The 143,519-nt window shown below is 46.1% G+C and overlaps 3 protein-coding genes and 1 long non-coding RNA gene across 8 annotated transcripts in view; 1 reads left to right on the top strand and 3 right to left on the bottom strand.

Moving 5' to 3' along the window:
- The window catches only part of LOC146353051 (beta-1,3-galactosyltransferase 1-like), a 19,132-nt gene extending 3,080 nt beyond the window's left edge, over nucleotides 1-16,052 (bottom strand). The window contains exons 1-2 of the mRNA XM_084832198.1: nucleotides 16,018-16,052; nucleotides 1-774 (exon numbers count right to left, since the gene is read on the bottom strand). The exon at nucleotides 1-774 is cut by the window's left edge and continues 3,080 nt beyond it. Of these exons, the coding sequence (XP_084688324.1) occupies nucleotides 1-680 (680 nt within the window). The 5' untranslated portion in view covers nucleotides 681-774; nucleotides 16,018-16,052. The remainder of the gene's footprint in view (nucleotides 775-16,017) is intronic.
- Nucleotides 16,053-38,145: 22,093 nt separating this feature from the next.
- Nucleotides 38,146-106,243, bottom strand: LOC146353050 (potassium channel subfamily T member 2-like). The gene is made up of 30 exons (XM_084832197.1): nucleotides 105,616-106,243; nucleotides 95,148-95,227; nucleotides 90,834-90,936; nucleotides 90,422-90,475; nucleotides 90,276-90,324; nucleotides 85,941-86,000; nucleotides 85,401-85,475; nucleotides 85,013-85,096; nucleotides 83,913-84,007; nucleotides 82,081-82,261; nucleotides 80,055-80,219; nucleotides 77,059-77,195; nucleotides 71,467-71,530; nucleotides 70,767-70,875; nucleotides 68,150-68,258; nucleotides 65,016-65,072; nucleotides 63,644-63,793; nucleotides 59,862-60,097; nucleotides 58,341-58,557; nucleotides 56,409-56,514; nucleotides 55,484-55,656; nucleotides 53,840-53,911; nucleotides 52,722-52,856; nucleotides 48,933-49,044; nucleotides 48,749-48,850; nucleotides 47,404-47,487; nucleotides 46,276-46,404; nucleotides 45,108-45,408; nucleotides 44,929-45,013; nucleotides 38,146-38,877 (listed from the first exon to the last, which is right to left on the bottom strand). The coding sequence occupies exons 1-30, from the start codon at nucleotides 105,840-105,842 to the stop codon at nucleotides 38,772-38,774; spliced, it is 3,657 nt and encodes a 1,218-aa protein (XP_084688323.1). The 5' UTR covers nucleotides 105,843-106,243; the 3' UTR covers nucleotides 38,146-38,771.
- Nucleotides 106,244-107,878: 1,635 nt separating this feature from the next.
- Nucleotides 107,879-116,280, top strand: LOC146353049 (uncharacterized). The gene is made up of 3 exons (XR_014787949.1): nucleotides 107,879-108,186; nucleotides 109,720-109,852; nucleotides 111,698-116,280. It is a non-coding gene; the product is annotated as an uncharacterized LOC146353049 (long non-coding RNA).
- A 9,222-nt stretch (nucleotides 116,281-125,502) lies between these two features.
- On the bottom strand, nucleotides 125,503-142,333 carry QTRT1 (queuine tRNA-ribosyltransferase catalytic subunit 1). Of its 5 annotated transcripts, none has more exons than XM_084835557.1 (10): nucleotides 142,090-142,333; nucleotides 139,346-139,414; nucleotides 138,341-138,479; nucleotides 137,034-137,112; nucleotides 134,836-134,951; nucleotides 132,754-132,892; nucleotides 132,286-132,361; nucleotides 131,950-132,059; nucleotides 130,165-130,279; nucleotides 128,229-128,929 (listed from the first exon to the last, which is right to left on the bottom strand). In XM_084835557.1, exons 1-10 carry the CDS (start codon nucleotides 142,300-142,302, stop codon nucleotides 128,762-128,764), a joined length of 1,224 nt encoding a protein of 407 aa, XP_084691683.1. In that variant the 5' UTR covers nucleotides 142,303-142,333; the 3' UTR covers nucleotides 128,229-128,761. The 5 variants fall into 5 exon arrangements, with proteins under 5 accessions (XP_084691685.1, XP_084691683.1, XP_084691684.1 ...); XM_084835558.1 differs by having other exon boundaries at nucleotides 130,165-130,249; XM_084835561.1 differs by lacking the exon at nucleotides 142,090-142,333 and adding an exon at nucleotides 141,769-141,825 and having other exon boundaries at nucleotides 130,165-130,249.
- Between the last annotated feature and the right edge of the window lie 1,186 nt (nucleotides 142,334-143,519).

Genomic DNA, 143,519 nt, shown 5'->3' with positions numbered 1-143,519 from the left:
TTGACATTGAGAAAGATGTCACTGTCGGCCTTCATCACATAGGTGGCATTGGGGCAGAACTTGCTTACCCACTCCATGCCCATCAAAGTCTTCAGGGTAAGGTTGTTGTAGGTGTCCAGGAAGTCCTGCTGGATAATGTCTCTGTAGATGGAACTCTCCTCTTCCAAAAGGTGCTGGAGCGGAGATCTAAATTGTGGGTGGACACCAGTCAGAAAGAGGCGGAGGATGGAGACACCCGGCACTGAGCTCTCATTGCCCCATGTCTGCCGGATGGCTCTCCTCCTGTCAACATCTTGGGGCTGAGTTATCACCAACAAGACCAAGAAAGGGCTCCTCTCCTGACACTTCTTTGGCTCATTGAGACGGAATTTATAATAGCTGCAACAGAGAATTTCCAAGGGATGCTGCGTGGTTGCTGCTGGTGCTAGAGGCTGCAGGCCAAGGGGCCTGGTCTCCTTGGTCTTCTTGGGTTCAGTTTCCCATTGAAATTCTGGGACACTCTGAACATCCCCTGCAAAACCTGGGTTTCTCTGGGGCTTGTTGGTCAGTTCCCACAGCAAGGGGTCAGCCGCAGGAGACTCCCTTTCAGTCCTAGCAACAAGCAGAAACAGAAATATGGAGCAGAGAATGAAGAGCACCACAGTAGACAAAGCCTGCCACTGGGATGTGAAAATCCTCATGGCACCTTCAAACTTGTTTTGGATTAGGTCTGGAATAGGTTTCAGTCAAAGCCAAAGCTACCTTCAGGACTGCTTACAGTATCTTCCTTCCGACCTGGAAGGAAAAGATATACTTTCAGAGACAGAAACTAACTCCATCTACAGATTTATAGATCTAATTTAATATAAGTAAGTGTGAGCTATTAAATCCAATGCAAAAAGTTTGAGATACCAGACTTCCCTTTACCCAACACCTGAACATAAGACACTTGCACTGGCAACATCTTCTTTCCCTTCCAGATCCTGAACTCTCTTGTGTTTTTCAGGGTCTAGCTTATTTTCCATATGGCCCAAGAATGGGGCCCATGGTTTCCAATAAATGTTTGTGCCATCTGGCCGCTTGTACCTGATCAAGTCACTGAGTCAGTGAGTCAAGTTCCTGCATCATGGCCATATTCTCAAATGTGATGGTAACAGAGCCAGCACAGATTTTCAGTCATAGGCTTTCAGTGGACTGATTATCAGCATTTCTGCCTTCTAGTATAAGCCCCTCCCCAAATACCCCCTCCCCCAACTTTAATATATACTTATCTGTAAAGGTGTGAAGTACCATCTGCTTCCTATTTGACACATGCATTCCGTGGAAACCAAATGCACAGTTACAAGATGGGGGATATGTGGCTCAACAACACTACAAGCGAGAAGGATCTTGGAATTGTTGTAGATCACATGCTGAATATGAGCCAACAATGTGATGTGGCTGCAAAAAAGGCAAATGCATGAAAAATGTTGCTGGAGGTTTGGGCAAGTGGGGATTTGAAGCAGGGCATCCCAAGGTTCAGGGCACCCTTTGAACCCTGGGGTAAAAAGGTAAAGGTGTCCCCAACCAGTCGTGTCCGACTCTAGGGTGTGGTGCTCATCTCCATTTCTAAGCCGAAGAGCCAGCGCTGTCCGAAGACGTGGTCATGTGGCTGGCATGACTGAACACCGAGGTGCACGGAACGCTGTTACTTTTCCCGCCGAAGTGGTACCTATTTATCTACTTGCAATTTCTTGGGTGATCTACACCCCATTTCCCCACCTGTCAACTGTCAAAGGCTGTCAAACCAGCCTATATACAGTGTTTGACAGCTCAAACATACAAGTTTCCGGACAAGGCCAAGCCTGTATATTTTTTACAGTCGGAGTTGCGCAACTCCAAAAACCAGATTTTTAAAAATTGGGTGGAGCCTTTGTGTACATTCCCCAGGGCCAGGAAAATGTGAAAAAAATCCCAGTCCCATTTTTTCACAAAAAAAAAGAAAAATAATTTTTAAAAGGCTTTGACTGCAACAGGGGTCACAATCAGAATGGGGACAGGGAGCTTGGCAGGAGCCAGGGGGAGCAAGTGACAACCCCTCCAAAGTGCCATTTGGCACAGTTGAAGGGGCTGTCACTGACAAGGGGCACCTTTGTGTTTCACCATGCACTGTTCAAGCAGTCATTTTGGTCAGTCTTGTGGAACTTGAAGGGCCATAGCTCAGTGGTACAGCCCCTGCTTTGCATGCAGAAGCTTCCAGCTTCAATCCCTAGCATCTCCAGGTAGGGCCAGGAAAGAATCCTTCTTGAAACTCTGGGGAGTGTTGGAAATACTGGGCTAGATAAGGCAGCTTCCTATGTCCCTTGCATGCACCGGAACAGATGAAGCACATGGGGCCTGAGCCGTGAGCTGATCCTCTCTGTGTATAGGCATCCCCATGGACTAGTATGTGCAAGCCTTTTGCTGGGATAATGGGAGCAATTTCTTACTCCGTGCTATGGTGGGGTGGTCCCTGATCCTGCCATGGTAGAGGATCGTTGTACAAACGTATCTAGGGTGGGGGCACTGGCAGGAAGGAGCCTTGCCCCAGTGGGATAGTCTGTCTTGCAGTGAGGGAAAATCCTGCTCACAGCCCCCACTCCAGGTAAGAGGGAAATCTGCACACTGGTGGGGGTGCAGGGGGTGCAGAGAAGTGCACACAATCTGCAGCAAAGAAAAGTTCTTGAAATGGCAGCATCTTGTCAGTTCGAAATCCAACACAACCCCCCACAGTCAAAATAAATGTATGCATGATGATAAATGAATGGTTCAATCCTAAACTGTCTACTCAAAAGTAAGGCTCACTGAGTTCAGTGGGGCTTACTCCCAAGAAAGTGGGTATAGGATTGCAACCCAAAATAGATGAGCATTTGTTGCCCCTTTAATGGGACCCAAGATCATGCCTGAGGGAGGCTGCCCCGCTCCACCTCAGGATAAGGCCTGTAGTGTAACTTTGCACCATCCTCCACCTTCCCCTACACACTTTTAAGTGGCTATATGAGTGCTAATGTGGTGAAGCAGACATGTGTTTATCCTTTACCAAACATCCATTCCATCCACCTGCCTGTGAGCAGGAGAGGAAGAAGCAGCCAGCGAGGCAAACTGCCACCATCACTTTGTCCATCTCCTGCTGCTTCATGAAGCAGGGACTGGGCCTCCCCTCCCCACACAAAAACCATCCCAGCCAACTGCCCTGTGAGCTGGAGAGGGAGAGGAAGTAAGTGTCATCTTCACCATCTCTTCAAAGACGCCTTTTAAACTATTTTTAATTATATAAATCCTTCCTCTCCCTTATTCCTTCTGTGTCATGTCTTAAATTCAAATTGTAAGCCTGACAGTTTATGCTTCTTATCTCTGTAAAGCCCCTCAGGAGCCTTTTTGGCTAAAGGGTGGGGTATGAAGGCTGTAAAAAAAACAAAAACAAAACATGAATACATTTTAAATGTATTACAATGTAAAACACGAAACCCTTAGAAGAAGTTCCCAAGGGGCACAAGCACTGAGATGGGAATCATAGAATCATAGAATAGTAGGGTTGGAAGGGGCCTACAAGGCCATCTAGTCCAACCCCCTGCTCAATGCAGGAATCCAAGTCAGAGCATCCCTGACAGATGGCTGTCCAGCCTCGGAAAGGCACGGGAATGGTGCCTTGTCATCACTAATGTCACAGGCATTACCCAGGAGGTACCAGTGACAGCTACATAAAAAAGGTACTTGCCTGAAGGTGTGAAATAAATATGAACACAAAAATAAGACCTTTCTCATCTCCATTGGTTTGGGGAATTTTCTTCCCATTACATAAAATCATAGAATAGTAGGGTTGGAAGCAGCCTACAAAGCCATCGAGTCCAACCCCCTGCTCAATGCTGGAATCCAAGTCAGAGCATCCCTGACAGATGGCTGTCCAGCCTCCACTTGAACGCCTCCAGTGTGGGAGAGCCCACCACCTCCCTGGGTAATTGGTTCTATTGTCGTATTGCTCTAACAGTCAGAACATTTTTCCTGATGTTCAGCCAGAATCTGGCATCCTGTAACTTGAGCCCATTATTCCATGTCCTACGTTCTGGGATGATCGAGAAGAGATCCTGGCCTTCCTCTCTGTGACAACCTTTCAAGTCCTTGAAGAGTGCTATCCTATCTCCCCTCAGTCTTCTCTTCTCAAGGCTAAATAGGCCCAGTTCTTTCAGTCTCTCTTCACAGGGCGTTGTTTCCAGTCCCCTGATCGTCTTTGTTGCCCTCCTCTGAACCCTTTCCAGTTTGTCTGCATCCTTCTTAAAATGTGGTGCTCAGAACTGGACACAGTACTCCAGATGAGGCCTAACCAGTGCTGAGTAGAGGGGAACTAGTACCTCCTGGGATTTGGAAGCTATGCTTCTGTTAATGCAGTCCAAAATAGCATTTGCCTTGTTTGCAGCCCCATCACATTGTTGGCTCATATTCACCTTGTGATCTACAACAATTCCAAGATCCTTCTTGCTTGTAGTGTTGTTGAGCCACGTATCCTGCATCTTGTAACTGTGCATTTACTGTTTCTTTTTCCTAGTTGCAGAGCTTGGCATTTATCCCTATTAAATTTAATTCTGTTGTTTTCTGCCCAGCGCTCCAGTCTATCAAGATCACTTTGAATTATGTTTCTGTCTTACAAAGTATTAGCTATCCTGCCCAATGTTGTGTCATCTGCAAATTTGATCAGCATTCCCTGCATCTCCTCCTCCAAGTCATTCATAAAAATGAAGAGCACCAGGCCCAGGACTGAACCCTGCGGTACCCCACTCGTTACCTCTCCCCAGTTTGAGAAGATCCGATTGAGAAGCACTCTTTGAGTCTGATTCTGTAGACAACTGTGGATCCACCGGATCGTTGTTTCATCTAGCCCACTTTGAGCTAGTTTGCTCATCAGGATATCATGGGGCACTTTGTCGAAAGTTTTGCTGAAGTCAAGGTATACTATGTCTACAGCATTCCCACAGTCCACAAGGGAGGTTACTTGATCAAAAAATGAGATCAGATTCGTCTGGCAGGATTTGTTCTTGACAAATCCATGTTGGCTTCAAGTAATCACTGCATTGTTTTCAAGGTGTTTACAGATGGATTGCTTTATCATCTGCTCCAGAATTTTCCCAGGGATTGATGTCAGACTGACTGGTCTGTAGTTTCCAGGTTCCTCCTTTTTACCCTTTTTGAAGATAGGGACAACATTAGCCCTCCTCCAGTCATCTGGCACTTCACCCGTCCTCCATGTTTTCTCAAAGAGAATAGACAGTGCTTCTGAGAGTTCTTCTGCCAGTTCCTTTATTACTCTAGGATGCAGTTCCTCTGGTCCTGGAGATTTGAACTCATTCAAAGTAATTAGGTGTTCCTTGACCATCTCAAGCTGCAATCCTGCCCCTTCAGCCTGCACTTCGCCTTTGCCAGGGGGGTCATAGACCCTCTTTTGGGAGAGGACTGAGCCAAAGTAGGAATTGAGCACCTCTGCCTTTTCTTTGTCATCTGTTATCATTTTGCCATCCTTATTTAATAGCTGAACCACCATTTCTTTCCTGTGTCTTTTACTATGCACATATCTGAAGAAAGCCTTTTTGTTGCTTTTAGCATCCCTCACTAACCTCAGCTCATTCTCAGCTTTAGCCTTCCTGACGCCATCCCCGCGATTCTATGCTACTTGCCTGTACTCTTCCTTTGTTGCTTGTCCTTCCTTCCACTTCCTATATGTGTCCTTTTTTGTTTTCAGGTCATCTCTAAGCTTTTCGTGAAGCCACATTGGCTTCTTCTGCTGTCTTCCGCCATTTCTTCTTGTTGGAATTGTTTGTAATTGTGCCTTGAGAATTTCCTTTTTTAAAAGCTCCCACCCATCTTGGACTCCTTTTCTCGTTAGAGTCGCTTGCCATGGGACCTTATCATTGTTCTGAGTTTATTAAAATCAGCTTTCCTAAAATCCAGGGTACGCGTTTGACTACACCCGGCTTTTGCTTCCCTTAGAACCAAGAGCTCAAGTACAACACGGTTGCTTTCCCCCAGAGTTCCTGTAACTGCTACTTTATCCACTAAGCCATTTCTGTTGGTTAGGATCAAGTCAAGGATAGCTGATCCTCTAGTTCCTTCCTCTACTTTCTGTAGGAGGAAGTTATCCACCACACAAGTCAGGAATTTCCTGGAGGGGCCATGTTTTGCAGAATTTGTCTCCCAACAAATATCGGGGAAATTGAAGTCTCCCATTACTACTACATCATGCTTTCTTGAAACATTGGCTATTTGCTTTTCAAAAGTTTCATCCTCATCTTCTCCTTAATTGGGTGGCTGGTAGTAGACTCCGATCACCAGGTTCCTTTTATTCTTTGCTCCATTTATTTTAACCCAGATGCTCTCGATGGGGCTACCAAGCTCATCCTCCTGTATGTTTTTAGGGTGCAATTCTACATTTCAGTTACACCAGCGGAGGGGCTGTAGAATATAGTGGAAGCCCTGCTACACTTTGGCAATACCAGATAATGCTGCACTGAAATATATGACTGTGCGACACTGAGGATACAGTGGTGGAACACTTGGCTGGGACAGCCATTGTGCCAGCAAAGGTACGCTGGAAGAATGGTTAAAATGGGGCAGAGTCACTGTCAAATCCCTTTTTAAGCCATCCAAGTTGGTGGTCATCCCTCTTGCGGTAGTGGATTCCATCGTTTAACTATGCACTGTGTGAATAAGTCCTTCCTTTTATCTGTCCCACCATTCAGCTTCAGTGCATGAACCTGGGTTCTAGACTCCGATCCACTTTCTCCATACCATGCATAATTTTGTACACCTTTCATATGTTCCCCTCTCCTAGCCTTTTTCTAAACTAAATAATGTTTCGTTGTAGGGAGTTTTTCCAATCCCCTGACCATTTTGGTTGCCTTTTTCTATACTTCTTCCAGCTCTACAAAATTGTTTTTAAAGTGCAGCACCCAGAAATGTACACAGTATTGCACGCATGGTTGCACCAACTGATTTGTATAGAGGCGACATGATACTGGCAGTTTTATTTTTGATCCCTTTCTTAAATTCCCCTAGCATGGAATTTGCCTTTTCCACAGGTGCTGCACACTGGGACGATGTTTTCATTGAGCTCCAAAACAACACCAAGATCCTTTTGCTGGTCACTCACTGCCAGGCCAGCTCAGACATCATCAGTGTATGTGTGAAGTTATACTTAATATTTTGAATTGTATTTGCCATTTTGTTGCTCATTCATGCAGTTTGGACAGATGCTTTTGGAGCTCTTTGCAATTCCTTTTTGTTTTTACCACCCTGAATAATTTGGTACCATCTGCAAACCTGGCCACCTCACTGCTCACCCCTAACTCCAGATAATTTATAAACAAGTGAGGTAGCTAGGGCTCCATTGTTTACATTCCTCAACTGCAAGAACTGCCCATTCAGTCCTACTCTCTTCTGTTCCATACTGATTGTAAGAGGACCTCTCTTCTTATCCCATGACTGTTAAGTTTACTCGGGAGCCTTTGGTGAGGGACTGTTAAAAAACTTTTGAAAGTCCAAACACACAGTGTCTACTGGAAGTCCACAGTGTAAGTACTGGGCTATGGCTCCCCTTGCTGCATGTCCTAGTGCCTCTCTTTGACTGCCTGGCAAAAGAACCTTTTCCTCTCTGGGTAGATCTTGAAGCATGTCCCAGGAGGGCTGTGTTTGCTGTCTGCAAGCCTTCCATCCAGGAGGGTTGCTAGGCACTTAAAAGATTCAGGGCCTAGGATCATTGGTCACAGATCTGCATAAAATCTGCACATGCTAATTTATATTTTTATATGCAAATTTAGAAGTAATTACTAGGATTTATTTAAATTTCACACAAGGTAAAGCCAGCCAATTAATTTCTCATGCAAATCATTTCAAATAAAATAAATGTGTCAATTTGTACCCTGACCTACATCATCCTAAACCAATGGAAATGTTGTTTTTCGAAGCTTCATTGTCATGCAGGGGAAGACTGGGGGGGGGGGGTGTAGCATGTGGGAAAGGGACAGTTAATCCTTCCCTCCCCAGCTCCAATCCCCCTTGAAAATTGCCCCCTGCACAGCAATTAAGCTGAGAAAAAAGCCTTCCATTGGCACCAGTGAACACTCAGGGCCCTGTGGAATAGATCTCTTCTCGAATGTTATGATGGCTCTACATGCTTTGGGGTATCCTTCTCCCTTCAGATTGTGAAACTATGTTATTGATTAATAAGGTAAACATCACAAATCTAAAAATAATAAAACCCTGGGCCAAGCTATTGTATTGCTCTGCAGTATTAACAAGTGTGTGCCTTTCATGTTCTTAACCATTTTATCATGTTTGCTTGTTCGACTGCTTATATGATAAAATTTCAAAATCTGATTGCAGTGCTACTGCTGTTATCTTTCCTCCCCATGATAAGCAAAACACCAAAGGCACAATGACTGACTTAAGCAACCATGGGATCCTGGACGTTTGACTCCGCATCCTGGAACACATAAGATAAGGCAGGAAGTAGGGCTAGAGGGGGAGACTGGGATAATCCCGCCTTGACGTTACTCCCCATTTCCCCATCCCAGCACTTTATGCTAGGATTGGCCACTCCATGTTCTCCACCATGACCTACGAAGGGAGAAGTATGAAGAGCACCATCAGCTATTCAAGTACAGAAAAATGAGCAATTATGGTGACCCCTAGAAAAATCCACCCTTGTCTGTGGTCTATAGAGCTGTGGTCCTCTTGGAATGGCCCAAAGCAGTCTTGGACCTTCCAGCTAAAGGGGACTTAAGTTCAAACTACTTCAGTGGAGCCCCTTCATGGATCACTGCCTTGTTGTGGCGAAGGGGCTTGCGTAACTCAGTGAAGCCATAAGCTATGCCATGCAGGGCCACCCAAGACGGACAGGTCATGGCAGAGAGTTCTGACAAAATGTGGTCCACTGGAGAAGGAAATGGCAGCCCACTCCAGTATTCTTGCCAAGAAAAGCGGCGAAGAATTGATGCTTTCGAACTGTGGTGCTGGAGAAGACTCTTACGAGTCCCCTGGACTGCAAGGAGGTCCAATCAGTCAATCCTAAAGGAAATCAACCCTGAGTGCTCATTGGAAGGACAGATACTGAAGCTGAAGCTCAAATATTTTGGCCACCTAATGCAAAGAGAAAACTCCCTGGAAAAGACCCTGATGCTGGGAAAGACTGAAGGCAAAAGGAGAAGGGGACGGCAGAGAATGATATGGCTAGATAGCATCACCGATGCAATGAATATGAACCTGAGCACACTCCGGGAGAGTGCGCAGGACAGGAAGGCCTGGCGTGCTATGGTCCATGGGGTCACAAAGAGTCGGACATGACTGAACGACTGAACAACAACAACTTCAGTGGAGGCATGAACCCAAACAGCAGAAGAAGCTTTTTTACCCCTAAAACCTTGCCAAGATATTATTAGAGAAAACAAGGCAGAAGTGGCGTGAGCAGGCTTGTGTGGCTTTATTCCCGTCTCACACCATTCTTCCTGCCAAATATTGGGCTTAGTAAAGTGTGTGGTTAAAATGTTTTTATTCAAAAGAGCAACCTGAAGCAAATGTTTCCAGGGTTCACATTGTATATACCAGCCTTCCCCAACCTGGTGCCCTCCAGATGTGTTGGACTACAACTCCCATCATTCCAAGCCAGCATGGTCAATGGATACTAGCATCTGAATTAATGGCTTCTACCTTGACCTCAGCCAGCTAGGTACCAACTTCTTGTCTCCCTCTCCTCCCTAACTCAGTTTTGACACATAACACTTGTACTGTACCTGATGCAAGCTACAGTTACACAACTGTCAAGCACCTCCACAAGGGAAAAAAAGGTCACTTCCTCACAAGTGTTTACTCAAGCAAGAAGGGTGGGAAATCTGCTGTGACTGCAGGTATGAATGAATCAAACCACAACTGTGTCATGATTTATGCAGAGACTTGTGTAGTGACTTACGGCCAACTTAAATTTGCAGGGGCTAGACCCAGCATTAGATTGGACCTAGTCTGAACCCCCACCCAAAAAACAGCCCAGGGAAGTCTTTAAGTAAACTGGAGCCCATACCTAAGATCTCTCATGGTACAATTGGATCTTGACTTACATCCACTGGGTGGGAATATGATTGTTCCTAATCTCTCCTGCACTGGCAGAGCCCGAGGCCACCATGCTGGCATAGCAAATCTACACCAGTATAGCAGCACTGTTGTTCTGCTGGAATTCTTAGGCTGGTGAAATACTACCAGCACAAAGGGGGAAATTGGGTGAAGTTGGGGACATGTATGACGAGCAGAGCTTAGTCATGGAGATCAGCTTATTCAGAGCTCATTCCCTCCTCCTGCATTGGTGAAACATTACACCTATAAAAGAGCTGGCACAAATAGGACAGCCCCATTGAAACTGATGTGATGCTCCCCCCTCTCTGCCCCCTCCATGTTGGAGGATATGATTCTGACTAACTCAGGAGCCAATCATAGCACAGTACCAGTAATATTGTAACAGTGTGAGACAAGGAATATTCTAAGACCAAAACAAGGGATCATAGATTTCAAAATCCATAGCATGGGGTTATATCACTTTGCCTCTAAGTCTATCAAACCACAAGTGGGAACTTTAGTGAAAACAGGGTAGTTTGCACAAACACAGCAAACAGCCAAGTCCAACAACTAAGCAGGAACGTCAGATGGAGAACCCTTGGGCTTTCCAAACTGTCCCTTACCAGTATTTTTTAAGTCTCCTGCAGACACAAACACTCCCCAAGAATCTTGATTCCCTTGCTCTAAATGGGGATGCAAAGACAGGGCGTACACACAAGTAAGCAAGGGAAGAGCTTACCATATCTGTGAACTCTCCTAAATCTGCACCCAGGAAAACACCATTAACACCAAGCAGCAGCGCTTCCCAGATTTGGTTGGGATGATGGATCAAATGCACAAGATCAGTCACAACTCCGATCTGATTCGATGAGGCTCTTCTGCTAAAGGGCATTTAATCTACCCATGTCTTGGCTTGTGAGGGGAGAAAGTTTCCACCGTTTCAGGATTCTAACCTGATTTAGAATTCTGCGCACATGCTCTTCCAAGTGGTCCACATATCCGAGGGGGCAGGGGGTGGAGTTTCTATGCCACTACTTTAGATTCAAGCGGAGGAAAAAGGCCCTTTACAGCCCACAATCTGGCTCCCATTTCAATTGATGCTGCTGAGCAGGTCAAGGATATGTTCAGGGCTGGAAGGTGCCTCACCATTACCATCTTACTCATTCCCTTTTCCTGCCAAGTGGGATCACTTCAGCAGGCTCTTATATTTTCAATAGGGATGGCTGTTGCGGGGAAATCCAGCCCTTTTTGGACTCGTCAGATTTCTCCGGAGCAAATGCAAGCTGCGTCACAGGCTTTTTCCTGAAATCAGGTTAATCAGAGTATGTGTGTTTTCTAAAATCACCCCAATGTGGTGTCCATGGGTGCCATTTGTGCTAATCGAATCCCCAATGTGGCACATATGGGTACCATTCTCACAAATTTCGGCAGCAAATCACACAATTTTTGGGCACAAATTGTGCAAATTTGTATAGTGCACAAATTATGGTGGTAATTTGTGCAAATTATGCAAACTTGTGGCCAAAATTTGCACAAATTGTTTTTTACACAAACTTCTAGAAATTGTTTACCAAAATTTTGCAAGCTGGCCAGTCTCATTGTGCACCAAGCTAGGCCAGCTGACAGAAGACAGAAAGGAATCTGGGGGGCTGAGCTGATGAAAGCTTGTCAAGCTCTGCCCCCCAACTGGATTCCTCCGGCATCCCTAATTTTCAAAGGGAGAGCAGCTCCTTAATCCTGTCAGGACTTTCTGCAACCTGAAATCTCTTTGCCCCAAATACAGCCTACAAAGTCTTTCTGAATATCTTGTCCATTCCGTCTTAAGACTATTACAGACTGTAGCCTACCCAGCAACATCCTCCCTTTTTTCTTTTTTGCTTAGCATCCATCCTGAACAAGAGTTTTGATGAACTTTCTCTCTACGTTGTGACATTTCAGCTGATTCTAGTAAGGCTACTATGCTGCTGTTGCTCTTTGGCTTTTATCTAAAGGACCTGCAGTCTGCTTGGATAACTTGTTTACACCACTGATAAACATACATGTCAATCTCTTCCCTCAGAGGTCTTGAATTGCAAGCATGTTACCATCAGCTTTTATTTCCCTGCAACCCTGTCATTACTATTCTTAGGCAGCATTCTTCAAACATCAATCTTGGCTCAACAGGATGAGCTTGCCTCTGGTGCTATAGTGGGACAGCAGCTGGACAGCTCGTCTCTGCCAAGATCCACAGGGCTCAATATGCTTTCTTCAGTTGCTTTCTGTTTCTGCTGGAAATGATTCATGGCGAAAAGATCCAGACCCACCTGTGCTTCTTTCAGGTGCTCCCATCTGGTACTGAAGCAGGGCTATGAGAAATCTACTGTAGGGGAAGGCAGTTTGGTGTTGGACAAAAAGCTGCATCAGCCCCAGCCAGCATGACCAATGATCAGGTGTTATGGAAGTTGTAGTACAGAACATCTGGAGGGCACCACGTTGCCTATACCTGCAATAGGGTGACACAGAGTAGTATCCAACATTAGTCCTATGTAGAGTAGACCCACTGAAATGAATGAGACTTAAGTTTATCACAACTACATTGTCCCATTCATTTCAGTGGGTCTACTCTACATAGGACTAACTTGGATACTACCCATAGTGGGGCAAGGAGCTCTGCAATGACACCCCTAGGGGGCCTCAGTTGCTGAAAGAGCACGCTAGTGTGACAACAAGGATAAGAAAGGGATTACATCCTCTTAAATTATGAACTCGTTAAACTTGACATTCCATGTTCTAATATCAGGAATCCAAACTCTTTCCAAATTGATCGCATGCATTCCTGGCTCAATAAGATTTAGTGTATTACACATCTGCATGCCAGTTGGCAATAAAATATTTACTTGGAAACAAAGTCCTCTAGTACAAACTAGTCCTACAAAGCCCACTTGGTAAAAGGCTTATTCCAGCTGTGCCAACTCTAAAGCAGGGGTAGGCAACGTGGTGCCCTCCAAGTTGTCCTACCTCCCCCACTTTTTTTAATTAACCGATTTTCTTGCCAGCAGTTTTGAGGCTCTCACTTCTAAGCAAAGTGAGGACCTCAAAACCTCAATAAAAGACCTCAGATATAATAAGAGATCAAAACACTTCATCTGCTGCCATCACCATGGATAGTAGCAAACCTTATATAAAAAGAGCATAATGGTCTCCAGTACTGGTGGAGTCTTCTCAAAAGAGGCTCCTTTAAACTAGGATGGGTCCAAACCTCTTGGAAATGTAAGCCCAGCATGGCATGAGTAGGGTTGTGTGTAGAATTAACACACCAACACAGAGCATGGTTTTTAAAATGTACAATTAAGTTTATTTAAGACAGAGTTTACAGCATTTTCAGGTTAAAAATGGGGTAGGGGGAAGGATGGGCAAAAGGTAAAATCATAGAAGTTTCATAAGATGGATTTAACCAGGTATGTTCCCAAGGCTTGGTTACAGAAAAACATAAGTAAAGAATCATCCCATTTGAAAAAGGGGATTCAAAAGCCTCTCCTAACACAAAGGAGGCTGGGAAACATTGTCCATGAGGGCAGGCATTTAGTAAGCGCTATCTCCACCTTTCAAGCCAAGGTGAAGTTCCTTCTAGATCTAACTCACAGCTGAGGCCACCAGAACTCCCTTTTGAGCACTCCCTTTCAAGAGATAACTATGAAAACCCACATAAATAGGACAAACCAGTTTAATAGGATGAGGAAAAGGAAGAATTCTGATTCCTTGGGATGTGAAGCTTTGGGCTATCATGGGAAGGGATAACAGGAAGTCAGCTATTCTGTGACCATTAGCAAAAAAACTGAAAATGGTTCAGCTCATCAGACAATAAAGGAAAAGGTGCAGGCTGTCCACAAGAGGGACAGACTCCTAATTTATGGAGGGGATATACGTGAAGAAAGGAGGCACTTTTGGCCTTTCAAACAGGTGTTTAGTTGAACAGGTTCTTAAAATATACAGCTGTCTTTGGACAGCAACACTAAATGTGTTTTTAGCAACCCTGTTAAGGTTTGTAAAAATTCCCATATTTATTAATGATTATCAGGACTATAACGTGGGTGACAGAGTTTAACCCTGTCCTTCCTTGCCACACTCCTGACAAACCACCCCGCCCCTGTGCACTAATAAAAATCTGGGTCCCCCTCGCTGTTATTATTTTTTTTTTAAATAACTAATGTAATTGATAACAACATATTTAGCATTATGTCTGGTCTGGCTGCTAGTCACATCTGTTTTGAATAGCAGTTTCCCCAATTAAGGTGTGTGGGCTGCTTTTGATTACCCATTGGTAAAGGAAAGGAACTTTACACATGCTGAAAGACATGCTTCTTTGTTCTGTCAGATGGCCCGGAATGGAGCTCTCTCAGGGAGGAAAAGTACCTAGTTCCATAGGGTCAGAAAGGTCAAGCTGTACCTTTCTAGTTTGGCCCCCTGCCAGAAGATGTTGCTTCATTTCTCCACCTCCCAGTTACCACCATGCTGCTATAAATCTGTCCTTCCCAAGTAAAACTGTGCTGGGCCAAGGCCAGCACTGTTATAGGTTCTGCACATGCCAAGTATTTGATTCTTAGGTTAAGAACTTAAGAACATAAGTAGAGCCCTGCTGGATCAGACCAAGGGTCCATCTAGTCCAGCATTCTGTTCACACAGTGGTCAACTGGCTGCCTACGGGGAACCCACAAGCAGGACAAGAGAGTAACAGCAGCCTCCCACTCATGTTCCCCAGAGACTGGTGAACATAGGCTTGCTGCCTCTGGTAGCCATTGATAACCTCCTCCTCCAGGAATTTGCCTAATAAACCATCCAAATTGGTGGCCATCACTACATCTTGTGGTAGCGAATTCCACAGTTTGACTATGCACTTGACTGTATCTGTCCTGAATCTCCCACCAATCAGCTTCATGGGATGACCCCAGGGTCCAGCATTATGAGAAAGGGAGAAAAATGCCTCCCTATCCACTTTCTCCACATCATGCATAATTTTGCACACCTCTAGAAAGCCTCAAGGCCTCTTCCTACCCTGAGCTGAGGGGAAACGCCTTGCTTCTAAGCACAGTTCCTTGCCTGGGGAACTCCTGCCCAGGTCAAAACAAAAGTGGCTGGATTTTAGTCTCATGCTGGGTAATACTGATATTACTCAGCCCAAATAATACCCAGCCCTTCATATTGCCAAGAATCACACAACAGCCTCTTCCCGACTTTTCCATCCTGTGGTGCTTCACTTCATCTTTTCTTCCTCATAGTGAAAACCTCACAAATCCCTCTGGACTCCCAAGCTGGACCCTATGTGACCCCTTCTCTGGGTCTTGCAGTTTGCATGGCACTCAACACATAAAATAACCTTGAGACAACAGGAAACAATTCAGTGGATGAAAAAAAGCTGGTTTTGCTTCCCAAGAACCTCCCCTGACACCCTTGCCTCCATTTTGCCCCCCGCCCTCTGTAGCCTTTCCCTGTGTAGAATTTTAGACTTTAGTCTTCTCAGGACAGGCACCTGTTTCCTTGTTTGTTATGCCTCAAGCACCAGGCACACTGAGGGCACTGTTTAACAGCCTTGATAGCCTCACCTACTTTTTACTCATAAGAGAAGGACTCTCAGATGGAGCCCTCCATCCCACCTCTGCTAGCCTCTCTTAAGAATGAAAAGCAGGCTAGTGAAATTTAAAAAGACACGCAGGCTTGGTCCCCATGCTGGCCATGGAGGAGGCAAAGTGCCTTCCTCCCCAGACCCAATGCAGAAATGCAAAGAGCTGCTAGATGGTGCCCTCTGGCCCTCCTCCAGCAGCTCACAGCCTACTGCCTGCATAGAATTCCTTCAGCTACAGTGATCAGCCAAGGGGTTAAAACCAAGGCTAGTATACATCTCCTCCTCCTCCTCTTCCTCAGTGTCTCTGAAGTTGGCTCCCATTAAGGTCTTACCTGCCTGAAGTGCTGTTCAACCAGGTGTGTCTCCCTGCCTTTGACTGAATATCCAGGCTTTATGCCAGTCAGGCTCTGCACTACCCTGGGGAGGAGTGGCTAGCAGTTGCACAAGGTGACAAAGTTACCTCTAAGTGGGAAAGCCCACATCATGCAACTAAAGAAAAAAGCAAGGAAAGACGAGCCAGGAGTATCTTTTCTCAAAAAAGGAAAGGAAAGAGGGGAAATTACCCCTTAAGATGCAAAGATACAAGTGGAAGGTAAGCCAAGTGCAACGATAACTTGAAGAGTATGAAATAAGTTTATTTCAGTGGTTCCCAACATTGGGCTTCCAAATGTTGATGGACTACAACTCCCATCATTCTCGGCCAGCATGGCCAATGGTCAGGGATGACAAGGGTTGTAGTCCAACTGTATTTGGAGATCCAAGGTTTTATATAAATATACTGAGGGGCATTAATATAACACCATATTCCAGAAGCTATGAAATATGCATTCTAGGCAAGCTGTACTCCGAAAGAACAATACCGGTAATAGAACGCTAGCAAAACAAGATTGTATTATGCAAGCAATGGATTTCAAAGATATTGATTAAGAGGTGCAAAATAGAGTGAGGATGTTCTTGTGAACTAAAGTTGACCTAATTTAAAGCCTATTCTAGCTTGAAATGTATTGGGGCTCCTTCCTCCCCCCAGCTCTATTTTGCACCTCTTACTCAATTCTCTCTGAAATCCATATATGTTCACAATATAATTCACCTCAGGTGACTAGGCTTCTTGGATTTTTGGAGTCTCTCTCATCTGGAATTGAGTTTCATACTATTGTTTGATACTGTATGGTTTATATTATATTATATTATATTATATTATATTATATTATATTGCCACAGTTGTGGCCCTATATTAAGGGTGAGTCACTGAATCACGTTCCACCATTATAACCAGAAATCAGGGCCAGTATATTCTATGACTTATACTGAGAAAACAGCTCAACGGACTGATCTGAAATTTGGCAGCGCAGGAGAGTTGGGTTTGAGGATGGTCTGTGCTGGATTTGAGGTAGAAAGGGCAAGAAATTGCTTATTTATTGGAGTTTAAAGTTTTACTGAACAACAACATCAGCAGTTTGACAGGCACTGTCTGTTTTTCCCCGCAGAGACATACATGGGGTTCATTCTGTAGTAACATTCCTCTGTTTGTACATCATCTCTTCAAAAACAGTTTGTCATCTTAGGTAAGGGAATAGTGTGCACTGTGCCCCAGGAGAAGTATAAGGTATTCGTAGGATTTGAAAAAGGGTGCACATTTTCACCCCATGGAATGAAAATGGAATTTCGCCTATGGAATTTCATAAGTTTCTATTCACAGGAGCTCCTATTCGAACAAAAAGTTTGAAAACTTTCTGTTCTCGGTCAGTGGAGGGTGGAGCCAACAGCAATGGGAAGTACAATAGCAGTACCTCAAGAACAGGGTAGGAGAGTGAAGATTAGAATACCCTCTGCGTCCCATCGTCCAAAGGACACATCTGCTGAAGCATATTTAACAATCCTATAGTTAAGGGCAGAAGGCTTTGCCCAGGGAGACACTTTACAAATATCCTCCAGAGGGGCCTGAGTGCAAATGCTGCTGATGTGGCCACCTCCTGGACAAAATGAGCTTTTATGCCTGGGATTGGTATGCTAGGAGAGCAAAGAAAAAGGAGGAGAAGTGTGTAGCAGCCCCTGGGGCCAGGGCACAGACATCGTGTCTACCACCTCTACCTGTAGATCTTGATACCTGCCAAGGTATTTCTGCGTTTTGGCCTTGGCACTGCTGGAGAATAGATCTATCACCAGAGTCCCCCATCTGTCAGAAATCTGTTGAAAAATGTTGACATGAAGACACCATTCCCCTTCCTAAATTTAATTTATTATCACCCCCAAGTTCTGTATCCTCTGAGAGGGGGTCAAAGAACTCTTAGTCCTGTTGACCAAGACATGCAACAGTAACTGATATGTGAGACAGTGCCTGCCTCATAGTTGGTGCGCTGATGAGTAGATCATCCAAATAAGGGTATATGTGAACCCCTTGGGTGCAGAGGTGAGTCACCAGGGCCACTAAGACCTTGGTGAACACCTGGGGAGCCAAGGACAGACCAAAAGGGAGTGCTTTGAACTGGAATTGCATATGTACGTAAAGCATAGGAAGCGCTGGTGCAATTCCCTGATCGGGATATGGCGATAAGCTTCTGTGAGATCTAATGAGGCCAGCAGATCCCCTGGAAGAATCACCTCTGTTGTTGATCCCAGGGTCTCCATCCTGAACTTCCTCTTCCTGATTAACTGGTTGAGGAACTTGAGGTCCAGAATAACTCTCCATGCCCCATTCTGTTGGAGGACTGTGAAGAATATGGAAAAGATACCTGAAGGTCGCTCTACACAAGCACATCTCATTAGGGAACAAAGAAAAAGTAAATAACAATTTACCCCATACCTGTGCAATAGAAGCGCCTTAGACAATGGCTCTCCAAAGGAACTTCCTAGAAAACTGGAGTTCTGTCCTTTAATGGGAATGGGGAGTAAGAGAGAGACTGCCAAAATTAGGGAAAGGAAGTCTATTTACCTTTTGTGATGTGAACCAATCAATATTTTACATCAAAGAAAGCAAGAGCTACGGCTTTTTGTTATGCTAAATCACATGTGCTATTTTAAGATTGGGTTTCATCCTCCATTCTATTGAAGCATGGACCATTCCATTTATGTACTCTAAATGTTGCACTATTGGCAGCCTCCCTCCTGTACCAAATAGCAGCTGGAGGTGGGCTGGAGGCAGGCTGGAGGTGGGTTGTGGGGGGGTATTTCACAAAATTTTCCTTGAGAGAGCAGCATGGGTAGAAAGAATTAAAACCTTGTACACTGCAATCATGATCCTGACTGGGGCCCTACAGCTGCTGTTTTAAGGGGGGGGGACAAGGGCAAATTATGTGTTCAATGATTGTAAAGTAACATGTAGCTTGTCCTCGAGTTAGTTCAGGACAAGCAGAATTTCTAATTCTTACCTCCCCAGCATCATCTGAACAGGAAGTAAGAAAGTCCCTTTGCATTTCACAATATTTAATACTACTTAAAGGTGAAGGGGCAGCAATTAATTAGGCAGAATAGAAAGGGAGGAGAGTTTGGTTTGTTGTCTGAGAGGTGATAGAGAAACACAGATACAAAGACCAGGTTTGTAACTCCCAGAATGGATTTTTGCCCAGCAATCTCAAGCTAGCCAGCCTTAGTGATTACATCCAGTATAGATTGGGTTAACTGAAATGTCAAAACGTATTGACAAAATACAGAACTTCAACACCATATTAATATAACCACCATAAAGTCATACCAATGTCTCTGTGACTAAGTATGAGAGTAATATAATATTAATGCAATAAAAATACCTGTATTGTCTTTAACTGCGGAAGCTGTTTTGTGCGTGCACAGACAGGAAGTAGGGAGGGTAAAAATAATTAATACAAATTAGTCATGATTTAAAAACACACACACACAATTACCCATTCTGAAAGCTGATAACTCTCTTGTTGTTGTTGTTGTTTATTCGCTCAGTCGCTTCCAACTCTCTGTGACTTCATGGACCAGCCCACGCCAGAGCTTCCTGTCGGCCGTCGCCACCCCCAGCTCCCCCAAGGTCAAGTCCGTCACCTGCAGAACATGATAACTCTCTTAACACTGCTCAAAGCTAGCTAAACAGCTAAAGTTTCAGTAAAGAATTACTGTTGTGAACATGTGGTGGGCTTTGTTCTCCCTCAAGTTTAACTTAGAAGAAACTTACTCAAAGCAGCATTTCCTATGGCTGGACAACTAAGCTAGCTTTCAACAACTAAGAAGTATGATTCTCCAAGAATGTCCAAACCAGAATGAGGGCAACACCCTGAACAAAATAAATACTTACTATTTACACTACAAAACACCAACAGCAATATCTACAGTTTCCTCACAAATGGACAAACTTGCAGAGTTAAGGATATTTTTAGGGGGGGGGGGCGATACCACATTCTCAGATCCAGACAGATGAAAGGCCAATATTTACAAGAAAATCCACAGACTTCCAGATGCTATCAGAATATTTCATTGGACACAATGTCTTGCAGGAAGAAATCAACACAAAAAGGTCAGCATCTGGAATCTTTGCCTGAGGATCTTTACAAGTATTGGCACTTATTTTCTCCCATTGACATTGGTCCCTGGGACATGTCCACACCATGTTTGCCTTTTATTCAGGTAAACACTGATAGTGTACCCAGGGCTTCACATAAAATGTGAAATGGCTCTAAATAACCTAGAGCAGCCTTCCCCAACCTTGTGCCATCCCGATGTTCTGGACTTCAACTCCCAGTGTTCCTAACCATTGACCCTGTAGGCTGGGGCTGATGGGAGTTGATGTCCAAAACATCTGGAGGACACCAGATTATGGAAGGATCATTTCCAGTGCACTGCACTGCACTACAGTCTCCTGTATTGACACTGCTTGATACTTTAACTACAATGGGGGGGGTTATGAGGAGAAGGGGGGGTTAAGGACAGAAGGGATGGCAAGAAACAGCAGCCATTGGCAAGTCAATCTGTTTTCCCTATTAAGGACAGGCTTCCTAGTCTTGAGGACTGTTCAATGCTGCAAGGTCCCTTGGGAATCCCGAAAAGGCCTGTTAAAATCCCCAAAGGCCCCAACCTGATTGACATCCCTGCCCTACTAGTTTCACCCAACCTACATGCCAGTTCTGAACTTGCACTCATGTCCTTCTGCTTCTGTGCTTTCCACAAGCATCTGGTTGGCCAATGTGGGAACAGAATGCTGGACTAGATAGGCCTTTGGTCTGATCCAGCACGGCTCTTCTGAAATGTGGAAGCTAGTGGGCTGGAAGCAATACATACTGATTCAGAAGCCCTAGCACCATTATCCACATCTATATCACCTCCTCTTCAAAGCCAGCCCTCAGGGGGAGAAGTGATGTCATAAAGAAAGATGGCAGAATAATCTGTACTCCACTCCTCTACCCAGATAAGCATCCGCAATCCTAAAGATAAGCTGGTGAAAACAAATCAGAGAGAGATCCTGCACTAGGGAATCTCAGGGCCCTGCCAGTCCTAAAGAAGGTCAGCTAGAAGCATCTTTTGACGTAAAAATAGAATGGCAAAAAGAGACAAAGGTGAGATGAAAAGGTCTAACAAGATGACTAAGGATGGCGTAGATAACATAACAGACGTTGCAGAACAACTAAAGCTGCTCCACAAGGACTGGAATGACACAATAAAGCCTTGAAAGATTTATTGAGGAAGTAGCGGCTAAACTAAAAGACACCTCTATAACAGCAAACAATGCCATGGAACTGCAGCTGAAACATCATAAGATTTTTAAAAACTGACTGATAAATGAAGAGCTAAGCCGAAAGACAGAATCCCTGGAAAACTGAAGCAGAAGGGCTAACCCTAGAATTCAAGGGGTTAAAGAATCGGCTGAGGGAAAGGATATAATTAAATACTTAACAAAATGGCTTATTAACAAAGCAGGATATTGTTAGAGCTCACCCTGCATTGTGTCTGGAGCCCTCCCAAGAGACATTATGAAGCACTAAGTGACACCATTTTAAAAGCTGCAAGAAACAGCTTTTAAAGTCTCCCCTGTTAACAGAAGGCAGCCTGGTGCAACTTTTCCAAGACCTGTGTCCTGAGACTCTTATCAGAAGAAAATCGTTTAAATTCTTCAATGAGCAACACAAAGTCAGCACTCCTTGATGGCAATCAATACACATGTAGTTTCTACTCACAAAGAAGCAATATCTGCACTTAAAATGCTCAGGCTGAATGTTGAGGTCCTATCAGAATCACAGGAGCAAGAATCTGACATCCAAGGAGAAGTGGAGGAACAGGGCACCGATACTAAATGGTCAGAACATCCCAGAAGGTAAAGAAAAAGAACAAAGTTACAACTGCTGGGCTCCCCAATGTTAATTAATCATATAATTATGTTTTACTCTCTGATAACACATATTTGTTAGATAAGGATTGAGTACATCATTGAAGAATTTATTATACATATGATAGATTATGGTCAAGGATCATACATACATTTACATTTTTAATCTACAGATATTCACTGATGAGTAATGGGAAAAGGGATCTTGGGAAACAAAACTACACAAATTGACTTAACTTGTTTTAGATACTAGTTTGTGGGGTAAGGGAGCATTTGGATTGGACTTTCCATCCATTGAATTTCCCTAAGTTGCCTCGAAATACTGTTGGGGTATGGACCATCCCACAAGGAGGGATCCTCTCAAATGACAAAGGGAAACTGTTCATGGTTTCTGTTTAGGGTTATGTTATTATTGAAGCTAAGCAGGGTCAGCCCTGGTTAGTACTTGGATGGGAGACCACCTGGGAATCAGGCTTCCTACAGTGAGCAGCGGGTTGGACTTGATGGTCTTGTACGTCCCTTCCAACCCTATGATTCTATGATCCATGGTTGCTGTTGGTATGCCTGTGTACATGCACACAATAATTGTGGAAGGGATACTGACAGATAGTTGGGAGCAAAGGGGTACTTGAGACCGAGAGTACTTTAAAGCTTATGCTGACTAATAGAATATGGCAGGTCTGAAAATTTGGTAATTAAATGTCAAGGGGATGGGCTCCCCAATTAAATGCAGAAGCATACAGATGTTGATAAAAAACCGAGAAATCGGGTGTTATCTTTTTACAAGAAACACATCATAAACAAAACCAGAAAATCTTATTGTTAAGTAGGGTAGGCATTAGGGGGCCTTTTGCCACAGAAAGAAACTCCAAATCATGTGGAATGTTGATAGCAATAATGAACAAATCACAATCTCAGGTTCATTGTCAGACACTAGAACGTGGTAGGTGTTTGCCAAAGGCACTTTAAGAGGTCAAAAGATAACCTTAGGATGCATTTGCTCACAAAATTCTAGTCAGACTGTTTCTGAGGGACACATTGCAAACTTTGGAGAACTTTAAGGAAGGGACAGTGCTTATGGGGGTGGGGTGGGGGCGGGAATCTGAATGAAGTAGTAGACCCATACCTAGGTAGGAGTGGAAGTAGGGGGCATGAAAGCAACATGGCAGCAAATAGGAAATGGAGTGTGTTCTTCATGAGTTTGAGCTTTGTGATGTTTGGAGAATGCTTTCTTCTCTAGGCGTCATGGCTCATACTCACATATAGATTACATTTTATCTTCGAATATGGGTGGGCTGAAGCTAAAGGAAGCCAAAATAGGTTCCATAACAATATCAGGTCATGCTCCAGTATCAACAGTGTTTCACTTCGGAAACTGCGCACTTCAGTCTTACAGCTGGAAACTTCACCCTAAGCTCTTAGAAAAATAGGAAATTTCTGAACGAACAAAAATCTCAGAATTTTTAAAAGAGAATTTGACCCCAGAATTGCCAAACAACATAATTTAGGACACCTTAAAGGCAGTGATCAAAGGGCTGGAAGATCAGAATAAGAAACAGGTAGTCTTCACACCCTAAAACAACTGACAAGTAAAAAAGCTGAATTGCAAACTCTAAATGTATATACAATTAAAATGAATTTAAATTACATTGATCAAACATATTATGAATTTGTCAACAAATCATCTAAACTTCCAGCAAGTTATATAAGAAAAAAACAAAGCAAGAATATACCGAATTAGAGACAGCAATGGAAAAAGGTTTTATTCCACCCCAAATCAATGAAATATTTAGCAAATACTTTAATGAACTTATACAGTTCGGTTAATCCAGACAAAAATGGAATCAAATCACTCTTAAATAAATCTTTAATTTCTCAAATATCATCAGAGCATAAGCACTTTTTAAATAAATAAAGCACAGAAGAGGAAATTCATTTAGCCATTAAAAAACTAAAGAAAAATAAGGCTCCAGAGACATACAGCTTCACTGGAAGTTTTTATAAGATGTCTGAGCCCTTACTAATGCTGTTCTTGCTGATTCAATGACATCTTGGACAACAAGCCCAAACTGGAGACATGGAAAACCTCCAAGGTAATTTTATTGCCTAAACCAAATAAAGACATAAGAGGAAGCAGAGAACTGTAGACCAATTTCATTGCTCAACCAAGATTATAAATTGTTTACAAGAATGTTGGCTTTGAGGTTAAATGAAATTGCATCTAAATATATTAGAGAAGATCAGTTTGGTTTCATCAAGGGCAGACAGAAATGTGATTTTTCATTGTTCTCAAGATAAGAATAGGCCCTGCACCATAATCTCCTTTAACCCATCAAAAACTTTTGACAAATTGGAGTGGGGGTTCATTCATGAACTGGGGGAGGCTATGGAGCACAGCTTAAAATTTACAAACATTTTGAAATCCTTATATTGTTCCATCTATGCACCGGTCAGAACAAATGATCTGGACTCATCACCAATTTCAATACAATGAGGCACCAAGCAGGGCTGCCCCTTATCACCCCTTTTATTTGCTTTATCCATAGAACCATTGGCCAAACTTATAAGAAAAAATAACTCATTTCAGGGAATTCAAATTAAGGGGGAAACGATTCTTACTAATTCATATGCAGATGATTTGGCCCTAACCCTTTCAAACCCAATAAGGGATCTACAGAAGATATTGAAAACCATTACTGAGTATGGTACCATGTCAGGGCTGACGATCAATTAAAAAACATCTAATATCTTATCCGTGAATCTATCTAAAGCAACTAAAGAGGAGTGTAGTAAAAATGTAACCTAAAAGCCATTGTATGTGTCTTAAGCAGCACGTAGTATTGTAAGAGCTGCGCATGCCTGGAATGAGTGAGCAGTAACCCTAAGATAAGGTAGCCAGGCAAACTGCTAGCAACCAGTCAAAGTGACACGCTAGTTAAGGAATGCAAGCTGAGGTGATAAAACTGTAGCGCGGGAGTTGCCTAGGGTCGACTCTGCTTTTGAGCGTGAGCTCCTTTGTTGAACTGTTTGCAAAACAATAAAATTGAGTTGGACCCAGCCTGAAGTTGACTCTCCTCTTTGGGGCAAATTGGACTAGCCTCCAGGGGGCAACACTAGCATTTTGTGCAACAATCTGGCGAGTCGTCAGGAGTCCCCTTGGACCACGCCGGGGTTGAACGACAAGACCGGCGAAGGTGCCTGTGGGGCACGCTGGACCGCCTTTGAGGTCTGCCACGGCACCAGAGAACGGGGGTCAGGACACCCGGTAGGTTAAAGACGTGGACTCCATCGATTGAGTCAACCAGGCTGAATGGGTCCGAACGGACAGCGCCAGGGTGTTGGGCGGAGTAAGTATTTGATTTCCCTTGTGTCTTTCTGTTTGAGTTGCCTTCGGAGCATCTGAGGTTTGTCAGGCTCCGTGTATAGTTTTGAATAGAGGTAGGCACAATGGGGTTGGGTAGCTCCCATTAAGAAAACTCTGCAACCCCACTGGAATGCATGCTCAAAAACTTTAGGAAGTTCAAAAGAGATTTTAGAATTAAGATGGCCAAGGGTAAATTGACCTCCTTTTGCCAACTGGACTGGCCAGCATTTGGAATTAGTTGGCCAGACATAGGATCCTTCGATGTAAATCTTGTAAATGCTGTATATAAAAATGTGGTGAATAATAGGCAATGGGATCAATTCCCCTATATTGATTGTTGGTTGAATTGGTGTGGAACGAATCCCCCTTAGTTACAGAAGTGTAAATGTGTAAATGTGTTACTGGCAAAAGACTGCAGGGGCAAGAGACCCCGGGTGCTGTCTGAATCAAGTAGTGAGATAGATTTGCCTCAGGGAAAGTGAGGTTATCGGCATTTGGATAAGTGCTGACCAAATTCCACTGAAGGCGAGAAAAGGTTGAATATAAAGTTAAATATTGTAAAGTCATGATGGTATGCTCTGAGGTGAAACCCAAAGCCCCTGTTCTCCCTGATTCAAGCCCCACGGAAGGAGCTTGAAGATTGGGAGACCCTGCCCAAGGTGCCCTGAGGGCCCCCCCCCCCATCTTATTCGGTCTGTTAGGTTGGGAGGAGAGGTTGTTGGGGGAGGGAGGGGGCCCTCCAGATACAGTTTGTCTGCCACTGTATCCAAGTTTGTTAGAAGAAGCAAAAGCAGTTGAAAAAGTTGCAACTTCTGAAGAAAGAGATTTGTTTGAAGTCTTAAAGACTGTGGCAAAATCAAGAAACAAAGACAGAGCAAGTTCTTAAAATATCAGGGTCTGTGTAAGCTTATCTCTGTCAGCCTGCTCAGAGCAGAGCCAAGGGGGAACTACCTAACCCCCCTTGTCGCTACTGGTTTAGCCTTAGCAAGCAGAGTGGCTGGAAGGTGTCTGTGAGGACCTGACAAAAGAGTGAGATTTGCAAAAAACAAGAAAAGCATCACAGTTGGAAAGCTGAGCAGCACTGCTCTGTTCTTATCTGTGGAGGTTACACCTTCCCCATTTGAACTGATGAAGAGACAGAGAGCTTTTGTTAAAAACATCCCGTCTTTATGGCCCAAAGCCTTCTTTGTTTAGATCTATCATTGTTCAGACTTTTGAGAGGCACTCTGCACATGGACTGGAACTTCGGACAGTTAAAGACTTGCCATGAAAAGTACTGTGAGGCTTGTCATAGCCTTAAACTCCCGTTGTTGTAGATTGTGTGTTTCTTTGTGATCAGCTTAGTGTACAGTTTGATTTGTGATTTCAACACTCAGATAAAAAGCTGCACTTGACTGAAAGAACTGGGCATATTTAGCCTTGAGCAGAGAAGACTGAGGGGCGATCTGATAGCGCTCTTCAAGGACTTGAAAGGTTGTCACAGAGAGGAAGGCCAGGATCTCTTCTCCATCATCCCAGAGTGCAGGACACGGAATAATGGGCTCAAGTTACAGGAAGCCAGATTCCAGCTGAACATCAGGAGAAACGTCCTGACTGTTAGAGCAATACGACAATGGAACCCATTACGTAGGGAGGCGGTGGGCTCTCCCACGCTGGAGGCATTCAAGATGAGGCTGGACAGCCATCTGTCAGGGATGCTCTGATTTGGATTCCTGCACTGAGCAGGGGGTTGGACCTGATGGCCTTATAAGCCCCTTCCAACCCTACTATTCTATGATTCTATGATTTCCAAGGCTTTGATTTCATTTACCCTAACGAAGCATACAGATGCAAATTGCTAGAGATTCACAGACTAGAAAGGAAACAGCTTTCAAAAAGTTCAAAGAGAAACTACGGAAGTTAGTTTCCCTTTAAAAAGGGGGGCAGCAAATTCTCTTAACTTAAGAGGTGAGAGGGAAAGATCCCCCCTCACTCTCCCGTGATACCTCATAAGCCCAGTTGTGTTCTGAAGCCTGAGAAAGTTCCTGCCCCACGTGTTCCAGCTCTTTATCAAAATCTGAACTGTTCTGACGTTCCATTTGCTCAAAGGCAAACCTGACACTCTGCCAAAACTCATGCAGCGTGGAGTTGCTGATGCAAAAATGGTGGTTTGGAACTCTTTGCATGTATAAGAATGCCCTTCCCTTGATCTTGATGGGCCCTGACCATGCAGTCAGAGGAGCGGTATAATTGTTAGATCTGCTCCACCATGCCCTACGATGCAAAACAAATGTTTTCCAGTCATGGTGTTAGATTTTAATGATATGAAAAAGGTATAAAAGAAGGCAGAAGAAAGTAGCAGACAAAAAGGCTTAAAAAAGAAAGAGCTTATCCCAAATGTGTGTCGTTGAGATTAGTAAGAAGGTCTAAGTAAGTGAGTCTCTGTCGAAGCAATGGCAAACAGCCTAACTTGCAGAGAAGATGAAGAGTTAAAAGTTAAAAGGCGGAAATATAAACCGCGGCTTGAGAGCACAGAAGTGACCAGGGGAGGGGGGGGCGGAAAAGGAAAGGGCTGACCAGAGCTCAATAAATGTGCGTATTGCAGAGAGAAGAGACATTGGAAGAAAGATTGTCCAGAGCTGAAAGAGAAGAGAAAAGAGACTTACCCTGAAGGCTGCCAAACATGGTCAGGGTCCTCCGGGGGCGGGGGGGAGTCTAGCTGAAGGGCCACTACCCTACGAACAAATGCTCGGGAGAATCCCAAGATAAAAGTAAGGGTTGGTGGCAGGGACTGTGAGGCCCTAGTAGATACTGGAGCCACATTTTCTATGATCCCTGTGAAGCCCCCCGGCAAGAGAAAGTGGAAAGCAAGTAACTGTAAAAAGAATTAAAAGGAAAAAAACTAAATTGCCCGTGTGTAAGCCCCTCCTCACGAAGATTGGAAATAACATACTGGAACATGCCTTTGTAGTTTCATCTGCATGCCTGGTTGCCCTCTTGGGGCGGGACTTGTTAACAAAGCTGCAAGCTAAAATCTAGGGATGGACAAAAGTCCCTTACCTGGTCCCGCAGCTTTTTTCGGGGGGGGGGGGGAGGCGCTCCGTTTCTCCCCCCGAAATTGTTGACGGGGGGGGGAGCGCCCCGCCTCTCCGCCCGCGAAAGAAGAAAGTAAAGTAAACAAAAAACAAAAAATGTGATAGGCTACGTAAAGATTTACGTAGCCTATCATGGCTAGATTTTCAAAGTCAGCCGTGATAGGCTACGTAAATCTTTACGTAGCCTATCATGGCTGACTTTGAAAAAAAAAAACAGCGCATATGCAAATGGTGGCGCCCATGGGCGCCGCCATTTACGTTCCTTATTTGGGCACGGGTAGTCTACGTAAAGATTTATGTAGACTACGGCGAAAATAAGGGCAACGCTGCGTTGCCCTTATTTTCGCCGTAGTCTATGTAAATCTTTACATAGACTACTCGTGCCCACATAAGGAACGCAAATGGCGGCGCCCATGGGCGCCACCATTTGCGTACGCACTTTTTTTTTTTTTCCCAAAGTCAGCCGTGATAGGCTACGTAAAGATTTACGTAGCCGATCACGGCTGACTTTCAAAATCTAGCCATGATAGGCTACGTAAATCTTTACGTAGCCTATCATGTTTTTCTTTTTTTTTACTTTGAAATGGCGGTGGCGGCAGCTGGTCGGAAGACCGGCCGCTGCTGCTGCCGAACTGCTGCCGGGACCCACCGCCGCGAGGGACATTCGCACGAGGTAAGTCCCATCCCGGGGCGGGCGGGGGGTGTCGGAGAATTTCCCCACCAATTTCGGGGGGCCGAATGCATTGGCATTCGGCCTCCCGGAGATTCGTGGAGAAATTCTCCGACATCCCTACAAAATCTTCTTCCGTGATAATCAGATTGTAGTACAGCTGCCAATAAAGCAGGGCTCAAATTATCAGATGGCCCTTCAAGCAATCAAGATTGTGTCAGAGGCCAAAGAGACTGAGATTTTAGAGAATGTTGATCCATGTGTGTGGGCAGACAGAACCCCTGCCTGAGCAAATGCATAACACCAGTTAAAATCTTCTTTAAAAAGGGAGAGAGCACACACCTCCATTGTTGGGGGCTCATAAGTAATGGAACAAATGGCTGACAAGCAGCTGCATGGCCAGGTGTGGCCTGTTTCCCAGGTACCCCATGACGAATCAAGCAGAGAAAAGGCCTGGAGGTGGTTCTGAGTGTTACATTTGCATTTGGTAGCTGTTCACTAGAACTCCCAACATGAGGTCCAAAGAGGTGTCCATGCGAGTGAAGGAGGCCATCATTAGGCTGAGGAAATAAAATAAACCCATCAGAGAGACAGCAAAAACAGTGGGAGTTGCCAATACAACAGTTTGGAACATCCTGAAAAGGAAGGAATTAACTGGCAAGCTCAGCAATAGCAAAAGGGCCTGCAGGAGAGGCCACCACCACCACCGGGGAAGAGGCGGGCCTGCTGCTGCTGCTGCCGCCACCGCCACTGCCACTGCCACCACCACCAGGCCTTCCCTGGAGACTTCTGCCTGGCAGACCGCCAGTCCCTGCAGGACCAGGCCCCCAGGTACCGAGCCAGCTGTGCTGCTCCACCTGCCCTCCCTGGAGGGGCTACATAAGCTGGCTGGCTGAGGTGGCCTGGGAGAGCCAGGGCCTGCAGGAGAGGCCACCACCATCACCGGGGAAGAGGCGCGCCTATTGCTGCTGGGCCTGCGGCGGCGGCGGCTGCTGCTGCTGCCGCTGCTGCTGCTGCCGCCGCCGCCACCACCACCACCACCTGGCCTTCCCTGTGGACTCCAGCCTGGCATTATTTTGAAGGGGATTTTTAATTGTTGTGTGTGTGTGTTTTCTTTTTCCTGGGGGATTTTGTTGTGGTTTTAGGGGTGGGTAGCCTGCCTGATAGGCGGGACCGAGGGGGCATGTGTCCACCTGATGGAGGCAGTGGGGGGAGTGTTGGGGGCCAGAAGATACCGAGGCTGGGCGGCAGGCGCTGGCGGAGCGCTAGGGGCAGGCCATGCCAGGTAAGGGGAACAAGGGAGAGATGTGTAGTATCTGTTCCCTGCTCCGGGCCTGTCCAGAGCCAAAGGATGGCTGGGGGAGGTGTGACCCCATCTTCTGGCCTTCGTTTGCTGCTCTGCAATGCCAGGTCTGTTACCCAGAAAACCTCCCTCATCCATGACATGATCCTGGATGAGGGTGCAGACCTGGCATGTATTACGGAGACCTGGCTGGCCGAGGCTGCTGCTCCAACCCTTGCAGCCATGTGTCCAGCTGGATTTTCGTATGCACAGCAGCCGAGGGCTGGGGATCGGGGAGGGGGAGTGGCTGTTATCTACCGAGAGTCCTTGGTCTTCACCAGACCCCCTCTCTGGGAGACCAAGGTTGCTGAGTGCATGTACTGGAGGTTGGGCCCGAAGGGCAGTCTGGGGATTCTGCTTGTGTACCGTCCACCCCGCTGCATGACTGACTCCCTGGCCGAGGTGCTTGAGGTGGTCTCTGATGTGCGTGTACAGTCCCCTAACTTACTGGTGTTGGGGGACTTCAACGTACATTTGGAGGCCATCCTCACAAGAGCACCTCGGGACTTTATGGAGACCATGGCCTCCTGGGAGCTGCACCATATTCTAACTGGGCCCACCCATGTAGCCGGTCATGCACTAGACCTTGTGTTTGTTTCTGGAGAAGTGGGGAGTGATCTGGAAGTCGGGGGTATATCCACCACCCCCTTGTCATGGTCAGATCACTATCTGGTGACGTTGGACTTCTCGGTTCCACAACCCCTCCGCAGGGGTGGAGGACCCATTAAAATGGTCCACCCCAGGCGTCTTATGGATCCAAATGGATTCCTGAACGCGCTTGGGGATCCTCTGGGGCACGCCAACGGCCACTCGGTCGAGACCCTGGTGGGTGGCTGGAATGCCGCAATCACTGGGGCATTAGATCAGGTGGCTCCGAAACGCCCTCTCCCCCTGAACAGGGCTCGGACTGCACCATGGTTCAATCCACGGTTACGAGCTCTGAAACAGGAGGTGAGACGGCTAGAGCGCCGGTGGCAGAAGTCTCGCTCCAAAGACGATCAGACACGGGCTAGAGCTGTATCTTCAGCCTATCACGTGGCGGTGAAGGCAGCAAAAAAGGAATATTATGCTGCCTCCATCGCGTCTGCGGAGTGCTGTCCCAGGAGGCTGTTCCAAGTGGTCCGGAGCCTGGTCGGTCCTGTGGCTCCGGAACCACTGGAGCATTCTAAGGCCTCCTGTGAGGCCTTGGCAAGGCACTTTGCAGATAAAATTGATCAGATTAGGTGTGTTACTCTGCACGCTGTGGATACAGTTAGTGAGCAAGAGGCGGCCTGTGGCAAACCAGTTTTGTGGGATCGGTTCCAGCTTCTTCCTCCTGATGAAGTGGACAAGGTGCTTTCATCTGTACGGCCGACCACCTGCTTACTTGATCCTTGCCCATCTTGGCTCATTATGAGCTGCAGAGAGAGACTGGGTGAGGGGATCAAGGCGGTGGTGAACGCCTCCCTTGAGGAGGGAGTGATGCCATCAGCCCTCAAGGAGGCAGTGATAAGACCGCTCTTAAAGAAGCCCTCCTTGGATCCTCAAGTTTTGAACAACTTTCGCCCAGTCTCAAATCTGCCATTTTGGGGCAAGGTGATTGAGCAGGTGGTGGCGGTGCAGTTGAAGGCACACTTGGAAGCAACTGATTATCTAGACCCATTTCAGTCAGGCTTCAGGCCTGGGCATGGGGAAGAAACGGCCTTGGTCGCCTTGGTAGATGATATGAGGAGGGCTCTGGATAGGGGTGAATGCTCCTTCCTTGTTCTCCTCGACCTCTCAGCGGCTTTCGATACTATAGACCACGGTATCCTCCTGGACCGCCTGGAGGGGTTGGGCATTGGGGACACCGTATTGCGGTGGTTCCGGTCCTTCCTCTCCGGCAGGTATCAGAGGGTAGCACTGGGAGAGGAGGTTTCGGACCCATGGCCACTTACTTGTGGGGTGCCACAGGATTCCATCCTCTCCCCGATGCTATTTAACATCTATGTGAAGCCGCTGGGGGCTATCATCAGGAGGTTTGGGGTGCAGTCTCATCAATATGCGGATTACATGCAGCTCTACCTCTCGTTTAAATCTTCAGCAAGGTTGGCCATAGAATCCCTGTCCAAATGTCTGGAGACAGTGAGTGGCTGGATGGGGAGGAATAGGCTGAAGCTGAACCCTGACAAGACCGAGGTACTTTTGGTGGGAGACAAGAGGAGGCTGGGGGATGTTGACCTGGTGTTGAATGGGGTACGGCTACCCTTGAAAGACCAGGTCTGCAGCCTGGGGGTCATTTTGGACTCCCAGCTGTCCATGGAGGCTCAGGTGTCAGCTGTGAGCCGGACAGCGCTGTATCAACTCCATCTGATACGGCGGCTGCGCCCCTTCCTTCCCGACCATCTGCTCCCATCGGTAGTACATGCCCTGGTCTCCTCTCGTTTAGACTACTGTAATGCGCTCTACGTGGGGTTACCCTTGAAGACGGTTCGGAAACTGCAGCTGGTACAGAACGCGGCGGCTCGCCTGATTAAAGGCAGCCGCCGGTGAGATCACATCACTCCAGTGCTGAAGGAGTTGCACTGGTTACCAGTTGTTTTCCGGGCCAAATTCAAGGTGTTGGTTTTGACCTTTAAAACCCTATATGGTTCCGGCCCAGCCTATCTTAAGGAGCACCTCCAGCAGCACCAGACAGGCCGCTTAACAAGATCAGCCTTGGATGGCCTTCTCTCTGTCCCATCAGCCAGGACAGCTAGACTGGTGGGGACGAGGGAGAGGGCCTTTTCTGTGGTGGCCCCCACTCTGTGGAACTCCCTCCCTAGGGAACTCCGTCATGCCCCCTCTTTAATGAGCTTCTGTCATGCATTAAAAACGTTGTTCAGGCAGGCATTTGGGGTGGGTTAGGCTATTTTAGAAAATGTTTTTATTGTATAATTTTATTGTTTTAAACTGTTTTTATTGTATGTTGTACATCGCCCAGAGTGGCTGGGTGACCAGCCAGATGGGCGATTAATAAATTTAATAATAAATAAATAAAAGGCCTGGAAGACCATGGAAGACAACTCAAGTGGATGACCACAGAGTTCTGCTCATGGTGAAGAGGAACCCTTTCACAACATCTAGCCAGGTCAAGAACACTCTTGAGGAGGTAGGCATGTCATTGTCAACATCTACAGTCAAGAGATGGCTTTATGAATGTAAATACAGAGGCTTCACAACAAGGTGCAAACCACTGGTAACGCTCAAGAACAGACAGGCCAGATTAGGCTTTGCCAGCAAACACCTAAAAAAGCCTGCCCAGTTCTGGAATAAGATTTTTTGGACTGATGAGACCAAGATTAACTTGTACCAGAATGATGGGAAAAGTATGGAGAAGGAAAGGAACAGCTCATGATCCAAAGCATACCACATCATCTGTCAAACATGGTGGAGGCAGTGTTATGGCATGGGCATGTATGGCTGCCAATGGAACCGGGTCACTGGTGTTTATTGATGACCTGATTGCTGATAAAAGCAGCAGGACAAATTCTGAAGTGTAGAGGGCTATACTTTCTGCTCAGATTCAGCCGAATGCTGCCAAACTTATAGGACGCCGCTTCATATTGCAGATGGATAATGACCCAAAACATACAGCAAAAGCTACCCAAGAGTTTCTCCAGGCAAAGAAGTGGGCTGTTCTTCAATGGCCGAGTCAGTCACCTGATCTCAACCCAATAGAGCATGCTTTTCACTTACTGAAGACAAGACTGAAGGCAGAAAGACCCACAAACAAGCAGCACCTGCAGTAAAGGCCTGGCGAAGCATCTCAAGGGAGGAAACTCAGCATTTGGACATGTCCATGGTTCCAGACTTCAGGCAGTCATTGACTGCAAAGGATTTTCATCTAGGTATTAAAGGCGATCTTCAAGTTTGAAATGGTGTTGCTTTGTTCCATTCCTTCTGAGTCACCAACGATGGGTGTGTGCGTATGCCACTGGCTGTCCTTCCTGAATGAATTAGTGCCCCACTTTTGTCACACCCCTTGAATTACAGCTGAAAGTCCTGACTTCGCTCCCATCTGGGTGTGTTTCCTTTCAACTTCAATGTGGTGGTGTACAGAGGCCAACTGCCAAAACAGTTATCCTTGTTCCGATATTCCTGGTCCTGACTGTACCTATTTGTTACTCATGGCTTTTGTTTAGGCCCAAATGAAAATTGAACTGAATGGGCAGAATTCAGTTCAGGTTTTCATTCTTTCTGAAGTTAATGGACCCTTAGTCCAGAGCCAGGAACCCTTCATTGCCCAGGGAACACTACAACCCATAGCCTTAGAGCCTTAACACATGGGGCAGCAGCCCATACCTCCATTTGTTCCTTAGTCCTGGATGTGTGTGACAGTTCCCTCACATCCCAAGCCTTTTGCCTGATAAAATGGGATGATTAAAAAAAGAAAAGCTTTTTCCTTCCCAGCCTTGACGACTATCTCCCATACAATCCATGAATTTCTATCTCAACTATCAGTTGTGTTGGAAATTAAATGTTCTAGGAAACAGAAGAAATTTGATGCATGTTGACAAGTCTTGTGCACAACCTCTTAGTCCACGTGCCCTGCCGTAACTAAGGCAAAGTATGTGAAACTTAAAAAAATGTATATTCTTCCCTCCTTTTACCCCTGCCTCCAACTTCCTACACTTTCTGTTGTCTCCGTTGTCTTTAAGTTTAGACTAGAACTTCCAAAGGGCAGAAATATGTCCTCTTGCACTCTCTAAAGCACCATGTACATCAGTAGAAATACTACTACTACCATCACCACCTCTTAAGGCTTCCATTTATTAGTATGGCACTACTTACTTAACTACTGCACATATATCCTCTCTTTCCTTCAAGGAACTCCAACCAGTGTTTTAGCCTCACAACAACCCTATCAAGCAATTTAGGGTGAGATGGCCAGAGCATCCCTGCAATTGAATGACCGAGTGACGATTCAATCTGAATTTCCCACATCTATGTTCACTTAACTAGCAGTCTCCCCATTGATTCTAGAAGCTTTCAAATTCTTTTGTTTTGTAATTTGCTCAAATAGCTTCTCAGGTATTGGTTCTGTGGCTGTCACAATCACAGGATTTCTGAGGTCATCCTGGCCAACTTTGTGACCTCAAAAGTAAGTTTCTCCCACATTATATGCACATTGTGCAGCAGTTTGTTACTGTCTTCCACATAAAACCTCTGAGACTGCCCTTAGCAACTTGTTTAGCCTGTTCTGAACCCCACCTTCATAGATTTTGCAAGTCTTCTTAGGTCAGTTGCAACAAGCCAAAATAAATGGGCAGAATTGTTTTTATTGTATCTGTACATCTAAGAGTTCACAGAGCAGGAGACCAGGTTTGAGGTTAACGTCAGTCTTCCTAGCGTCCCTCTGTTTGGCTTCCTTGGGCAGGCAGGGAAGGACTTACATTCCATATCCATCTACAAAAGGGGGCATTTTTCATATCTCCCATCTGGAATGTGCAGCAGAGAAGAATTACCTGATTCAATACTCTTCCTTCTTCCATCTTCCCAGGCTTCACTTGGAGTTTCCATACCTGATCAACATTGAATGGGTTTCAGCACACAGGAGCACTCATAAGGCGTCCGACATTTAGCTAGTCGGTTCAAGGCCATATAGATGTCCTCACTTGCTTTTCTGTTGCAATGACATAATCTCTACTTCTCTGCATTGTGAAGGCAGCATGATTTTTCAAAAGCTCTCAGGAACCTTTTTGTCTCTAATTCATCATCTTTATTCTAGAAGCCTTTGGGCTTCTCCACATGGGGCTTATATCGTGCAATCAAGATTGGTTACTCATGGAAGTTTATATGTCCTTTACATGACGTCGTCAACCTCCAGGGCCCCTTCTGAAGTTTATGCCCTTTATCCTGCCTTTATAAAGCACAGGGAAAGTCCAATTTTTCTCTAGGAAGTGCTATGAAGCACTTTACTTGCTGGGTGTACTTCCGTAGTGGTGCTATAAAAACAGCACCATCTGGTGGCTGTAAAATGAAACATATAGAACTTGCCAAGAAATAAAAACAGCACATGTCAGCCTGTGTAAAGGAGCTGATCTTAATTTTACAAAGAATCTGGAAGTAGGAGCCCCGGTAAGGATATAGGATTTAAACCTCGTGTGGTGAAGCTCTTTGTTAGGTTGTGGCTGTGAGGAGTTCATAAGACATCAGTGGGTGAATCTTGACACTACTGCACACACACACTCTCCAACCCCACCCCCAGTAAGATAACGGCTAAATCTCACAGGGTGGTGGCTTGCTAGCCAAATATTTTCTCTTTAAAATGGGTGTGTGTGTGTGTGTGTGTGTGTGTATAGAGAGAGAGAGGAGAGAGAGAGAGAATTATTAAAACTATGTCACCTAACCAAAAACAAATGTTATTCTAATTGACTTCTGTTACGATAACAAACAGAACCCATTCCAAATATTTTCTTTTACCCCACTCACTGCATTCAGCTTCAACAAGAAGGAAAGCATTGCCAATATTATTTTTCTTATTCCAGAACTGCCATGCAACAACAGCCTTCCTCCTCCCCAAAGTGGTGCTGCCTGCTCCTTTGCTTCCTATAACATTAGTATAGGGTAATGCCTCGACTCAGTCATAAACCAGAACTATTTTGGTCATGGTTTCTAAGGTCTAGCCACCTTCATGTGTTGAGGACCCCCTCCAAAGTCTCTAGGATCGCTAACTTGATCACCCCCGAACCTTTTCTCTTTCTCCCACACATGCAGCCCTTTCGACATGCAGGAACACAACCCTCACCACCCCTCCCCTGCTGCTCCCAGCTGGCTCCTCCTCGCCCTGCCGCTCTCCCTCCCGCCTCCCAGCTGGCTTCTCTGAGCCCCCTGCTGGCTTACTGCTGCCCTTCATAGCCTCCTCTGCCAACAGCTCTCTCTAGTGCCTGCAGGGCGTGCTGCAGAGGCTGAAAGTGCTGGCCTGCAGCTGCCGACCATCCACATTTCTTAAGCATGTCTCTGAGCCCCACATGCAACCCACAGGCATTCAGAGGAAATGAAGATGGCAGCAGCTTGCTTTGAAGTGTTTCCTCTGACGGTAAGTTAATTTGTTAATTTTTTAAAAGCCCGGGAGGGGCAGGGCACTCCAGTGAGTGCCAAGGAAGATGTTTGGGGGCACACTGGTGTCCATAGGCATCATGGTGCCTAGCCCACTCTAGCCTAACCCATGAGATGTTATGTGCCATTATATCCTTCCTGATTTCTGCCTAATCACCCAACCCAATCACTTCCTTCAAATTTTGCATGAAAAATGGAGAACTCAAATTAGCATAGTTTCTGTGATTTTGTCTTACAGCCTAAGGGCTTGTAAACTATCAGTTGGTTCATGTCACCAAGGGGTGTGGATAGCTTTTGCCAATTTAACCCTTAAGGGTTACCCTAGGACCCAGGACTCTGGTTCCCTGAAGATACAGATTTGCGGATCCAGCTTGAGTTGAGAATTGATGTAAACTTCCTTGTTTGTGCTTCTTTGGTTCTCTCACATAATGGGGCTTAATAGTGGCTTGTGGTTCTAGATGCGACTTTGGAAAATTAAATTTTAATTTCTAAAGTCCTGTAACTATACCAATATAAGCCTTGCATTTTAAGAAGAAAACCTGCTTCTTAGACAGATTTTGAAATGTGTTAATTTATTGTATGTTTGTATGTCTTACGACTCCGATTTTCTAGCCATAAACATATTTTTCTATTTTACCGCATTAACATGCCTGTGGATTTCAACCTTCACCCCTTCCCCATACATAGCCACTTTATTGTGCTATATCTGGCTGAACATCTATCTTCTGGGTATATGAGAATTGAGGCATTTCCAAATGCCTACAGGGCAGCTAGAAAGCAATGATGACTAGGATTGCTACCCAGTTTTGTGCTATTTTGAATGTTTAAAGGATCCCAATGTGCAGCACATAGAGAAGGTAGAAGGTAAAAAAAAAAACCTAGTTGACTGCCAAGTTCTAACACAGATCTGTTTTAGAAGGGATGATAACACAAGAAAAGGGCACAACACTGAGAGTTTGTCGAAATGCAAAATGCGGAACAAGGAAGCTGAGTTTTTGAAAAACAGTTGGTTGGCAGCTGCTTTCTTTCAGAACCAGAAAGGAAGGCTGGGCTGTCTGCAAGAAGTGAGATGGTAGGTTAGCCACCTCTAAGGTAATTCAAGTGGAAGGGATTCATTACTATTTTAACCCTAAAAATAATTTAGAGACAAAGGCAAAGGAACTTGGCTTGGTCGTGGCTAACAAAAGTCCAGCAAAGAAAACAAGTGGACAAAACTGGCAGAGAGCTAGTGAAGTCACAGTGTTAGCATGTGTGCCAAGCAGGTTTCTTCTGATGGAAGGAAGGATGATGGAAGGAATTACAGGCACGTGCTGTCCTTCATATCATCCGAGTGGCTGATGTTCGTTTTCCGGCTGCCAGCACTGGTGGAGACAAGGGTCAGGGGATCCAGTCGGATCAGATAGCTGGAAAACAGAAGAGGGAAAGAGTCAGTACGGATGAGATGTAGACTTACATCGCAAATGCAGGGCTGTCACACTGAGCCACAATAAGTATAAACAGCAACATACCAATATTAATCCAAAGAGTAACCAAGGGCCTTTCAAGATAGACACTTGATTGTGCAACAAATATGCAACGTTTACTCAGTTGTTGCAGGGAATCCTAACACCGTTCCCTTAGCTTTTGTAAAAAGATCCCACTTTCCTACACGCCAACTGCAAGCTGAATGTGATTCTACACACAGAAGTGTATGCATTGCAACAATTAGTGTGAATGGCAAGAGCACCACTTGGTAATAGTTATATGCCCTACTAGTAGAGGACTAGCAAGATGCAAGAAGTGTGGTTACCACTCGGGGGTGGCATGTGGCAGCAGGGTCTCCATCTCTAGGAAAGGAGTGGGTGACTTGTGGCCCTCCAGATGTTTTTAACTACAACTCCCATCATCCTTCACCATTGACTCTGCTGGCTAGGGCTGATAGGCCAAACATCTCTAGAGAAACAAGTTGCCCAGCCCTGCTCCAGGAAACCATCTGGTACGGATATTTAGCATGTAGAAGAGGTCCCTCAACAAGAGGTCTGCAATATCTGTTAGGATCTGTTAGCCCTCCACTGACAGCTCTATTAGGCCAGAGAACCACAGGCATCTTGACCACCTGGGAGCAATCAAGATAACATCTGCCTTCTGCTTCCTGATCCTTCTGATGATTCTGGGGATCAGGGCAAAGGGAGAATAGCCAGAAAGGCAGAATGCATGAAAGGCATCCGCTAGTTCAGTTGCTCCTCCTGGCTTTCTTGCCCAAAATGTGTTATCTGATGATTGGTCATGTCCGCAAAGATATCCAGCTTCAGGGTGACAACCTCCCTGAATACTTCAGTGCGTAACATAAGCATCTACTCTGACTAGCTGATCTGTTGTTGGCTCAGCCAGTTGACTTGCATGCTGAGGATGCTCTGAAAATTTTACATGGTAAGGGAACGAAGAAATTTTGTTGCCCACCTAAACAATTTCTGAGGGCCTCGTGTGGCACAGAGTGGTAGGCGGCAGTACTGCAGCCGAAACTCTCCCCACAACCTGAGTTCGATCCCAGCGGAAGCCGGGTCTCGGGTAGCTGGCTCAGGTCGACTCAGCCCTCCATCCTTCCGAGGTCGGTAAAATGAGTACCCAGCTTGCTGGGGGAAAGGTAGTCACGACTGGGGAGGGCAATGGCAAACCACCCCGCTATAGTCTGCCATGAAAACGCCAGCACAAGCGGCGTCCCTCTAGGAGTCAGCAATGACTCGGTGCTTGCACAGGAGGAACCTTTCCTTTCCTTAAACAATTTCTGAGGGCCTCCTTAAGAAGCTGAACTGAGTGGGTGGTGCTGCCCCCTGCCAGTTCAGTTAGGATAGTCAGTGGCCAACCAGATGCCTATGGGAAGCCCACAAGCAGGACATGAGAAATAGTACCTTCCCCTTTTTGTCCCCCAGCAAGTGGTATACAGAGGCATACTGCTTATGATACTGGAGGTAACTAGTAGCCATCAATAGCCTTAATCTCCATGACTTTCTCCAATTCCCCTTTTAAAGCCATCCAAGTTGGTGGCTCATTAGAATGAATTCCATAGTTAACTATGCACTGTGTAAAGAAGTACTTCCTTTGCTCTGATCTGAATCTCCCACCATTCAGTTTCACTGCATGAACACGGGTTGTAGTATTATGAGAAAGGAAGAAAAACTTCTTATCCACTTTGTCCACACTGAGCATATTTTTATACACCTCTATCATGTTCCTGCCGCTGCCCCACCCCACCCCCTCACTCATCTTTTTTCTAGGCTAAACAGCCCCAAACATTATAACCTTTCCTGATAATTTTGATTGTCCTTTTCTACACCAGCTCTGCAATATCCTTTTTGACGGGCAGCGTCCAGAATCGCAAAGAAATGCTATGTATGTAAATAATTGTAGATGTTCTGTAACGTTTAAATACTCTGTGTGACCTCTGTGAGGTTATCATGTATCTTAGTAGACCTGAGGCCTAGCGTTATTACTGTGTTGAAGGCCTGTTTTAGGAGTAGGTACTTGGTGACCAATTCTGAAAGGAAGAGAGATGATCATTTTTAATATTTATAGATGGGGCCTGGATCAGGTAAATTCAATTTTGATTCATCTTGTTGTTGTTGAAGTGAAGTTCAGTCACTTCGGACTCTTCGTGACTTCATGGACCAGCCCACGCCAGAGCTTCCTGTTGGCCGTCGCCACCCCCAGCTCCCACAAAGTTGAGTCCGCCACCTCCAGAATATCATCCATCCACCTTGCCCTTGGTCGGCCCCTCTTCCTTTTGCCTTCCACTTTCCCTAGCATCAGCATCTTCTCCAGGCTATCCTGTCTTCTCATGATGTGGCCAAAGTACTTCAGTTTTGCCTTTAATATCAAATTCTGCCTGCCTGGAGGTTCTAGCTAAGACATGCTAGCTGTTCTAGTTAGTTGGCAAATGCAGTTGACAGTTGGAGGGAGACAAGAGTTGGTTGGTCTGTGTGTGATAGAAGGACTAGGGAAATGCTGGGGGTGGGGGGCGGTGAATAGCTGAGGCCTGAAATTAAGCTATTCCTTCTCTGTGTGATAACTGTGCATTGCTGGTGAAGATTAGGAGTAGGGAGCAGGTATTATGCCAGGAGGCTGCCCTAAGATCTTACCAGAAGATGGTTACACAAGAAGGCATTAAAAACCAGATAAACTGCCCAGGCAGCTAGTAATACAACAGGAAGAGCTTTGGTGTCAGAGGAAGACTGTACCCAAGAGCTGGACCTGGTTGTGGGTGAATTTGGCTGGGGTGTAGGCAATTTGGCCTGAAATTTAAAAAAAAGTAATTAAGGGCACAATCCTATGCATGTTTAGACAGACAAAAAGTCCTACAACTCCCAGCATTCCCCAGTCAGCCATGCTGGCTAGGGCATGCTGAGAGCTGTAGGGTTTTTTTCTGTTTAAACATGCATAGGGTTGCACCCTAAGAGACTTATACCAGCCACAGTGTCTCTTAAGTCTTTCAGAAATGTTAGTAAGCATTATTTTGAAAACCCCAATAAATAGTAGTATTGTTTTATGGACAAAATATCCCCTTAATGAATCAACTTGTTTAATAGTTCATCTTGTCTCTAGCTGTGCGGCCCATCTCACGCATATGCATCTTGTACCAAAGTAGTAGGAGGTTTTAAAGTATCTTAAAAGAGTTGGTATAAGCGGAAAAGGGTCAGCTTGTGGAGCTCTGAGTTATTGTGGCAAGGAGTTCCTTAAGCCTTGAAATATAAACATTGCTAGAAAAAGAAGAATTCCCCACAAGTGGTGGCAATGGTGTAAGTAAATACCCCATTACAATATTCAAAGTATGGTTACATTGTAGGTTTGTATAAAGGCACTATGATATTGGCAGTTTTATTTTCTATTCTGTTTCTAATTATGCCCATCTGCCCCTGAGGCATCCAGGACCTTATCCCTATTATAGAAACATAGAGTTGGAAGGTACATCAGAGATCATCTAGATGAGCCCCCTGCTCAATGCAAGCTCTGCATTGCGGGGTGCAGCTACAGCATCCCTGACTGATGGCCATCCAGCCTCTGCTTAAAGACCTCCAGCGAAGGAGAAGCCACCACCTCCCGAGGCAGCCTGTCCCACTGCGGAACAGCTCTGACTGTTTTGAAGTTACTCCTTACGTTTAGCTGAAATCTGCTTCCCTGCAGTTTCCACCCATTGGTTCTAGACTGTCTCTCTGGAGCAACGGAGAACAAGTCTGCTCCATCTTCTGCACGACAGCCTTCCAGATATTGAAGACTGCTACCATGCCTCCCTTAATCTTCTCCAGGCTGGACATACCCAACTCTTTCGACCATTCCGCATAGGACTTGGTTTCCAGACCCCTCACCATCCTGGTTGTTCGTCTCTGGATACGCTCCAACTTGTCAATGCCCTTCTTAAAATGGGGCACCCAGAACTGGACACAGTACTCCAAATGTGGCCTGACTAATGCAGAAGAGAGCAGAACTGTTACTTTCCATGATCTGGACATTATGCTTCTGTTAATGCAGCCCAAGATTGCTTTAGCTTTCATAGCTCCCTCATCGCACTGCTGGCTCATATTCAACTTCTGATCCACTAAGACATTAAGTCCTTTTTAAATATAGTGTTGCCAAGGCAGGTCTCCTCCTTCCTATACTTGTGTCTTTGTTTGTGTCAGTGTTCCAGCCTGTCTTGATCGTCTTGAATCTTGGTCCTGTCTTCTGTGGTGTAGGCTATCCCTCCTAGCTTTGTGCCATCTGCAAATTTGCTAAACAAACCCTCTACGCCATCCGCAAAGTCATGTATAAAGATGTTGAACAGCACAAGGCCCAGGACAGAGCCCTGTGGCACTCCAGTCAAAACCTCCCTCTGGGAGGATGCCATTAATTAGCACTTGTTCAGTACGGTTGCTCAACCAGCTGTGGATCCACCTAATTGTAGTATTGTCCAACCCATGCTGCTCCACCCTGCACTGTGGTGATCAGCAGTGCACTCCGGACCACTGTTTGATCTGGGCCCTCCTTCACCAAGTACAGCCTTCACCATCCATGGGTCGGTACTGTCCTTCCCTGCACTCCTGGTACAGGGGAGGGCGCGCTCAGGGACATCTGCCTTCCTGGTCATGGAACTTTCCCAGGATTAAATGCCCTGCTGTTTCTCAGGGAAGAACTGCTAATATAACCTTAGAGAGGCCTGAATTATAGTTTGGGAACTGCAGGCACAGGAAGGGCATGCTAATAGCCCATTCTGATCTTTGTTTGACGTGATGTGGGGATTTTTTAACACAAGCAATCACTAAGAATAAGGCCACTTCATGTAAATGTGAATGATCCAGTTGGTGGATGTTTTCTCAGAACAGATGCAGTCTTAAAAGATGTTCATTATTCGTCACCAACTGGCATTTTTGCCACAGAGAGCTGGAACATCCAAGCTTTTTCCCACACTAGGAAATGGTGCACGGTTTAAACAAGAGCACAAAAGCATTAACATTTGGACATGCATAACAAGAGCTGGAGTGACACCATCAAGAAATTTAAAAAACTTCAAAATACAATAGAATTTACTCTTTTTAAGGTGCCCAGAGACTCAGCCTCATGATTACATCCAGTATTACACAGCTGAGTACATCCCTGGCCTCTCCCTACCCAAATCCATTCCAGGTACAGGTGCTGCTGAGTATGATTAAACTCTGCTGTTCCTCAGATCACAAGATATATATGGATGCCAGCCACATTAAATATTGAAGCATGAAATGGTAGCACTGATGGTGTCTGCCCTTGAATGATGCTTCTGGGCTGGGGAGACATTGAGCAGGCAACATTTTCCTTCCTGTGGTAGCTCTATTAAGAACATTAGAAGAACCCTGCTGGATCAGACCAAGGGTCCATCTAGGCCAGCATTTTGTTCACATAGTGGCCAATCAGCTGCCCACGGGAAACCCACAAGCAGGACATGAATGCAACAGCACCCTCCTGTCCATGTTCCCCAGCAACTGGGACACATAGGCATACTGCCTCTGATACTGAAGATAGCATATAGCCACCAGGACTAGTAGCCATTGATAGCCTTCTCCTTCAGGAATTTGTCTAACCCACTTTTAAAGCCATCCAAATTGGTGGCCATCACTACATCCTGGGGGAGCGAATTCCATAGTTTAACTATGCGCTGTGTGAAGAAGCATCTCCTTTTATCTGTCCTGAATCTCCCACCAGTCAGCTTCATGGGATGACCCCATTGGGTACTAGTATTATGAGAGAGGGAGAAAAATGTCTCCCTATCCACTTTCTCCACACCACGCACAACCTCTCCTTCCCATATAGGGATAAGATGGGGGCAGAGAGGTGGCAGTGACCAGGAAGGGGGATTTGGGAAGGATAATAGGAGGAAGACCTTGCAAGGGGCTTTGATGGCTCCCCCTGCAGCTCCAAATTTTTCCTGCCTCCTCGGCACTCCACCCACTTGAGGGGAGGGGGGAACTTACACCACATCATTGAGTTCCAGCTGTGTGTCGGGAGAGGGGTTCAAGAGGATGAAGGAGAAGGTGCTGTCATGATCCATCATGTCCACTGTAACCAAGGAGAGGAGAAAGGTTCAAGGCCCAGCCTGAGTGCCCCCAGAGCCCATGGCTTCCCCCCATAAAAGCAATTCCCCATTCCATACTGTAATCAGCAGTGGAGAGTCCCAGGTGCTTCATGCGAGTTTTCACCAGGGCGTTGAGCTCCTGGCGTTCTGATCGCCGGTAGAGTGTCATGCGCTGCTGGCTGATGCACTCAGCAGCTGACTTGGTGAGCCGAGGGCCTTTGCGGCTCAACCGCCGGGCCCACTGCATGCTCTTGCGCCGAAGCAGCGGGTGGTCTGACTGGTCGCTGCAAGTGGAGTTGCGGTGGTTGATGCGGCAGACAATGGGGTCACAGGGCTCCTGGGTGTCCTCACATTCCTCCATGCTGCTGAAGACCTGGCACTGTCCGGACAGAGCAGATGGGGAGCCGGATGAGCACAGGAGCAGCTGGCACTGCCACTGCTCCTTGAGCCACCCTGAACAGCCTTCCTGTATGCCAGGCTAATACCACAACCACTCCCATTCCCTCTTGGTCTCCTCTCTCCCTCCCTCCCTCCCGCACACGCGCGTGCACACACCCACAGAGCGAATGCGTCACAGTTACTTTCTTCGGTGCTGGGCTGCCCCTTCCCTCAGCCTGAGAACTCCACTGTTATAGGCTGAGCGGACTAACATGCGCAGCCCTGGGAGGGAGGCCTTTACCCTTCTGTTGCCTTTAATTCTGTGAACAACTGCCAGACGACTTCTCTTATTGGAGTCAGAAGACATCTCCCCTATATAAAAAGGGCATGTAGAGACTTCAGTGACTTCTGGCACAACCCACCACCTGCTCTGGGGGCATCTGTGGTTCACAGCTCTGCTCTAACTGTTCATCATTCAAACACAGGAGGGTCTTGTGGAAGTGGTCCTGAAGCTGTAACACGAGAAGAGGCTGCTCTAGGCTCCCTGTAGCAAGGTAACACATCTTAAATCCTGAAGTCCTACAATTTCCTAAGTTGGACCACAGCATTTGAAGGAATCCCCTCTACTTCTTGACTAAGCCCATTAAGACAATGTTTGGGAAGGATTTCAAGCTTCTCTTGGGGATGCTCATGACAGGGAATCCACCCCCTCCTCCCCTGGCAGGCAGTCCTCAGCGGCTGAATCACCAACAGCAGCAGCTGGGCCTTATTTTTGTGGTCTGAGTTTGTCCAGCTTTTAACTCTCAAGTGCCTGCCCCCTTCCTCACTGGATCTTTCATCTTCCTTCTTGAGTCTCTCCCTCCCATACCTCAGATGTCTGGAGGATGTGGGTACTCGTACGATAGAGTCCAATGGGGATGTCTCCTGTTGTGGAGCAGAGCTTTTGGTAGAGCCGGCCGTAAGAGCGGATCCACATGTCTCCTTCCGTGACCTTGAGCTACAGAGAAGAGGGAGCAGAAATGAACAGCCTACCCAGGAAGTCTCCCTCTTTTCCAAACCCCAGCCTGAGGAGAAGGAAGAATCCCAGCTCTGTACAGCATGAACGCCACATGTGCCTGGATTCAAAGCTGCTGCAGAACACACCCAATTTCCATGGGCTGTGAGGCAATGGTTTAGGGCAAGGATGGGGAATGTGTAAGTCCTCCAGATCCTGCTGGACTGCAGTTCCCATCAGCCCTAGGTAGCATAGTCCATGGTGAGGGCTAATAGGAGTTGCAGTCAACCAGCATCTGGAGGGCCACCCATTACCCACCCCACTCCTGATTTAGGGAATGGCAATGAAGACATCAAGGATGGAGAAATAGGAAGCAGAAAGACAAGGGCCAAGAAAAGCAGCAGCCACTGTGGCAAGCCTTGACCATACTCGCCTGATTAAAGGCAGCCGGCGAGATCATATCACTCCAGTGCTGAAGGAGCTGCACTGGCTACCAGTTGTTTTCCAGGCCAAATTCAATGTGCTGGTTTTGACCTTTAAAACCCTATATGGTTCCGGCCCAGCCTATCTCAAGGAGCACCTCCAGCAACACCAGAAAGGGCCGCTCAACAAGATCAGCCTCGGATGGCCTTCTCTCTGTCCCATCAGCCAGGACAGCTAGGCTGGTGAGGACGAGGGAGAGGGCCTTTTCTGTGGTGGCCCCCACTCTGTGGAACTCCCTCCCTAGGGAACTCCGCCATGCCCCCTCTTTAATGAGCTTCCGCCATGCATTAAAAACGTGGTTGTTCAGGCAGGCATTTGGGGTGGGCTAGGGTAATTTTAGAAATGTGATGTTTTTAATGTTGAATTTTATTGTATGAACTCTTTTTATGGTTGTACATCGCCCAGAGTGGCTGGATGACCAGCCAGATGGGCGATAGATGGATTGATCGATTGATAAATGAATGAATGAATGAATGAATGAATGAATGGTGAGGAGCCCAGGGAGCCCCAAGTACTCACCGCACACAGGAATCCTGACCCTGGCATGGAGTCCAGCCCCAGCAGCAGGCGAGTGATGGAGATCATGTAATCCTTCACAAATGACTGCATGAGAAAATCAATTGGGTCTGGCAGTCCTTCTTATGGCTCCTGGATTTGTCGGCCATGATATATCGGCTGTAGGGAGAGCTCAGAGCGAGGTCACACACACACACTGCCAGAGTTTCTGGCTGGCATGCAAGACGGGAGGTTTTCTTGGCCAAGAGGTGGGGTGGCTTGATCAGTTTCAACACAGCTTTTCAAGTATGCTTAGTGATGAAAGCAGGTCAGCCACAGAAGACTGCCCTAAATCTATTCATCTTTAAAAGAATCCAAAAAAAGTTTCAGGACTGGGAAGCTAGGATGATAATGAGCTCTGCTTCTACCCAAGAAAGACGTGTGAAACAGGCTGCAGCTGCTTATTGGTTAGAAGGTTTTTTTAGGATCAAATTACACACGACATTAAATGCATATCAGCATTTAAAGTGCATGTTTTTCTTTAAATCTCTGCCATGGGGGAGAGGGGCAAGCAGGATTAGGTTGGCAGCACACCAAAAGGAGGACTGTCCCCAGTGTGTCCCTGCCAAAACCCACCCTCCAACACTGAGAGTAAAGCGGGGAGGCAGGCTTCCATGAGTGCCAATGGCTTAGGAAAGGAATGGGAAACCTGTAGCCTTCCAGATGTTGTTGGACTCAAACTCCCATCAGCCCCAGTGAGCACAGCCAGTGATAATGGGTGATGGGAACTGTAGCCCAACAACATCTGGAAGACCACCAGTTCCCCCTCCTTGTCCTAGGTGGCTTTTAAATTGGATAAGACAAATTCATGGAGGATTGAGGAGGTCTGTCAACAACTCTAAGTCATAGCAGCTAACTGAAACCTTCATGTTTAGAAGCATATCTCTGAGTACCAGACGCTGGGGACAGACAACAGGGGAAAGCCAACACCTTCATGCTCTGCTTGTGAGCTCCTAGAAGTGTCTGTCTAACTGCTGTCAGAAATAGGATGCTGGACTAGAATCAGACTGAGAAGGTCTACAGACCAGATGGACCTGTGGTGTGATCCAGCAGGCTCATCTTACACTCTCCTGTGCCACTGTTCAAGTACAAATATGTCAACTGAGAACCACCATTTCAGATATAGTGAGTGTTACTGGTTATTGGCTGAAATTACTAGTTGAGTTGGGGAACTGCTTGTAAGAGTGGGAATGTTGGGGGGATAGGAATCAGGTTTTTGAAAGGAGAGCAAGTTTCCATGCAGGGCAAGCAGAGCTTTAAAGCACACAGGAGCGGGACTCATGGCAGAGAACAGCAAAGGCTTCCCTACCTGGTAGAGCAGAGTGTCCAACATGCTGACGCTGAAGACCTTTCCAGCAGCAAAGGGAAGGCGGAACATAAACACCAGATTGGACCCCCTCTCCCGCTCCTTCTGAAAGGGAAAGAGGGCACGTGAGCAAATCCGGGGTGTGTGTGTCACTCAGCCAGGGGAAGCTTTTTGGTGCAGCCAGTACCTTTTCTAGTTTGGAAAGTGCCAGTGCGTAGTGGTCCTTGGCCTTGAACTGCATAAACCGCATGTTGGCTGGATGTGCCAGTTCCGTGATGATACTGAGACCAGGGAACAGCCTGAGTACAGAAAGAGAGGGGTTGAGTCAAAGGGGGCAAGGGAGACAGAAAGCCCAAGGGGAGGTCTCCACAAGCATCTCTGCTAAAGAGGACACTTCTTACCCATCGTTTCCCAGTGTTCCTCAATCCAAGGTCCCAGACAGGGCATCCTAAGCCCCCCAGAAGCATGTTAACATGGAGGAAGGGAGAGGATCTCTCTGCAGTTTTGGATCTAACACTGATAGGCAGGAAGGAGTCCAGTTTCCCACATATAAACTCTTTTATGGGCAACTGATGTATTTGGATCTAGTCCTAAAAATGTGATAGTACCGTCTATATGTAGCATGAATGCAGTTAACACTATTGGGAGGAATGATCAAGACAAGGGGTCCCCAACCTTTTTGGACCCATGGCCATGTTTGGGAATTTGAGACACTGCTGTGGGCACCACCACAAAATGGCTCCCATGGAGGATGTGGCTAGTCACATAATGGCTGCTGTGGGGGCCTGGCTAGTCAAGAGGCTGCTGGCGGGGGGAGAGAAATAACGAGGGTAGGAGGGAGGGGGAAATGGAAAGAATTGCTTCCTGGCCCACCCAATCCTTTTCCATCCCCACAGACCTTTCTGCTTTGCGCGCTCTCTCTCCCCACTCCCAGCCTCTAGCCCCACTATTTCTCTCCCTTCCCCACCCCTTGCTACTTCTCACACCCCTACCTCTTTACCTCACCTTTATCTCTCCTAGCCTTACTCTTTCTCTCCCCAATACCCCTTTGCCTTGGTTTTCCTTCCTGCCTGCTGAACAGCTGATCAGCGGCAGATTCAGGAACAGGAAGAAGAACCTGGTGCCCTAACGTATTTCAATTTTTTAATTAAAATTCCTTTTAAAGGGAGCAGGGAGTGAAGACCATGGTGTCCATGGGTACCACGTTGGGAACCACTGATTAAGACCTTCTTTAATTTCTGCCACTAGAACTTATCCACCCCACCCCCACTGTGCACCAGCCTTAAGAACAGGGGTCCCCCGCATGGCAGCCATGGGTGCCATGGCACCCTCAGGCAACTCCAATTGCGCCCACACAGCTCTTCACTCCCTGCTCCCTTCAAAAAACGCTTTCCATTTCCCCCTCCCTCCTAGGCTCTAGCCTTGCTGTTTCTCTCCCTGCCCCCACCTCTTCAATAGCCATGCCCCCACAGCAGCCATCATGTGACTAACCCCTCCATGGGAGCCATTTTATGGTTGTGCCCACAGCAGCGTCTCAAATTCCCAAAGGTGCCCACGGGTGCAAAAAGGTTGGGGACCCCTGCTTGAGAGGGCCTTGTTACCAGAGATGGCACTGTGAGCTGGAAAATTTGAGGTCAAACTCCACAGACTCCATTGAAATGTTTGGAGGTAGCAGCAATGCTGGGTGAATTGTGATCCACACAATTTTATTTTTATTTTTATTATGTATGTGTGTGTGTGTGTGTGTGTGTGTGTGTGTGTGTGTGTATATATATATATATATATATATATATATATATATATATATACATACATATACATATATATATATAATTTATAAACCACACCTTCCTCCAAAATGGATCTCAGGAAGGTATACATAAAAATGTAAATCGACAATTCAATTAGACACATAAAACTTTAAATAACAATGCAACAAAATTAAATATATATTCAACCAGCAATTGTTTAAAATTATTGAACAAATATAAAGGTTTTAACCTGGCACCATAAAGAATGCAATTTCGGCACCAGACATACTTCCCTTGGGAGAGAATCCCAAACTCAAGGCACCACCATAGAGAAAGCCCTCTCTTCTGTATATATATAATGCACTTCTCCTTAGTGTGGAACACAGAGGAAAGCCTCCTCCATTTGCCTTCAAACCTGGGCCTCTAGCTTAAATTCTTGTCAGAAGTAGACAGGGTAGTTCCGTACAAATACATGGGGACTGAGTCCCCCTTCCTTTTAAAATATGAGGGCATGTTTTTTGGCCTCCCAGATAAACTTGGATGGGGGTGGGGGGTTGGCCTCTGACCCAAGAGCAGCATCTGCTACTCAGAAAGCTTTGCTAGCATTCCGCTTCCCTCAGTGGTGACCTCAGCGTTTTCCCAGAAAGTCTCAGATGTTGTGTCACCCCACACTGTCCGTCTGAGACGTTCTGGGGGAAAAACATGGCAGCCACTGGGAAAGGGCCGCTGCACATCAGCACTCCTGCCACCACAGCCACAGGTGGCAGCAAGAAACAGAATACGACAGGAAGAAAGGGGACAACGTGAAAATGAATGTAACAAAAACAAATATGATCTTTACAAACAAGTAAGAAAACAACTGATTCTTTAAATAATTAAAACATCTGGAATAATGAGATGATTTCATTTCTTGCACATCCCTATTTACAGATGGCTTCCTGGATGGTTGTCATTTTTGGCAAAGGAACACAGTTCCCATGGTTAGTTCCACACCAGCCCTGTGCTTTGGAGTTGCCATCCTTTGTTCATTCATTTTCTTGTGGAATCCATGTGATATCTTTGTCAGATCACTGCATTCTAGTATTTACTGTGTCTGATTTGTGATGAGTCAGCGTGCGTGCGCACGTGCGCACGTGCTAAAACACAGTTGTTAACACCAAGCTGTCCATTATGGATTGGCAAAGTGCAATTGATGCCTTTCATGATAACTGTTTCTTTAAACAGAAAACATCCTATTTGCACGTTGAATTCTTTTATTACTTCCCTATTCTGGGTCAGGCTCAAATATTTTATTGCTTCCATGCTCAGAATAATAATTCATTATTAATTGCCCTTAAAATAACCACTTTGGGTGTATTAAGTTACTGGTTTTTTTCTTTTCATTATAGTGAAATAGCACTATAGGGAGGCAATAATGGAAAGAAACTGGTAATTTAACATTACTCATGGGAAACAAAAGCTGACTAATAAGGGGCAATTAATCACTAATCCCCCCACCATGCTTAAGGAGGAAAGCAGCAAAACAATCTGAACCTGCAAATAGGAAGCTTTCGATTAACATTAAAGGGTCCATTGCTGAGTGGAACTTATTTATGAGCAGACTTTACAGAAGGATCTTGACCAAGGGAAATTGGGCATTGCTAGATAATCTAGTGCCGCACGAAGTGCTTGTACGGAATCTGAGTTTTAATTCTGCTTCCAGCTCATTATGAAAAAGCAGTGCTTCAGCAGCTCTAGAGGGCTCTAGTGTGGAAGCAACCCACCCTGTACTAACACCATTGCAAGTGTGCCCTTTCTGATTCAGTGAGAGATGGGGGGTGAAAATCAGATTTAAATTAGGGTGGAAAAAATTCTCAGCAGAGTTGACAGGCCCTGTCATGGGTATATTTAAGATTAAATTGGAAAAATCTGCATATTTTAAGAACATTTCTTTTTTATATAACTATAGCAGTGATCAACTATAGCCATCAGTCACTTTTTTTTAAGCTAAGGGATTTGTGCCTTTACTATACACAGTTGTGTCTTTATTATGCATAAGAGGCCATTTAATTGTTTGTAATAATAGTGCTCTATGTGTAGAACCAGGGAGTTGGCCAGAAATGTACCTGCTACTTAGGAACAACCACAAACCATGGATGAACCCCCATCCAGCCACCCATCCATCCCCTACTGCTGCCTTGTGTCCCAGGTTCTACCTATGCAGGCAGTCCCTCCTGCCAAAGTACCTGAAGAGCGTTTGGACATTGACGATGGTCTTGGCATCTGCCATGTAGTCCTCCTCCGCTATCATGGAGCTCTCTTTGTCTACCACCACCATGTTGGCAGCAAAGGTCACCCCACAGCGTAACAAGTCATCCAGGCTGACATATGGGAAGTAGGTGGAACAGGACACCGAGGAGAGATGGGGAGATGGTCAAGAAGTGAGCCACACTGTTAATGCACATCATCCCAACCTTTATCTGCCAACTCCAAACCCTGTTGCCACCAGGCAAGGATAGATGAAACTTGCCATCTCAATGATGACCTCCTCTTATAAGTCACATAGGAAGCCTCCTTATATTAAGTAAGACCACTGGTTCATTTAGCTCAGTGTTATCTACACTGACTGGCAGCCCATGGTTTAGGCAGGGGCCTTTCCCAGTCCTACCTGGAGATGCCAGGCTTTGAAGCTGGGACCTTCCGTATGCAAAGCGTGTGAACCACAGCCTGTTTGCTCCCTCATTCCTCGAGCTCCTGACTTGGATGAAGGCTTGCTCTGGACACAGATCACCAGTCCAGATTTCACTCAATGAGCACCTAAGGTTAAGTTTTATTGTGCCGGAACTGACAAAATATTGTGGCTGCCTTGCATAACCTAGGGATGTTGAATCTCTTTCAGCCCAAGGGCTGAATCCCAGCTTGAAGAAGCTTTTGGGGGCCGCATTCCAGTGCTGGGTGGGGCAAAAGGGTTGGGGTCAAAATACCAAAAATACCAGCATATTTCAAGTTAAAGCTTTTACTACTCAGCCTTTGGAGAGGCATTTCAACCTTTTAGAATGGGGGAGAAAACTGCACAAAAGTTGAGAAACCACCTAACGGGGATTTGGCTCCTGGGCTTGAAGTTCTGCACCCCTGGCATAACACATCTATAAACATCCCCTTTGGCCATTCTCCCATGGAAAGGTGATCCTCTTTCATTCTCAACATCCAGAATAGAGGAGTCTGAAAAAAAGTTGCCTGCTAGAATAAACCAGTTTTGTCCCCAAGGTTTCAAGTGAAAGATGTCCCTTCAGGATTGGTCTGGCAGCTTTTGGTAACCTATGGAAGAGAGAAGAGCCATTCCCCACCGCCCATGCCGACTCACCTGTCAATTGAGCCCACCATATAGAAAACCAAGGGAAACCAGCAGATGGCTTCTAGAAAGTGGATCTCAGGCCTGCTGGGCAAAAAGAGGAGAACATCAGACTAGAATCACAGATGTACAGGACTGGAGGGGAACTCCCTGGCCTCATCTAGCTCAATCCCTCACTTTAAATGGGGGTCCACCACCACTCACAAAACACCTCCCAGCCCTGGTGCTCCTGGGCTATGTAATATGCAGAGTTTAGGACAGCTTCCTCCAACCTGAGGCCCTCCAGATGTTTTGGACTACAACTCCCATCATCTCTGCCCACTAGCCATCTTGACTGGGGCTGTTGGGAGTTGTAGTAAATGTATATACGTATATTCAGTACCATGCTGGGAAAGGCTGGTTTAAGATACCTTTGCAAGGTCCAGGTTGAGTCATGACACTGAAATCAGACTCTGGAGGCACGTCCTGGCTCAAATTAAGCCCTGACTGTTCCATGCAGCTGCAGCCCAGGCCCCTGAGCTACCATCACAGCAGGCCCATTCCAGGGTTGCCGCGTGCAGCTTCCAACATGTTCACCTGCCCCCTTGCGCAAATTCTTCAGACATACCACCCATGCCTAACAACCCTTGCTTGCAAAGTCCTCTGTAGGTGGTTGCCTTGTCTGTAGCCCATTATTCACCCGAGAGACTTAATGCACCACTCCTGTCCTCTTGCTGATCATGCCTGAAGACACCAACACTCTGTGCAGGAGCATGTGCAGCTCAGTCTGAGGAGCTTTACCTTTTGCAAGGAAGCTTCCAGTCCTCATGACTGCCGAGCAAGTTTTCTAAGTGTGCAAAAGTGTGCAATGTGCCAAACCCTGCTAAACAATTCAGGGGAGGAAGGCTTGGCCAGGAGAAATGCAAAATAAATTATTTGTATCAAGCACATGTAAGCAGCCCTCATAATTTGTTATGTTAATTGACTAGAGCTGCTATCCACAGTGGAAATGGTGGAGGATTTGGGGATTCTCCCTGTATAAACACAGGGCAGAGTATATTTGAGGACATCCCACAAATCTGGCAAATACAGAAAGTGCGGGTGTAGAAGCTACATAGTTCAAAAGTCTGCCAGGCTTGGAGTACCTCCTCCTGAGCTCAGCTGAGACAAGCTTGAACCATGCTCCCTAAGTGGCAATCTTCTGCCAAAGTATGTGGGCCAGCCTGCAGTCACGTGGCCTGGCAGGAAGGTTTACACCTAGAGAATATAAAGGAAGGCTGTGCCAGATTTGGGGATTGAATGGATGCTGCAGAGATGTCTGGAAACATGGATGGGTGCACAGAGAGATTTGCAAGAGGGTCCACAATAGAGACCCCTCTGGAATTTCTACAGAAAGTTGGGCGAGATTAATCCCGTGGAATTCTAGTTGTGCTCATCCTGAAATCTAAACAGAATTCATGTAACCCAACCAGCTACAACATATACTCTGAGTGGAGTGCACAGCCTGCTCCTGCAGCTATACCTCCTCTTTCTCCTCCAAATTTACTCTGTGGGAACAATTTTGCTAGTAGGTGCTATGAAAAACACCTTTCCAGCATCAGAGCCCCTATTCCACACTCCAAAGTCCCCGTCCCATTTCCCTCCAGGGCTAGCAATCTGCTCAGCGAGCCCCCTTACGTATTCTCCAGGAGCAGCACAATGGGGCTGATGTCCTTCTTGGTCCAGTAATAAGCTCGCAGGGGCACCACGAAGTTGTAGAGCCCGTTGCTGGCTCGCTCTGCAGAGACGATGATCAGCTTGTTTCTGAAGTGGTAGGCACGAGCCTCCTCATGGGGGCAGTGGGAGCAACTCTGCAGAGACGACAGGGTTCAAAGACAGCAACCTGGACCAGATCCATGGGGAAAGGGGAGAAGAGGGGCTGCCCTGCTTCATGGGGCCCCTCAGGTTTGCTGCAAGCAGCAGCTTGAACCAGCTGGTTTCCCAAGAGGACACTCCGGCAAAGGAGGATGGGAGATCAGGGAGTGATTGCCACCCCTGGTCAAACCCGTTATATCAGCCTTCCCCAACCAGATGTTCTGGACTACAACCCCCATCAGCCCCAGCCAGCATGGCCAATTATCAGGGATGGTGGGAGTTGTAGTCCAAACTATCTGGAGGCCATCAGGTTGGGGAAAGCGGCATTATATTATGGAGGAATCTATTTCTCCTGAACACATTGGCGGCCCACCTCAGAAGCAGTCCTGAAGGAAGGTATATAATTTTTTTAAAAAATAAATGAACAGCCTTGCCATATAAACACAGATTCTTTGAAGCAGAAGTGTGTTTTCTTGTCCTAGAACAAAGGCAAGAGTAGAGACGGCCACTAGTTTTTCCCAGAGGATTGGGCTGTTGGAAAGAGGGTCACTGCTGGTGCTGCAGGCAACTCATCCCACCCTTGCCTCTAGTGAACCAGCTAAACCCTCTTTGGCCAGAGGCAACAGAGAGACAAACAAAATGTGCGTGTACATCGAGGCAAGCAAAGCATCTCTCAAACCATTTTCACCTCTAAAAAACAATGATCTTTTTCAGCCCGTGGCTTTTCTCCTGCTGGCAAACCCAGTACCTTGTCCAGTCGGAGGCAGCAGAAGGGAATCTTCTCTGGGACCAGATGGCAGAGAGTTGGGGAGCTGCCAATGTAGGGGCTGTTGGAAGGGTAACCCTTCACCCAGCTGAAAAGCAACATGAAATGAGGGGGTGAGGCAGGGCAGGGCTTGCTTGGCACTGCTGTGCATCACTTCATTTTAGAAATGGTTCACCCCAGGGGCGGTGCTAGGTTCTTAAAAGATCCGGGGCACAGGCGCATAACACACATTTGCATATATATACACAAGTCTAAACGCACCTCTAATATATATGTGTGTGTGTGTGTGGTGTGTGCATGTGGTGTGCTTGTGTGTGTGTGTATAGTTTACATACATACATACATAAGAAGCGTGCACTGACCTACCCCCACCCCACTTCAACTCAGACCCCGATTCAGCATTTTGGAATACATCCCACTTCTGCTTGGGCCAATTTGTAGTCGGACCATTTCAGCTCAGCACCAAACCTGAGTCAAAGTTTGGAAAAATGAGTCTTTATGCTTCCTGTTGACTACCATTGGAAGTTAAAAAAAAACCTGTAACTTTTTCTCTTGGTCAGAACTGGATGATCATTTCAGGCATAGTAGCCCCCTAGAAGGGGATTACACCTGCCCAGTGTCAGAAAAATAGGTGCAAGGTTTATGTTTTGATTTTCTTTCAAAGAGAACTGCCAATAACATTGTTATTACTTGGAAGAATTGGATAAACATTTGCATTTTTTTTCCTTCTTTCTTTATGTTATATTGTAATAAAGTGCATATTTGTGTGTGTATGCATGAGTACACATATAAAGCTATTTTTAGATATGATACTACTTAAAATATATAAATGATTTGTTTCTGTTTTTGTCTTTCTCGTAAACTTCTCTTTTTTCCCTTTTTCTTTAGTATTATTACTATTAATATCACTATGGGATTATTGTTGTTGCTGTTCCTTGCCAGCTAAACCTTTAATCTTTATTGATACCTGTTAACTGAATAGTAATTTATAGCTAATGGAAATGGAGTGCTTGCTTCTATTTTTGTGCTATAAGACTGTTTGGATATTTCGTTTGTTCTTATTGAAGTTTAATATAATTCTCTTTTTTTCTTTTTTTTCTTTTCCCCCCTCTTCCTTCTTTTGCTATCCTCCCTTTCTTTTCTTTTTTTTAGAACACTGTAATGTCGGAAACTGAAGATTTTGATTATATTGTTGGTAGTGTTTATTTTATTTGTAAAAACAAAATAAAAATAGATTCAAAAAAAGAAGAATTGGATAAAATTTTCAGGATTCATTGCCCCATCAGAGGAGATCATGTCTCTAAATTTCAGAATGATAGCCACAAGGGTTTTTGTGCAAGGGTGGCCTTGACATTTTGAGGTCTCCAAAAGAGGACATATTTCTCTCCTCATTTTCCTTGTGGACCACTGTCCTGAAAATTACAGACAGCCTACAGTTGTCCCTAAGTAAGAAATCACAAGGGAAAATGGCTACACAGTGCCCCCTCTCCAGCAGCCCCCAGCACAGCCATGCTTCTCTGCACATCTGCACACCACTCCCCCACCCCTCAGCTTCAAGGGCTCTGAGGGGGCTGAGCTGAGTGCCCAGAATGCTGGGTCTGACCTGCCAAAAGCAGCGGTAGGGGGCAACAGTGATGCCAACTGTGTTGCTTCCTTGGGTGCTTTCATGGGGGGACTGAAACAGGGGAGCATAGTGGGTCAGGCAGGGGCTGGAGGTGCTCAGCTGCAAAAGGGAGAGTCCTGCAGGGAACCACCTGGAAAAGTAGAATTCAGGCAGCATCCAAGATTTGTAGCCCCTCCAAGCTTTGTAATCCCTCCAACATGAGTATTTGCTGGCACAGGAATGGCAATAAGCAGTGGCTACCTTTTCTCCCGCAGAATGTCCCTCTACCCTGCCCCAAGTTGGCTACTTACTTGGTGGAGGCGGAGACATCTTCATCTGAATGGCTTCCCTCATCCTCAAACTGGTCACTCAAGAGGTCCAAAGTGGGGCTGGGGATGGAGTCCATCACCTCCAGCACAGGAGCAATGTTGTGAACCTTCTCCTGGGAGCTGGATGTCAGGCTGAGGGTGGCACTGTCGATACTGTCAGGGCTACCACCAGAGTCTTGAGGGTCCATGGCCACCGTCCCTGTAAGGGAAACACAAGAGAAGATGGGGGAACCAAGCGCTTGGGATGCACGCTGACCTTTGTTTGCCCGCTTGCCAATTGGTGTGGCAGCTTTTACAATGCAGAGCACTACTGCTAAGGTAAGGTCTGAACTCCCCTCGAAAAGGTTTTGAAACTCGTTGGTAGCATGCTCAAAATTCTGTGTGAAGTCTGACTGTCCCTGAAGAATCTCTGAAATGTCAGATATGCTGGAAAAGGTCCAAGTGATTAAGCAACATGTCCCAGAGTTCAGGGGTGGTGGTGGAGCAGCCTCTGCTTGGACAGACCCACCCCTCTCCCACCTGGGCCCAAAGGTATGCTTCCTGCACCTCATCAACACCTCTCTTGCCACCAAGCAGGTCCTTGCCCAAACCAGTTCCAATGTCTGCAAATCCTCCTCTCATTTTGCACTGGTAGCTGGGAGATGACTGCCAGAGCCATTCAAATTTTGCAAGCTATAAACATCACCAACCCATCCATGTACACGTACTTCTGATCTGGAATCCATGTGTGTAATGTGCATACATTATTCCAAATCGAAGTGCTCATTCTCACATTTGGGGATTTGATTCTATTTGCATGGACTTCCAGCCACAGAAGAGAAATGCATGTTGAGGAAGTTGTGTAAATGCAAATATCACATGTAAGACATGGCATGCAAAAACTATTCTAGCAGAGGAGCGTAAAAAGCCAAGCCAGATGGGCGTTCTTCCACCGTTACATCATCAGGGGCTGGCTGGCTGAAAGCCAATACAAATAGACTCAAAGTCACAGTAGACTCATTCTGAAATAGGCTAGGACTAAAGAGCTGTACAAGACCTTTCCATGTGCTTCAGCTGTTCACGGGACTACCTCTGGATACAGACTGGAAGCTGCAGCCTGTGCAGAATGCTGCTAACCATTTCTTGCTGGGTACTCAGGGCCAAGAATGCACTGGTTGCCTATTAACTTCTGGGCTCAATTCTTTGTGATGTACAATTGCTGCTGCACTTTATTTGGTTTCTATTTTTATCATTTATGTTGTTTTATTGATCATTGTTAAGGGATGGTTGTTTGCTGCGTCGAGGATCCCATCAGGGAATGGAATGAGAGGGTAGAAATATTTTAATAAATAAAGACATAAAGGTCCCTTAGTGGTCCCTTAGATTTACTTAAAATCTTTGTATCATGTCTCTCCTGCTGTTAAGAGATGGTTTGCAAATTAGATGCTCATTCAAAGTGGCAACAAGCTGGCCAAACTGTGATTAACCAATGCAAATGGCATGCTAGGAAATGCCAGGCCTCACCCATGCTGGCGATGATGCTGTGCACGGGCAGCCGTGTTAAGCCATGGTACGTGGGTTTGGCCTGCTTGCACGTTTGCAGGTGCTCTTTCTGCTGGAAGATAAAAGCTGAGTTCTCCTCCTTGGAGATGTTGATGTAGAAACAAGTGTCTGAGGATGCCAGGATGTGGCATGGCCCCGGGTTTAGGAGGATGTTGCTCTCATCTTCCCTGCAAATGCCAATCAAGCAGATCCCGTACCTGCAAGGGAAGACAAGCAAGAGCAGGCAGCACACTCTGTCCACATCCAAGTGCCAGGACCGTTGCCCTCGGATGTGAGCTCCAAGAGAAGCAAAAGAGGAGCATATCCCGACCTGAATGCCTTAGCAACCTAATGTGGTACACATGTACTGAGAGGCTTTGCCCCGGTTTAGGGGGAGTTATAGCTTCTGACATTGATTCTGAGTCAGAAGGGATGCTGTAGAATCAGGCCCAGCTGTGGGAAGCCAGGAGCCTGAGAACTCCATTCCACTAGGCCTCCCATTGGCTTGTCAACCAGGATGGGGGGAGATGCAGGATCCTGATACAGCCTATCCACCATCTCCACAGCCGGGAGAGCTGGTCTTGACGGAGGCCTTTGCTTCTCCACCAGGGGAGCCTTCCATGGGAACAGGGCAGAAAGAGGAGGTCTCTGCAGGAGAAGGTGTCTCCTTTACTGTGTTGTCAATTAAAGAGGACAGAGCAGAGGTGTCCCATGAGATGCAGCAGTCGTCTAAGAGGCAGTTTCCTTGCCAGGATCTAATGTCCAATACTGATCTTCAGTGGCAACTCCTCTGTATATACACCAGAGCCTTTAGTAGTAGACCTTGCTAGAAACAATGCTTAGATAACCTGCAAAGCTTCCCCACTTTCTCTTGGACTCTCTGTACTTATTGAGATTTATTCTGCCAGCTTGGTCCAGGGCTGTTTGGGGTTTTGTTCACGAACTTAAAGCTGGGCTCCCTCTACATGGAAACGGAATGAGAAGCGCCTTCTGGTTATATCCGTATTTTTCTGAAATCGCTTTGGTCCATCAGGGGCACACGAAGGAAGAAAAGCAGAATATACACTACCTAAAAACCCACTTTCATGGGTCACACAGCATTTGAAACCCCCATAATTCGGGCTTGGGTGGGTGGAGTAGAACTGAACATCAACAACCGCATAGGTGCTGCTCAGTGAATGAGGGAGGCTTTCCCCAGCCTTGTCCACACTCCCCTGCTCAGGGAAGTTTACTGGAAGCACTGAATTAAGCCCCTGTATTTACCTCACACCTCTCCCCTCTCATCCACCATTGGGATATTGTGAAAGAGTAAAAGATACTGCACTACTCTTAATAGGAAAAACAGGTTGCATACTGTGAATGGGTAAAGCAGCTATTGCACTAGGCTACATGTTGTGAATGGGAAAACAGCATTACAGCGGTATAGTGAAAGAAAGAAACAGTGCAAAATAGTGCTAAGTGGGAAAGAAAGCCTGTGTCTAAAAGCGCCCTACTGCGAACGGGGAAAAAGGAGTGGGGGAGAGGAAGGGGCTGCCCCACCCCTTGACCACATCACTGCCAGGTCACAGCAGGTCACAGAGGCACGCCCAGGATTTAATGCGGGGACGGGGCACACTGCAGTGGAACTGTGCAGAAGCCACGTTTAAGGAAAAAAGACGCACTGAAAGGCCTTTCCGAAAAAGCGCCTTTTCCAGAGGGAAGGTGCAGAGTTACTGCAGATTGGCGACAGTGTCATCCATCATGAATGACCCTGATGTGCTCTCCCTTTGCACTAAATCGGCGTGTGGATGGGCCCTGGTCAAAGTCTTATGTTATGAACTGTTATCTCTGGATCTTTACTGGGGCTGTAAAAGCATAAACCTATTTACTAGATAGGTTTATCTAGTAAAAAGTTTTACTGTGAATTGGACCTCACCTCTAAGAAGTTCCTTTATGTATAGTGATGTATTTATATGTTTAGTTTTTTTATTGTGCTGATTCAAAAGAGCTCTCTAGAATGTTTACGCAGGCAACAGGTCAGTGCAAGTTATACTGGTGTGATGCAGTCATGTAGACAGATGATCCAGAAGAGTTATGTGCAACTCAGCTAAGGTAATCAGCTGACAGACAGGAGCCTCACGTAACTCCGTTGACCTACAGAAGCCTCATGTTGGCATGGGCATAGGACAGGAGGTCTTGTATGAAAGAAAAACATATTTGACCAAATGGGAGTTCAAAACCTGGATTCTTTCAGGTCTGAAACATCTAGACAGGCTTGGAGGAAAATGCCAGTGGAGTAACTGAGCTCGTTTTGGGAAACAACATGCAAGCAAGCCTAGTTTAATGTGTGTGTCCCTGTCTGTCACCTAGCCAGACACATAGTTACCCGACTCTGCCTTCATTACCACGAGAAATGGAAACCTCTTATTAGCCCACATTTCTCCAATTGGGTTTTCACAAGTCTTGCCACTTGTTGCATATAAGGACTTGTCAGTTCAAGTCTTCCACTTCTCAAGATGTGTGTGTATATGCATGTATATGCTTTTGGAGGGTTTTTTCTATTAAAAGGTGGGACTCTGGTTCCCTAGGTGATTCAGCTGGGGATTCAGATTTGTTTAGCTATGGGGTAAATTGTTCTCTCGAACAGATGGACTAGGAGCAATGGCAGAAGGCCATCTTTGGAAATGGACTTTTAACTTGGACTCTGGCTTAAAATAGGCAAATAACCTCCCTGAAAAGGTAGAAAACCTTTAGCTATATCTTATTTTCTTAATGTGTTTTGAATTCCAGATGGTTGGATTTTCTAATGGTAAATTTATTTTTACCAGTTGCATAAACATGCTTATCAACTTTAACTTCTGCACCCTCTTATGCACATACATGTTCTGCTGGGCTATATACTACTGATGAACAGAGATATTGGTTTTATGTGAGAAACTGAGAATCCCAAACACCTTGAAGGCTGAAAGAAAAGCATATTTGGAGTGGTACCAGCTGATGGTTTCTGTAATTTGGTTAGAATTTTAACAGGTTAGGACAGGGATCCCTAACCTTTTTGGACATGGGCACATTTGGGAATTTGATAAACTGATATGGGCACCACCACAAAATGGCTCCCATGGAGGATGTAGGAAATGGAAAGAGTTGTTTCCTGGCCTGCCCAATTTTCTTCCATTCATACAGACCTTTTCCCTTTGCTTGCTTTCTCTCTCTCTCCACTCCCAACTTCTAGCCCTGCTATTTCTCTCCCACAGCCCCTTTCCTCACAATTTCTCTCCCTTCCCCACCCCTAGCTTTCTACTTTCTCTCCCTTCCCAGCCTCTAGCCTTGTTCTTCTCTCCTGCTCACCCCTTTATCTTGCTGTTTCTCACCACTCCCAGCCTCTGGCCTCACTACTTCTCTCACCTCCACCTCTTTACCTCGCCCCTTCTCCCCTCTCCTGGCTTCCAGCCTCGCCCCTTCTCTCCCCTTCACCTTTTTGCCTTGCTTTCTCTTCCTGCCTGCTGATCAGCAGCAGGTTCAGGAAGAGGAAGGAGAACCTGGCGTCCTCACGTTTTTCAATTTTGTATGTAAACTTTTTTTTGAAGGGGGCAGGGAATGGAGAGCTGTGCAGGCATCATTGGAGGTGCCCACAGGGTGCTATGGTTAGGAGGCTGAAAAGAAAGGCCCTCTTGTCCCAAGTCTCCCACAGTAGGACAGTATTATTGTCATTGCCATGTTGCAGATGATGATGATGGTTTTCCAGTTAATCTCTGTGCCTGGACCCTGCCAGAACATTCACTTACTTCTTGTGAGCATGGAAAGAGGCATAGGTGAAGCTTTTGCCCTCGTATTCCCCCAGGAATTTGCTGTCGCCCAGTTGGATGTGATAGACTTCATTGGCGGAGCAGCGGCTGTACATCCTCTGCCACTGCTCAGGGGATGCAGGGCCTTCCCTGACAAGGCAGGAGAGGACACGTTATCTCTGGACAATAACCTTGGGGCAACAATATGGAGACATCAAACTACCACAAGAAATCAATCAAACGAGGTGCACTTGGAGCTGCCGTGGGACTCCAGATGCAGCCATGACCACCATAGGGTAGTGTGGAACTATGACTTCTCATGATCTGGACACTCTGCTTCTGAAAATGGATCTGAACCTTGGGAGGGAATGTGGCCTGCTCCAAAGGTCTGTCCTCGCCCCCCGCCATCCCAGTCTTTACCCTTTCTTCTTCCCTTGAAGGAAGGTCTTTCCCTCTTTCCTTCTCTCATACCCTCACTGTGCCACTTTGAGTCTCCTACTCAGTTTGCCCTAGAATGCTTTGAACAAGTGTAAACAAACCCCAGCTGAGGCGAATATACTATAATTCCTATAGTATAATTCCTGCTCTCTGAAATAACTCTGCTCATTCTCTCTTGCTATCCCTTAGGCCTAGAACTCCCCCCCCCCCCGAACACCCGTGTGGTGTCACCTCTCTCTTCCTTCATATCTCTTTCCTGAAACTTTTGACTTAACCCATTAGCTTATGGCTTAACTCCTCCTCCTCTTCAACCCTAAATACATGTAACTATGTCTCCACATTTCCATCTCCTGCTCCCTTGCCTTCCTTTTCCCCCCTTCCTCCACTGTCCCCTTTTTGTCAAAATTTAGGGTCTCCTGTTTGAGAGCAGTAAGGCTGCTCTGGAATCTCTCTCCCTATAGTTCAGTCCAAACATAACTATTCCTCTCCAGGGTTGAGCCCTGAGACAAACTGTCCTGCAAGTTTGAAACAGAAGCTGGATGTGCCTGGTCACTGACATGTCACTGTAAACCTATCCCAAATCCTGTGTTTTGCACTTTAAAATATTTAAAAAATGAGGTGACAGACAAAGAAATGCATGAATATTCCTGAGGCCTTTTAAAAAAAAATAGGCAGGCAGCCTATCTGAGGTATGGGCAGGCTGGGTGGATAGAATGGGACAAGGCTGATGGCTGGCCCAGTATGCATGTATGTCATTTCAGTTGCAAAGCCAGGAGGAAAGTGGGCTCCCTTTGTGGCTGAAGGACCCTGTGAGCTCTCTTTTTATACTACATTTGCCTTTATAGACTAGGACCCGGTTCACGCAATCATGGTGGCCCACCATGGCTTGTTTAAGCCAGAGTGAGCCACAGTGCTTTTTCAGTACTGGACTCACCTGGAGAGAGGTGGCCAGTTGCTGGAGCATTCCTTGGGGCTCTCCAGTGGGGCTGTTCTGTCCAAAAACACCAAGAAGAAGCTAAGATAAACAGAACTGCGGGACGCATCTCCAAAACCAAGAGCACGGGCAGTCCCAGGGAGACAAGCTCAAATCTGAAGCCACGGGAGGGCGTTGCTCAACCCTAAGAGCACCGGGAGGGCGGGGGACATCTGAGCCACTGCTGGGGACTCCCCCAAGTGACTTTTCAGTGAAGACTGCATGATGGCACTCCTGCTGATTCATGGCTGACCGTCCTTTCAGCTGATTGTTATGGCTGCCCTGGGAATCCTTCAGGGCTGAAGGGCAGGATACACTGGATCGCGGTAGGCAACTTGAGGTTTTCCAGTTGTTCTGGACTATAACTCCCAGAGCCCCAGTCAGCATGGCCAGTGGTCAGGGATTGGAGAAGTTATAGCTGAAAACATCTGGAGGGCACCAAGTTGCTATCCCTGTACTAGACAGACAGACAGACATTACAGGAACCTGTATTTTCCTGCAGGGGCCAATTTTTTTTATTAGGAAAATAGCATATGTGCAACCCCTTTCCCCCATGGCTGCATTTCTGTTTTAGAAAACATGCAGACCTTGGGATTTCCTGTGCAATGTGCAGTGCAGCCTTTATTCCAAGCATTTCAGGTGCAGCTCTTCATCCAGACCAAATATATAGAGTCCTACAGCAAGGGTGGGGAACATCAGGCCTGGGGGTCAAATCCGGTCCTCCTGCAGTCCCAGTCTGGCCCTTTGGGGTGTCCCAGTCTGGCCCTTTGGGGTTCCCCAGAAGGCCACCCTCTTTCTCCCGGCCCCACCCCCTTTCCCCCAACCACCTCCTGTTCGATGGTTTCCCAGCTTTTGTGCAGTTTCCTCCTTCGAAAGGGTCAAGGTGACTCTCCCAAGGCTCAGTTAAGCTAAAACATGCCGGTATTCTTGCTACAATACCCCCACCCCTTTGGCTCTGCCCATCACTGGAATGTGGGCCCCAAGGGCATCTCTGACATTGAATTCAGCCCTCAGGCTGAACGAGGTTCGACACCCCTGTCCTACAGCATTATAAATGGAGACGTAGTCGAGGTCCTGGTAAACCTTTGAGTAAAGGATCCAAGAGTGCAGTCCTAACAATTGTGCCCTCACTGCTTGGAAGCCCTTGGACTCGGAGGCTTTCGAGTTTCCTGTGCGCTGCCAGGCTGAAGCTGCCAGGATGGGAGGAGTGGCGGAGGCAATCTTCGCCTCCCTGTCCTCCGTTTTTTCTGATTTTCGCTACATGGGCTTTGAGGTCTGTGTAGCGAAGGCACTTTGGAGGCTGGAAGACACTCAGGATAACTCTCAGGTCTCCTCCCCTCCCCCCCCCTCCCCCTCTCCCTCCTCCTTCTCCTCGGCTTTTCCAATCTTGGAGAGGCACCCGGTGCAGTTTTCTGTGTGCCGACTGTGAGGGGGAGTGGGCTGGGGTCTCCAACTCCCCCTTCCAAGGTCAAGACACTGCCTCCGACCTCGGAGGATTTTTCTGAGCCATCCTATGGTCCCTGGGATGCTCCCTGAGGGACCACAGGATTGTTCTCTCCATCGTTTGAGAGTGCCTGCAGTTTTTGTCCTTCTGTTATATTTCTTGCTGCTGACATAGCCCTTCGGTAGTGGTGTTATTCACTACCACACTGGAGCCCTACTGTGGAGCAGCTCACAGCTCCAAGGACTTTACAAACAATGAAATAAAGCAAAAACAAAGGGTTTTGCTGATGGCTTGGGTTGGCGTCGAGGTGTGGTTCATCCCGACCATTTTCAAAGTAAAAAATCAAGAGGCATCTGTGTAACCTGGCATCCTCATCCCACACAGCAGTCACAGCTCTGTCTGAGACAAACATCACCTTCCCCAGGTATAAAATATTGCAATTTCCGGGCATGGAAAAAATGGGACCTTCCCTGAGGAAGCTCTTTACACTTTATGGCAGAGGTGGGCAACTTGCAGTCCAACAACATCTGGAGGGTCACAACTCCCATCCTCCCTGACCATTGGCTGTGCTGTCTAGGGCAGATATGTTGCCCATCCTTGATGTAAGGACTATGTGCAATCAATGTGAAACATGCATTTCACAAAAAATACTGGGCCATGAGGGAAAGGCCCTTGAAATCATTCCTGTCCTTACCACCTGCAGGTCCCATAAGCAAGAAGCTCAAATGAAGGCACTTGGATGCATCAGGGTGGGATGAGGTGGATGACCAGAAGCTGCATGGTGCCTTTTGAACAGGAAACCCATCCCCTTAATCCCAGCAGTTTGAAGGTTAAGCACGGTTACTGAGGAAAGGCAGGATGACCATGCTCAAATGTATTATTTTTTATTATCTGTCCAAAATTAAAAACTGGGCTTCGGCTATGAATCTGGGCTATGAGGATCAAGCAAAAGGATGTTGGATCTGTATGAATAGCACAGTGAATAGCACGGCAAATGCCCATAACTTAAGAAGTCAGTTTGGAAGACAAGGCAGGGAGAAGGAAGAAGGCATGGTGAGAGTGAGGATCAGGCAGGCATAGGCAATGTAAGAGGTGTCCTTGTAGGACCTAATATAGGGCTGGCTGTTCCTGGCCCACCAGAGACGTGTACTTTTTTAAAAAAACTGTTTACGTGTGTATCCTGCCATTCCACCGAAGAGCTCAGGTTGGCATGCAGGGGGCTATCCCATTTTCTCCTCACAACAACCCTGCAAGGTAGGTTGGGCCTAGAGACAATGAATGCTCAAGGCCACCTAGTCAGCACCATGGCTGAGTGAGGATCTGAACCCAGGCCTGTCTCCCTAGTCTAAGCCCAGCACTCTGTCCTCAGCCCCATACTGGCTCTCCCAGGCCAACCTGAGCCTGAGGATGATCTCAAGAGAGGACACGGCTGGGGGCGAGGGCTGTAGTAATCCATTCCCACATTTCTGATAAGGTTAAATAGGATGGAATCGCCTCTGATTCTCTGAACTCCTTTGGGAGCTGAATTTCTAGCCTGGCATGATCAGAGGGCCAGGGAAGGCTCCAACGCTGGTGCCTGCCAGCCTTGGCACAGGAACCGGCAACCCCAAAGAACGTCGTGAGGAGACTCCCAGGAAGGCAACCGACTTACTGCCCTTGTGAGGAGTGGATCAGCAGAGTGATGAGGGTGGAGGTGGCCGGGCACATGCAGTTCAGAGCCAACATGGCATACTTGAATTCTTCTTCACAGACCACATGATCTGGTGGCAGGGACACAAACACACTGGTGAGCAGCAGCACATCCAGAAGCAAAGCACGAGGAGATTCAGTCTCTTTTCTCTTGCCTTATCACAGCCCATTTAAACCCATCGGAATGAGAATTATAGAATAGTGGGGTTGGAAGGGGTCTGTAAGACCATCGAGTCCAACCCCCTGCTCAGTGCAGGAATCCAAGTCAGAGCATCCCTGACAGGTGCTGTCCAGCCTCGTCTTGAATGCCCACAGTGTGGGAGAGCCCACCACCTCCCTAGGTAATGGGTTCCATTGTCGTATTGCTCTGACAGTCAGGACGTTTTTCCGGATGTTCAGCCGGAATCTGGCTTCCTGTAACTTGAGCCCATTATTCCATGTCCTGCATTCTGGAATGATCAAGAAGAGATCCTGGCCTTCCTCTCTGGGACAACCTTTCAAGTACTTGAAGAGCGCTATCCTATCTCCCCTCAGTCTTCTCTTCTCAAGGCTCAACATGCCCAGTCCTTTCAGTCTCTCCTCATAGGGCTTTGTTTCCAGTCCCCTGATCATCTTCTCAGCCCTCCTCTGAACCCTCTCCAGTTTGTCTGCATCCTTCTTAAAGTGTGGTGCCCAGAACTGGACACAGTACTCCAGATGAGGCCTAACCAGTGCTGAGTAGAGGGGAACTAGTACTTCATGTGATTTGGGAGCTATACTTCTACTAATGCAGCCCAAAATATCATTTGCCTTTTTTGTAGCCACATCACTGTTGGCTCATATTCAGCTTGTGATCGACAACAATTCCAAGATCCTTCTCACTTGTAGTGTTGTTGAGCCACGTATCCCCCATCTTGTAACTGTGCATTTGGTTTATTTTTCCTAGGTGCAGAGCTTGGCATTTATCCCTATTAAATTTCATTCCATTGTTTTCTGCCCAGTGCTCCAGCCTATCAAGATGACTTTGAATTTTGTTTCTGTTTAGCTGTCCCACCCAATTTTGTGTCATCTGCAAATTTGATCAGCATTCCCTGCACCTCCTCATCCAAGCGATTAATAAAAATAGAAATCAGAACACTCTTCCCCTGAACTACACAGACAGTACAATACAGCCGTTTTCTTTTTAGGTTTCTCCACCAGGCCATACTCCTCGCTGACAGCAGCCATTTCTTCCTGCCATGTGCTTGTGTGCATGTGTGCGCACGCAGGCGCACACACACACACAGAGCATGATGTGCAAATACCTCCTGCTCAGGGATCCTGCTTAGCCCAAGTGGGATTATACTTTTTCAGTTTGTGCTAATATCTCTTAAAGGTGAGCAGATTTTGTAAGGCATACAAGTAGTAGTGACTAGGGTTACATTTGTGCTTTGCAAGTTCTAGCTTGTTCTAACAGCTTGCTTTTACACTATAGCCCAGGGGTGGGCAACTTTGGAGAGTCCGGGGCCAAATATTTGTTCCCCCAAACCCCCTGGAGGCCATCCCCCACCCACCAGAATCACCACCACCACACCACTGAATTGCTGCCAAATGTCATCAGCATAGTAACAGCAAAAAAAGGCCACATTTCCCTTTAAAACAAGGAGCATGGCGAGCATGTGCCTTGTTTTAAAGGCAAACTGTGCTCCTGGAAGACCAAAATTTGGCAGCAATGTGGTGGAAATTTGGGGGGCAGTTGGTGGCGGGGGGAGAAAACAGGCCAAGGGAGCCACCTTTTAACATTGCTGAGCCGTTGTTTTTCTGTAATTAGAAGGAGACAGAATTAAAACTTCCACAGAGCACACTCAGATAATGCTATATTGTCTGTATTGCCCTCCCCCATGGTCAAGATCCCTCAATAAGCTTTACACACAAATAAGTCTCATTCAACAAAGGTCCATGGCTTCTTTAATAATGTAAAGTACATTGCTTGTAGGTTCAGCCCATTTTATAGCTTCCTGTTGATCCCAGCAGAGGGTTGGTGATTAATTGCCCCTTGAATAGCTTTCCTGAATTGCCCCAGTGTCAGTTGCTGTTCCCCTGGGAAGGGAGGTTTAAATTATTAATTCCTTTGTATTACTTGCATAATAAAATAGTGCTATTTTGGTATAAAGAAGAAGAAAAAACAATGAAATAAACCAATAGTTAAAACCCCTCCCCACAGAGACGGGAACAATCATGAAGGCAATTCAGAGAGGGGCAAGTAACAGGCTCTACATCACTACTACTGGACTGCCAACGCTCGATTTCAAAATACTGGCCCCGCAAGCAGGCCAGGAGATGGATCCAGTACAAATGGAGTCTGGGCAGAACCTAGAAGGTCATGGGTGGAACCCAAAGGAATCCGTCAGAATCTGACAGGTAGCTGGGGAAAGCCAGATGGAATCTAGTGCGACAGCACAGCTTCTGACAAGAATCTAGTTTATTGGCTTTTCAGACTATAATACTGGTTAGCGGATAAGACATAGTTTTACTTGTCGAACTAGGAAGATACTGACTGGTTGGCTGGCAATCCAGCAGGGGGTGGGGAAGCCAGATATGCAAGCGGGCTTTAGACTCACCTGCAAATTTGATGTGGAACTTGTTCTCAGGTTTGAGAATCTGAACATACAGAGGGCAGCTGGGAGCAAAGTCTTTCACTGCCCAGGCACGCAGAATGGTTTGATGGTCCTGACAAAAGAACGGTCTGGTTCAGAGACCCGGAGAAACTACACCTGGAGCCCAACTTACCAGCAGGCCCCTTTCCCCAGACGGATGCTCAGAGCTTGTGACCAGCTGAGCCACAGGGAAACAACCATGGAGATGTGCCCAAATCCCTGCCTCCCTCTTCACCTTGGACAAAGTGTATTTGGCTGCTGGTGTTCTTGAAGCCATTCCCCCCAAGGGACGCAAGGCTGAAGTGCCATCCATCCCAGAGCCTGGGGATTTTCAGGCTCTCCCTGTGGCCTGCTGGCAGCACCCAGGAAGGAGGAGGCTCTTTGGGTGCTGCGGCAGTTCTCAGGGGCCACCCTCACCCCGTGGTCTTATTCCCCAACTCAGGAAGAGGCCACTCCCTTCCTCCTTTATAGACTGGGGGACTCACCACTACCACCCAGAGAAGCCGCGGCTAGGAGCCATTAGAACTGAGCCCAGATTGCCCTAGTCCACCAAGTGCAACACCGTTGTTGCCTACCAAGAGCCCTTAGCACTCTCACACAGGGGCCTCGCCACCCCTCCCCACCCTGTACAAGCGAGGATGTCTGGCCCGGGTAAGGCACCTACAGCAGCAATGCGATCCACTTCAAACCGATTGCTAAGGATAAAACAGGCCTCTGCATCATCCATCCTTCAGCCAGGAGAGAAGAGAAGGGGAAGGGTGTGGGTGGGAATCAGGACAAATGGGGCGAGAAGAAGAGGGAGGATTAGTGAAGAGAAGGGGGGATTAGGCAGATTAGACAATGCTAAAATGGCTGCAGAAAGACAGGGCATGGCTTCCCCGGGCCTGACTCAAAACATTTTGCTGGGAACAGCAAATCCCCCAAGGCAAGGTGCACAGTATCCAAGGCTGGCCAAGTTATTTTGGCACCTGGAGCAGAAAATCCTGTAAGTACCTCTCCCTGGGAGTAAAAATACAAAGTTTATAAATTTTAAAACTAACAATTTTCTGCCCTTTCATGACTTCCAAAATTAGCTACTGGAAGCAGTTGCCACACTCTGCCTAATAGTAAGGCTATTGGAGGAATCAGTTTCCTCCAGATGTTCTTGGAGGAAACTGATTATCTGGACCCATTTCAGTCTGGATTCAGGCCAGGGCACAGCACTGAACCCCTTCATGGATCACTGCCTTGTTGTGGCAAAGGGGCTTGTGTAACTCAGTGAAGCCATAAGCTATGCTGTGCAGGGCCACCCAAGACGGACAGGTCATGGCAGAGAGTTCTGACAAAATGTGGTCCACTGGAGAAGGAAATGGCAACCCACTCCAGTATTCTTGCCAAGAAACCCCCACGGAACGTATCACAAGGCTAAAAGAGATGACGCCGGAAGATGAGCCCCTCAGGTCAGAAGGTGTCCAATATACTACTGGGGAAGAGCAGAGGGTATTTCCAAGTAGCGGCAGAAAGAGTGAAGCGGCTGGGCCAAAGCTGAAAGGACACTCAGCTGTGGATGTGTCTGGTGGTGAAAAGAAAGTCCGATGCTGTAAAGAACAATATTGTTTAGGAACCTGGAATGTAAGATCAATGAATCAAGGTAAGCTGGAGGTGGTCAAACATGAGATGGCAAGATTGAACATCGACATCTTGGGAATCAGCGAACTAAAATGGACAAGCATGGGTGAATTTAATTCAGGTGACCATTATATCTATTACTGTGGGCAAGAATCCCTTAGAAGAAATGGAGTAGCACTCATAGTCAACAAAAGGGTGGGAAAAGCAGTACTGGGGTACAATCTCAAAAATGATAGAATGATCTCAGTACGAATCCAAGGCAAACCATTCAACATCACAGTAATTCAAGTCTGTGCCCCAACCACTGAGGCCGAAGAAGCTGAGGTTGATCAGTTCTATGAAGACCTACAACACCTTCTAGAACTAACACAAAAAAAAGATGTCCTTTTCATCATAGGGGATTGGAATGCTAAAGTAGGAAGTCAAGAAATCACTGGGATAACAGGCAAGCATGGCTTTGGTGTACAAAATGAAGCAGGACAAAGGCTAATAGAGTTTTGCCAAGAGAACATGCTGATCATAGCAAACACTCTTTTCCAACAGCACAAGAGGCAACTCTACACATGGACATCACCAGATGGTCAATATTGAAATCAGATTGATTATGTACTTTGCAGCCAAAGATGGAGAAGCTCCATACAGTCAGTAAAAACAAGACCTGGAGCTGACTGTGGCTCAGATCATGAGCTTCTTGTTGCAACATTTCGGCTGAAATTGAAGAATGTAGGGAAAACCACTAAACCATTCAGGTATGACCTAAATCATATCCCTTATGAATATACAGTGGAGGTGAGGAATAGATTTAAGGGATTAGACCTGATAGACAGAGTGCCTGAGGAACTACGGACGGAGGTCCGTAACATTGTTCAGGAGGCAGCAACTCAATCCATCCCAAAGAAAAAGAAATGCAAGAAGCCAAGTGGCTGTCTGAGGAGGCTTTACAAGTAGCTGAGGAAAGAAGGGAAGCAAAAAGCGAGGGAGAAAGGGGAAGATATACCCAACTGAATGCAGAGTTCCAGAGAATAGCAAGGAGAGACGAGAAGGCCTTCTTAAATGAACAATGCAAAGAAATCGAGGAAAACAACAGAATGGGAAAGACTAGAGATCTTTTCAAGAAGATCGGAGCTCTGAAGGGAATGTTTTGTGCAAAGACGGGCATGATAAAGAAGGCAGGGACATAACAGAAGCAGATGAGATTAAGAAGAGGGGGAAAGAATACACAGAAGAACTATACAGGAAAGATCCTAATGTCCCTGATAGCCATGACAGTGCGGTCACTGAACTTGAGCCGGACATCCTCGAGAGTGAAGTCAAGTGGGCCTTAGGAAGCATTACTAACAACAAAGCTAGTGGAGATGACAGTATCCCAGCTGAGCTATTTAAAATCCTTAAAGATGATGCTGTTAAAGTGCTACACTCAATATGCCAACAAATTTGGAACACTCAACAGTGGCCACAAGACTGGAAAAGGTCAGTTTACATTCCAATTCCAAAGAAGGGCAATGCCAAAGAGTGTTCAAACTACCGTACAATTGCGCTCATTTCACATGCCAACAAGGTTATGCTCAAAATCCTACAAGCTAGGCTTCAGCAGTATGCGAACCGAGAACTACCGGAAGTACAAGCTGGGTTTCGAAGAGGCAGAGGAACTAGAGATCAAATCGCTAACATTTGCTGGATCATGGAGAAAGCAAGAGAAATGCTTAGAAAACATCTATTTCTGCTTCATTGACTACGCTAAAGCCTTTGATTGTGTGGATCACAACAAACTCTGGCAAATTTTTAGAGAGATGGGGGTACCAGACCACCTTACTTGTCTCCTGAGAAACCTGTATGAGGGCCAAGAAGCAACAGTAAGAACCAGACATGGAACAACCGATTGGTTCAAAATTGGGAAAGGAGTACGACAAGGCTGCATATTGTCGCCCTGCTTATTTAACTTATATGCAGAGTACATCATGAGAAACGCCGGGTTGGATGAATCACAGGTCGGAATTAAGATTGCCAGGAGAATCATCAACAACCTCAGATACGCAGACGATACCACCCTAATGGCAGAAAGCAAAGAAGATCTAAAGAGCCTCTTGTTGAGGGTGAAAGAGGAGAGTGCAAAAGCTGGTTTGAAACTCCACATTAAAAAAACTAAGATCATGGCATCTGGCCCCATCACTTCCTGGCATATAGAAGGGGAAGAAATGGAAGCAGTGACAGATTTTATTTTCTTGGGCTCCAAGATCACCGCAGACGGTGACTGTAGCCATGAAATTACAAGACGCTCCTTGGGAGGAAAGCTATGGCAAACCTAGACAGCGTAGTAAGAAGCAGAGACAAAGGTCCGTCTAATCAAAGCTATGATTTTCCCAGTAGTAACATATGGCTGTGAGAGCTGGACTATAAGGAAGGCTGAGTGCCGAAGAATTGATGCTTTCGAACTGTGGTACTGGGGAAGACTCTTATGAGTCCCCTGGACTGCAAGGAGGTCAAATCAGTCAATCCGAAAGGAAATCAACCCTGAGTGCTCATTGGAAGGACAGATACTGAAGCTGAAGCTCCAATATTTTGGCCACCTAATGCGAAGAGAAAACTCCCTGGAAAGGACCCTGATGCTGGGAAAGATTGAAGGCAAAAGGAGAAGGGGACGGCAGAGGATGAGATGGCTAGATAGCATCACTGATGCAATGAATATGAACTTGAGCACACTCTGGAAGAGAGTGGAGGACAGGAAGGCCTGGCGTGCTATGGTCCATGGGGACACGACTTAACAACTGAACAACAACAAGTCTGTATTTCAGTGTACCTAGCTAATTCTCAAGCAGGACTTTGGCACCATTCTGAAAGCAAAAGTCTTCCCTTGATGGGTTTAAGAACATTGGTCCTAAGTCTCCCAAAATAAATTTGGATTGCCAGAGGAATTTTGCCCACTACATGTTTAACATAGTGGTGTAACTTGTCATTTTTACATCCAGGGCAGGCACCCAATTATCTCCACAAATTTAATTAAGAATAGTTTATCAGATGTATGAAGTATAATCCTAAATTGGCAGGCATACACACATGGTGGGGGAGGGGGGTGCTGTCCCCGGCCCCCATCATGTGTATATATGCCAGACAATTTAGGATTACACTTCATGCATCTGATAAATTGGCCTATAGTCCACAAAAGTTCATACCATAAAAAATGGTTAGTCTTTAAAGATGCCATGAGACTGCTGTTTTTGCTGCAACAGATAAACACAGCTACTCCTCTAGAAATGAAGAATAGTTCAGGATCTTTAGAGCTGTTCCTACTGAAATTCCAGCATCTCACTGTTCGGATAAGACTGCTCCTGTTCAGAAGCTATTGTGCAAAATACCTCCTGACTGCCGCCACCAATGTCAATGTCTCCCATTTTCTCCTCACTCCCACTCCTACCCCCAGTGGTTGAATGTGCTTTTACTATGCCAGGTTGCAGACCTAGGTCCAGTGTGAATCTCTAAGGGTGCCATTCTGTCTGGCCTGCTGCTCTCACAAAGCCTCTGAGCAAACTGATATCTGGTTTTTCATCTATGATCCCCAAAACATGTGTGAACATTTCATACCCAAAATAAGAATAATAATATTTTCACATCATTTCAATAATTGTCCATACATTATATAATCTTTCATGCCAACCCAGGATGCTGGATGCAGGTGCAGTGTAGAAGGGTTCACCACCCTAGTTACACTACTGGTCAAACACTGCCTGCTCCATCTAACATAAGTGATAACACAGATCTGGTGCAAAGTGAGAGATTAGCCCTGTGGGAGCCCCGGCCCTGCATGACACCATTGCAACAGTATTTTAGCAGTGGCTTACTGCTTGAACTGCCACTGAAGAGTAGCTCAGTATTAGCTCAGTATTGGATCCAGTATTAGATCCAAGCTCAGTATTAGATCCAGTTTAGTTACACTGGGTTCCATGTATGCCAGGGAACCCAGTGTTTAAAGGGCCAGTGCGGATGATGTCTACTTTCCCAGGCAAAAACAGTTGATAAGAATAACTTGCACCCACAAACGTGCACCCACGAGGATGTGCACATGGAACAGTCATGCCCAGGTGGGTAGGCATAGGAGGAACTATACTATCAAAGAATCAAGTCATTTCCCACAATCATCATGGGAGTAGAATTAGAGGCAAGTGCGCCAAATAAAAAAAGGCAAGATCAAGCTTGGGGAGGATGCTGATGTAAAGGGACCAGACGCTCCTGAGATATCCTCACAAGAGCGTTATATCAGAGCCATATGAGATCCTCAGATCCTCCAGCTTATTGCATAGGGAGCAGAAAAGAATCATTGTGGCATGACGCATGCACACACATTAAGACTGGCAACTTTCGGACTGCTCCTGTGCTTTTAACACAGACATTTGGCAGGTGAATCTTTTCCTGGCAGAGATAAAGTGACTGGAAAAAGCTTCATCTGATAGATTTCTGAGTGTCAGGCTGCTGTTCAAGGCGCAGGGACAGCCAAAATAGTGGCAACTCTAATACACTTGCACATCTGCCTCTCCGGCCCCCTACATGTGGATGGCCACACAGGTATGTGTTGACAGGACAGTTAGGTTTTACCTGCGCCCCTTACACTGTCGTTCCGTTGGCTCTTATGCTTGGGTTTAGACTAAGCACTTACTTGGCTCGCATGAGGTCTTGGTCCTTGAGGGCTGAACCCTGGAGAAAGATGATGCGCTGGGACCAAAGTGGGATCTGCAGCACCCGGCGCACCTGCAAGTCCATCTCAGTGGGGCATAAGATCACCACGTAATAGTCCTACAGGGAGCAACACATGCCCTGGAGTCAGACGCCTGCAGACAGGGCTCCCTTCCTGCTTTTGCTCAGGGGTCCTAATCTACCACTGCATTGCAGAGAGCCGTGCATGCATGTGTGGGAGTGAGTGTGGGTGCGAGTGTGGGTGCGTGCACGCACGCATGCGCGCACGCGCGCACACGCACACACACACACTGTGTGGGGAGAAGGAAGGAAACTGGACTGATTCCTATCCTATTCCCCGCCAGACTTGCTGATGCAGTCCAGTCTCCCAAAACTGCTCTTCTTATTGACTTGTAGCCAGCCCCGTCCCAAGGTCTCAGAGAAAGTAACAAGTTCAAAGCACAAAAAGCTATAGCGATGAGACTGCTCTTATCTCACTCTCTCTCTGGTCACCAAACGTCAACTTGAATAAAACATCTTACACCATTTGCGAAAGACCCTATTCAGTTGCTCTGTCCCCTACCCTCCTCATGCTGAGGGCAAACTTTTGCAGCGTGGGGAGGCTTTTGTATGTGTGGGGGCTCCCTGCGTGATGCACAACCTCCACCTGTACAGAAGGCTCCCCTCTGCAGCAGTTCACCCTCAACATAAGGACGGTGATGAGGCTGGCGATTGGGCAGGGCGGGGCGGAGCCAGTGTGCTCATCTTTACTCTCTCTTCTCACGTGTGGTACCTGCATCGATTAAGAACTAAACGGGGCTACAGACTTGGCTTTGACAGGGTCTCTGGGAGAAGCATAACCCACACTTGAAAGAGTGTTCTGACCTTCATAAACTAAAGATGCCCCTCATCCCTTACAGCTCCTGCTCCTATGAGAGATCTGTAAGAACAGGGAGAGGTGCCCTCCAAGTGTTTTGCGCTACAGTTCTCATCAGCCCAAACCAGCATAGCCAGTGGTCAAGTATTATGGGAGCTGAAGTCAAAAACATCTGGGAGGGCACCACACTGCCTACCCCTGCAGAAGAACTACCAAGCTGGATCAGGCCAGCAACAGAGAACCCAGCCCCCAGGTTTTAGTGGCAGGCATCCTCCAAACATCTGTCAAACATCTGTTCAGGCTGCCCTGGCAGCCACCAATGGACCACACATTCCTTTAATCTTGCTTTAAAACCATTTATGCCACACGGTCTCAGCACTGCGTAGCGATGGGCAGTATTTGCTTTCCTCCCGTTTATCATTCCATTGCCTGTTCCAGAAGGTAAAGAAATGGCAAGGAAACCCACAGGGCCCCTAGCAGCTTTACAGAGCACATTAGGACAGCAAAGCAGGCCTCCAATCATATGTGCTTGTTCCCTGTGCTCAGAGAAAGAGCCTTCTCGGGGAGCTGCCTTTCCCTGGCAATCTGATGTGGGACAATATAGTAGCCAAACACTATATTGGCCCACAGATTTGCTCAGTAGCACAACATGCAGATGGCAAAAGCCAATTTCTTGCTGGAATAAATAAATTTGCAAATTGCAGAGCTGGGAAAGTTGACAAGGAGCAAATGTGCTGGTGAACACAGCCATTTGGGTGCTCCTGTCAGATTGCGTGGGTAGTGGTTGTCCACAGCCCGCTATGTATGGGACTGCCCTGCAGTAGTGGAAGCAAAGTTCCTCCCTTCTTCTTGATTGTGGGGTCTATCTCTGTCCCCATTAAATGTTCTAGTCCTCCTCTCAGGCTTTATCTGCGCCACAAGCACACTTGCAGGTTTCACTCTGGGTGCTGCTTCTGCCCTTCTGCCTGCCTCTCTCTTTTGCTGGCCCACACCGGTCTCCCTGTGCCTGGATAGTCTTCCTGGTTTCAGCTGGAAGTGGGGCCACAAGAACAGCCTCGCCCATGTTGTGAGCTGTGTCCTCTTCCTCCATTTCCCAGCTTTGAGCTTTGCCCTGATCCAGTCTGCATCTAGCTTGAATCCACTAATCTGGATTTTGTGCATACAACAGGTCTCATCTGGGCAAGCGTTACCCCTTGATCCACTATTTGAATGACAGTGGTATAGTTCCAGTAGAACATAAGGCTTTACCTTTCATCCCCAACTCTGAAGGAAACTTCTTTCACAAAAATATTATCCCACCATATCCAAAAGCTGGAGAAGCATTATTATCTGTGGAGGGAGTATCGTCTGTGGGGAGGAGCTGAGTGTGTCCCAGAAATTGCAAGAAATGCTCCTCCCCCAGCCGTGATGGCCTAGCTATGGCTGGTATGCACTGAGAACATGAGAGCAGCCCTGCTGGATAAGACCAAAGGCCCATGCAGTCCAGCACTGTGTTCACAATGTGGCCAGCTGGATGCCCCAATAGGAAGGCTTTTCCCCCAAATGTGGCTTTTATTCTGCTATCGCCCTGCCTCTTTCACAGAAGCTTACAGGGGTCTAGATGATACCGTCTTTCACTTGTAACTCTCCCGTGTTTTCCTACCACTTCTTCCATCGTTTTTTTCTTACTGCTGAAAATCCGTTAAGGAAAAAAAGACAGAATAGCTGCACAAGGCTTTCTGAGTGGTAGTGCTAGGAGCACTTGGGATTGCTAGGAGCCTCCATTTGGAAGCACCCAAAGCAGGACATGAGTCCACAGCACCCTCCTGCTTGTGTTCCTTAGCAACTGGTATACAAAGGCATACTGCCTCTGATACCAGAGGTAGTATATAGTCATCATGAATCGAGGCCATTGCTAGCCTTCTCCTCCATGAATCTGTCTAATCCCCTTTTAAAGCAGTCCACGTTGGTGGCCATCACTACATCTTGTGGCAGCAAATTCCATAGTTTAACTCTGCACTGTGTGAAAAAGTCCTTCCTTTTATCTGTCCTGACTCTGCCTGTCGAAAGTGTCACTGTGCCCCACCCCCATTCCTTCTTCATAGGGTCTTCTCTCCACAAACCTGCAACCGTGGATGAGCATAGAACTCATTGAGGAAATCCATAAGGAGGTCTATCTTGAGGGAACTCACACACAACACAACATGCTTCTCTGTTTGGGCTCGATACCGGCTGTAATTGCCTCCTGACTTCTGGCGTTCCATCCACAGAAAAGCAAGTTCCTCAAACTGTAAAAGCAGAGATAGGACACTGGCAGCGGGGAGGGACATGTACAGTCTCCCCACTGAATATACACTGCCTCAGAGTATCATTAGGGGTGCTCCTATATTCTGAGTCTTGCCATCGGTCAATATAGTCCAGCATCGTCTACTCTCAGGACAGCAACCCCCTTCTGTAATGTCTTTAACAGTTGTGCTACTTGAGATCCTTTAATCTGAATCCCAGGGATTGAACCTGAGAGATTTTTAAATGGATGTGGCCTTGTGAGCTACCACCAAATTATGACAGCAACCTCTGGGCCCTTTTGCCTTTCAGTAGCATCAAGCCAGGGATCACTTTGGGCACTCTGTGACAGGCTGCCACTGTGCTCTAGGATCTCCAAGTTACATCAGTAGAGGACAGCAAAAGCAACTGCCACTCACAGCAGGTCAGTTCTGTGGCAGGTGGTATGGAAAGAGAACATGCAGTCCGGTTAGTTATCTTCGAGTTGGCTTGGCCATTAACAATAAATACTAATTAATGAGTAATCAAGAATAGCTAGAAATGCAGGCCATACTATCTAACATGGTGCAGGCTGATACCAATGTTCTACTTGGGGGCAGGGGGGCAGTCTCTAATGAGGCCATTTTAAATTTGGCCAGAGGAAGGGACAGTTGTCGGAGATGGCTGGCAACAGGCTAGGAGTCCAAGTCATCTCGGTGTTGCGGAACACTTTTCAGCAGCTTAGGCTGGTGAGTTAATTGCAACCTCCCTGGGACAGAGATAGTCTAGCCACAGCTAGCCACTGGTAACTCCCAATTAAACTACCATACTGTGTTATAATGGAGCTGTCTTTGAAGACGCCTAAAAATGGCAGTTAGTTCAAAATATAGCTGCTTGAGTACTAACTGGGAGCAGGAAGGTATCTCAACAGTGTTGAAAGATTTTTACTGGCTCCCAGTCCATTCAGAGCACAATTCAAAGTGCTGGTGCTCACTCATAAAGCCCTACATAGTTTGGATGGGACCCCCAAATACCTGAAAGAATGCCTGCTTCCTTGTCAATCTGCCAAGCCCTATGGCCACCAGAAGCCCTCCACCAGGTGCTTGTTGACTGTATGAGGTAAGCTGGGTGGCAACTGAGAGAGCCATGGTGCCCTGTTTGTGGAACTCTTTTCTCAAGGCTACTCACCAAGAGTTGACACTCTTGCATTTTTGGCTCCAGGTGAACACCTTCCTATTCTCCTAGGCATTTTAACCTGTTTTAATTTCTTTGTAATGCTGCTTTTAACTGATGTCTTAATACTACATGAAGATTGTATTGGATTTTTAGGGTGTGTTTTATCATTGTGTTTGTATTCTTGTATACTGCCTAGGAAACACTGTTGAAGGGTGGCATAAACATCCAATAAAAAAAGGAAAAACTTGTGGGCTACAAGGGTGTGCAGCTGCTTTGGAGGCCTGCTCACTTCTCACCTGCTCTATGTCTTTAAATATATATATATATATATATATATATATATATATATATATATATATATACACACACACACACACACACACACACACACACTACAAAAACATTACAAGCTGACAGTGCACCTTTCTCACCAGAAACTGACCCTGTAAAAGGCTGCTCTTCTCCCCACCACCAACACACAAAACCCCGCCTACTGCTCAGGAAAGTGGGAAGCACAGAATACATGCACATTTTAAAAGCAGTTATACAAGAATATGGAATTGTCACTGAAATCTATTCTCTCTCTCTCTCTCTCTGAGTTGGTTCTGGCTTCAGTTTTTCCTGGTAACTAGCAGCCCCCTTCCCCCAACGCACACACGCACACACACACACACACACACACACACCAGAGTCTGCCCATTTTGTGGATACCTGTATGGGCAGCACTATCAATGCCACGCAGATCATGACGACAACCAACAGCTGGGAAGGCCAAATCTTGGGGGTGACATCGCCAAAACCCACAGTGGAGAAGGTGACAATGCAGAAGTAGAGGGAATCGAAGAGGGTCAGGTTGTTCCCAGCTCTTTCCAAATGCTGGATCCCACAGATACTGAGGTGGGAAGGAAGGAGAATGATGAGGGGAAGGCAGAAATGAGCAGCAGATCAATACTGGCTTACCAATCCCACTACAATTGATCTCTGTAAGTATCTGTAAGTTCTCCCGAACAGGACAAATAGTAGCTTGAATTTGTGGTGGGCGAGGGGGGTGGATTTACATTGCGAAAACTGTGCACTAGGAAGGCCAGCAACTTTCCTTTCCAAGCACCTTGGTTCACACATATTTTGCACAGGTTGTGCTATTGTTATGGGGATCTGACATTTCCTGAGCAATCAAAGCACAGGTACCTGGGTTGATAGATCTCTAAGCTATTGCATTCATAGCCTTTGTACGTATGGTGGCTTGAGAGCCATGGGTATAGTCTGTGGTAATTTCTAGAGGAGAGCAACACAACTCTTGCTTTGTGTTTCTGGATCATATGGTGAATATTCCCTTTTATCAATGAGTTTGAAACTTTGGCAGCGGTGTACTTCCCTGCTCCACAATTCAGACATTCTCAACGTTAGACAAAATTGTGTCCTTGAAGGCAGCTTTGCACATTACACAATACAGTGACAAGTGGAACCTTTAGGGTATAATCCTATGTATGTTTAGACAGAGAAAAGGCCTACAACTCCCAGCATTCCTCACCCAGCATGGCTGGCTGGAGCATGCTGGGAGTTGTAGGCCTTTTCTCTGTCTAAACATGCATAGGATTGCGCCCTTAGTGCACTTGCGCTTCTTCAGTGTCTCGTTCAGGAGCAGCCAACTTGGTGCCCTCCAAATATTTTGGACTACAACCCCATCAGTCACAGCCATAATAGTCAATGATTATGGAAGTTGTAGTTCAAACCATCTGGAGGGTGCCAGTTACCTATCCCTGGTCTAGTGCCATCCAAACTCCCATGGAGGAAGAGTACGTCAAAAGGCGCTGCAAAATACGGAAGTACAAGCCCATTCGTGCTTTCACCTGTCACTGCACCTAATGAAATAAAGAGCCTATCTAAATTCTCAAGAGCTCAAGGAAGCAAGAAAATGCTTCTCTGCTGGAATCACTATGGGAGGGAAGTTCATTAGAAAAAACCCAAACACCCCACACATCCACAATTCTGCATTTGCCATTAGATACAGTGGAGGGGTATATGGAGCCACTGCAAGTACACTCATTTATGTGATAGTTAGAAATGGAACAGTACTGAAGAGTAGCAGGTATATTCTTCCCCCATTCATACATATTCAAAGTGACCTCATTTACTGCACTTAAAATGTGGCAGTATCGACAAGATAGGATGCCATGGCTACAAATGAGATACATGCTACATTTCTTCTGCTGGGCCACTAGTGTACATGGCAGTTTACAGAGTAACATAACACACTGAAAGACAGGCCCTGCCTTTTCATATGTGTGTAAGTGTTGTGGAATGGCTAAAATGCACCGGGGCACCCCTTGTGCCGCATCTCAGGAGAGAATAGACTGGCATCAGCCATGTGTGACAAGAACACCGGGTGGAAGCAAGACAGGGGTGGGGATGGGTCCTGGTAGTTTGACTATATCCAAAGCAGAGCAGAATACCAGACTATCAGTTAAATGGCAGATTCCTCCAGTTCTTCCTCCCTCCTTCCCTCTCCCCAAAACGCTGGGTGCTGCAGCCCACTCACTCACCACGTGAACATAAGACACACGAGGGTGCAGACCAGGATCAGGACCTGGTTGAACATGGCAGAATGAGTCCTCTGGATGGCTCGATGAAGATCGTTCTGTGCAGGCAAGAGTGATGGATTGAACTTATCGAACAGCTTCCCTGTTTCTGCTCAGGGTCCCTGCTTATTGCTCAGAGATGGGGAAAGGGTGTGTCCCCATCACAGTCAGCTTTGGAGGAGTTCTATGCACTTCTGCAGCGCAGTGCAACTCCAGGCTTCTCTTGGAGTTGTGACAAGAGGGGAGATGGACTGTGGAAGCACTAGAAAAGTAGCGCTATAAATATATATATGGGGTTCAGAGACCAGTCCTGCCTCTGAACCCCAGCAACAGTTCTCCTGGTCTCAAGTGGGGGTCTTTCCCAGCCTGCTACCCAGGACCCTGACAATGTTGAGGATTAAAATGGAGACCTTACAAATCATGTGCTCTACCGTTGCACTATGGTTTTGTTCCCTTCCTAAGACTTGGTTCCAGGGCCTTTTTTCAATGCCTGGGTTCGGTTCTGGAACATCTCAGCATTATTAACTATACCCTTCTATAGTTTCTCACTACTCACGGGGGTTTGCACTTTAGATCTCACTGATTCTCACAAGAGCCTTTTGAGATGGGTCAGGATGGCAAGAAACTTGTGCAATATCTCCCAAATTCATTCCCAGTGCTCTTAACTACTACTGCATGCTGGTTCTCATGAGCATATGCACAATGCTTCACCCCTCCACTGAATAACTATCCCTATATGTTTTGCAATACTCAGAAGCAAGCCCACTGATTTCAATAGGGCTTATTCCAGGTAAGTGTTTATAACATTGCAGCCTTACATGTGGGGAAGATGTGTAAGGGTAAGGATTATTTAGGTATAGATTTATACTCCAGAAACTAGGAGCAAGGGATGAGTGTGTGTGTCCATAATCCAGTTCCAAGAAGGCTGAGTGGTGAAGCCCAGCTCTGGCTCAGGAAGCACTACATGCTCTGTTGTAGTGTCCATTTGCTCGAACATGCAACACAAAAAGGGGGATGGGGCCTGTCTGTCCTCCATGCCTCCCTCCCTCAGGCCTTCTACTCACAATAGTGTTCTCGAGGGCATGCTTGGCCAGCCAGCAGTTTAGGAAAACAGGGATGAAAATGTTACGCAAAGGAGGCCAGAAAACCTGCAAAAGTCCAAGCCAAACCAAAACATGGGTCAAGAGCAGCATTCCAGACATCATCACACTCTTTTCCTCACCCCCCAAAAATTGCCTTTCAGATGTGTTTCTATGGATGAATGTGCTTCACCCAAGATGGCACCATTTAGCAGCTAGTCAAGAGGTTCAGGGAAGCTACAAAGATCCCCCTGCTTGACCAAGTATCTAGTGAGGGAGGAGGTTCTCATTCTTCAGCTAGAACCCAATATGGAGACCAAAGGTGGGATAAGAGGAATGCAGAGGAAGGGGTCAGGGTATGAATATAACTTACAGTGATTAGGAAGGGAACTGTATTCATCACCTCCAGCATGAAAGGCACACGCAGAATCTGCTCCCATAAATTCCCCTGGACAAAAGGAAAGCATGAGTGCAAAAATCAGGAGAAAAGCAGAGCAAACATGCCATTGGCAGATATTGCCCCATGCTCACCTGAGCATCTGGCTTTGGTTGCAGTGTTCCTTTTCAAAGTTCACTCCCACCTTAGCAGCTGGAATCAGCACGGGCCAACTGAAATGTCACTCAAAGGCTTGTCTCTATCCAACCTACATTTCTCCTAAATTAGTATCTTTTAAAGGAGAGGAGGGAGAGCCCTGCAAGTGTGTGCCAAGTATTTCCCCACTCACAAAGTCACTTTCCACCTGGAAGTGGAGGTAAAAGAATCGAGGACTCCTCTCTCCTAGCCTAATATCCCAGAACACCAACAGGGGTGGTGGTGATGGGGAAACTATACCGGATGGATCAAGCCATTTTTTTTTCTTCTCCTGGCCCTTAAGGAACATGTCATAGAACACAGCTTGTCTAACAGAGTTACCTTGTAGCTCAGATATACCAGCAGCATGGTCTCCAGGAAGCTGATCAAGGCCACGAGGACCTAGGGAAGATGAAAGACATTTTTGCTTCATCCTCTCTGTCAGCTGGAGGAGTTGGTGAATCCTGGAATCACCTGGCTTCATTAAAACAGAAATCCAGCCTGGAGCTCCTGACTATTTCATCTTTAGCTATTTTCTTTTGAGTGTGTACTCACATACCTGTTGCAGGTCTATTTTCACTGGCAGTGGCTGCCCTGCTTCAAGTCTTCTTGGCAGGTACCCAACCATGCCTACCCTTGATGCTGACCCTGGCCACAGGTTCCACTCTGTTGACATTAGACTGCCTGGGGTATGATGTCACTGCTGTGAAGAATGGAACATGAACTGCCCCATGGGGAAAGACAGCTTGCAGTGCCTCTCTCCAGCTTTCTGCCTCTCTCTTCATCCCTAAGGGAGACCCCCACAATTTGTGGGTTTTACCTGGTAGGGGGCAATTACCAGTGTGGTGCAGTGGCTAGAGTGCTGGACTGGGAGTCAGGAGATCCGGGTTCTAGTCCCCCCTCAGCCATGGAAGTTAACAGGGTGACTTAGGGCCAGTCACAGACTCTCAGCCCAACCCACCTCACAGGGTTGTTGTTGTGAGGATAAAATGGAGGAGGATTATGTACCCCATATTGGGTTCCTTAAAGAGGAAAAAAGGCAGGATATAAATGTAATAAATAAAGAGAGAGAGAGAGAGAGAGAGAGAGAGAGAGAGAGAGAGTTTTCAGACATCACTGGGCAATTTAGCCTGTTTCCCCCTTTTACCTTCCCTTCATTAAAAGATGCAGCATGAATGAATGATGTGGCGTTGGACTATCAAAGTAAGCAGTCAAACCCCAGGTTCTACTTTTGAAGTTTTATTAAGATTAAGGAGAGGAGAGAGAAATTAGTTTTATTTATACAACCCCCCCCCACACACAATGTTTTATTCTCTAAATAACCTATACAATCCTAAAGAGTGGTTCCAAACTGAAATGCAAGCTGCAGAATCAGGAGTGGCCAGGGGAGGCATGACCTGCCAGGATGTAAGCAGAGGACTCCTGGAAATGAGCCATTAACACCTTCCAGCAACCTGGGTGGGTAGGATAAGATGTGTGAACTGCGGAGAGACTTCCTATCCACTACCGGTAGACAGACCTATCAAGGCAAATTCTCCATCTGTGTAGCTGAGATCCAAACTGTGTATAGTTCTGGCCTGGAATACGGGGCTGTTGTGTATTTTGCCAGCACAGAGCGGGGGTATATGGATCTGGACCCTAGTGTCTGGGATAGGATGCTTTAACCTTTCTTCCCCACTGCTGCCTTGATCCAGATGGAAGGGGCCCACATCTACAGTTTGCATAACCAAAAAAGGAGCCATTCAATTCAATGGATTCTTTTTTTACAATGAAAATTGCAGGCACAGGGCCACAGTACAGATCAGGACCACAGCGGGGGATGGGGTGTGGAGTTAAATCTCCCTATGTCCCATGCTGGGGCTCTGATTCAGATCAGCCCCCTCCCATGTTGGCAATTTGTTTTCATTTGTTTTTTAAGCCTGCAGTCAAGTCCAGAATTATACAGGAAAGATAACTTGTAGTTTGGCTCTGAGTGATGTATGAGATGCAGAAAATATGTGAAAAGACAACCTCCTTGCAATGGAAAATCTAGTCACTGGGCTAGAGAAAGGTTTGTTTGTTTTTCAAGAGACAGGCATTCTTTTCCACAATTGCCTGCCAAGACATGACATAGATCTCTTTCTGCCTTTGCTCTCTTCCACTGTTCTGTATTCCTATTTTGGAAAACCCTGCAGGGTGCAGCAGATCTGCCTAGTCTCTCAGGAGAACCTCAGCTCTGGTTTTATCCCAATGTTGTAGCTTATACTATCGTAGCCAGGGGTGGGGAACTTGTGGGCCTCCAGATGTTGCTGAACTGCAACTCCCATTGTCCCTCACCATTGGCTATGATGGCTAGAGCTGATAGGAGTTGCAGTCCAACAACATGTGGAGAGCCATAAGTTGCCCAACCCTGATCTTAGCCAAGGCTCTTGTATTTGTATTGTTATTGTTGTTGTTGTTGTTTGTTTTTACCTCTTTTGTTGAATAAATCTACTTCCCTCTTTTAGGATAATCTGTTTCTCCTGCATTTTCAATACACGTTGGCTCTCTTCACACCTGAGTTTTTTTTAGCAGGATTGTTCTTCTTTAATCATTGGTTTTCACTGGGGCTTTAGATGACACCGCTGCTCTCCTGCTTTTATCTCACAACTTCCACTCCCTCTTCCCATGTTATCTGAGAACAGGGAAAACCTGGCATTTTCTGTGCTTGGGACTGAAATAGCCATGTCCTCCTTGCTGTGTATTTCCCCTTTAGTGCTTTGTCCTGCTTTGTGTGGGCATGTGCTAGGGGGTGTTGCTGGGTGGTGTTGAATAAGTGTCATCATGACAAATTGGTGGGAAGGGGGGGAAGTCACTGATGCTTCTGCCTCTCTCCCATTCCACTACAGGCTCTGACATCTCTTGAACACAGCAATGCTTACTTCTGAGTAAACTTACTGGCTGTAAGGCTTTCCTTTCCTGGGAGTAAGTGCCATTGAAATCTGTGTGGCTTGCTTCTGAGTAGGCATGTAAAGGAGTGCATCCCCTTCAGTGCATTGACTTGGAACTTCCCCCTCCCATTGACTTCACTGACTGCTTCTTCTCCCTTTTGCTCACCAGTTTGATGGGCTGTTTTCCTCCCAGGTAATGGGAAAGTCTCCCTTCTTAGCCATACAGGAGAAAGGCTTGACAGTTAGGATTTCAATGGGTACTAAAAGTGCCTTTTCTCCTCCCCTGAATAAATTCATCATGCAGAGCTTGGAATGGTCATTTTTAATAGTTTCCTTTTGGGGTGTGCAGTTGTTTTAGATAAGGCAGTAATGCCGAGGTGGTTTTCCATAGTACTTCCTCCCACCTAGCCAGCCACTATCACTTCTCTTAGCCCACCTTGCAGAGCCATTGGGAAGCCAGCATAAGGGGGAAGAGCAACAACAACATGGGGGGGGGGAAGCAAGCCGGGTCTAATGAAGAAGGCGTCCCCCATGAAGCGGTTGCCGGGTGTGTGCGTGCTAGGGATGGCTTGGTGCATTGACTGTATACAAGTCCATTTGTGGATTTCTTATTTCTGTAGTTGGAAACCTGGAAATTGGTATACCCCTCAAACTCAGTAGTGCAAGCAATATGCTGCATTTAATTCCATCACACACAGACATATTTAGCAGAGAAGGACTAGCAGTGCCAGCAACTTCGGGGTAAGCCACGGAGAAGACGCTCTCTCCCTCAGAGGAAGGAGGGGATCAGCTCCCACAGCCTGCTATCCAGAACACTTCTGACTTCCCTCCTGCTGTGGAGGAGTGGAGGGATGGGGCAGAGCCATCAATCATGTTACAGGAACCAATGAGCAGGGGAGGGGAGGGGGCATGGGGCCAGCAGCCCCCTGCTGTCCAGCTTGTTCTGTGCAGCTCAGCCAGCCATGAAAAGGTATAGAGCGGAGGGAGGCGCTATGAGAGATGCCTGTTTACAGGGCCAGTCTAAATCCCAGAAAGGATCAGGAATCCAACAGAATGGTTTGTAGTGGAATGAAATGCCAGGTGTGAAGACAACCTTTGTCTGCCCTACATACATCTCTTCTGTTTATTAAATGAATACAGCTTTGAATCTTTAGGCATGGGTGGCGGGGGGGATGGACTGGAAAAACATGCATAAGCAAATGAGAAAGGTGCAGTGACTTCTGCCAGTGACAGGATGCTTCTAGACAGAGGGATCCTAGCAGTGTCAATGAGAAGGCATTGTGCAGCAATTCTGTCTTTTCCTCCTGAACAGATTTTCCATGGTAAGGTAAAAGATGGAAGAAGTGGTGAGAAAACACGAGAGGGTTATGAGAAGACATTGTCATCCGGGCACACACACCCCTCCATAAAATTCTATGAATGAGGCAGGGTGATGGCACCATCAAAGCCTTGTCTGGAAACGCCCACAGAAAACTCCTGCACATTCACCTATCTTGGGTAAATATGTGGCAAATAGGTGGCAGTGAACTAGCCTGGAACTGGACTCCTGTGTAGCTGAAAAAGATGCTCTCAGAGTAGAGATTTTTTAAATATGGCAAGCGGTATATAAATCTCTTAAATAAATAATAAAGTGTGCATGTAACATCATGGCAAGGACTGGATCCAAGCAAGGGACATGGGACCGCTGAGCTGGGTCAACCCCTGGAATTGCAGCTTCAGAGAGGCTTCTGTCACCCAGCAGCAGCTGCGCCCACTGATCCAATCTCACCTGCAGTCCCCAGAGGGGCAAGGGCCTGTTCACCCAGATAATCGAGGTCCTGAAAGAGAATGGGGGAAAAAACCTTCATTTTTTAAAATGAGCCACCACTGGCTATTATCCAAACACCTACAAGGTGTCCCTCTTCAGTTACTCACCAGTCAAGTTTATTTGGTGACTGCATGGAGTGATTTTGCTTGGAGCAGCCCCGACTAGGAAATGGGAAACAAAAAGCGATTAGAGGAGAAACCTGGATTCTTTATGAACTCTGTCTGGGGCAGCATCACGTGGTCAGCAAGCGGTTAGCTTCATGGTACTGCTGTTGGATTCTGGCCTGCCCAAGGACGAGGCCCATTTCTCTTCTTCCTGCCTCTTCTGCTTTAACAGTTCCCATGAAGCTGATGAACACTGAAGTATGCTGACAGCATCTTGGGGCAGACCCAACTGAGCTGGAGACCTCTCTGGGCATGGCATTTTCCATAGTGATGTTACCATGCAGGCCCTTTCTTAAGCCTAGACTTGCCCAGCCCTACTGCAGCTTGCAGTGGGGGGACCTTCAGTGGCACTCACCAGCCTCCCCTGTCATCTTGAGGGTTGTCCATCAACACCCGTATGATATACAGGAAGCAACTCAGAAGCTTGAGTGAGAAGTTGAACAGTCGCACACGCAAGCCTGCAATAGAGAGAGGGGGGAACTTTGGGTCTTGGGTGGTACAGATGAAGCAGGCCAAACATTTAATTACAGCCATTCATGGCACAAAAGAGACGCTTAATTACAGCTTTCTGTTCTGAGTTGGGGTGGGCTGCTGGATGAGGCAAAAGCACTCTGAGTGGTGGCTGGCTGTGGATGGGGCCCACTACCAAGTGAGGAAGGACACATAATAGAGTTTTAAGGAGGAAATGGGCGGTTTCTGGCTAGAAAGGAAGCAAAGAAGAGCCCCATAATCCTATGGAACCATGGCTCATGCTCATCATCAACGTCTTAGCTTTCATATAGCTCATCTCAGGCATCCAAAGTGCTTCACACACATTCTCTCAGTAAGCCTTACAGCAACCTTGTAATGTAGTTCAATATTACTATCCTTATATTGCAGGCATGTATGGACTTAGAAGGTGAGGGTACAAAGGAGCTCTCAGCATGGCTGTCAATAGTCCATATCCTGGCAAATGAAATAAGCTAAAGTTGAGGTCTGCCACGGACTGCTAGAGAGAGCAGTGATTCTGTTGGGAAGCAAGGCTAACTTTCAGGTGTTTTCACACATGACACATATGACCTCAAGAGGGAGCCATAGTTAAACCTGGCTCCCTTTAGAGGGTATCTGTATAAAAATGTATTTTGGCATTCATACTCCACATTAAGGGTATACATAAAGCATCTTAGGTATACTCCTAAAAACATAATATGTGAACACAGAAATAAATAATGACAGATCCCACACTTTTGAAAACATCACCTAGTACAGAAACTCATTTCATGATGTAAACTGTCCCGGTCAGTGCGTGTGTTTCATTCACAACTAGGAAGCTTTGCTAAGTTTGGTTTTGTCTCTCCTAACCTGGGCCTTTGTCTGTCTAGAATGTTTTACAAGGACAGGTTACAACATTTGGGGCTATTATGTTTAGAAAAAAAAGGCAAGCAAGTCTGGGGACATGATAGCAGTATATAAAATTATACATGACGTGGAGAAAGTGGATAGGTGATGTTTTTCTCCCGATGCTATAATTCTATAATGTGGGGTCATCCAATGAAGCTGAACCGTGGAAAATTCAGGATAGGTGACTTCACACAGCACATAGTTAAACTGTGGAATTCATGGCCACCAACTTACACACCTTGAGAAGGGGATTAGACACATTCAAGGAAGATAAAACTAGCACCTACTTTGCATGCAGAGGGTGCCAGGTTCAATCTCCAGCAGCTCAAGAGGGGGCTGGTAAAACTCCTGTCTGAAACCCTGCAGAGCCCTGACTGCTGCCTGTCAGTGCAGACGGTGCTGAGCTAGATGGAGGTCCTCAGCTTGGGGGTCCTCCTGGAACCAACTTTGTCACTTGAGGCTCAGGTGGCCTCAATGGCATGGAGTGGCTTCTGCCAACTTCGGTTGGTGGCCCAGCTACGCCCCTATCTGGACAGGGATAACCTGGCTTCAGTTGTCTATGTTCTGGTAACCTCCAAGTTTGATTACTGCAATGCACTCTACGTGGGGCTGCCTTTGAAGATGGTTCAGAAGCTGCAGCTTGTGCAAAATGCAGTGGCCAGATTAATAACTGGGACTAGAAGGTCCGCACATACAAGACCAACTCTGGCCCGCTTGCACTGGTTTCCTATATCCTATGAACTCAATTCAAGCTGCTGCTTTTAACCTATAAAGCCCTACATGGCTTGGGACGGCAATACCTGATGGCATGCCTCTCCCTAAATGAACCGACCCGTATGCTATGTTCAGCATCTAAGGTCCTCCTCCGAATGCCACCTCCAAGGGAAACTGAGAAGGCGGCAACAAGGGAGAGGGCCTTCTCAGTGGTGCCCCCCCATCTGTGGAATGAGCTCCCCAATGAGGTCCGCCTGGTGCCAACATTATTATCATTTCAGCGCCAGGTTAAGGCCTATCTCTTTTCCCAGGCATTTGGCAGCACATGATGAGTTCAATAGATCCTGGATGTGTCTTTAGTTATGACTGACTGTTCAAAGTTGTTTTTAGTTATATGTTGTTTGTGTATAATGTCTGTGTGCTTTTATGTAAATGGCATTTTTATTTATTTATTTATTATTAATTTATTAATGTATTATTTATGTATTTATTGCATTTATATCCCTCCTTTTTTCCTCTTGCAAGGAACCCAAGGTGGCATACATAATCCTCCTACGCTCCATTTTATCCTCACAACAACAACCCTGTGAGGTGGGTTGGGCTGAGAGTCTGTGACTGGCCCAAAGTCACCCAGTGAGCTTCCATGGCCAAGTGGGGACTAAAACCCGGATCTCCCAGCTCCCAGTCCAACACTCTCACCACTACACCACACTGGCTCTCATTTAAAATGTTTTATATTGTATTTTACTGTTTAACTTCTGTAAACCACCCAAACAGGTTCGGCTATGGGGTGATATAGAAATGTAATAAAATAATCAGCAGTCAGGCTTGATATAAGGCAGCTTGCTATGTTCTTGCATGTCTCCAGGATGAGAGGCAGCAGCCTCTGAATCCCACTCACTGGGGAACAACAGCAGGGTAGGGCCACTGCCCCCAAGTCCTGCTTGTGGGCTTCCCATTTGGGGCATGTGGTTGGCCAATCTGAGAAACAGGATGCTGGACTAGAGAGGCCTTTGATTTGATCCAGCAGGGCTCTTCTTATGTTCTTATGAGCTTTGATCAGGAATAAGCAACATAGTGCCCACAGACACCAACATGCCCTAGGACACTTTATTTGGTGCCCGCCAAAATGCCCTACTGCTCCTGTTTTTTAAAGTAACAGATTTTCTTACTGGCAGGCAGCTGGGATCACTTCAAAGCAAAGTGAGGGCCTCCAGCTGCTGCCCTCTTCATTCCCCATGAATGCCTCTGAGCCACACCTGGAGCTCAGAGATATGCTTCGTAAATGAAAATGGTGGGGAGCTGCAGGCCTATGCTTTCCTCTGCAGCATGCCCAGACACCATGAAAAAGAAGGGGGGAAAGGGATGCCTGCCACTTCGGTCTGGTAAGCCTGGGGGAAGGGGGAGTAGTGGGGGGTCTAGGAAGGGCAGTGGTAAGCTAGCAGGGGGTTAGAGAAGCTAGTAGGAATCCAGTGGGGAAGGGGCTAGTGAGAGCAGCAGGAAGCCAGCGGAGGCTGTGGGAGCCGACTGGGAGCAACTTGCAGGGCTGGGGAGGGTTGTGTGCCTGCTTGTCTGAACGATGGGGGCTGCATGTATGTGAAAAAGAGAGGAGAGAAAAGGGTTTAGAAGTAGTCCAGAGAGGGGGAGTTTGGAGGGATCCTGAAAGAGAGGGAGCATGGTTGTTCATGTGTTTGCAGTGAGTAGGAGAGCAGGGCTCTGTGCGTGCACATGTTGCCTGGCAGAGAGAGGAGGGGAGAGAACAAAAAATAGCTTGCCTTCTGTGACATAGGATTCTCTTGGCACAGAAAACTGTGGGTTCAAAGGAGTTATTTTGTGTGTTGAGACTCAGACCCCACCTCTGCCTCATACTCCGTTGTCCCTTACTTGTCCTTTGTGACCAGCAAAACCTCCCCTGGCAGTCATTTTGTGGTGGTGCCCAGGGCAGTTTCTCAAATTGCCAAATGTGCCTATGGGCCCAAAAGGTTGCCTACCCTTAACTTAGATCTTTTACGGTTTGAACAGCAAGGCACATGTAACTTATTTAAAGGCATACTGGAAGCACCGCAGGGACTAAGGGAGTTGTTCCAGTCCGCCTCAATCATTTTGGCTGCCCTTTTCTCCATCTTTTCCAGCTCTACTATCCCTTTCCAGGTTTGGTGACCAGAACTGTACACAGTATTCCAAGTGTGGTCACACCACAAATGTGTATAAAGGTATTACAATACTTTCAGTTTTATTTTCAATCTGTTTCCTAATGATCCCTAGCATGAAACTTGCCTTTTCCACAGCTGCCACACTCTGGATCAATGTTTTCAGTGGGATGAGGGAAGACTTTAATGAGCATGTGTGTCTTAGGTAGGCATCACCACATATGTGTAGTTGGGCTGTACCCTTGTTTATCCCTCAGACAAATTTCCAGGGCAGAGGGCCTTGTTTCTCTCTACCCAAATATGGCTTGTTGCGTTGGGCGCAGGGGGATGATTAAACATCCTGCCCTGGGCACAGCTGCTGGGCATGTGCCCAACCTCCAGCCCCCTTCCATTGTCTGTGGATGGTGGCATGCACAGCTACTTACTGGATCTCTGGTTCTTGATGAAGAAGAGTTTGAGCTGTTCCTTGAAGGTGTTTTCATTGATATAAAACTCCACTTGGACCCTGGAAGATCAAAGGGAGAAGGCAATCATCAGACATAGGCAGAAAGAGAGGCACCCCCCCCCCAAAAGCACCAGGGACCCCTGTTGCATCACCTCACAACAGCAACAACTCATCTTTAATTTGGAAGAAGTCTTGCAGCAGGCAGCTCTCTGCAGATTACAGAAACAAAAACAACCCCCCCTCCACCGAACATAAGAAGAATCACCTGCAGGATTGACTCTGAGAAAATTCACTTGGGAACCTGTCTATACTTCAGCTGCTAGATTGATCAGATTTAGCAGCTGAACCTTGAAAAATCTATTAACCAGAAACTGAGTCTCAAATATTTAGGTGCTCAGGTTTAGCAAAGTTCTCTTAATTGATACCTAGGTGACTGAAGCCTTGCAAAATGTGCAGAAGAGGTTAGCTGTTTTGCAAAGTGACTCAGTCAGAAACCTCTCTGAATCTTTCTCCCTGATGGGTAAGCTTTCAAATGGCAAAGTTATTACAGGGGGAAGTTAAAAAATTGCAACCTCCCTCCTCCCGATATCTGGAGGGACAGTATCCAGTCTATGGCCTTTTTTCCAGCTCATGCTTTATCTTAGGGGGCATATAAGGAACTCATTGCTGGGCTTGAGCACTACTTGCCTGCAGTTCTCCAAAGCAGTGTATTAACCCATCCTCTCAGCCTCCCCAGCTGGTTTTTCTTTCTGAATCAAACATCAATTAAACATCTATTTTGACCATATTCCATAATTGATGCAGTCTATTGTTTGAGCATAATTTCTTAGCATGCCATTTTAAATATGCAGCTATGTCTCATCTGGAATCTTTTTAATTAGTTCTTTGATAGCAGCAGTGGCATCTCATTAGCCATTGTTCACAAAACAATGAGAGGCTGCCAAGTGAAATCCAAGGCATCAGGCCAGCCACCGGTGCTGGACATGGTTAGGGAGCAGCTGCAAGCACCAGTTGTCACTGTCCGGGGAAAAGCAGAGACCTGAATGGCTCCTGCAGGCAGACAAAGAGGGGCATCTTCAGAGCTTCACTCCCGCCCATTCCAAGGTCCCCTGGGATACATCAGTGGGATCAGCACTGGTCTATTCTGAACCAATGTCCTACTGCTCTTGAGTCAGCTCTGTGCCCTTATGGACCAGGTGGACCATGGTCAGTTTACATCACAGTCCAAGGCACTAATGAGCGCTATCAAGCACTGAGAGGATGCCTGGCCTTTCCAATCCAAAGCTTCGGCGAAGGCAGAAATTCTGCCTCTGGCCTTGTACCGCATTTTGCAACCGGTTGCCCCTGGCCCTTTCAGACATGCCTGACCAGATCTACACCACTGCATGCCTGTCAGCTTCATAGGGAAGGTTCATATGCATTTCTGTTAAACACTTATTTAATAAAAGTCTGGAATTGGCCCCACTCGACTTACTTCTATAAACACATATATGTTTTGCATTCACTAGCAGTCCTATATAAACAACAATACTCAATCTCATTATGCAGTTTGGATTGACATGTGAGCTTTTTGACAAATTCCAGAGGGTGTTTCCAGTGAAATTTATACCAGAGTTTGGGGATCTTCTGTGCCACATCTCATGTCAACCACAGCATGAGTTGCAGAGATATGTACAACCTGCCCCTGAAAAGCCCACTTTCCTCCCAACTTCCAGTTGTGGATTTCCAGCCCAAAACTACTAAGTTCTTCCTTGTAAGCAAGATTCTTACTTGTCAAATTAATCCCAAGAGCCCATGGGAGCAGCCATCTTTTTTCCCATACAATGATGCTGGAAATGATGATACATCATCACATACCATCATTCCCAAGGGCACTCATGACTGCAGTTTAGAAGCTCGTGGCAGCATGGCTGCCACGCTGCCACTTGCTTTTGGAAGCATTTTTTAAAAAAATGAAAAATAAAGGAGAGAGACCATGGGACATCTTGTGTAATAGTAAGTACCCCTTACCCAAAAGTACTCTGACTTTTGTGGTCCCTTTGAAAGCCACAAATTCTCCCACCTCCACTTTTGCATGGGGCAAATACCTTGCAAAGGTGGGCTGGGGACTTTTGGTTCAAGTTTAAAAATAAATGCAAGGTATCCATTAATTTGTTCTCAGTTAGGAAAAATGAATGCCACATACCCACCAATTTGCTATGAAGGCCCCAGGTGGGACAGCAAAAAAAAAAAATGCAGCCAAGGCCAAGTGGAGCAAAATGACTGCTATAATTGAAAAGTCAGGGAAGTACAGAAATCCTGGTCCTTGTTGCATTGTCAGAGTATATGATGGAGGGAAATCAAGCAGAACATCACAGTTTAACAAAGGCATGGTAAAGAGTTTGCTCCTTCGTTGTTAAGAGAATCTAAAAAAAAGATGTTACAATCATCCATGCTGACATTTTATTACATCTCCTTCCCGTTTGAATGTAATGCCCCAGCTCTTCCTGAGCACGTGCACTCCATAACTATCAGACTCTTGCCACCAAGGGCCAAACTGGACGAGACATCTGCCATATGGTGTGGCTCCACGTGACTGATTTTTGTTAATAAGTAGCAGGCATGGAGTGGGGTGTTGAGCCAGTTTGGGGCCACGGTGTGGGGGGAGGTGCACTTTAACCCTTTGCTTCTCCTGCAGTCCTGATTGGAACCAGGCCCCCCTTTGCTTGCTATTCACAGTCGGAGTGGAAGTGGGGAAAGGCCCCATTGCCTCCAATGAAGCTTTCTCCCCATTATGAAAGCTCTCAGGCCAATTTACCTAATAAAAACAAACACAACAAAACCAATGGTAAAACCAATAACAAAATCACTTAAAACAAAATGAATTTAAAAGCAGGAACAACAATTTTAAAAGCAGAAGATAACTATCAAAGCAGCTAAAAGATCTGAGTGGCTAAAAATATGGAAAAGGACAATTCTGAAATGCAGCTTTAAATACGCCATGAAAAGTAAAACAAGCAGAAGCTAAAATTAAATGTAAAAGCTTTGTCTTGTTTGTCTGTCAGGCCGGACCTCATATTTTCAGCTAGTAGACCGGGGAAGGAAGCCCCTTCCCCAAAATTATGAAGGGATGGGCTCAGCATGGATTCTGGTACCTTCAGCAAGATGGCTCCTTACTCCAGCTCAAACTAACAGTGCCAGGATGATCAGTGACATTGCTGCTGGTCATGCACACAAGCCCCTCTCATCAAGCACCTGTGTTATGAGCCAAAACAGGAGAGTGTCTGTATCCCTACTTTCCAAAAAAATCAGAGAAAAATAGGGTCATTTGTGTGTGTGCGCGCGCGTGCGCGCATGTGTTTTTACAGAAAAGTTATAACTTGCCCTTCTGTTGCAGTTACAATGCTCAGGGTGGCTTGCTATAATTTTAAAACATTCACACAGGAAATCATAAAAATAAACTACCATAAAAATAATGGTACCTTAGAACCTTAAAAAACAGAGGCAGGAGAAGCAGATTAAAACCTACAAAACAGGGGATTGACCTATTTCAGGCGCTGACCCACCAAAGATCAGTGCCTGAAACACTAACTCAAGCCGCCATTACACATTGGTCTGATTAATGGCTATTCTCTGCCTGCTGTACAATGATTTTACAAAAAAAACACACACAAAAACTGTCCTGCACTAGCAGTTAAAGTGTTTTTAAAGAAACCGTGATGGACAGTTTACTAATACATCTTGCTTCGGAATCCAGTGCATGCCATGGGGCCTTCTTTTCATTCATGTACATTATATGAATGTGCAGAAGGATGCACAGCCCCTCCCCAAACATTTAGCAGCCCAGATATAGAAACGTGAAGAATAGAAACTCCATTGCACATGTTGGCACCCGTGTGTGTGTGTTTAAAGCATCGTCAAAAGGCAAAATAGGAGCAGTGTTTCATCAGTGGCGGTTGTCGGAATGTTCTCTGATAATCAGGTACCTTTGGGGCTTATGTTCTCCCTCCAACTCTGTCCAAAGACAAGAGCCAGTTGATGACTGAGGAGCAGCAGGAGACAAAGAGGCAGCTGCAGGGATCCAGGAAGAGAGAACAACAACCAATGAAATGCAAGAGGGGTGGGAGGCAAACAATGAATGTCCATCATGGGGTGCTGCTCTTGGCAGAGGCTGGTGCCAGGTGCTGTCATCATCCAGATTGATGTTGGCTGCCAAGGGCCTCCATGGGAATCGGGGGAGAACCAGCCCTCTCGCCTGGAGAGGCAGCATTTCGAAGGATATCTGAGAGGGAGGGTGTGCAGGGTAGAAATATCCTACTGCTGCTGGGCTGAAGCATTCAGCTGAGCTGTTTGGGTCAGTTTTGGTGGAGGGAATGGGGGCTAAACCTCTCCCCTAAGACTGTATAAAGCTTTTGGGGAAAGTGATAGTTGCACTTTTAGGTGAGGGTCCCCCACCTAAAAGTGGCTGAGAGTTATTTTTTTCTTAACCAAAAGGGAAGGAAAAAAAGCTGAGCCATCGCTCCAACTTGTCAACTCGTCCCCCCTCCAAGAATGCTACTACATCATCAAACTGAACAGCTGTGCTGTTACTGTGCCTCCAGGTCCAGGGACTGTGTGTTCCTGCTGCTGAGTATTGCTCGTGACTCTGGGTGTGTCTCCCTTTGCCCTCCAGCCAGCTCTCCCACAGGTACAGTTCCTTCTCCCAGACCTCATTCTGTGCAGACTATGAGGGAGGACCACCGTCATGACCAGCAGAAGTGACCGGGATGCTCCTGGCTGTCCCTCCATGGGGCTGCCAACCTACTTGCTCCAGACAGGCTCCCGCATCTTTGCAACCTTATGATAGAGAGCTATGCAAAAGATTATGGGAGCCTCCCCAACCTGGTGCCCTCCTGATGTTTTGGACTTCAGCTCTTATCATGTCAATGGTCAGAAATGTTGGGAGATGTAGTCCAAAACATCTGGAGGGCAGCTGGTTGGTGAAGGCTGAATTAGAGCATTCCTAACATGGAGATGGAGCCATGAGGCACTGTTGTCTATCAAGTAACTGTCCAAGGCACAGGAGCCCTGTTTTCCTTTAAGGAACAACTTCACCCTTGATGCTGATCAATAAAGAATCAATCGATATGCAGGTGATGCGATGCGCATAACTCAGCACTCCAGATGGAATAAATGACCACCAGTAGCACATACAGTTTATACATTTTATAGATTTAAAAATGTTAAAATTTTATAGATTTAAAATGTCTAAAAATACACATATATGAATATGTATTTTACATATTTAAAATGTAAAATGTTTCAGTGTAAAACACCATCTTCATTTACTGTTTGGAGTGATCAATAAAGGTTGACTTTTCCACATGTGTTGCTTCCTTGTTGCTAGAGAGTGTTCCCTTACTCACAACCTAATATGATCTTGCTTCAGCTGCTGTCAGGATGGGACTGGGGGAAAAGGGAGCTTTAAGGGGAGGGCGTCACACTAGTTGCCAGGTGGAGTGGTGGGACAAAAAGGCTGCTTGGCCCATTCAGGAGCCACACCTCTGGCCCGTGCAACACTCCTCATTAGCTCAGCTATGGCTGAGTGTGGGAGCCCACCCCAACCTTTTCTAGCATGCGGTTGTACCCTGGGTTTGAACCTGGGACCCCCTGCAACTGAGACCTGTGGTGTTCCACCAGGCAAGAATTCCTGTAGCCCACGTGATCCTGGTCAATACCAGACCTGAACTGGTGGTTGGGGGAGACAGTGCCTCTACAGTGTCTCTGTTTCCTGTCTGCTGCTGTGACAGAGTGAGTAGGGAAGTGTTCCATAGTGTTTGCAGTGTGGGTTTGAGCTCAGTCCCTTTTGCCCCTGCCTACTAACTATAATGGAAAGGGAGAAAGGGCAGGGATTAAGAATGTGGCCTTGTCTCCAAGTGGACTCTATCTTATGTCTTTTGTAATACTGCTGAGGAGAAATACTTCCTAGGCATGTTTAAAGAGCAATGGGATGGCTACAGATGCTGATTATGATCAGTTCTCCCAGGACTCTGATGTACCTGTGTGAGCAAATCCAAAAACGATTGTATTCGACATTGCAAAATATACATTAAAAAGTGCTGCAATATTGAGCCAGTGGTCTGTGATTACTAGTGATTGTTCACATAGTATACAGAATCCTTTTACAGTTACCGCCTTCATCCTCTTAGGACATTTGTATGGATAAAAGTTTAGACTGAAAGAGGATGGTTTTCCAAGACTGTGACCCGGTTTGCATGTCATCAACAACATGCAGCAGGAGTGAGCATGCATGGTGGTTCCTGTCCACCTGCCTTCTCCTGCTGCAATAAGCAACTCAGGTTGTTTATTGTGACATCTGAACCCAGAACCATGGTTCAAGCTCTGGGTTGTTCATCTCCGGGGTCCGAGACTAAGAGTTCTGGGTTCAGAGTTCCGGGTTCGGATGTCACGATAAATGACCCAGCAATGGTGCTTCCTTGGGTTATTGCAGCAGGAGCGGGCAGGCGGGAATCAGGATGCATGGTTGCTCCCACTCATTCACAACTACCCATGGTTTAAACAACCCATGAGTAGTCGTGATGAAGTGGGTATTTGGATTCAACTCAACACTAGCAGCCACTGTACCCTTGGTCACCCCAGTGATATAAAGTTGATATGAAGTGATAAGAAATGGAACTGCTAAGGAGTGATAGGGAACAGCCAGCACTGCAGCCAGTCTGTCATCTTTCTCTGCTTGGAGACACAACTGATTTCCACTCCACTGTGAGATAGACAGCATGTGTTTGCATTAATCACTTGGCTGCATCTCAGCACAATGGGTGGGGACATATAAATGTGTCATTAGCAATCACATCTCTGCTTTTTAAAGAAAATTAATAGCACATGTGGGTGGTGATTTGGTATGAACACAGCAAGGGAGGAAAGGGTTAAACCTCCCCCAGCAGCACCTTTAAAAAATAATATTTAAAAACGCAGATGTGTTTAACATCATGTCTAGTTTGGCCCTCTGTTGTTCAAAGGTCTTTGACCTCAGTGGGTACAAAGCAGAATTAGGTTGTCGGAAGTATTCTGATTTTGCAAGCTTATGTCAGTCTGATATCCATCCTCTCTTTTCAGGTCTAGTTCCAACACCACAGTAAACACTAGTCCACTTTCATATGAAATAAAGGCACCATTTCTATCTGGGGTGGGAGAAGAATTATAGTGAGATTCCAAGGCCTACTCTTGGATATAAAAATTAATTACAAAATAATCAGTGTGGTTTTGTGATTACTGTTTTTATACCTAAGCCATTCTTCAATGAATGAACTTTAAAGGAAAAGTGCAACATGAAACTGTTGAATTAGAATTTACCAAGGAGTTTGATTCTATCTACTTCAGCATGAGCAGAGACAAAGGTTTACTATTGCACTATAGGTGTTACTTAACCACAATGCTAGGATTATTGTATTATCACTAGTTACTGCTGTTGTGAATGTTCACTGTGCTTCTTTTACATACATTTAAGCTTTAACTGAATTGTCACAGACTGTACTTTTTGCATTCTATTGCTAATGGGCTCCATTTTTTTACCATTTTTGTCTGCTATACTCATACGTATATGTATCTGCCAATTGAGTGGTATACTTTATGCATTTGATGAAATGGACTCTAGTCCACAACATTTCTTATTTATTTATTTATATGCCACATTTAAGGGCTACATAGACCTCTCAAGGTGGTTTACACAGTAAAAATAATCATAAAACCAATACAAAAGAGACTGAACCTGACATCCCACATTTGACACCAGCAGCAGCTTAGCTTGAAGATGGATGTCAAAAGGCAACAAGAGTATTAGGCACCATCCATTAAACTCTGATTTATGGAGACAGAAACCTGAGGCCCAGGCAAGATGCAACTGGGAAGATCTGCTCTCTGAGAGTCACCACCAGCAAAACAGAAAAGAAAAAGAAAAGGTAAGTTGAAGTTCATGTTAAGAATGGTTCTGCACGTTTACCCAACCTGCTAATGACTGGTTTGTTTTTGCATATATGGTGCTTTCTGCAGGCACACAACCAAAGGGACCATTTTTAGTAACACAGAGATACCACATGACCAACACACAGCTGTGAGGCTGCCTTGCAGTGAAGTAAATAGCAGGTTGCTTAGGATTCCAGTGTGTACTGGGGTTGGCAAAAACTAAAGGAATCTACATGGTACCTAATAAGCAAGAATATACAGGACAAGCTTTGGGATGAGACCTCAGTTGCCAGTGCCAGGGATCAGAGAGATGCTTCATCAACTGCACTCAAGTGAGCCCCTAGATCTACTGGAAATGATAAACTAGCAGATACAGGCAGCATCTTGAGCACACTCCGGGAGAGAGCGGACAGGAAGGCCTGGCATGCTATGGTCCATGGGGTCACGAAGAGTCGGACATGACTTAACGACTGAACAACAACAACAGGCAGCATTCACCAGTTTATTTCTAAATACAAAAATGTCCTGCAGGATACATACTTTGGGTGGCTTTCAGCAGATACCTCCCCTCCTGGGTGGGTTTTCTCACTTACACTTACTCTTTTCATGCTCTTCAGGAAATCCTCACCTTTTCCCTGCAGCAGTTACACGCAACTCTCCCTTACTTTCCATTTTATCCATATGCTACAAATGTGCTGGGAATGCTGCTTTTAATTAGAAAGGTCTCTCTTTGGGGACAGAAGTAGAAGTTATTCTGAATGTTGGAGCTCTTTGCACTGCCCCATCTCAGCTATGGGGCAGCCACCACCAAAATTAATAGCCCAGCAATCCAGCCAAGCGTTGTCTCCAACTCTCACAAAATTATGCTCTTTTTTGCAAACCAATGAACTGGAAGTTCTGCTCCCTGATCTAGACCAATCCTTAGTTGCTTCAAGTTAGTAGGCAAGTTGTAAGTCTTAATGCCCTACCTAGCAAAAGTTTACCTTCAAGTTTACATCTAGATTCCATGCCTAGGCACCTCTACTGCTACTGCTAACAGAGAGTTCCACAGATCAGCTGAGAGATGTGACAAGATATTTTACTGCTCTAAAGTCTGTGAATAGTCTTTATTTCAGCCTTCCCAAATCTGATGCCCTCCAGATATGTTTGACTGGGAGTTGTAGGCCAACACATCTGGAGGGCACCAGGTTGGGGAAGGCTGCTTTACTTCACGTAAACAGCTAATCCCTCTTCACTTTTCCAGTATAACAAAGCCAGCATCCCTCAGCTGTGACAACCCCAAGCCTACCTTTTTATTATTTACAATTTCTTTTATTTATTTATTTACAATATTTGTATGCCACTCCACATCCAAAGATCTTGAAGAAGTGAACAGCAGACAGGATAAAAGAATAAAAACACTATGTTAACATAATTAATATTTTTAAATATTTTTAAAAGAAAGAAACTTACATGGCAAAACAGAACATGTACCTTAGGAATCTGGCCCCAGTTAGAAACAGAGGTCCCTCCAGCATTGAAGGCAGTGGGGCTCTGCAGCTAGCTAGGGCTCTGGACAGAGCAGGATGGGATGGGCATGGGGAAGGGACTGTTTCTGCCTAGTGGAGGCTGGTGGCTTCGATTTAGGTGGGGCCCTAATTCCATTCTGTGATTTAGTCAGAACCAGCCAGAACTCTAAAGGAGCTATCCAAGGTGCTGAACCACAGCCCCAAATTCATTCAGCACCTTGGATAGCTCCCTTAGAGTTCCCACCCCAGCAAAATTGGGTGAATGGCCTCCACTGTTTCTGCCTATTCCCTCGCATCATCCTTGTTCCCACTTCCAGGGTAAACCATTCTTGTGAATAACAAGGGTATGGCAATACAAAATATGTGAGTATACAAACCAGTTGAAGGAGATAATGAGATCCCCATGTCCCCAAGATAGACATGAATGGCTTTGGTTCTGGTTCCCAACAGTATGGTTCACTTTGAAAAACTGGTGCCAAGAGAGAGAAGGTTTAGACATAGCCACCCAGGGTGGCTGGTCTGGGATTCGAACCCAACACCCAATAGACTATGTAGGATGAGATCCCGCCACAATCGTATAGGAGAAGCAACCAGGCAGAAAATGCGAAGGGGCGCTTAAGGGCATAAGCATAAGAGGATATGTTTAGGCCAGGAGGGGTGCAATGGAGTTATTGTCTACGGGCCTGATTAACTAGGGAAGCTTTCCCTAACCTCGTGCACTCCAAATGCTTTGGACTACAACTCCCATCATTCATGACCAGTGGCCATGCTTATGGGAGTTGAAGTCTATAACATCTGGCTGGAGAAGGCTGATCTAGGGCCCCGATGAACTAAAACCAATAGCTAGCCATCACGTGGGAGCAAGAGGAATTTTGCACATGTTCATGGGGACTCTTCTCTCGACTCCCTGAAAGCCAGCCGGCTCCGGGATTCAGCAGCCCCTCTCCCTTCCAAAGCAGCATCCGTCCAAGAGGGGCTCCCACAGCGCCCTCCCCTCACCTGTCCTCGACCTGCCAGTCGCGCAGCAGCAGGTCCCGGAAGCGGCAGCGGGGCGGCAGCGACGGCACGTCCTTCTTCAGCTCGCCCATCGCGGGGAAATCCGCCACTCGCGGCGCCCGGAGCGAGTGCCGGCGTCGGAGGAGGAGACGCGGCTTCTGCGGCGTCCTCCGCCGCCGCCTCCCCGCGCCGCGCCGACCCCGCCGGGCTGGGGGCCGCCCGCTTCGCATCGCCACCACGTGACGCCGCGCCTGGGCTAGCCGGGGACGCCGAGGGGAGTTGCGGGCGGCGGGGAGCCCCCGCCGCTCGGCTCCTGCGCGCCGCTCGCTTTACGGCTGCCTCTCGCGGGCTGCCGGGTGCTCCTGCGCCTGGGCCAGCGGCATCGCCTGCGCCGGGATGCGCCGGGGTGGCGTCCCTGGCGCTGTTATTGCCGAGCCGCGGCGCCTCCAGAGCGGGAGCGCCTCCTGTTGCTGCTGCTGTCGCCGCGGCGGCCTCCCACGCTGGCAAGGGAGGGGCTCTGCACTTCTGAGGCTGGGGCGCGGGGCAGTCCGCGCGGCGCAGCAGAAAGGGGGCACGGCCCCACCTCCGTAGGAGCGCGGAAGGAAAGGCACACGCACGCTCGCTCCCCTCTGGTAACGCGGTAGCCGCTGGGGTGTTGCCGCTGCCGCATCCCGCCTGAAGGGATCCGGCAAACCGTGGAGGAAACAGAGGATGCTACCTGGGGGGGCTCCCCTCTCCCCCCCCCGCCCTGCCCACACCCCTGGACACCCACCCACCCGGCTTTCCCACTCAGGGGCAGACGCCTGTTTAGACTGGCTTCTGTTTGGCAACCATTAACTCTTCTTTATACTCTGCTGGAAAGGGAGAGATTTTGCTCTATTTTCCTGCTGCCACATTAAGTGGTAGACAGTATTTGCTGCGTATATGATCTTTGGAAAAATGTTTCTTGTAAGCAAATCCGAGTTACCTCTGATAGGACAAAATGAGGCATAAACGATTAAAATAAATGAGGTCCCCTGTGCAGCGACAGCAGCACATGATCCACTCTCTTTAAGAATGCATCCCACTTTTCAGCTAGTTGCTAAGCAACAGGTTGGGGAATTATTTAGTGCCAGCGGCTTATGTCACAGTCTTCCCCAACCTGGTGCCCTCCATATGTGCTGGATCGCAACTCCCAGCATCCTAAAATAGCCATGCTGGCTGGGAATGCTGGGAGTTGTAATCCAACACATCAGGAGGGCACCGGGTTGGGGAGGCTGGCTTACACGGAGGAAGGGAGAGGAGTTCAGGATGAGCCAGAGAGAGGCAAAGATCCAGGATCCTTAAGTGAAAGGGCTCTTGCAGGAAAGTTAGCTACAGAAACCTGGATGAGAGAGGCCTTGCACAGAACACGGAAGGTATGGGAGTTGCCCTGAAAGGCAGAGCTGCAAGTTCAGTACTCCAGAGACAGCCTCTGGAGAAGGTTAGCCATCTCAGTGGCTCCTTATGGTGAAACTCAATCTGCAGGAGTATTGCTATATATTGGGGTCCGAGAGACTATCGATTGATAATATGACGTGGACGTTATTATTATTCTGTAGAGGAGTCACTTGTTATATCATGTTCTGCTTTGATACATACCCATGTGTAACACCGTAATGTTTTAATAAGGAGGAAACGAGGCATATTTTTTCAATTTACTGATTAACTGGTAACAAAAAAGAAATTTTGGAGGGGCAGCCACATTAGGCTGTTTCAGCAAAAACAACGAAGTACTAGCCTCAGTTGGCAGGTATATGTATTTTACATTACGAAGCATTTTATCGCCTGGGAACTACCTACACTTTGCTTGCTTTCTCATCTCCCCTCCCCCATCTGTTGTTATAAATAAACCAAATCCAATTTTTATTTATACTAGCTTACATTCCTGTTCTCCTGTTTTGTGCTGAATCCTGCTACTGATTGTCCTGAGGACATCTCTGTCATAGACTCCATTGCGGTGGAACCTGTTAGAGCGCCCCCCCCACACACACACACACTCACAGCGGCCCTCAGAGTGGCTTTGGTGTGGACACAAATTCAGCTTGCTCTGTGTCTACTGGCCTCTGCTGGCACGTGCGAAGGTAGGCCTGACTAGGCCTCTTGAGTAGTTTGGTTCAAGCAACCAACCAAGGTGCCTGATGGGACTGAGAGAGAGAGTGTGTGTGTGTGTGTGTGTCTGACCTTGAGAATTGTAACTTGCTCATTACAAGCAGGAAATTCCTGTCCACCAAAGTAGCTCATCCCTGCAGATAAGCAGGCAGCTGTGCTGATAAAACTGTTGCTGAGCTAAAGTAGCTCTTGAGCATGTGTAGTGTATTTTCTTTGTTCTCCAGTCTGTATAAATGCATCCTGTTTCTTTTTATTTGGTGAGACACAGCGTCAACTGTCTCTCCCTCAGCTGTGATATGCTTTAATAAATTTCTGACTGTTCAACTTAACCTTCCTTGGATATTTCCTTAACAATTTGGTGCCGTGACTCAGATCCCAAATGCTGAGGAGAATCAAACCAATTTGGACTGCCATTCACTGAACATCCCAGAAGCATGCACCAAGGTAAGAGACCTTTTGAAATTTCCAAGTCTGGGACTCAGTGTGAGGCTGCCTGTGGGATGATTCTACCTTGGCCAAGGGGATACCGCCTTTCAAGAGACAGTAATTTAAGCATTTGGTAAGGTTGTTTTGTTTTGTTTTGGGGTTACAGAGGTCCATGGGATATGGCGTCAGGTGAACAAGAGTTTCCTTGTGTGAATTGAAAAAAATTGAACGAGAGTTGCCTGGTATGAATTGAGGTAAAAAGGACCAGGGCAAATTATAGTCACTGGAACCTTGTGTGAGTGAGTTTTCCTCCTTCCCTCTATGATATGAACTGGCTGGCAAAGCATGGACCTCCTGAATAAATCATTCCTGAATGAATGGAGATTGCAGGGAGTGACCTGACTGATTGTGCCTCCAATTCAGTGAGAGTCCGTCCCTGACTGTACCTTGGAATTTGGCAGTGCCTTTCGTTTCTCCCAACCTGTAGAGACCTCCTGATTGTTTTCCTGTGTGCTCCTGTGTGAATTGAGGATGGGGCTGGATTCTTCCAAAGAAATTCCACACCCCCAAAAGGGATGCCTTCAGTGTACATGTACAAGAATTATAGACCTAAGACTCAGAAGTTTTGGACAAATGGACCCATCCAAACAATTTCCCTTGGTTGGGAGCTTTGATTTGGACAGAATTGTGTGTTTAAAGGGAGCCTTGGAATTTCTGGGTTCCAAGGTGGCACAGGGTCAATTCTTTGGTATGTTGTATTCTTTGGTATGTTGAGACGTCAAAAAGGTCACCGAAGTCCCAGGGAGTGAAGTCTAAAGGACTCCCAAGAAAAACTGAAAGACCAGGTCAAATTTTGAAATATCAGAGAAAAGCCACAGAAATTTAGAAAAGAAGTGCAAACAGTGATCACTTGTTGAAATCCTAATTGGGCTAGCAGGAACCAAGACATGTGCATTATTTTGCCCCAAGAAGTGCACACTAGATTAAAAGAACAAGCAAACTGGCCAAATCAAGAACCAGCTGATCTTGATAATTTAAAGAAAACAAAAGTGAGACTACAGCAGACTATATGGATCGTCTAAGGACAGTTTTGAAAAACATTCTAGCATTGCTGCACTATGTTGAGCATTAGAAAAATAAAGTGTCCCCACCGGCCTGGCCAGGATGGAAATACTTCACACCTCCGAGTGGCTTCCCTCTTGTCCCCCTCCTTCTTAAAACTTCTAAGGCCACCGAGAGGTTGGTAACTTCATCAACATCCATTTCTTTCTATTGACAAGAGACCTTTTGTGTAAACTTAGTTGCACTATCTTTGTTCCCTGACAGAGTATATTTAATTATTCTTGAGCCACTTCCCTGGTCGTCTGAAGCTGAGGCTGCTTCCACTGCTCCAAAACAAGCACTGTTCTAAAAACAACTTGTGCTTCCTAATTATTCTGTTCACTGCCTTCTGTTATGGAAAAAAATTATTGTGCTCTTAGTGTGCTTACCCAAAAGCATAGAGATAAGAACTGACTATAACATATTATAGTACTTTCTTTGATTCTGCAGCTGCTGCCCTCCTTGTTCAAGCCTCTGAAAATACTGTGTTAAGGTCTCCTTTGACTCTTTGTGTACATCACTCAGTGACAGCTCTTCTACTTAAAACAAAGACTCGACACCTATCTCAATCATGCCTCTTCAGGTATGAAGTTTTGCTTCTCTCTAGCAGTCAAATTACAGTACAACGTTGTTCCCCTCTAAATCCTGCTTCTTTGCTGCCTGATCCTTTTGAAAGTATCCCTTATGATTGTTTAGAAGTGGTTGAGCACTTAGCAAAGCCACGCCCAGACTCGTTAGATGAGCCACTGACTAATGTAGATTGCGTATATTTTGTGGATGGGTCCTGTCAAAGAAATGCTGAAAAGATATGCTGTCTGTACTTCCCATACTGTAATAGAACAAAATCTTTTGCCTAGCTGTACTTCTGCTCAAGTGGCAGAACTTTTTGCCCTCTCTAGGGCTACTGCCTTATTCCTTTCAGCAATAAACCAGACCCCCATGGTAACTTTTAAAGATGTTGCACAACTCCAAAATCAGGCACAAATGTTAAAAAAAGAAAAGTGGAGGCTGACTGGTTGTTCTCAGTACACTGACCATTTGTGGCGCTCCCCGGATGGCCGCCTGGTAGCATCCATGGTCCTTCTTCCCCACTTTGTAGTAGTAGATAAGAAGGGTAGAATCAATCCCCTAAGGGGTGAAGGTGCCACATTGATTTAGATCAAGCAAGTTGCATAAATGTGAATAATGTGTTTAATGTACTCAGTAACTTGGTTTTGCTTTTGCTTTTAGAGAAAATGTCTTTATATCTGTATTTGTGCCTATTGTTCCTGCCATGTGGGAGTATGAGCTTTTTACTCCTCTTAGGGCACAATCCTGTTGAGATAGGCGGCCGCTGTCAGGGTTGGATCTGAGCCCATAGAGTCCCAAAGCAGCTCTGATTCTGAGGAAGAGATACAATCTGTGGGAGAGGAATCTCATTTTTCAGAGGCGCAGCTGGAGAGAGAGCCCCCTCCCCGCTCACATTCCTGGGATTGACAGTGACCCTGGCATGGAGAGGGAGGGACAACTTAAGCTTCTAGACACGAGGCGCAGGCGCAGAGACAAGTGAGAGGTTGCGGGCGCGGAGAGGAGGTACTCAGCCTGGTTGGCGCGACAACAACAGCTGTGCCCTGATGCCCCACGGGAAAGGGGGGGACTCTCCCCTCCTACTCCGTAAGTTCAGAGAGTTGCCGCACTTTTCTCCAAACGGAGACCAACTGACGTCCTAACGCTTAGAATCCCCTGGTAGGCTGCTCCTTTGAGTTTTCCACTTAGTCTCAGGCAATTAGCATCTGTAAGCGTCATTAGGTTGAATGGAAATAAAGCCTTGGAAAAGAGCCCTTTTGTCCGCGTGTTGATTCTGGCTACTTGGGGATTTCAGAAGGCAGCAGGGGTGCTCCCCCGACAGCCATCTCTGAACTCAGAGGCAACCGCCTATCCTAAGCAGGGAAGGAGAAGCACGGAGGGGATCGTGCCCTCTGCACTTCCCATGCGCTGCTTTTTTGGCTAGACAGACGAATGTGGCTGTCTAACCACAGAAGCACAGAGTAGGGAAGGAAGCTGCTATACAGCACATTGGATGCATCATACACACAGCTACGCCATCCCTGCCCCAGAACACCCCCAGCCACACCCCTTTTTGGCCCCTCCGCACTCCTCTTGCGATTGTGGGGGACAGGGCTGAAGTGGAGGGAGATTGGTTCCCGGAAAATGGTATATCCTATGGCCGTCTAGCCACTGTCTAGCGGCCATAGGATTACTCTCTCAGTCATCAAATGCCTGTCCTTTGGGTCTGCTGGACAGATTGTCCTATATGCCACCTGAAAGCTACAAAGCAGCAGTTTCTCCTGTGTAATGACTGTGTGTGACTGGCAATAGAGAGTGAGTGTTGGCTGAGGACCGTCTGTATGGTCATATATTAGTTAATGTGTTTGAACATGTATTGCAGCTTAAGCCCAGCCTTCTGTGTGTACCAGCAAGAGTTACTTCACAAAGAAGAAAATGCAAGCTAAACTGAATGGTTTGTTGAAAGATGCTGCATGTGCTAGAATGAGGCTGTCGAGATGAGACTGAGATTTTTTTAAATGGTCTAAGCAAGTGTAAACTTTTATTGAAAGTCACTGGTGAGATATACAGTATTAGTACACTGAAGTAACAGTAGATTTGAAATCCTGTGTGTTGTGCCTTATCCCACTATTATATTTGTTACTGTTATTTTCTTGCTTTGTCTTTTTGTTTTGTATTTAGCCTAGCAAGCTTAATGATATATGATTTGTTTTCATTGTTTAATGAAAAACTCCATATGGAATCTGTGAAAATTCAAGAAGTGGAGTGTATTAGATTTGGTTTCAGAAGAATGGCAAGCAGTCAGGTGTGAATTTGCCCAGAATCGTATGCAGTAATAAATGCAGTAATCAATAGCACAAGTACGCTGATTTTCTAGGTTGGCAATTTTCATGATTTTAGAGTTTATTCTCATAGCTTTATTCATATTCAGTGAAGGCAAAGCGTTTTGCTACTAACAGAAACTAAAACAATGCACAGTAATCGCTTTTCACACTATGTCCCTTCTAACTGATAAGGAATGCTTCTTTCTATACTGTGAGAAACTTATTTTGCTGCCAAAAGAGAAAAGCCTTGGAGAAGGAGGGCCAGCAGTGTGTACTTCCTGACAATTTTCTAACTTAGTGAGATCTGCTCTATAGAATCCTGAGTGAATTGGCCTGTTACCTGTTCTCGTCTAAGAGAGGGAAAAGGTGCACTACCTGCTCAGATAGCCATCACTGAAGTACGGCGCCCTGTCACTCCCCTGGAAACCAGAGTGACTGAACCTAGAGTTAAGGAACATATAAGCTTTCTTTTAACATACAAATAGACTTCATTTGGATGAAGAAATGTTGTTCTTTTAAATATGTATTAGCAGTTGTGTGTACAAAGCTCTGCAAATTTGGCAGCATTTCCAGTGCTCCTACCATCCCCAGCAAGCAGGGCTGGTAGAAAAAAAAGAATGGAGTCTTAAAGAACAAATTAGCCAAAATCTGTGCTGAAACTGGGCTTAGATGGCCTGATGTTCTAACTTTGGCCCTGATGAGCATGCGTGCCACTTCGCACCAACAGACTGGACTCAGTCCCCATGAGTTCCTCATTCCCATGAGCAGGGGCATTGCTAGGTCCTTAAAAGATCCTGGGCACAGGCCCATAACACAAATTTGCACATGCGTATCTATCTATCTATCTATCTATCTATCTATCTATCTATCTATCTCCGAGTCTAAGCGGACCTCTAATGTGTGTGTGTGTGTGTGTGTGTGTGTGTGGTGTGTGCGTGTGGTGTGCTTACGTGTGGGCATAGATTACATACATACATACATACATAAGAAGTGTGCACTGACCCCCCACCTCACTTCAACCCAGACCCCGATTCAGCATTTTGAAAAACATCCCGCTTCTGTTCGGGCCAATGTGTAGTCAGTCCACTTCAGCTCAGCACCAGACCTGAGTCAAGGTTTGGAAAAATGAGTCTTTATGCTTCATGTTGACTTACCATGTGAAGTTAGAAAAAAAAGTAACTTTTTTCTCTTGGTCAGAGCTGGATGGTAATTTTAGGCATAGTAGCCCCCAGAAGGGGTTTACACCTGCCCAATGTCAGAAAAAATAGGTGCAGGGTTTGTATTTTGATTTTCTTTTAAAGGGAACTGCCAATAACATTGTTATTCCTTGGAAGAATGGGATAAAAATTTCAGGATTCATTGCCCCATCAGAGGAGATGATGCCTACCAAATTTCAGAATGATAGCCACAAGGGTTTTTGTGCAAGGGTGGACTTGACATTTTAAGGTCTCCAAAAGAGGACATATTTCTCTCTCTATGTTCCTTGTGGACCATTGTTCTGAAAATTACAGACAGTCTAGAGGTGTCCCTAAGTAAGAAATCAGCAAAGTTTCAGAAGGATAGGTGCAGCAGTTCATGTGGAAAGGGAAGTTCTCCAATTTGGAGGAGGGAGTGATTTGCTTTCCCTTCACCCCCTCCGCAATAGTTTTTGGCTAGATTTGTATGAAAATGCACAGGTCATTAGAGGTGTCCCCCAGGCAAGAAATCTGCAAAGTTTCTGAAAAATATACATGCCTGCAAATTTGGAATTACTAGAATTTATTTACATTTCACCAATGTTAGCACCAAGGGAACATGGGTGGGAAAGTGCTATTGCACTGATGTCTTACTTGTGGGTTTCCCATGAGCATCTGGTTGGCCACAGAATGCTGGACTGGATGGACCTTGGTCTGATGCAGCACGGCTCTTCTTATGTTCTTAAATATAGAGTGCCTCTGAGCTTATGCAGAATGTTTTTCTTTCACCACTGAGCACTTACATTTTTCATCTACCAATTCTGTTCCCCTCCATGCAACCATCCCTCCTCATCCTACCATCCTCCAGCAACTCTTCATAAAAACAGATGTTTTGTTTTGTGCAACTCTCCTCTATCTCCTCCTTGTTACACACAAGCTCTCAGTGTATCTTCCTCCCCATAACGTAATTTGTACCAAGTCTTCACCAGGATTCAGCCAATGAGTCTGTTTTCAAAACTAGGGCTAAGTTATGGAGAAACTCTGAGCATGTACTGCCTTTCCCTCACCACTGAAGCTAGAGTTCATTCAAACACACACACACACAACACACACATGACAAAACATGCATAGGACTGAGCTGAAAGGGTAGTCATCTCATTAGACGGAATTGGCCAGGCACTGTATTAAGCCTGCAGTGCCATGCACACAACTGAGGACTTATTTCTGAGTAAACATGCAGAACATCAGGGTGCAAACCTCCCTGCAAAAGTAACCTGTGCTGGAATCCTGTGCATGCTTTCCTGAGGGTAAGCCTCATTAAACATAATGGGGCTTCTGAGTAGGCATACAGAGGCTTGTATAAATGAGCAAAATTTATCTCCCCTCCACTTAAAAAACAAACCCCAAACTTCTATTTTTATTAAAGCTTTCTGTTCATGGGAACATAGGAAGCTGCCTTATACTGAGTCAGACCCTGGGTCCATCTAGCCCAGTATTGTCGACACTGTCTGGCAGCAACGACTCTCCAGGGTTTCAGGCCGGATTCTTTCCTAGCCCTACCTGGAGATGCTGGGGATTGAACCTGGGACCTTCTGCCTGCCAAGCATGTGCTCTACCACTGAGCTACAGCCCTTCCTGTTGCTGGATAATGGCAACTGACAAAACAGCCCAGGATTTGTTTGTCTGCAACCACGTGAACCCACTCTTCTCAAAGACTTGGGTGAGGAGAAGGAGAAAAACCAACCCTCTTGTCTGTTTGTATAAAGTCAAATACAGTTCAGAACTTCTCTTGCCCACTGAAGAGAATTCTCTTTAAGAATTCCCCAAGATGCCCTGGGTGGAATAAAGAAGAGAAAGAAAGAACAGGATAGGGGAGGAAAGAAGAAAAGAAGAATGGTGATTGGAAATGCGGTGTGTGTGTGTGTGTAGAGAGAGAATTCCGTAAACCAAGTGGCTCCTTTCAGAGAGGTAGTACTTCAGGGGAATTTAGGAGGCTGTGGGGGGTTTGTAAGGATTGCACATACTTACATTCACTTTATGAGGTGAGGTGGCTGAGAGCTTTTTCTAGCTTTTTTTAAAACTCTAGAGCCTATTTAAAAGCCTCAGCAGTTCCTCGACCATGACGCCACATAGTCCTAACCCTCCTTTTGGAATAATTTGAGTCCTACAGCTATTTAGGAGAAATTAAAGTGGAGGGCCCCTTCATGGATCACTGCCTTGCTGTGGCGAAGGGGCTTGCGTAACTCAGTGAAGCCATAAGCTATGCCATGCAGGGCCACCCAAGAAGGACAGGTCATGGCGGAGAGTTCTGACAAAATGTCCACTGGAGAAGGAAATGGCAACCCACTCCAGTATTCTTGCCAAGAAAACCCCATGGAATGTATCACAAGGCTAAAAGAGATGACGTCGGAAGATGAGCCCCTCAGGTCGGAAGGTGTCCAATATACTACTGGGGAAGAGCAGAGGGTATTTCCAAGTAGCGGCAGAAAGAGTGAAGTGGCTGGGCCAAAGCCAAAAGGACACTCAGCTGTGGATGTGTCTGGTGGTGAAAAGAAAGTCCGATGCTGTAAAGAACAATATTGTTTAGGAACCTGGAATGTAAGATCAATGAATCAAAGTAAGCTGGAGGTGGTCAAACACGAGATGGCAAGACTGAACATCAACATCTTGGGAATCAGCGAACTAAAATGGACAAGCATGGGCGAATTTAATTCAGGTGACCATTATATCTACTACTGTGGGCAAGAATCCCTTAGAAGAAATGGTGTAGCACTCATAGTCAACAAAAGGGTGGGAAAAGCAGTACTGGGGTACAATCTCAAAAATGATAGAATGATCTCAGTAGGAATCCAAGGCAAACCATTCAACATCACAGTAATTCAAGTCTATGCCCCAACCACTGAGGCCAAAGAAGCTGAGGTTGATCGGTTCTATGAAGACCTACAATACCTTCTAGAACTAACACCAAAAAAAGAAGAAGAAGTCCTTTTCATCATAGGGGATTGGAATGCTAAAGTAGGAAGTCAGGAAATCACCGGGATAACAGGCAAGCATGGCCTTGGTGTACAAAATGAAGCAGGACAAAGGCTAATAGAGTTTTGCCAAGAGAACACGCTGATCATAGCAAACACTCTTTTCCAACAGCACAAGAGGTGACTCTACACATGGACATCACCAGATGGTCATTATCGAAATCAGATTGATATGTACTTTGCAGCCAAAGATGGAGAAGCTCTATACAGTCAGTAAAATCAAGACCTGGAGCTGACTGTGGCTCAGATCATGAGCTTCTTGTTGCAAAATCTCGGCTTAAATTGAAAAACGTAGGGAAAACCACTAAACCATTCAGGTATGACCTAAATCATATCCCTTATGAATATACAGTGGAGGTGAGGAATAGATTTCAGGGATTAGACCTGATAGACAGAGTGCCTAAGGAACTACGGACAGAGGTCCGTAACATTGTTCAGGAGGCAGCAACTCAATCTATCCCAAAGAAAAAGAAATGCAAGAAAGCCAAGTGGCTGTCTGATGAGGCTTTACAAGTAGCTGAGGAAAGAAGGGAAGCGAAAAGCAAGGGAGAAAGGGGAAGATATACCCAACTGAAAGCAGAGTTCCAGAGAATAGCAAGGAGAGAAAAGAAGGCTTTCTTAAATGAACAATGCAAAGAAATCGAGGAAAACAACAGAATGGGAAAGACTAGAGATCTCTTCAAGAAAATCGGAGATCTCAAGGGAACGTTTTGTGCAAAGACGGGCATGATAAAGGACAAAGAAGGCAGGGACATAACAGAAGCAGATGAGATTAAGAAGAGGGGGAAAGAATACACAGAAGAACTATACAGGAAAGATCTTAATGTCCCTGATAGCCATGATAGTGCAGTCACTGAACTTGAGCCGGACATCCTAGAGAGTGAAGTCAAGTGGGCCTTAGGAAGCATTACTAACAACAAAGCTAGCGGAGATGACAGTATCCCAGCTGAGCTATTTAAAATCCTAAAAGATGATGCTGTTGAAGTGCTGCACTCAATATGCCAACAAATTTGGAACACTCAACAGTGGCCACAAGACTCGAAAAGGTCAGTTTACATTCCAATTCCAAAGAAAGGCAATGCCAAAGAGTGTTCAAACTACCGCACAATTGCGCTCATTTCACATGCCAGCAAGGTGATGCTCAAAATCCTACAAGCTAGGCTTCAGCAGAATGTGAACCGAGAACTACTGGAAATACAAGCTGGGTTTCGAAGAGGCAGAGGAACTAGAGATCAAATTGCCAACATTCGCTGGATCATGGAGAAAGCAAGAGAATTCCAGAAAAACGTCTATTTCTGCTTCATTGACTATGCTAAAGCCTTTGATTGTGTGGATCACAACAAACCGTGGCAAATTCTTAAAGAGATGGGAGTACCAGACCACCTTACCTGTCTCCTGAGAAACCTGTACGAGGGTCAAGAAGCAACAGTAAGAACCAGACATGGAACAACCGATAGGTTCAAAATTGGGAAAGGAGTACGATAAGGCTGCATATTGTCGCCCTGCTTATTTAACTTATATGCAGAGTACATCATGAGAAACGCTGGGCTGGATGAATCAGAGGTCGGAATTAAGATTGCCGGGAGAATTATCAACAACCTCAGATACGCAGTCGATACCACCCTAATGGCAGAAAGCAAAGAGGATCTAAAGAGACTCTTGTTGAGGGTGAAAGTGGAGAGTGCAAAAGCTGGTTTGAAACTCAACATTAAAAAAACTAAGATCATGGCATTTGGCCCCATCACTTCCAGGCATATAGAAGGGGAAGAAATGGAAGCTGTGACAGATTTTATTTTCTTGGGCTCCAAGATCACCGCAGACAGTGACTGTAGCCATGAAATTAAAAGATGCTTGCTCCTTGGGAGGAAAGCTTTGGCAAACCTAGACAGCATAGTAAGAAGCAGAGATATCACCTTGCCGACAAAGGTCCGTATAATCAAAGCTATGGTTTTCCCAGTAGTAATGTATGGCTGTGAGAGCTGGACTATAAAGAAGGCTGAGCGCCGAAGAACTGATGCTTTTGTGGTGCTGGTGAAGACTCTTACGAGTCCCCTGGACTGCAAAGAGGTCAAATCAGTCAATCCTAAAGGAAATCAACCCTGAGTGCTCATTGGAAGGACAGATACTGAAGATGAAGCTCACATATTTTGGCCACCGAATGCGAAAACTCACTGGAAAAGACCCTGGTGCTGGGAAAGATTGAAGGCAAAAGGAGAAGGGGACGGCAGAGGATGAGATGGCTAGATAGCATCACCGATGCAATGAATATGAACTTGAGCACACTCCGGGAGAGAGCGGAGGACAGGAAGGCCTGGCGTGCTATGGTCCATGGGGTCATGAAGAGTCGGACACGACTTAATGACTGAACAACAACAACAAAAGTGGAGGGGGAGAAAGAAGTTTGTGGAGGCTGATTGGAACCTTTGCTGTATTGAAACTACTAAACTTCTGCAGAAGCCAAAGTTTCCAGTCTGGGGCAGTGAGATCAAATGCTGTGTGAAATACCAGTATTTCACATGAAGCTCTTTCTTCCCTTCCATCTCCCTCTTCAAAATTTAATTGCAAGCAAGCTCACAACAGTGGGCATGTAAGAGCAGAGAAGTAGAGGGACAGAAGATTTTTGCAACTCAAAAAAACCCTACACTAGAGATTAGGGATAGTGACCTCCTAATGGTTACCTTAAACACCTGCTGATTATGATCTCTAATCCCCTGTGTGGCTTGACAGTTTTTACTTTTTATTTTAGTCTTTGAGAAAAGGAAACTTTATGCATGGCTAGCACAAAAGCCGCTGGACCTAACTGTCTGAAATTTGGCAGGTTCAGTCAGCTCCAGAGAGGCTGCCAGGTCCCCAAGTTTTGTGTAGAAGGACAAAAAAATTATAGGTCTTTACTTTGACAGATTTTCTTGAAAAAAGGCAATTTTACATGTGGCTAGCACAAAAGCCACTGGACCTAACTGTCTGAACTTTGGCAGGGTCAGTCAGCTCCATGGGGGCTGCCAAGTCCCCAAATTCCATGCACTTATGTGGAAGCACAAACAAATTATAGCTCTTTGATTTGACAGTTTTTCTTGAAAATAGCAAATTTTACCTGTGACTAGCACAAAAGCCACTAAACCTAACTGCATGAAATTTGGCAGGTTCACTCAGCTCCATGGGAGCAACCAGTTCCCCAAATTTCATGTATTTATCATACAAACTAAAAACGTTATGGGCGTTTCTATTTTCCAATGCAAGTTAATGGGAAAATGTAAAAAAAATGGCAATTAGGACAGCTCAAAAGATCCAGGGCACAGATCAAAAAAGATCCAGGGCCCATGCCCAGGTGGGCCTCTTTTAATGATGCCCCTGCCCATGAGACACCTTCAGCACTTATTAAAGAACGTCTTACTAACTTGCATTTAAGTGATGATACTGTGTTGAACTATTGCCAGGCATTAATGAAGTGTGTGAAGGCTTTCCATTCACAAGTTAAAAAGCGCTTCTAGACATTCCTACAATATGGTGTCACAACCTGTAGCCTAGAGAATGAGTCTACATCAAAGTCCATCAGAAGAAGTCTTCCCTTGAGCCTCACTGAAAAAGACCCCTTCAAGTGCTGTTGACCACCCACACTCCCGGTGAAGCTGCAAAGACAGCATACCTGGATCCCTGCATCCCACTGCAAGAAAGTGTTGCCCCCTGAAGTCAACATGTCCCATAACCAGACAACACTGGATATGCCCTAACACAGAGTTCATCAGCCCTTGGAGTCATTTTGGACCCGAAAGAGAAGAACACCTCTGGTTGCCATCGTGGTATTGGCTTGTTGCCCTGTTTCCTGCTATTGTGTGAAATCTTCTTAGACTTTCGGCACTTTGGATTACAAAATAGCCACTTCTAAAAGACCAGTTGTAAGCCAAGCACATGCTGGCAAGATGAGTGCAAGCCTCGCAGTGAGCCTAGCGATTGTTAGTGAAGAAAGAGTTGTCTCCGCATCCACCAGAGGCACATTCTCATGATGTGGCCCACCTGTGTCCTGCTCCTGCTTGACACCTTTTGTCTCATGAAAGCAAAGACCGCTTTCCTGAAGATAGTGAACCAGATTCAAGTGGACTTAAATGTATCCAACTGCTAGATCTGCAGCTATGTGCCAGTCCATGCCCATAGAGACACACTAATGATCCAAATCCCACGAAATCAGACTAAAAGGATTAAACCCTGTTACCTAGATCTACCAGAAACAGCCACCTGCCGAGATGAGCAACATAATAAGCATAATTGTTCTTTGTATTGTTTTTTTCCAGGTAACCGTTGCTTTGATTAAATGTTGTATCAAATTCCTTACTAAAACTATACATAAAGCTGAACTGCACCAGATGGTCAGTAGAATGCAAAGAGAAATGTGAAAAGAAGAGAAAGAAAGAGATAAGAAGATTGAACAACTGCTAGCAATACAAGCACAGATGGTGAGCCTGATAGGCTCAAAGGGGGGATTGTGAAGGTAGGCCTGATTAGGCCTCTTGAGTAGTTTGGTTCAAGCAACCAACCAAGGTGCCTGATGGGACTGAGAGAGAGAGAGTGTGTGTGTCTGTCAGGGGTGTTTCTGAGCACAGGGAGTGGGATAGCAGTTCAGATTCTGAAGGAGAACCATCAGACATGGGGGAGGTGTTTTCCCAGGCTAGTCCAGATATGAGTAGGCCTGCTTCTCAGGTTACAAATGTACAGATGGCTGAGCTTGAGGGTCCCTCCTCACCCCACCCCCACCGCCGTGAGAGGCAGTGAACAGGAGGTTGACCTAATAGATGCCAGGCGCAGGTGCAGAGCAAAGTGAGAGAAGGCAGGGGCGGAACTTAGGCGGTCTACTTGATTGGCCTTGCATGAGAAGCTGCGCTTAGAGGCCTCTCGAGAAGAGAGGGACCTCCCCCCACTTAAGTTAGGCTAGCGAGACTGCCTCCCACTTCAAATGGCAGGCAACTCTCATAAATTCCATTTGGATCCCCTGAAGGCATTCCTTGTAGACGGAGAGTTTCTCTGAGAATTTGCATCTGTACAACCCTGTGAAAGTAGACTGAAGCCTCTCGTCTGTGTATGTTTGGGCATTGAAGTGAAGTGGGGGCTAAGGGAATCATGACAGTGTCTGACCTTGAGAAGGTAATTTTAACTTGCTCATTACAAGCAGGAAATTCCTATCCACCAAAGTAGCTCATCCCTGAAGATAAGCAGGCAGCTGTGCTGATAAAACTGTTGCTGAGCTAAAGTAGCTCTTGAGCATGCGTGATGTATTTTCTTTGTTCTCCAACTTTCAGTCTGTATAAATGCATCCTGTTTCTTTTTATTTGGTGAGACACAGCGTTGACTGTTTCTCCCTCAGCTGTGATGCGCTTCAATAAATTTCTGGCTGTTCAACTTAACCTGCCTTGGATATTTCCTTAACACATGAAAAGGAAAGCACTCATTTGCTCACACCTGTCACCATGACCTCACCTCCGTTACTATTTGGACTTATGCAGGAGGGTAAATTTAGGGTCTGGGAGCAGTTTCATAAACTGGCTCTCCTTTCCCCTGAGATCTTCTCTACACTTCCGGTTATATGTTGAACCACAAGCAGACCAAGGAAGCTGCTTGATAAGGTGGCCCAGCTGGATTTTGCCTGCTGGGGACAGCTGGTAGGATAGTTGATAGAAGAGAGCAGCAATCTATCTGTCTACTCAGTTGACCTGATTCAGACCATAGAGCTCATTGAGGCCTATGGCACGGGAGGTTTCAGTGGCTGGAGCAGGATATGTAAATGGCATCTCATTCTTCTTCTTTCTGCCCCCCCCAAACCACCCAGTTATAAACATAATAAACTAAATAATCAGCCATTTGCTGTCCAAGGCAGGTTTGCTTCACCATGCAGCCTTATATGGGACTACATCGATCTCCTGGCACAGACAAGATGCTTCCAGAAGCGGGCGCTAACCCCCCATCACAGCCTAACGTGGGATAACCTGATGCATAAATGTCTAGTATGTGCCTGCCCAGACCCTAAGATCATTTAGGGGTCCTTCTTTGTGAGCCCCTGCCAAAGGAAGTGAGGCAGGTTGCTACCAGGAATAGGGCCTTTTCTGCTGTGGCACCCTGGCTGTGGAATGAGCTCCCTAGAGAGGTTTCCTGGCACCTACATTGTACTCCTTCCAGAGCCAGGTGAAGACCTTTTTATTCTCCCTGTATTTTAGCATTTTAGCTTCCTAGTCTTTTAGCCCTGATGTTTTAAGTCTGTATTTTAAAACTCTGCATTGGTGCTAGGTTTTATTCTGGTTATACTGTTATTTTGTGGTTGTAACGTTTTATATTTTTTACTGTTTTATGCTGCACTTCGTGGTCTTCATTTTTGTGAACCACCTAGAGAGCTTCAGCTATTGGGCGGCAAACAAACAAACAAACAAACAAACCATCTGTGGAGCCAGTTGTCCCGCTGCCTCCGGTTTTAAAAACAGGAACTCTCATGTTTTGTAGTGCAAGTGCAATGGCAAACAAAGGAAGATTAACTTTCTGGCACAGTTATGACCTGAAGCAGCAGCAGAAGGCAGCCACAATTCCAGGACCCTGCTCAATCCAGTAATCAGTCCAAGAACTTTCAGTAGCGTGGTCTAAATCATCAGTGGTAAGAGTCTGATTCAACAGGAGACGAGATGCTTGTTAGCAAGTCACTCTGTTTTATAGCATTTTTCCTGTGCCACCACAAACCAGGAGTTGGTTTCCTTCTTTTGTACCCCACCTTTCTACCAAAAGATGGCACTCAGGGTGGAGTTGCAACACCCCCCAGTATCCTGTCTTCAAAACTAGATAATTCAGATCCAAGGAAAGGTACGTAGCCCCCGGAGGTACACGTGTATGTGTGTGTTTTAAGTAAATTTGGCTCTAACCTTTTATTTGCATTTGGTCAGAGCCCCAGCCACTTTGTGCAAGCCTGACCTGGTGTTTCAGTGGCAGAGATCACAGTCAGGACCCCTGTTTGGTAAGTTGTTCACTGGTGTCCCCTTCCTAGGCCCCTTATGCTCAAGACAAACTCCCTGGAGAGGTTGTCTTGCCACACAGGGTGACTCAGAGATTTTCCTGAGCAACAGGCCACCAAAGATAAGTACAAGACTGTATGTATGTTGCAAGCTCTGGGTAGACCCCTGCCCATGATCTTGTAAGCTATAGGGAGTGAATGCTGGGGTGTAGCTGGATCACAACCCACTCTCCATTAGAATAGCTTTCCCTCCAAAGTGCTCCTTCTAGCCTGCTCCTAAATATTCACTCCTGCTACACCCTTTCTTTTCCTTCTCGCTCCGGAAGCAGCCGCTTGAGAATATAGCTAATTCCCCCACAAAGAGTACAATTCACACTGAAGACTTGCAGGTTCATTATCATCATTGCGCTTGTGTTTAAATTGCAATTGCTCAACCAAGTTAATTTCCCCAAAATCAACCTGTGCATTTTAAATTCATGCTTGTAATCAATAAATGTGCCACATGGCGTTCTCTGAAATCATGTATGTGTATGGCAGGGATTCCTGCAGGGACCTCCAATGGCACTCTCAAAGCTCTCCACTCCCTACCCCCTTCAAAAAAACAATTTTTAGATAAAAGCCTTGAAAACGTTAGGACACTAGGTTAGGGCTTCCTGTTCCTGAACCTGCTGCAGATCAGCTATTGGCAGGCAGGGAGAGAAGCAAAGAATTGCTTTCTTGCCTTGTTCAATCTTCTGCCCACACAGACCTTTCCCTTTGCTCCCGCGCCCCGCCCCGCCCCCCGCCACTCCCAGTCTTTAGCCTCACTATTTCTCTCTCTTCCGCATTCCTAGGCGTCTTTGTCTCCCATCCTAGCCTCTAGACTTGCTTTCTCTCCCCCTCTACCTTGCTATTTCCCCCCTCCCTCCCAGCCTCTAGCCTCACTGCTTTTCTCCATCCCACCTCTTTAGCTCACTTTTGATTAGTCAGGCCTCCACAGGAGCCATTTTGTGACTAGCCACATTCTCCATGCCCACAGCAGTTTCTCAAATTCCCAAATGTGTCAAGGGGTCTGTAGTGAAACCTCTTCTCCCAGCCTACAGTCCCTCAAGAGGGGCTTTACTTTTACTTCAGCCTGGGCAGGTTGTCCCCAGACACCTCAGGCATCCACCTTTAACAACCTTTAAGATACTCTTATATTACTTTATGAGTAGTGGAGTGTGTGACAGGTGCCCTTTTAGATTTTACTTTGGTTATGTATGAGTAACGTGATTATGAATCAAGTACAGACTCTGTGTAAAATAACCAAAACCATTTATTTAGTTTAAAATAAATATTTAAATTACAGATTTCTTTCACATGAAGTTCTTGTTCTTGGTTACATTATGATTTAATCTCCTAACCTAAGGCCACTATCCACCCCCCTCCATTCCCAGGAGATGAGGATGGTGATGCAAATCAAGCCAATCCCTCTCTGAACCACCTATATATTCAACTGCTCCCGTTAATGGACACTCCTTCGCTCTGCAGCCCCTCCCGTCCAAAATTCTCACTGACCAATCACCTGGTGGTCAGCCAATCATACGGTCCCATACATTCTCACTCATTCTCCAGGTGTAGAGGAAATGCTGGAAGACCTTTGTGTTTCGGGGAGATAGTTGTGATATGCTGCAACTGCTCCTTGCATGACCAAACTTTCTGTGAGGCCTTAAAAGTTAGGCCTTTTAGACTTCCTGGACTGACTCTTGCTTTCCAGGCTGCTTGGCTTGAAAACATGTTTTTTCTAAGGTTTCTCAAGATTAGAATCCGGATGGTACAACCTTGGAATGTGGGAGGATCTCCCTGGCTGTGGACCACCTGCCTTAGCTTATCTTATGGATGCACAAACATCATGATACTAAGAATCAGACCACCAAAACAGGTGTGATTAAGGAGGTTGCGGACAGCAGCACTTAGACACAAGGGATTTGGGGTATGTGAGTCCCTTCACAGTGGCAATCAAGCAGAGCTTCGGTGCAGACCAGGACCATGGAGGAGCTGTGCGTCGGCCAACTGGAGTCTCTCCGCTGTTGTTATCCGAGGCTCCCGACAGCAGAATGGAGGAGTACGATATTTTGCTTAGTCTGCTTCATACCACTGTATGCTTAACTGTAATACTCTGCCTGTTATAATTAGTAAAGCTTTTTTGGACTCTTACCTACTGGCGTGCTTATTGCTTCTGAATCCAAACAAGAACACAAAATCGGGCGGGATAGCTAATACTTTGGAAGACAGAAACAAAATTCAAAGTGGTCTTGATAGGCTGGAGTGCTGGGCAGAAAACAACAGAAAGACATTTAATAGGGATAAATGCCAAGTTCTGCACCTAGGAAAAAGAAACCCAATGCACAGTTACAAGATGGGGGATACATGGCTCAACAACACTACAAACGAGAAGGATCTTGGAATTGTTGTCGATCACAAGCTGGATATGAGCCAACAATGTGATGTGGCTGCAAAAAAAGCAAATGCTATTTTGGGCTGCATTCATAGAAGTATAGCTTCCAAATCCCGGGAGGTACTAGTTCCCCTCTACTCAGCACTGGCTAGGCCTCATCTTGAATACTGTGTCCAGTTCTGGGCACCACACTTTAAGAAGGATGCAGACAAGCTGGAGAGGATTCAGAGGAGGGCTGCGAAGATGATCAGGGGACTGGAAACAAAGTCCTATGAAGAGAGACTGAAAGGACTGGGAAGACTGAGGGGAGATATGATACCGCTCTTCAAGTACTTGAAAGGCTGTCACAGAGAGGAAGGCCAGGATCTGCATTGAGCAGGGGGTTGGACTCGATGGCCTTGTAGGCCCCTTCCAACCCTACTATTCTATGATTCTATCTCTTCTCGTCATCCCAGGGTGCAGGACACGGAATAATGGGCTCAAGTTATAGGAAGCCAGATTCCGGCCGAACATCAGGAAAAACTTCCTGTTAGAGCAATACGACAATGGAACGAATTACCTAGGGAGGTAATGGGCTCTCCCACACTGGAGGCATTCAAGAGGAGGCTGGACAGCCACCTGTCAGGGATGCTTTGACTTGAGCAGGGGGTTGGACTCAACGGTCTTATAGGCCCCTTCCAACCCTACTATTCTATGATTCTATGAGAACCTCTCTGCCTTTGGCAAAACACCAGGCAACCTTAAATGTATGGAGAAGCTATTAAACCATAAACAGAGTTTTTAAATAAATAAAACCACAGGGCCCAAAAAAGGTTGAGGATCCTGGGTGTGTGGATTCTTGGGTGGAGTCTCCTCTTAGCTATATACTTTCTATGACAATGTCTAAAAGTTTCTTGGTTTAATACGTGTCCGTGAGAACATGGGCAGGAGCGTACACGTGTCTACACAAGGAAGCATTGGGGGCAGGTGATCAAAGGCCATTGGACTTCCAAAAGCACCAGTACAAGACCTGATGGCCTTATCAGGTATCAGCTTCTTCTGGTCGCAAAGGGAAGCTCTATAGATAATTGGGGGGAGGGGTAGAAACCATTCTGGGTCACTCATTTGGGATAAAAATGCTCTGCCAGAAACTCTATTCTAAAAGATAAATCCCACCCCAGTGGGTTGGCCATATCAATAGGCAGCTAGGTAAATGGGGTTGGGGGATGGGAGGGAACCAGTGACTCCTCAGGGACTAATCCCACTCCCTCTACCCCACACCCACATTAGTACAGAGTGGGGTCCAATTTACACTGACCCATTTACTGATGATACCAGCAGTCACTGGTGATACTACTTCTTGCTATGCTAGCTTTAACATCTATAGGGACAATTACTTTCAGCACTTGCAAAAATCTTTGAAGGATGGTGACTTTTGAGGTCAGCAGCACAGCATCCTGGGAGAATGAATAATGAAGAGCCTTGTCGAACCTTAAAAACTAACGAATGTATTAGGGCATAAGCTTTCATGGATACTGTCTACTTCTGAGGAAGCCTTTAAAGTGCCAAAAAATTGTTTTTGCTGCAACAGACTAACACGGCTAACCATCTGCAAATTGTTACACTAGGAAAATAAGCACCTAATAGTATGGGGGATACACGTTCATTTGCATGTCACCTGCCAGTAACGCCCCTCTGCTGTTTACATAGATCAGTCTTTCTGGAAGAGACTAAATGAACACAATGCTGACAAAAAGCCATTTTGAACAGAATGTTTGAACATAACATTTCGGTCTTTCTTTGGGCAAGAATCCTTCTTGTCCCCAAGAGAGAGATACTAGAAAATCTCAAGTTTCCTTTGGAAATTGATGCAGGACTCCTGGTTCCATTTCCTGTAAAGCACCAGCTTAACACATTTAAAGAACATGCTGGGCATATGAAAAGCACTTCACTAAAAGGGTTCTTAACCAAGTGCTGGCCCCTCTGTGGTACAGGGTTCAGAGAGTATCTTGTGTGCAAACAGTGCATGGGCAGGGGCTGATCCTCAGCTTAAGAACCTTTTCAATGAAGAGCTTTGCACATGCCCAGCATTTCTAGGCAGAAAAGGTAGGTGGAGGGGTGTGCGTGCGTGCGTGCACTAATACCAGTCCTTTGTCTTCTGATACAGGAATTCCTTCCCAGCTGATCTGCTGGTGGTGGTCCCTTGGAATCTCAGTGCTGCTCACCATACACTTCCCATGCATCTGTTCCCCCCTCCTTTCTGGAATGTGGGTTGATGATAGGACAACAGCAAGAAGGTTTAGTATCTCTTTAATGAGTTAATGACTTCTATGGGAAGAAACCTGAAAGAGAGTGTTAGGGGCAGGACTGCCTGCCAGTTGTTCCTTCCTTCTCTTTTGCCACACCCCACTTCTGCCTTTCCTCCACTTCCACATTGCTCCTTGTCAAATAAATGAATGACCTCCTACAAATGACCCAAGTAAAGAATGCAAACTTTAGGCACACAAACAGTTTTCAATGGCATATTTCTATTTACTTTGAGCACCTAATCAGAATTGTTTCTCTGATCATTTGCAGAGTATGGAAAGCTCTGCTCAGTCTGCCAGCTCCATACACATTTTTTATAGATTCAGAGAATCTAGAATCTTTTCTTTGCTTAGAAAATGTGAATGAATTTAAAAGAGTTTAACAACAAGTTTAAAATAGGTATTCTCATGTACTAAAAATATAAAAAATAAAGAGGTAAACCTGAAAGTCCGATTCACTTTAACTGTGGAGACTCTGCAATGAGATATGAGCATTGCAATAATTGTCATAAAAGCAGCTCCTCAGATTCCTCCCCAGAATTCCTTGGAAAGAGACATTCAGTGCTGCAGCTGTCCAAGTAATTCCTTTAGAAAGAAAAGCTGGGGCAGCCATGGAAGTAGGGCAACCAACCACAGTGAGGGACCTGAATTCAGGGAGCATGTCACATTTTCTGTTGTTTCACAGGGGCTGGGCTCCAAGCTGCACTCTGCTTGCTAGCTATCCTGCCAGCAACCTTATCCCCCACCCGTCGATTCCAGGTTAATTCCAACTGAGGCCAGGGCCTCCGTGGCCCACTGTGGATAGCTGCCCGAGTCTCCATACATGCTCTTCATGAAATCCTGAACAAATTGTGGAAATCTCTGCTCAATAATGCTCTCCCGGGTCAAACGCATCAGGTTCAGCTGGAGGAGAAAATAAGAGAGATCATCTCTTCAGCATGCACCTTTAACACTCTAGGTGTCAAGGTCGGCACAACTAGCCTCAGCAAAGGAACTCTTCCAATCAATAGGGGGGAAATCTAAACGATTTATTTATTTATTTGTTTATTTATTTAATTAATTAATTACATTTATAGCCCGCCTTTTTCCCTCTTTAAGGAACCCAAGGTGGCGTACATAATCCTCCTCCTCTCCATTTTAGCCTCACAACAACAACCCTGTGAAGTAGGTTGGGCTGCGATCATCATCATAATCAGCCTTGGCCCAGAGACTATAGCTAGTCCCATATCCCAATCCAGCTATAGAAACAAAATGACTCATTCCTACTTCAAAGCCAGTTAACATTGGTGTTTCATAGGGCTAATCCACTAACGACATTAAAAACATAGTGTGACAAGGCCATTTTGTTTACCTTAATATTAGTGTTCGGAGTCCCAATCTGGATCAGAACCACTGTGTGTGGGTAGGAAAGGTTTAAACCCCCCCCCCAATTCACCCCCTACTTCACAGGGACTAAAAAGAGGGGTGGGTGGAACCACTGATGGAGTTTCTCCCCTTTTTTAGACCCTGCTGTGGTTGGGGGGAATTTGCGGAAACATGGCTGGGTATGAAGGTTTAAACCTCCCCTACCCATGTGCAGTGGTCCCAATCTGGATTGGGCCCCAGGTGCTTACATGAAGGTAAACAAACTGGTGAGGATCAGCTGCACACTATGTATTTAATATAATGTGTGGTTTAACCCTTAGGCTGCTAGCTATGGACAGTGTACAAAGAGGCAGACTCCCAACCCCCAGGACCCAAATTCTATACTAGGCAGTTCACACTGTGTCTGCAGAACAAGTTGTGTGAACTGATCAGATCTGGCATAATTTATTGTATTTCCCAATGTCTTTGAAAAAAATGGGAAAATCTGGGCCATGATTGGATAGACAGAAGGCCAGGGCAGAGAAGAAATGGAGACTGGAGCAAGGAGGGCAGGGAAAAGGGGAGTGCCCACAGCCGTACTCAGTAGCATGAACTGTACCCACAGCAGTAAAGCTGGGTGAGAGAGAAAAGAAACCAACAGACCTGCTTTTTCATCTCTGTATCACAGCCAGGATTCAAAAGAATTCTTCCCACCCCAAAGGGCACTAGTTTTACTGCCACCCTCTGAGTAGAAGAAAACCTTGAGGCCACAAAAATACAGAAGACAGACCAACCTGATAAGCAATATTATGGACAGTAACGTGGTGCATGGCAGCTGTGTCATTGCGGAAGAGAGCATTCAAGAAAGCTCGGCTATACCTGCCAAGAGACAAACTTGTGACCCAGGGCCTGAGGAAGGTAATTAATACACCAAGGTTAGGCAGAATAAGACGGGGGAACAATGTTTTTCCTCTTCAGTGAAAGAAAAAAGCTAGAAAATTGGAATCAGGGTCAACTACAATTTCACTGGTGAAAGGCTGTCCTCTTCAACAGAAGTTGCATTGGTCAGTACAGGCAGTATTGGGAAGTCATTTTTCTCTGCACACCAGCCTTTGGGACACAGTTGTCAAAATTGTTGTGCTAAAGAGATTTAGGGCTCAATCCTATGCATGTTTTGACAGAAACAAGTCCAGCAACTCCCAGCATTCCCCAGCCAGCATGGTTGGCTGGGGAATGGCAAGAGTTGTACGACTTTTTCTGTCTAAACATGCATAGGATTGAGCCTTTACTCTCCCTGGGTCCCATAGTATTTAGTTTTATAAAACAGCACTGCTTTCTACAGGAGACATTGCCCAGCAGCACTTCTGGAGCCAGCAACTCAACAAAAGAGGAAGCATGCAAATATTAGGGTAGGGAGGGAAGATAATGGGGGGGGGGCATGGAACAGCTGTGACTGTAAAGTTGAGAACAACAAAATCCTGTGGCACTTTAAAGACAAGCAATTTTAATGTAATTTCACATTAGGGCTTTGATGTGTCAAGACTATTCTATAAAGCCTCTGGCATTGTATTGAACAATGTGAGGCTGGCCCTATCAAGACCCTACAAAAGAGGCCTGGAAAGAGCTCACATCTCCTCTCACAACTTTAATCTCCTTAGAGACAAGTAAGGCTCCTCTAACTGTCTCCTGAAAGCATACCCAGCTCATCAGGTCTTCCATGGTGACTTCTGCTGTCCTTCTAATGTATAGATTGCCTCTGGGCATTCTATCACACATACAAGTTTATGCCTAATTAAACAAAAGAATTACATTTTTATCCCACTCAGGATGTCATAACATGGTCCCACCCACCCATTTTATCCTTGCAACGACTCTGTGAGGTAGGTTAGGCTGAGAGAGTGTAACTGGCTAAAGAAGATTACCCAATGAGCTTCATGGCTGAGTGAGGATTTTAGCCTGGTTCTCCCTAAGGCCTATTCTGATACTCGAACCACTATACCACACTGCCTCTTAGATGAGCCTGGAATATAATTACCACTCTTCTTTTTCTCCATACCTAGAATAACTAAGGCAGGTAAGAATCCCATACCCAACAATTCACCATTTTTCAATTGTGTGAGAATTAAAAGAAGTGGTTAAGCTCTGTCCAGAAGTCACTGAACTGTGTTGTTATCTTCAGTATTTGCCATGGAACGGATATGAGATAAACACATTTGAATACCATGTTAGGCTGTTCTCGCTCACTTACACAACTGATCCTGGATCAGTATCCTGTGACTCACCCCACACACCTCCCATCTCTGCCAGTCCAGTGGCAGGGGTAGCCTGCTCTGCTCAAAGCTTCACTGCCAAAGCCCAGCAGGAATGGGAACAGAAGCACAGCTCTCTTTTCCACAAGGACTCCGCTTCCCTGGCTCCTCCTTGAGCAAACCTCAGGCCCTGAGACATGGATGAAAAACAATCTACCCTCCAGCTGGGCAGCCCTTCTCCATATTACCCTTTGCTGACTTTAGAGGGTACTTAAATCATCCATGATTTTAACAAATAACAACATACCCACTCCACCCAGGTATACCAACCTCTGACAGGTGGGGCAACCACAGTTCTCATCAATGGGCCGGAAGTCCTTGGCATATTGCTTGTTCTTCAGCTGCAGGGAACCCCAGGGGACCAAGGCTGAACCAAAGCGCTGGAAGAAGAGCAAAGGTATCAGCAGTTCTAGGGAAATACTATCAGAACCCATTTTGCTTCCCTGTTTTAATGGACATTTCAAGCCATTTGATCTTCACAACTGCATTATTTTTTCTTTAATAGCGCTCCCACCCATTTATGCTTCCTTCCAGCAAGTGATGAAATGCTCATCCCTCCCAGCCTGCCCATTCCCAGTTTCTCCCACAGCTGAGGCAGCTACTTACAGCAGTCCTTGTGGGGAAGACACAGTCAAACATGTCACAACCCAAGGCCACACATACCACCAGGTCCGTAGCATAACTTCATGGGAAACAAAGTTGAGAGAGGCACATCAGGTGACGAAGTAGTTGCACAATGAAGCTTGCCCAGACATTACCTATAACACAGCCTGGCCAAAACCAGATTGCTGGGCTCTTGGAGGTCAGGGATGAGAACATTTCTGTGGTAACCTTGTGCCTCATAAGTGCCTGGGCACAGCCACCCTGAGGAGTAACCACAGGGGCTGACTTGAAACACTCAAGCCATTCCCCTTCCCAAACCAGAAAGTGGGACAGTCATGGCTGTTTGGGAATATAAAGAGTTAATCACACTGTTAGCAACATTCCAGTTTGTCATGTTCCTGTTGGACCCCAAAGGAAAGTAATGGTCCCTGTGCCAGCTGACTTCATCTGAAGCACAGCACTGATTCCTACCCTACTCCCATAAGATAGCGAGGCTTGTTCCTCGGGAGATGATCTGTACTGAGGGACACCATTCTCCAGAAGTGGTCTTTGGCTTCACCACCGCTCAGGCCCCCAATGGCAAAGCCCGGCACATCTCGCTTAGTCATTTCTGGCAGGGAAAGAGAGGGAGAGGCTGTTAGAGCTGTAACCTCCTTCCTCCAGGGGAGTATCATCCTAAGATGAGAGTGGGCAACTGGTGGCCCGCCAGATGTTTTGGCCTAAAACTCCCATCAGCCCAAGCAAGCATAGCCAATGGAGAGGAATGATGGGAGTCATAGGCCAAAAATCTGGAGGGCCACAAGTTGTCCACCCGTGCCCTGAGACAACAAAATTGCCTATGGAAATCCCAATGGAAGCTTTCCAGAGCAGCCCTGTGAACACTAGTATTTTTTTATTACCACCAAGGGAAACAAGCCACATGTTCATTATCTATTCACTTTTCTGAATTTGTGATTAAAGTTTGCAAATATTCTTGGAAGTGGTGTGTGTGTGTTTAAAGAAGGTCACTCTTGCTATGGTTCCTAGGATGCTAGAGAAGGGATAACTGGTTGCCACTGGCATAACCCTTCTGCAATTCTCCTGGTGCCTTTTTAGGCTTTTTATAAACAAAAGCTACAACGTATTGTTAGGAGGAACGGTCATTCTTAATCTTATCTCTTTCATGCTCTACTAAAACACCACACCATAACCATAATAGCTTTTTTTTTAAAGTAAGTATGCTCTTTATAATGGATCAAACTGGCTTCCACTGCAACTAAAGCAGGGCTGCAGAACCTCTTTCAGCTCAAGTGCAGAATTACATTTTGGAGAAGCTCTCAGGGGCCATATTCCAGTGGTCAGTGGAGCTAAAGGCAAAAGAGGAGGGACCAAAGTCAAAAGGGGCAGGGCCAAAATATCAGCATATTGCAGCGTAAAGCTGTTACTGCCAGTAACTAAGCCTTAGGAGAGGCATTTCAGCCTCTGACAGGGCTGATCATGCCATGAGGTAGGGGTGTGTGTGTGTGTGTGTGTGTGTGTGTAATTCCCTGCCTCAGGCAGCAGAGCAGGGAGGGCAGCAGATCCCGCACGCCTACTGCCGGGAGCCCTGATGCTGCCCCCACGGCCCTACACCTCTCAAAGTGAGGCATATAGCAGATGGGTGCACACTCTGGAGAGCCCTGCTGGCCACTCTGCTGCTGTGGCGGTGGCAAATGCTGCAACAGGAAAGCAGCTGTTGTGGCTTTCCAGAGGAGCAGCAACAGCTGCCATAGCTGCCTCCACCACCACTGACCATTCTGTGCCTCAGTCTGAGCAAGGCATAGGCAGGCAGCTGCAGCAAGAGAGGAGTGTGGGCCTCCACAGAGCCCACCCAGCCCAAATGCCTCGCTCTGAAGGGTCCTTTTTCAGACCGAGGCACTGGCGGGAAGGTGGCCCTGGAGATGGCAGCACAGCTCAGCCTGAAAACAACACCTCAGGCTGAAGTACTGCGGGAAAGGCAGGCGGTGACAGCTGGCAGGGCAGCTACATGTGCTCCCCCATCCCTAGTAGTGGCACATGTGGAGGTCTGTGTCCCCCCCCCCCCCGATAGTGACGTGCAATGGCAGCTCACACTCCACCACCCCTGGCAGTGGCGGAAAGTCCTGCAGTGGCCCTAACCTTTTAGAATGGGGGAAAAACTGCAAGAGTGGGGCCAGAAAAAGGGGGCTTCACCATCTGGGGTCCCCAGGAGAGCCAGATTTGGCCCCTGGCCTGAGGTTCTACACTCCTGAACTAAAGCTTTAATTTATTAGTCTACCAATTAAAGTTTTGAGCTCTGCTTGAAAGTTTCCTCATCTGCGAGTGAAGCTCTGCAACCTTTCCTGGCAGACCAACAGCCAGAGATTGCCTGAAAAGCTTTAGCGCTAGTTTGTGGCTCAGTCATAGGTATAGATGAGAAACTGAGGCCAACAGAAGGTGACTGTCCAAGACCACCCAACCTAATTTCCTCTGGTCCTGTCCTTAAATATCAAGCAGGTTAAAGGCTGGAACTATAAGTTGCTGAGTAATAAGGATCATACACAGAAGTGAGCTTACCTTCAAGACACTTGGTTCGAAGGACAGGATCCAGTCCACCCTGGATAATAGCAAATAGATTCTGCTGGCTAGGCTTGCTCTGTGCTGCAATACATCTGTCCAGCCAGCGAATGGACCTGCAACACACAGACTCCTGCTCAATTCAGAAAAAATAGCATGTGTCATACCACTCCACAGTCAGGCATTACATTAATATGATGGTAGCTGCAAGTGTTGGTGCACCATATTTATTTATTTATTTATTTAATCAGAATCCCGCCTTTCTCTCAAAAATGGCACTCAAGGTGGCTCAAGAGCAAGCATTAGTCATCCCAGATGAGGCACCACAGCTCATTGCTTTCTACCACTTCAGGCATTCAGTCCAAGAAGGAGCTCAGCAGAGACACAATGAGCCAGGCTAACTCAAAATCCAACCATCTGGATCTACAGCCTTGTCCTTGGAGATGTGCAGCCAAAGAAACACACACAAGATTTCCCTTGCAGAAAGTAGGTGATGCAAATGCACCACCTTGGTATTGTCTGCATAGATCGGAACACTGGAGAAAGTTCCTTCTGGGTTGGTGTGCGGAAGGCTTTCCACAATGGGTTAACTCTCCCTATTGCCTGGGACCAATACATTACTTGAAAACTCAGTCATGTGTTCCCTGCTTTTCTTGGGCGATAGGGGGAGTTAACCTATTATGGGATGCCTTCCTCACAGCAACCTGGAGAAATTGTGGGATTCTATTTGTTGGGTACATAGGTGAACGTTATTAAAACAACTACAACAAGCACGATATTGCGACAGAGAAATATCATACTGCATAAGTCCAAGTAAAACGTACATAGGATGCTGTCCTTTACTGAGGGAGAACATTGATCCATCTAGCCCAGAACTGTCTACTCTGACTGGAAGTAGTTATCCACGATTTCAGGCAGAGACCTTTCCCAGCCCTACTCCCTGAGATGCCGGGGTTTGAGCTTGTGACTTTCTGCATGCAAAGCATATGCTCCACCACTGAACTGTGGCTCTTCCCCAATGCTACAATGTATTACAAATACATAAAGGCATGCCTGACCTGTTCGTAATTGTCCTACAACAAAGTGACATATCTCTATCATACATAAATGTTTGAGCCTTTTGCATCTTATATATGGCGCTGTTACAATCCTATGTTGGTCTGCTCTAATATGGACTGGAATTCTTCCTTCCTCCTTTCTTATTATTATGTAACAGCATCATCTAGGCCAGGAGTGGGGAACTGTTCCAGCCCTGGAGGCTGGATTCCTTTCCAGGACACCCCTGGGAGCCAGATGAAATCAGGGGGCAAGCCCTTCCCTCCTGAAGCCCCCCACCTCCTGTCATCAGAGTCCTTTTTCTGTGCACAGAACAGTATGGGGCAATTGCTCCCCTATGTGTCTTTGTGCATGGAGAAAGGAATTCCTTTCTCCATGCACAGGGGTGATCATGTCATGCCTCTCTGTACACAGAGAAAAGGAATGCCTTTCCCTTGTCAGCAGTAGAGAAAGGCTGTCTTTCTCAGTGCTGACCACTGGACCAAGCCAGGGAGAGGGGATGGGGCCCGGGAGCTGGCAGGATGGATGGGGAACCATACTCTGCCAAATGTACTAAAATACCAAAACACAAAGCAGTAAGTAGATATGGCTAAGTAATAAGCTAGGCAATAAAATGGGAAAGTATAAGTATAAAAGTACCAGATAAAATCCCCAAATGTTAAAATATTCTAAACTAGTTAAAAGGAGAAGTTCAGGCTGATTTTCATAGCTTCAGAGAAAAGCTCTAAAAGATGATAGCAGAGTCTGCAGAAGGTTCCAGGAGAGTTTTGAGAAGCCCAAAGTGAGACTTTCCTCCCTCTCCACAGATATATTGGTCACTGGTTACCAATATTCTGCAACTGGGACACAGGGCTTAACCTAGCACAGATGAGGCATTGTCTTAAACTAATTCTACTTTTTCTGTATGAAAGTTTTATGTCTAAAAATAAAACAGAGGAGCTTATAAGATCAAATAATATGTCTGTATAATTTCAAGTACTCATATTAAACATGCAGGATTTGCAGGTTTCACTGGTAGTAAACAAAGGAAAGAAGACCAAAAGATCACATGAGCAAGCATCTCAGAATGCTTGGTTGGGAGGAGCCAAGCTAGGCTGGACAGTGGCATCAAAATGTAGATTGATGGAATTCACAATGCAAACCTGAACATGGCTTCCTCCACACGGGGGCCACTGACTGTGCTGCTGACCACATCATCTAACTGCATCATGATGTCAGACCCTGGGACAGAAAAATGCAACATGTTAGCAGAAGCAGCTGAGATCAATCAACACTATTTAAACTATATTCCCACAATTTTTGCCCCAAAAGGCACCAAAGGAGGCTCACAGCACAATAAGCCAGTAAACAAAGATAATAAAAAATGATGATTAAAAATAAGAAGCGTACAGCCTACTTAGTCCCCATTCACCCCAATAGCTTTCTATCAAAAGCAGTTTTTGCCTGTCTCCAAAAGGAGTGGCTAACCTAGCCCCAAATTGAGGTGGAACATGAAATAAGGCCTCAAGCAATGTTCTGAGGATGCAAACAGGTTCATATGGAGGCAGGTTGTACCTAGGCCACTTAGAGAGCAATCCTATACTCAAGATCCAGGGACTGAGGGGTCATCAGATCTGGCAAAAGCCCCACTATGCTTGCAGAACACAATATGCCACCACCATGATATGCTGGCAGAATGGCTAAAATGGGGTGGAGGAATGGGGTCTAAAAAACCCCAATTTCCCCAACATTTTACGGTATTGAGCTGTGGGACTGGGATGACATTAGCTGAAAGAAATTTCTCAGACCCTTGCTGCACTTTCTGTCCTCCACTCAGTAGTCCTTGTCAGGATCAGTTGAATGAAGCCCCTCAGAAACATCTCATTAAGAACTGACAATCTATTGATCAAAGCACACTTCCATCTTTATGCTTACTTGTACAACAAACATTCTGAGTTTTTATAAAATGTATGGGCTACTAAGAAGAAATGTTAATAGCTCAGTGTTGATTGTTCCCTCAGAGTTGAAAATTCAATATGCTTGCTCCAGTTTGTCCTGGCCATATTGTTTTCTTGTATGCTGTGATGCAAATTAGTGGGCATATCTCTTTTATTCTATAGGCTTAAGAACATATTGGTGGGGACATTTTCAGGCTGGAATGGGCACTAACAACCACAGAATATAGACTTTTCAGGTCACAAAATGATTTTTTAAAAAAGTAATGCTCTGTTTTAGCTTCTCAGTGAAGATTCAGTGTTAACTCAAAAAGAAGAGTCACTGATAGTGTAACATCTTGTGAACTCCTCAACTAATTTCTGGACTGGGTCATGCTGACGTTCTACATGTATTTTATATTTCTAAGTTAGTGGGGAAATAGCTGTGGTAAGAGAGAAATGATGCACACTGCTATGAATCAGGAGGACGCATCGGTCAGCTCACCAGATAGCATTACACAAGACAGAATAGTTACCAAGAGCATTCTGTATTTCAATTGATTTCTCTGGAGTCAGCAGTATCTCCTTGCCATCATAAGGAGAACAGAAGCGTACACCCTCCTCAGTCACCTCAGAGAGCTCCACCAGAGAGACCATCTGAAACCCACCGCTGTCCTGTAGAGAAAGACTGACACAATGAAAAGAAGTGAAAGACAGAGAAATTGGCTGCTCTGGTACTTTGGTCCCCATAATAATCAGGAGAGCTAAGTTCATATCACTGAGTGAAGATAGTAGTAAGAGAAGGACACATATGGAGAACAGTTTGAGATTTTTTAAAAACATGTTTGTGTTCCATTTGCTACACATCACTGGTGCGCTTGAGCTAAATTTGCACCTCCTTTCAACACTCCAGCAGCAACTGGAACTCTCTTCCTCATTTCTATTCCTGATGAGACAACAGCTCAAACAATTTGTCCAAAGTTACACAGAGAGCCTGAGGCAGAATAAGAGCCAGTCTTCTCTCCCAACAAAGAGCTCAAACAGTATATTGCTCAGTGTAGCAATTAATAAGTTAAAATGACAATTCTTTTTCTCTCAACACCTTCAGCAACAGAAACTTTTCGAAAGGAAAGGGAGTATCTGTTTAGCTGCAAATTAAGAGTAAATCTCCCAACAGTTCTGCATGATCTAAAAATAGCCCTGGATATGGAACGTCTTAAAATAGCCCTGGATATGCAGATTTTCAATGCAAAGGTTTTGCTTTTCCACTTTCCCAGATTTCCGCTCAGATGCAAAGTGTGCTTAAAAGTTTCTCACTGTTTGGCAAGACAATACAGCCAACTGCTTTACCAAGTACTTCCATCCACATAGCAGTAAATTACCACTTGACAAAAAGATCATCTCTGTGCTCCCCTGGATGGGGTCTTCACTTCCATGTCTGCCTCATAGGCCACTGCTTCTGGTTTCTGCCAAAAGCCAAAGCTGAACTATAGAGAAAAGCTTGGTTTTCCAGTGACATCCTTTGTTACATTCATACTTACTGTGAGCAGGTTCCGTGACCAATTCATAAAGCCGTGGAGCCCATTGGCTTTTTTGATAAGCTCAGGTCCCTAGAGCAGGACAAAAGATGATCATCAGTGTTGCTTGTGCCAGAGCCACACTGTTCCCACAAGTGATGCCAGGCAGGAATACAGAGCCCAGTCTATTTCAGTTGCTTGCTTAAACTCTCCTTACAGAAACTAGCATATTGCTCTGTGGTATCCCAAACAGACAGAAGCAACAGCACAAAGTCATTATAATCATTCAGACATCCAGCCTTCTGTCTGCAGTAATATCCAGTGCATGATGCTCCCACCATAAGGGCAGATAGGGGAGAACAAACCAGAGACAGACAACATGAGAGCTTCTGTAATGTAGTGGCTATCAGACTAACCTATGAATAAGAAAGCCCCTGGTTTGAGTCTCACCCTTGCTACAAAATTATGACGTTGCTTTGGGCAAGCCAGTCTTTCTCAGCTGCAGTCACCCATCTGCAATATGGGGATAATACTATCTTACCCAATTGTTGTACAGCATGTGTGTGAAGTGTTTTGAAACTCTGAAGTACAATATAAATGTTAATTATTCTCTTCCTTCTCATGTTAACTTGTTTGAACATCTAATTATCTTCATCCCTCTTGTACTTGGCACAGCTATTGGAAAACAAAGGCCATTATACAGCACAGACATTCATGCTGGCAGGGGGGAGATGCAGAGTTCCTAAGAACAGGAGAATGTGATGTGGAATTTGGGAACAGGAATAGGAAGCAGGTGAAGATGATACAGAACCATTTATACAACCTGTGTTTCAGCAGCTGATCGGAGGACAGAAGTTGGTTACATTCACAAGAAGAGCAAGATGATTAAAGTCACAAAGGCACCTTCACATAGGTTGCCCACTTCCCCAGCTATGGCAAAATGATCAAGGGTCAGCATGTGCAAGACACAAGGCCAGCTTTATTGGTGCTGTATGATGGCCAGTCTACCTTGACTGGGCTTAATCTTGACTAGGGTAATGGAAGGTTATTTCCTCTCCCCTCCCCAAGGTTTGGCTCCTTTCTTCTGAGGCAGCAGGCACAGGATGTCAGAAGGGACAAAGATGTGCTCCAACGGAATTTCCCATGGGAAGGCTCGGGAGCGGTTTTATTCATAATCAGTCTGATTTCATATTATATTTGAAAGAACTTGTCTCCAGGTCACATTTCTTGGATACCAGCCTAGGGACTTTTCGTTTTTGCTCTGTATTGTGGGGCCATTTATACAAGTTTGCTGAAGCCTGGTATTTGCTCTGCCAGCCTCTTCCCTCAGAGAACATGCTTTCTGCTTGTGTACAGTGGCATGGCTTGTATGGATTTCATGGATCATCTGGGCAGGGGCATGGGAGCAGAGGACCCTTTGGTCTATTCCAAACTCAGGATCTTACTTGTCCTAGGCTCCAAGGAAACCAGAAATGACCTCAGCAAACTTCCCTCGGTAGAGAGGTCTGTACTCACTGATGAGTTTCTTAGAAACAGGTACTGGGGTCAAGCTTGCTTAAATCTTGTCCTTTGGGCCTTGGTTATTCAGTGCTAAGAGGAAGACATTCTACACATGCTCAGAGGTACTCCTGCCTGGAACTAAACCCTGTGTGTGCTGATGAAGGCCTCACAACAGAAGGGTATCAGAGATCACAGAATCATAGAATAGTAGGGTTGGAAGGGGCCTAGGAAATCATCCAGTCCAACCACATTGTCTGTGTATTTCCAGCTTCAGATAAAAGCCATTTTTAATTTAAATGATCCCCCTAGGCAGAAATAAAAACAGTCAAGAGAAATCAGTGGAGAAATCCAAGATTTGACCTTAGCTGTAATTGAACATCAGCACGTTCACCCCCAAACAAAAGATAACAGCAAAGGGGTCCATGCTCTTTCAAGTTCAGCACTTATTTTGTCTGAAACATTTAACATGTTTGTTTCTAACATCTACAAATATCCCTGAAAATGCAGATTTCCAATGCCAATACATTCCATTATCCCCATATCAAAAGCTGAAACAGTGACTTATAACAAGCCTGCACTATAGTCCAGTATTAATATTTCAGGTTGGAGGTCAGACTGAAGGCTTATGAGAGTCCCGCAATAAAGTTCAGGGTTAATATTGTAAGTCAGATAGAGGACTGAGGTTTGGGTCTCAAGCCAAAACACTATCCCATACAAAATACTCCTCAGGCTGCAGCAAAGGTCAATTTACTTTAACTACCCCCTACCAACACAAATCTAGTACTTAATTGCACACTGGTGCTTCACCCACTGTTATCTTGAATAAAGATGTATGGCCGTGTTAAATGTCTATGCCCAGAGTTAAAACTTTCACATAACACTGAATTAGAAAAAGAAACTCCTCCTTTTATCTTTATTTATTTAAAGTATTTTATATCACTCCTCACCCAAAAAGGCTCCCGGAGCAGCTTACATATAATCAGTAAAACAAGATCGTCCTGGCCTGCAGACTTACAATAGAAAAACACACGACACAAAAGGAAACAGGAATGAGGAGGGGAGGGGGGCAGAATGAAGTCGGGTTGGGGATGCTGGTGTCAAATCAGAACTGTACTCAACTCCTAGGTTTATGCTATAGCTCCCTAAGGGCAGCTCTCACTTCCGTCCCGCAGGAGGAAAGCCAGCCCCCCCCCCCCCCGATCCTGGAAACGCCCCGTGTCCCGTCCGACAAATTACAAGCCTACTGGGGAGTGAGGCGCTTGACTCACGGGGCGCATGCCCAGATGGTAGGTGTTGCCCAGGCACAGGCGGCATCCGAGCGAGTCCAGCTGCGTGGCGGTGAGGCCCTTCATGGTTCCCTGCGTGCCAACTGGCATGAAGACCGGGCAATCCACGGTGCCATGCGGCAGCCGCAACTCGCAAGCACGGGCTTTGCTTCGTCCGCATTCGGCCACCACGCGCAGCGACAGAGACGCCGCCATAGCAACCGCGGTCCCGGGCGCCGGTTGTCACGTGGCGTTGCCCTCAGGGGCGGGTCTAAAGTCAACGTGCCTCTGCAGCGTAAGTCTGGGGCTGCTTCGTGTTCTCATAGGGTCGCCCCTTGACCCAGCTACGTCATTGACTGCGCCTTCGTTCCGGACATAGAGATAAAAAATTGCAGAGAGACCACGCATATACAGTATCTGAACTTCTAGTAATACTGTACCAAATATTTGTAAACCGCTAAGGCAGCTTTGGCTATGGGTCGGTTTGGATTGCTGCTATGCGGTTGCATAGGCCAAAAAAGTGCTCCGTATCTTTCACTTGTTAGTCAACTTTTTCTTCCTTCAAGCCATTGTTGGTGGGTTGTTGCCTTTCTTGTCGTTGTTTTTGGTGGCCTTCCTATGTAACAGTGCTAACTAACGAACCTTCATGTATTTTGAGAAGCGCCCACAAGCAGAAAAGTTACCTATGATTGAAAGTTAATGATATCAAGAATTTAATTAAAATGTTAAGAAAAAAGAGTTCCCTTTCTTGAATTAATTCAGTATGAGCAAAGTCAAGGTTGCGTTGCTCCCCACCCCCCATATCTCCTTACCCCATCCTGAATACAGCTTCCTCATTGGGAAGCAAGTCTTATGGCCTGGATCCCTTGTTCTGTAGGGGGCAGGCCCCACTCCTTGCTCTGGCAGTGACTCGGGATTCTCTGTCCCTTGTTCACCCATCAAACACTGTGGGCCTTAAACCAGTTTTAGAAGAAAAAACAGCTTTCAGTGTTCCGTTACATCTTAGTGTCAATCCAAGAAATGTAAATGGGGGAAGACGTAAATAGATCTGTTTACTGAAACATTTTATCCCACATTTCTGTTAATTGCACTTTAAATTATAAGGTGGTTAGCAACATTAAAATCAACAGATAAGCATGTCAGATCCAGAGAAAATGAGCACAGTGGGGGACTCAGGAAGAACAGCATCATAATGCATATAGGAGTTCGCTCAGTTTTCATGGATGCTAACTTAGTTCTATTGGATAAAGTCAGTGGGCTGAAATCTGGCACACACTTGAGAGGGGTCAAAACTTGACCTTTACCCTAGATCAGGGGTGGGAAACGTATGGCCCTCCAGATGTTTGGGCCTGTAACTCCCACTATCCCTCACCATTGGCTATTCTGGCTAAAAGTTGTCCACCCTTGCCCTAGATACTGGGGTCACCAGTGGC

Source organism: Heloderma suspectum, chromosome 2 (genome assembly GCF_057233095.1).
Source record: "Heloderma suspectum isolate Gila_16-S chromosome 2, 16-S_ref, whole genome shotgun sequence".
NCBI lineage: Eukaryota > Metazoa > Chordata > Lepidosauria > Squamata > Helodermatidae > Heloderma > Heloderma suspectum.
This window is presented reverse-complemented; position numbering and strand designations above follow the sequence as displayed.

Bases quoted from the DNA above. Each gene is read 5' to 3' on its own strand.
- LOC146353050 (XM_084832197.1), bottom strand. From the start codon at position 105,842: ATGCGAAGCGGGCGGCCCCCAGCCCGGCGGGGTCGGCGCGGCGCGGGG. The intron at 58,558-59,861 runs GTGAGGCCTGGC...TTTCCCTTACAG, and splicing joins CAGCATCATCGCCAGCATGG to GGACGGTGGCCATGGACCCT. The intron at 48,851-48,932 runs GTACTGGCTGCA...TTTCCCTTTCAG, and splicing joins CACTTTCCAAACTAGAAAAG to AAGGAGCGGGAGAGGGGGTC.
- QTRT1 (XM_084835557.1), bottom strand. From the start codon at position 142,302: ATGGCGGCGTCTCTGTCGCTGCGCGTGGTGGCCGAATGCGGACGAAGC. The intron at 132,893-134,835 runs GTAAGCTCACTT...TTTCCCTGCCAG, and splicing joins TCGAACCAAGTGTCTTGAAG to AAATGACTAAGCGAGATGTG. The intron at 128,930-130,164 runs GTTGGTCTGTCT...TTTCTCCTCCAG, and splicing joins TCCATAATATTGCTTATCAG to CTGAACCTGATGCGTTTGAC.